The 121,896-nt window shown below is 39.7% G+C and overlaps 5 protein-coding genes across 7 annotated transcripts; 2 read left to right on the top strand and 3 right to left on the bottom strand.

The window, feature by feature from the left end:
* Positions 1-17,350: 17,350 nt before the first annotated feature.
* On the top strand, positions 17,351-24,544 carry LOC148045147 (amine sulfotransferase-like). The gene is made up of 6 exons (XM_087718612.1): positions 17,351-17,492; positions 18,027-18,235; positions 18,910-19,036; positions 20,247-20,341; positions 20,940-21,120; positions 24,173-24,544. The coding sequence occupies exons 1-6, from the start codon at positions 17,351-17,353 to the stop codon at positions 24,352-24,354; spliced, it is 936 nt and encodes a 311-aa protein (XP_087574738.1). The 3' UTR covers positions 24,355-24,544.
* A 5,245-nt stretch (positions 24,545-29,789) lies between these two features.
* Positions 29,790-40,436, bottom strand: RWDD1 (RWD domain containing 1). The gene is made up of 7 exons (XM_087718613.1): positions 40,217-40,436; positions 36,840-36,905; positions 35,826-35,956; positions 35,085-35,228; positions 32,964-33,096; positions 31,411-31,473; positions 29,790-30,083 (listed from the first exon to the last, which is right to left on the bottom strand). Exons 1-7 carry the CDS (start codon positions 40,287-40,289, stop codon positions 29,971-29,973), a joined length of 723 nt encoding a protein of 240 aa, XP_087574739.1. The 5' UTR covers positions 40,290-40,436; the 3' UTR covers positions 29,790-29,970.
* A 9,527-nt stretch (positions 40,437-49,963) lies between these two features.
* On the top strand, positions 49,964-64,748 carry TRAPPC3L (trafficking protein particle complex subunit 3L). 3 transcript variants are annotated; one of them, XM_087718616.1, is made up of 6 exons: positions 49,964-50,159; positions 52,621-52,668; positions 54,154-54,251; positions 55,630-55,729; positions 61,642-61,827; positions 63,873-64,010. In XM_087718616.1, exons 1-6 carry the CDS (start codon positions 50,118-50,120, stop codon positions 63,894-63,896), a joined length of 498 nt encoding a protein of 165 aa, XP_087574742.1. In that variant the 5' UTR covers positions 49,964-50,117; the 3' UTR covers positions 63,897-64,010. The 3 variants fall into 3 exon arrangements, with proteins under 3 accessions (XP_087574742.1, XP_087574741.1, XP_087574740.1); XM_087718614.1 differs by having other exon boundaries at positions 49,967-50,159; positions 63,887-64,748; XM_087718615.1 differs by lacking the exon at positions 52,621-52,668 and having other exon boundaries at positions 49,966-50,159; positions 63,887-64,748.
* Positions 64,749-68,640: 3,892 nt separating this feature from the next.
* On the bottom strand, positions 68,641-72,315 carry CALHM6 (calcium homeostasis modulator family member 6). The gene is made up of 2 exons (XM_014062975.2): positions 71,726-72,315; positions 68,641-69,345 (listed from the first exon to the last, which is right to left on the bottom strand). The coding sequence occupies exons 1-2, from the start codon at positions 72,251-72,253 to the stop codon at positions 68,941-68,943; spliced, it is 933 nt and encodes a 310-aa protein (XP_013918450.2). The 5' UTR covers positions 72,254-72,315; the 3' UTR covers positions 68,641-68,940.
* A 16,620-nt stretch (positions 72,316-88,935) lies between these two features.
* On the bottom strand, positions 88,936-120,279 carry DSE (dermatan sulfate epimerase). The gene is made up of 6 exons (XM_087718617.1): positions 119,999-120,279; positions 103,211-103,679; positions 99,397-99,650; positions 97,281-97,520; positions 94,458-94,665; positions 88,936-91,117 (listed from the first exon to the last, which is right to left on the bottom strand). The coding sequence occupies exons 2-6, from the start codon at positions 103,624-103,626 to the stop codon at positions 89,365-89,367; spliced, it is 2,871 nt and encodes a 956-aa protein (XP_087574743.1). The 5' UTR covers positions 103,627-103,679; positions 119,999-120,279; the 3' UTR covers positions 88,936-89,364.
* Positions 120,280-121,896: the final 1,617 nt, after the last annotated feature.

Raw genomic sequence — 121,896 nt, forward strand, 5'->3', positions numbered from 1 at the left:
AGATTGGAAGGCGTCTAGATAATCGGTTTCCTCCAAGGACCGACGGAGCTGAGAGACCACCACTTTCTCAACAACCTTCCCAACAAGGGGAGGTTGGAGACTGGACGATAGTTATTTAAAACGGCTGGATCCAGAGATGGTTTCTTCAGTAGGGGCCTCATCACCGCCTCCTTTAAAGGGGGGGAAAGACCCTTCCCGGAGAGACGCGGTCACAATCGCCTGGATCCAGCCCCGTGTCACCTCCCTGCTGTTCGCGACCAGCCAGGAGGGACATGGGTCCAGTACACAAGTGAGGCACTCACTGCTCCAATGGCCTTGTCCACTTCCTCAGGGGTAACAGACTGAAAATCAATCCAACGATGGTGCTCAAGACCCTCCCTCAGTACCTCGGCTGGCTCTGCGCAATTGGAGTCCACGTTTGCCCGAAGTCGAGCCACTTTATCCGCGAGAAATTGACTGAACTCCTCAGCCTTACCTTGCAAGGGAGTGCCCATATCCCTCCCTTTAAGGAGGGAACGGGCTATCCCAAACAAGGCGGCTGGGCGTTACTCAGCGGAAGCTATCAGAGCAGCAATATGGGTTCTTTTTGCTGTCCGGATAGCCCGGAGGTAGGCTCTGATGCAAGATTTTAATGAGGCTCAGTCTGACACAGACTTACTGGCTCTCCAGCGGCACTCTAGGCGTCTCTTTTGGTGCTTCATCTCCCGGAGTTCCTCAGTAAACCAAGGAGCCCTCCTGGATCCACTGCCGCGGATCGGCTGTAGAGGCGCAATCCGGTTAAGGGCCCCTGCCGCCGCCAAGTTCCAAGCAGCGACAAGAGTCCCAACCAAATCGCGGGCGAGAGTATCAGGTATAACACCAAGGGCCATCTGAAAGCCCATAGGGTCCATAAGGTACCTGAGGTGGAACCACCTAATCGGTTCCTCCTCCCTACAGTGGGGGATTGGCCTCCAAAAGTCGAGCCTCAGTAGGCAGTGGTCCGACCACGACAGGGGCAGGATCTCAATGCCCCTCAGACCAAGATCACAACTCCACTGCTCCGAGAGGAATACGAGGTCAAGTGTGTGACCCGCTGAGTGGGTCGGCACCCAAATTACTTGGGTCAAGCCCATGGCTGTCATGGAAGCCATAAACTCTTGCGCCCCATCAGAGTGCTCACCGAGCGAAGGCAAGTTGAAATCCCCCAGCACCATAAACCTGGGAAACTCAACTGCCAGCTCGGCTACTGACTCGAGGAGCAAGGGGAGGGCTGCTGCAACGCTGTTGGGAGGCAGGTACGTTAGCAGCATGCCCACTTGACCCCCAGGATCCAACCTCACCAGCAAGGACTCGCACCCAACAAGCTCCGAAGCAGGGGTCCTACGAGGAACTAACAACTCTCGGATAACAACGGCCACTCCCCCACCCCTTCTCTGGGGTCGCGGCTGGTGAAGCACCTGAAAACCCTCTGGGCACATTTGGGGGACTCCTCCCTCCGGGCCCAGCCAGGTTTCAGTAATACATGCCAGGTCTGCCCCCTCGTCTAAAATTAAGTCCCGGACGAGGGGAGCCTTGTGAACCACAGACCTGGCATTTAGCAACAGCAGCCTGAGACCAGGGCCCTGACTACTCGCACCATCTGGCCTTGGAGTGGGACTAATAGGGCCGGAAGGAAGGATCTCTGTAACATAGCGAACCCTCCTTCCCCGATAATGGCTTGCCCTAAAGTCCCCACCATATCTGCCCCTCCCAGTTAGGACCGTAATGCTCCGGCCCACTCCCACGTCCCTAAGGCCCCCATCCTCCCCTTCAGCGATCGACATCCCTGGCAGACCCTTCGAACCAAACATTCTAAGGCTGGGGGTTGAACCAGGCCCCCCTAACACTTCTGCAGAGCACTCAGTGTAGGAGGTACCTGGTTGTGGTCCCAGCCCTCTCAGACATAACAATCTTACAACAGACACTCCCCCACAAAAATTTTAAAAACACAAATACAACTATATAATAAAAAGTGGGCACATACATACAACACAGTCATACCCCAAGCACTCACCATACATTAAAATGTATGGAGCACTGTGCAAGTGCGTTAGCAAGCAATAATATAAAAAAGGAGAGAGAACTGCTCCGTTCCTCTCTCTCCTCTATGTCCCGGAGAGATGTCCTCGGCCACCGGATCAAAAGTCAGTGGTGTATAAGGCGGCCATATGTAGGCAAGGATAAGATGTAAAAGTCTAGTGTTCATAAGCAGCAACCGTTCAGTGTCACCCTTCCCAAGAAGGTCAGCGGGCCGTGTGCATAAAAGTCTCCTTCCTGGGGCTAAGTAAGGGCCCCAATCTGGGGAGCCAAAGTCTGAAACTGGCCTGAGCCACTCTAGTAGAGGAGGAGGAGAGCGCTGATGTTTTCGAAACCCAGTCCTCGACACTGCGGCCGCCATCCTCTATCGCTCCTACTCCCAACCCAACCCTAACCTTACATGGAACTCAAGTAGGGTATACTTCCTGTTTACATGATTGTATATACATTCAAACACAAACTTAGTCACAGAAAAATGTGTAAGAATGACCATTTTGGTGACAGGATGACATAAATAGCCTCTAGTTTAGGTTAGGTTAGGTTTATTGGTTTTGTATGCCGCCCACTCCCGAAGGACTCCGGGCAGCTCACAATAAACAGGGGGGGGGGAATAAATAAGACAATACAAACAATATTAAAAATTCACAACAGTCACAATTGAAACGGGGGTGGGTACTTCAACAACCCCCACCCTGCCGGAACAGCCAGGACTTAGTAACTTTACGGAAGGCCGGGAGGGTAGTAAGGGTCCGGATCGCCACGGGGAGCTCGTTCTAGAGGGCCGGAGCAGCAACAGAGAAGGCTCTCCCCCGGGGGGGTCGCCAGCCGGCATTGGCTGGCAGATGGAACCCGGAGAAGGCCAAGCCTGTGCGATCGAATTGGTCTTTGGGAGGTAATTGGCAGGAGGCGGTCTCTCAGGTACCCAGGTCCGATGCCATGTAGGGCTTTATAAGTAGCGACTAGCACCTTGAAGTGAGTCCGGAGACCAAAGGGCAGCCAGTGCAGCTCGCGGAGGATAGGTGTAACGTGGGTGTACCTAGGTGCACCCACAATCGCTCGCGCAGCTGCATTCTGGACTAGCTGAAGTCTTCGAACACTTTTCAAGGGCATTACAGTAATTTAATTGAATAAAAAAACTGTTGACATTTTTTTAACCACTGCTTCCCAGGCACTATTGGGGACTGGAAGAACTACATGACTGTTGTCCAAAGTGAAAGGTTTGACCGTGTCTTTAAGGAGAGGATGGAAAAACTGCCCTTTAGGTTCTGCTGGGATTCAGGAGGATCCAGAGCCTGATTCCAGCTCAGTGGATGAAAATAATTTCCTCCTGTAAAATACATACCTTCAAATGGCGTGAATCAGAGATGACCTTTCAAGAATGGTCTTTATGTAATCTTATAATTTTTAATTCTCAACTCTGCAGGGACTATAGGACAGAGCAACATTAAATTCTTCGTTATTTTTAAAAATTGTACAGCATTTGTTCATTGATTTAGATTTCCATAGCTACCTGACAAGTGGTGGTTTCAAACTTTTTTCCCTACCAGTTCGGTGTCGTGGCTTGGTGAGGGGGTTCATGTGACTGAGTGGGCATGGCACACTCAACGTCTCTGACGGCAAGGTGGGGCAACACCTTTCCACCAACCATACCCACCCAAACCACGCCCACAGAACCCACAGAACCCACAGAACCCACAGAAAAGTTTGGCCAAGTCTTCTAGTGTTCAACCTGGCTGCTTCTTGCCTCCTTCTCATGTTTGCTCTGTGTACATGAGCCTGAGAAGGAGAAAAGCAGCCACATTGAATGCCAAAGCCAAAGTTTTCTGTCTCCCTTCGCAGCGGAACTGCTCGGAAGGCAGCTCCTGTGGCTTCCTGTCCCTTTATTTTTCCCCCTCCATCCTGCACCGAAGTACCTTGTAGCTCCAGTGGGCACCATTTCTCTGGCACAACAGGCTGTTCTCCTGGCTGGGTCGAGTGACCAGCCATGAGTAGGGTGCACGGGCAGCACGAACAAGGCAGTGATGGTGGTGATGGTCATAGAACTTGTCCTGTGACCAATGCCTCCATCCTGTTAACAGGCAACACATTGCATGTCGGTGCCGCTCGCACCTGGCCACCAGACCTGGCCAGGGGAACAGCCTGCTGCGCTGGAGGGATGACGTTGTAGCAGAGCTGCTCGGAATTCAACCAAAAATGACTGGCAGCTGTAGGCTTCCTGTGAAAGGTGGCCAAGCCTCACCATGCCCTCCCCCAAGATGACCAGAATAGAAGGTAGATGAGCGAGGCAGCGGGCAAGTGGTCAGAGAGTGGGTAGCGGCTCTGGGGCAAGGCCGGAGCTGGGGAATGTCTCATTCCCCATCCTGCTGAGGGGGGCAGAGATTGGGCAGTGGATTCGGGCAAAGGTCGGAGCTGTGGAATGGAACCACAACCTGGCTGAGGGGGTGGTGTATCCGGGGCCTCAGGGAATCGTGCATCCCTGGGGCCCAGCCCCTGACCTAAGGTGAAGGGTGAGAGGACAACATGCTTACTTACTTTTGGTGAGATGAGGAGAGCGCGCAAAGTGCAGAGGCAACTGGAGATGTGCGTAGATGGGCCGCATGATGAAGCAAAGGCAACATATATAGGACTGGCATGGCGGAGCGAGAGTCGGGTGGGTGGGAAGGGGAAGCAAGCATTGATTGGGCAGCCAGCGGGTGGGTGGGGCAGGGTGAGCGAATGGTGGGTGGGCGGGGTGAACAAGCGGCAAGAAAAATATGACAAGAACAAATCCAAAATCAACATATTTGCAACAGGTAGACCCATTTATTATATTTTCCACTTACCTAAAGATATATACGTATTGCTTGATATATCATCTTAGCCCAACTCCTAAAGGGAAAATCAAGTTTGTAAAGGGTTTTGGTTTTTTTGGGAAGGCTGACATACTCAGGATACTACAAATATTGGCACCCCATGGATGGGGTGGGGTTGAGATTGGGAAAAAAGGCATATAACCTATGTCTCATCAGATTATATTATTTATTATTTAAACAAGTTCATATAGCCACCCAGCTCATATAGGGTGCCTCCAAGTGTCTTCCAACATTAAAACTGTGTAAAACCCATATTTCTTCCACCTACCGCAGTGGCAATTGAACTGTGGGCAGTTGGCAGAATTAGCTTGTAATACCACATTCTAACCACTGAACCAGCCTGAATTTTAATGCTTGGAAAAGCATAACAAGACAACCCCTGGAATTTATGAGAGCTTTTGATCAAACCTCTGATACTGAAAACACATATACCAAACGACCCAAACCACCTCCACCGTCACAATGATGTAGACCAGGCATGAAAACCTTCACTACCGCTTTGGAACTGGGAGTGCATGTGCACTTGCCTGTCACTAATGACATCTGGGTGGGTGGGTGGAGCCTCCTGCTGCCGTTACCAGTTCATCTGAACCTGGGCGAAAGGGCAAAATACCACCTCTGGTGTATATCCCATCAAGTTTCTCCATGAAAATATCCATGAAGCTGACAATAATATGGAAATTATTTATCGTGGCCTTCTGATCCCTTATTGATTATGTTGGTCAGAATGTTTCTGCAACCATTGTATCTGAACTGATAAAGTTTAAAGTGCCAGCTAAAAGTTTGCCAGCATCTATTTGAATAAATGAGAAGCTACACAAAATTAGGATAGACAACATCATTACAACTATTAACAATTAACTGTATTGAATGTGGCTGCATTTGCAGAAAACAAGCTGTCATCACAAATCAAGATCATGTAGTTCAATTAAAGATTGCAACATTGCACAATAAAATAATTCCTTACATAGCCTGAAACATATTTCATGCAGTGGTTTTCCCCATAATGAGGTACTCTTCCCTTTGGAGGGGGACAATAATATAACAACTCTTATGTACATTTATATATGGAAATTGGGATTCAGGTATGAAAATAACAATGCAATAACATCGTTGTGGCTACATCTCCTATTGGTAAATCCATAATTCTTCATATAATGATACATTACAAATAATTGGCATGTAAATCAGAAGTGCTTTTGTATTTTTAAAATATACTGATTTTTACAGCAACACTTTTCCAAATTAGGTTATTACTCAATCGTGTTTGATGTCCTCCCTTGCTCATTTTTGAAATACAGAAGTTTTGCTGACACAATTATTGACTAAAGATCAGCCTTCTTAAATATTTGCGCACTCTACTGGAGTATTGTAATGGCAAAAACAGGGTCTGCCTTTCTACTTACGTAAGAATAGGAGACAATTGCCTTTTTTTCCAGAAAAGAAAGGTTTATTGGATGCATCCAAGAGATCAGCAGATTTGCACCTAACTGATCTGATTTTAGGTACATTTTGACAGAGGTTTTATACCTTTGAAATGGTTATTACAAATCATACAGACGTCATATAGGCGTGCACTAATACAGGTCATCTTCTCACCTAAATCAGCACAAAGTTATTTCGGGTAAAATTACAAATATTTAAGGAAAATTACAATACATGATTCCCAAACCACAATAGGGAAGTAAAGTGAAGCTAAAAGAGAAGTGAATCTTGGCTATTCATGCAGAAAAAGGAAAATGTCAGAATGTCACCTAGAGATATTGCTAAAAATATGGTTAACCTATAGCTTGTTTACGAAATGAACTTTGCCTTGGCATGAGCTGGGCCTATGACTAAGATATTGTGGTTAAGTCTTCCCTACTTGCGAAAAGCTTAGCTTCCTGCGTTTCAAGCAAAATAGTATGTTCCTCATTTTTCTCGTTAGGTGAAAGAGCATACACAGAGTTTTGATTTTGGAGTTTCTTAAGACAAGTAGCCTGATTAAGTATTTAGGGGTTCAATGGTGGACCCCATGCTGTTTCATTCCCCCCTGTTGAAACTTCACCCAATCTTAAGATTATTGTGGAGTTTCATAAGTATCAGGCTCCCTATTGCCTATGAGCCCCACATACTCATGTTCCTCTCCTGTGTGTCCCATTAGCGTCAGGACTTTGGCAGTGGCCCATTTTTCCACTAGGAGAGATAAAGTACTGCTGATAGCACGAACAAAAAGAGGCATAAGGCAGGGGATAATTATGCATCCTGCTGCAATCAGGCCAATGAAAGTAATGATAGCCTGCCATCCGGGCAATTTTGACAACCAAGAACTAAAATATGAGGCGAGATTTAATCCTTTCCATTCTTGTCCTGGGAAATGAGTGAGCTGTCTCATTTCCGTAGTCAGCTGTTTAATAACACTCCCAGTTTCATCAATTTGAAGGCAACAATTTGATAAGTTGAACTTCCCACATACTCCCCCTTCTCTTGCGAGGAGGTAATCGAGAGCCAATCGATTTTGGTATACTGCAGTACGAAGTTTGTCCGTGGCAGTGGAGAGAATATTCAAGGATTTGTCAATTCTCTCCCCAGCCAGGTCCAACACTGCCTGTAACCTCATGATCCGGTTTATCATGTAGATCGGGGTGCGGTATCCCCAAGACCCATCTTCAGCCCATGTGGCTCTTCCATACGTGCATACAATTCTCTCTGAACTCCATGTATCTGATTTCTCATATTCAGTAAGTTCCTTGCAAGGAAAGTTAGAGAAAGCTGTGTTCACCTCTCTTTTCTGACGAATGGGATCAATTGAGTCATATACCGGAATTCCTAACACTTGTCGTGATTGGAGAGGTAATAAAAAGAAAGAAGGTTTTATCCATCCAAGAACACAGGATCCCGCCCAGTCTGCAGGAAGAATTTCATAGGCAAGTGTGCCACAAATCCAATACATGTTCTCAGGGGCTTCCCATGGGCCAGATGAATACTGGGGCTCCTTTAGGTATGGTAAAAGTGAGAGATCAAATTTTGTGGGTTGAGAGAGATTTGATGGCGATGACCACTTAGTATAAGTATCATCCCATTCCCCTAAACAAATTAGATGACCCACAGGATATGATCCATTTCGAGAGAAACAGCTGTGGCCCACCAAATTTGTAGTTAGGGTCCAAACAATACCCGTATGCTGTGTTCGTTGAGCAAGGTTGCCTTTTTGGGTCATATTGTTATATACCTCTGGGGTTGCTTCGAGAGCTTCCCATGGCCACTTTTCTCCCATGTTAGTTCCTCCACAAACAAAGCAATTTTTAACAGTTAAAGCTTTTGCTACTTCTTCAGCCATTTCTACAAACAAATTCACAGCCTTAGGGCTAAGAGGAAGAGGTTCCTCTAGTTTCCTAAGGTTATCATATACAGACCATCCTAATGATTTTACCTCCCCTTCCTTCAAAGTTTCCACCCTTATTGTAATGTACGCCAGTGGGTCAGCCCCATCGCCATCAATGCCTATCCCATAACTTTCTTCTTCTGGGTGATCACGGGACACTTCAAAAGCAACTGAGTTTGAATTATGGAGGCTGCGAAAATTGGAAATATATGGACATCCCAGATGAGGAGAAGTAGGATACCCTCCTCCAGTATGTTGACAAACACAATCCCATCCTCTGCACGGGTTTCTTTCATCCATGCGATCTGCACAAGGAGAATACGAATCCCGACTTGGATTCTTACATCCTTGGCAATAGACATGGGATCGGGGACAGAGATACTTATGATTGTGGTAATAAGTTTGTCTCCATCCCTGACTTCCACAGCTTCTGTAAGCCACCCTATCCATTGCAGCACATACACCAAATGATACGGTGATGGGCTTTTGTCCTTGTTTTAAAGCAGTAACTGTGGTGAGGTGGTAAAGCTGGGATTCCTTGGGGTTGTCAAGTAAGGCCAAGCCGGCCCATACACTGACTTTGATGCGAACTGGAGTGGTTGGCTGATAACAAACAAGCTGGTTCTTCTAAATGCAATAGTTATACATGGTACCGTTAGATACACATGTCTTTTTCTGAGGGGTGCAGTCCACTGGGGCCTGAGTGTGGTAGATCATTGTAACAATGGTACGAGCTCCCACCTTAGCTTTTGTAAGACATGGGCCACACTCATCCAGCCCTGGTGTTGCAGGCAGATAACATACCACCCCTTCAGATCCCTCACATTGACTATAGAGACGGGGCTGTTTCCTTCCAAAAGTGCAATTTGGAAGATTGAAGTTCTGACAGGATTTAGGTTTTCCCATTTTGAACTTCAAGGTATTTCCTCTTGTTCCTACTAGGCATTCAGTGCATTCCAATGGGGCAGGGGTTACAGGTCCCTTCCCATCTAATCCATCCTTCCCATCTTTTGGAAGAACGAGTGTAGGATGGAGGTTCCTACCTGGTTGCAAGAGCGGTTCCAGAACCACCATCCCTTTTCCTTCTTCAGTCAATGAGACTCTTGCTGTTCTGCTTACGATCTCACCAATTGTTACAGCTCGGCACTGGTATGATTCTGAGTAATTAGAATGAGTAATCCAGACCTTCAAGTAACTAGATTTCTCATCATAGTTACGTATTACGCCCATGTGCCGAGTCTTGCTCAGTACCTGAGGTTCCATACTTGACAAATTCTCTTCACCTGACCACCATTGCAACAACCACACATGTCTCACATTTCCTATGATTTTACAATATATCCTCACCATGATCGGAAGCTGATCATTCGTTATGTCATATTTCATGTCCAAACCAAAATCAAGGGGTGTCCGCTTACCCCGAGTCCTTGTCCTTTCTGGATAGGGCTCTGGGTATGGTCTCTGAACAGGCCTCAAAGTATGGCACATTATGGTTGAATTATAGTATTCACTTGGTGCCCAAGTAGCATTAGGATCCAATCTACATTGCCAATAGTTCCCTGATCCCTCGGAACAGGGGGATAACCCTTCCTCTGGATAACAATCCACTATCCAGCGTTTTACATAGGCAAAACCTAGTCCCTGTGTACTCGGGACTTTATAGAAACAATGCTTACAAGGAGGAAAAGGTCCTGGTCCCATTTTCTCTAGCAGTGGTTCAGAAGTTTCTTTTACAGGGGAGTCATTTTTCACCGTGAGGGCCCTGACACCTGGTGTTTGTTGGGTGCTCTCCTCCCTCATATATGGTGGCTGCGGAGTACTCCCACTAACCTCATTCCCCCCTGTAGGACATGGGTTTTCATAATCAGGTGGAATCTCCCATGTCTGCACTGGCGGTGCCCCTTGAGCAATCTTATTTTTCATAGCAGCATAGAAATAGAGAAAGTTAAGAAGAACAGAAACGGCCAAGAGAAAAATCACAACTAAGATTGCTGGGATCAGACCATTCCTAATGCATGCAGTCTGGCGTAGACGGCGGTTGGTTTCCATGGTTGGTTCTCCTTGTTGGACGGGGACGAAGATTCCACGGAAGACGCGATGCGTTGCCTGTGCGATGGGTGTCGGCGGCACCTGGAGCGACACCTGCAGAGGGTTCTTCACCACCTGGCCGTAGAGCGATTGCCTCCCGTGAATCAGCAGGCGAGGTGGCTCCCTCCTTCCGTCTTCTCCTGTTGGCAGGGTGTAGAGGCTGGACAGAGTCCTTGGAAACAGTCTCACACGAGGATGCAGCCAATTTCAGGCGTGTCCAATGGATCCAAGGCTTAATTTCAGCTACCTTAACAGCAAGGGGAGAACAAATAACAACAGTATATGGTCCACACCATCTGGGCTCCAAAGGCACCTTTTTCCAGTCCTTTACCCAGACCTCCTGTCCTGGGCAGAAATTATGTACTGGAGTTACAATCACATGTGGACGACATGACAGCACATATTTTTGTAATTGGTGCACAACAGTATTCAAAGCTTGCAACTGTTTGATCTTCACTGTGTCTGCCACTTGAGTAGTAGGCAACACCTGTGGACTAACCAAATTAGGAACCCTTCCATACATTAACTCATATGGTGAGACACCCAACTCCCCTGTGGGTGCGCATCTCACGGCTAGCAACGCCATGCTGAGGGCATCTGGCCATTTTAGATGAGTTTCTTGACAAATTTTAGCCAATTTATTCTTTATAGTTCTATTGGTCCTTTCCACGATGCCCGCCGATTGGGCGTGGAAAGAACAGTGCAACTTCCAGGTAATCCCCAATACCTGGGCAACCTTCTGAGTGGCTGCATGAATGAACTCAGGCCCATTATCTGAAGAGATACGTGAGGGCAACCCATATCGTGGAATAACTACATTTAACAGAGTTCGAGTCACCTCCAAAGCTTTTTTCGTTCTAGTGGGAACACATTCAGGCCACCCCGTGTATGTACAAACAACAACTAACATAGCAGTATACGATCCCACTTTTGGCATGTCTGTAAAGTCAATCATTAAATAATCAAAAGGATAAGCCCCCCTAGGTTGGTGCCCAGGGGGAAGACTTGGGCCCTGACGTGGGTTATTAGCAGCACACACCTGACATCGAGAACAAACAGCAGCTGCTAGACTAGACAAATTGTTAATATAGACTTCCCTTGTCAAAGCCTTTCTCAAAGCTGTCTTTCCTAAATGTAAATGCCTATGCAAGGAAGAAACAACCTCCCATGCTAACTGCTGAGGTACAAACACCCTGTTGTCCGGCAGAGTCCACCACCCATTCACCAGTGTTGCCCCTATAGCTTCAGCTTGCTGGACTTCTGAGTGGCTATATGAGGGGGGTTCATCTTTCTGGTTTGGGATCCACAAAGTAAGACAGTCAGCTTGCAGGGAGAATGGATCCAACGCTGTTGCTCTTGCCACCTGGTCAGCCTTGTGGTTTCCTCTTTCAGCTGTTGAAATCCCCTTCTGATGACCTCTTACATGCATAATGGCAACTTGCTTGGGGGACCACACACTGTCCAATAGACGCAAAATTTGGGGTCCATATTTAATGTCCTTTCCTCCTGCTGTAATAAGACCTCTTTCTTTGTACAAAGCTCCATGCACTTGAACTGTAAGAAAGGCATATTTTGAATCTGTGTAAATGTTGACACGTAGGCCTTTTGCTAATTCCAATGCCCTAGTGAGTGCGTGTAATTCTGCCAACTGAGCACTAGTTCCTGCAGGTAAGGGCTCAGCTTCCCATACATCATCAAGAGTAACTATTGCATAAGCTGCTTTCCTTACACCTTCATGGATAAAACTGGTTCCATCAGTAAAAAGAGTAGCATCCGGGTCGGAAAAGGGTTCATCTTTCAAATCTGGGCGACTTGCATAAGTTTCCTCAATAGTTTGCAGACAATCATGAGAGATCTCAGAATCTGGTTCAGGCAATAGAGTGGCAGGATTCAAAGCATATGACTGAACAAGTTTTATGAGGGGGTTATGGGTAATAAGCCCCTGATACTTCAACATACGTGGATTGGTAAGCCACAAATGGCCTTTCTGATCCAGAACAGCCCGAAGAGCATGTGGGGTGTAGATATTCAACTGCTGTCCAAAAGTAAGTTTATTCGCTTCCTGCGTAAGTAAAGCTGTGCCTGCTACAGCCTTAAGACAAGAGGGCCACCCTTTTGCTACCTGATCCAATTGTTTTGACAAATATGCAACTGGTCGATACCACGTTCCCATCTTCTGAGTTAACACCCCCACAGCCATATTCTGTTTAGTGTCCACAAATAAATGAAAAGGTTTATCTAAATTAGGCAGTCCCAGACTCGGGGCTTGAGTCAAAGCATGTTTCAAGTTTAAAAAACTTTTCTGTTCCTCTTTTCCCCATCGCAAAGGTTCCTTTTCATTTCCTTTTGTAGCTTCATAAAGGGGTTTTGCTAATAAAGCGAAGTTAGGAATCCAGATGCGGCAAAATCCTGCTGCCCCTAAAAAGCCTCTTAATTCCTTCCTATTTCTTGGGGCTGGTAATTGACAAATGGCTTCCTTTCTTTCATGTCCCAAAGTTCTTTGCCCTTGCTGGATATCATATCCCAAATACCTAACATTCAATTGGACCAATTGCGCTTTGGCCCTAGAAGCTTTATAGCCTTTTTCTTGTAACAGAAGTAAAAGGGATGCAGTATTGGCATGACAAACCTCTTCTGTTTGACCTGTCACCAAAAGATCATCCACATATTGTAACACAACATCAGGAGCGGGCAAATCTAGAATTTCCAAGTCCGTCGCTAACGCCGCGCTGAAGTGCGTTGGCGAATTTTTGAACCCCTGTGGGAGGCGTGTCCAAGTATATTGTTGTTTCCTTCCTGTTGTCGGATTTTCCCATTCAAAGGCAAACAGGTGCTGACTCTTTTTATGAATGGGTATAGAAAAGAAGGCATCCTTTAAGTCAATAACTGAAAACCATTTAGCTTCTGGTGGAATCAGTCCAAGCAACACATAAGGATTTGGCAACGTAGGATAAATCGTGACTGTTGAATTATTAACCCTACGAAGATCCTGAGCCATTCTATATTTTCCTCCCCCTTTTGGTATAGGTAGAATCGGGGAATTCCATGGTGAGTCAGTAGGCACCAGAATCTTATAAGTCAGATACAATTTTATGACTTCCTGAATAGCCTGCACAATTTCTCTTGGGTACCCCCTCTGGCGGATGCATACAGGACGACTCATTGGTAGTTCCTCAACAATGACAGGGGTGTGGTGAGCAGCAAAACCAGGGGGGTTATCTTCCGCCCACAGCTCAGGAACCCGGAACTCCCTCCATTTGTCTCCTGAGACTTCCTGCACCACCATGATTCTCCAAGCCTCCTCCCGAGGAATTTCTAAATTCACATTTCCATATTTCACTTCTACGGATCCCTTTTCATCAAAAAATATCTGTGCTCTAAGTTTGCAGAGTAAATCTCTACCCATGAGTGGAAGCGGGCAGCTGGGCAAATATACAAACCGGTGAGTCAACATTTTTCCTCCCGCCGTGCATAATAGAGGCTCTAAAAGTGGCTGGGTTTGTGGTTTTCCTGTTGCCCCTTGAATGTTGATAGATTGAGAAGAAATATGTCCCAAAGGTTGAGTTAATACAGAGCGTGTGGCTCCTGTATCCACAAGGAAAGAAACTTCTTTGCCCCCCACATTCAGACAGACCATAGGTTCGGGGAGGCTAATTGAACCTACACTGCCCCGTCAATCCCACTCCTCAGCTTCTGCCAATCCAATCAAAGGGGTGTCGGGGGAAAATCCCTTGGTTTCTCTCTTTCGCAGGCTGTTAATGGGTTTCCTGAATGTTCCACGCCCCCTGAAGGTGTTGGGTCGACTAAGAGAGAAATTTCTTGGCAAAGGGGTAGGATTTCTAGTTACTCTTGGCTGTTCAATCTCCCTTCTCTCAATTCCTTCTCTTCTGGGACAATCTCTTTTCCAGTGTCCATACCTGTGACAAAGGGCACACTGATTTTGACCTAGGGAGGGGACTATAGCTCTCTCCCGACTTCCTCTATGTCCCCCCGGCACAGTCATTAAAGCGGTGGCTAGCAATTCTGCTTTTTTCTTCATCTGCTTATCTTTTTTCCTCTCCTCCAACAAATCCCTGTTGACAAATGTCTTCCTGGCAACTTCCATGAGTTCACTAAGAGGTTTTCCCAACGCTCCTTCCAACTTTTGAAGCTTATGCCTTATGTCCGGAGCTGATTGTGAAATAAAAGCCATTGCTAGCATGCGAGCATTTTCAGGAAGGGTGGGGTCGATAGGTGTATACATCTGATATGCTTCAACCAGCCTAGAATAAAAAGCCTCTGGACTTTCAGTAGCTTCCTGGGTTATTAAACTTGGCTTCGACATGTTTGTTGCAGGCTTTCCTGCCATGCGCACAGCTTTTATGATTAACTGTTGATAATTGAGCAACAAGTTTAATTGATGCGAATCATAAGGACTCCAATTAGGATCTTTTGAAGGAAAACGCTGTTCAATAAAGTCTGCTAAGGTTGTACGTGCTGGGACATCTGGTTTTAAAATATTAGACACTGCATTCCTGATTTTCTCCCTTTCTTCAGCATTAAAAAGTGTTGCCATAAGTTGTTGTAAATCTAGCCAAGTTGGATGATGAGTATCCACAATAGTTTTTACCAATTCTGCCACTTCATTTGGTTTAGCACTATAAGGCCCATAGTGCATTTTCCAATTAAGCAAATCAGAGGTGGTAAAAGGAACATGCTGAAACAACGATCCTGTTGAAACTTGGGAGGGGTCATCTGGGTTTACTAAGAATTGGTCAACTCGTCTGAGGGGTGCTGTAAAAACAGTCTCCGTCTTTGCTCTGGTTCTGGCCGATACTGGTTCCACTTCTCCACCCACAGCTCCCAACAATTGGTCCATCTCTTCCTCCTTCTTTTCCCAAAACTCTGGTCCCATAGTGTCGGGTGAGCTTATAGGAGCTTTTTCTTCTTTCTCTTTATATCTGATTTGTTCCATACTAGTAATTACAGCATCCAATCCCTGTTCAATTCCCTCAAGAGGTACCTGGCTTGTAGACCCCCTTGTGCTGGGTGTAGTTCTTCTGGAATAAGTCAGGGACAAGGATTGCGGTGTGACTGGCAAACTGACCCCTCTAGGGGACACATATGGAGGGGGTTGTGGCAGTTCTTCGGGTGCACTAGCCAGGACTGGTGGTCTCTGCTTAGGACTTTTGGGGTCTGTAACTCTGACAGCCATAAGAATACATTGTTGTTTACATTTCTTTAACCAAGCTGGGGGTTGATTAACCAATTTCTTCCAAACATCTATATATGGTGCCTGAGTTAAGTTCCCTATCTTAGGATCAAACACCATCCCATGGATTTTCAAAACCAAATGAGGTTCAAAGGTTCCTATTTCAGGCCACCCAATACCATATTTAGGCCATTCTAATTCACAAAACCTCCTAAGCTCATGTTTACTCCACACAATTCCATAATCCTGACTCATAAATCCTTCTTTAAAATGTTTTAACATAGAATCCAGAGGAGTCTGACTACTACTACTACCTCCACCCATAATTTTCCAAATACTGAATAACACAATCCTAACACTTTAACCTTTTAAACACATACATATATTCTGGACAGTCCAATTCCCAAAACCTTTATACCTAGCAAGGTGGATCAGACCTCACTCTTCGGTTTAAAAAGAAAAAACCGAGCCTCAAATAGAAAGCCCACAATTACTTGCCTGTTTTCTGTGGCTTTCCTCCTCCGGTGCTGGCCAGTCTTTGTTCCTCCTTTCTCCTCTGGTTTTCCAAGGCTCTTGAGACTGCTAACCGCCGAGGCTGGGTTCTCCTCGCTGCCGGGAAATTCCCTCGGAACAAAAAGGTCCGTTTGGCGCCAGAGAGGTTCCTGACCCGATGAGCCCCCAGCCCCCCGGGTTAGGCGTCCCAGAGGGTCCCCAAAGACCCTATCGTCTCCTGGCTGGCTCGCCAAGAAATGTAATGGCAAAAACAGGGTCTGCCTTTCTACTTACGTAAGAATAGGAGACAATTGCCTTTTTTTCCAGAAAAGAAAGGTTTATTGGATGCATCCAAGAGATCAGCAGATTTGCACCTAACTGATCTGATTTTAGGTACATTTTGACAGAGGTTTTATACCTTTGAAATGGTTATTACAAATCATACAGACGTCATATAGGCGTGCACTAATACAGGTCATCTTCTCACCTAAATCAGCACAAAGTTATTTCGGGTAAAATTACAAATATTTAAGGAAAATTACAATACATGATTCCCAAACCACAATAGGGAAGTAAAGTGAAGCTAAAAGAGAAGTGAATCTTGGCTATTCATGCAGAAAAAGGAAAATGTCAGAATGTCACCTAGAGATATTGCTAAAAATATGGTTAACCTATAGCTTGTTTACGAAATGAACTTTGCCTTGGCATGAGCTGGGCCTATGACTAAGATATTGTGGTTAAGTCTTCCCTACTTGCGAAAAGCTTAGCTTCCTGCGTTTCAAGCAAAATAGTATGTTCCTCATTTTTCTCGTTAGGTGAAAGAGCATACACAGAGTTTTGATTTTGGAGTTTCTTAAGACAAGTAGCCTGATTAAGTATTTAGGGGTTCAATGGTGGACCCCATGCTGTTTCAGTATAAGAACATTGACAAACCATTGCAAATAAGGTGGCTTAAGGACATGACATGAGTGACTGTCAGAGTCTATGTAGATAAGGTAAGGTAAGAAAAGAATTGCAATTTGTATGTTTTTAACATTGTAATTAAAACTTTCCCTTCTACATAGAATTTTTAGATTCCAATAAGAACAGCAAATTTACTCTTTGCAATGAAAACATTTATCAATGAAAATTGAGTTCATGGAACTAATGAATTAATTAAGGAAACTAATATAATAACACACAGAAACCTATAGTTTTCCTTTATGTTAGCAGGATTCATGATTTTTAAAGAACTGAATTAATACAATATTGACTATAAATGTAGGAAGTATTGATAATTGCTCTATTATTACATCAACAGTTGAAGCAATGGAGCCAATGGAGGAGTCCCTATATAAATACAAAGGACTCTATTTCATAACTGGCTTGTCCTCACCTGAAAATTTAGATTTACTGGACAGTTTTGAAATCCGAGATGATGATATATTCGTAATCACATATCCTAAATCTGGTAAGTTCAAAGATGTCTTCCAAGAAAGAGTTAATCTTGTGTCCAATGTTGTTATTCAGTTCTTCAGTGTTTTGATTGCTGTGACGCTGTTGCTCTATAACCAGACTTTAACATTTCGCAATTTAGAAGAAGCTGGAAATGTAGGGAAAATAAGCTGCTAAACCTCTACTTATATTGTTTATATTTTACTCTACATTGACTACATTGGTAACCTTGCCTAGATGCTCTCTCTCAGCCAATCTACCTCACAGGGCTGTTGTTGGAAAAATAGGTGGAGGAGGAGGTATTCTGTATGTTTGCCATCTTGAGTTAGTTTTAAAAATAAAAAGGCAGGATAGAAATAAATGTGTAAATAAATAGCTATTCTTTTCTCATCCATCCATCTGCTTAATCTATCAATTTTAGTAGAGTTGATTGTCTTTATGCATCTCTGAAACATTTGCTCTTCTCCCTGATAGGAAGGTTGGCTTTGCATAAGTTCAACTTTCTCCAAATAATAATGGGTGAATTAATTTAATTATTCCTTATTTGCAGGAACAATATGGACTCAGAATATTGTCAGCTTGATTGTTTATGAAGGCCACCGAGATGGAACTGAAAATATTACCTTAATTGACCGAGCACCATGGCTGGAGTATAATATATTCCATGTAGATTTACCTAGTCGCCCATCACCTCGTGTCATTTGTTCCCATCTGCCCTACTATTTGGTACCCAAAGGATTACGAAAAAGAAGAGCAAAAGTAGGACATATTTTGTTAACTTATGAGCTAGCGTGGGGAGCTGCCTGCATTCATTTCGTTTAGTCTGCATCTGAATGTTTTATTAACAAATATTAGATTGTTCCAATATGTTGGAATAGCAAATTCTGAAGTGTGAGTGGGGGAAAAACACAAACATAGAGGTCTTAAAATCAGAAGGTTATGCCCAACAGAAACAGGTAACAACCAAACTGAATATCAAACCTCTTAAACTTATTTTTCCCAAGGTGACACACCCAGATAGATTGTAACGTTTGGTGTTGCATGGCCAGTTGCTATCTTAACATATCTGGAGGATGTCAAGTTGAGGGATAATATTTTCATTACACCTCTGCTTTGGAAACTGCATTGGCTACTAGTTTGCTCTTTAGATTTGTCAGGTAGGACCCAGGAGGAAAGACTTTTCTTCTGTGATGTTTGCTATATGGAAAATCTTTTCCCCAAGTCAAGGTTGGCCCCAATCCTGGTGGTCTGCTGAAAGGCTCTCAAATATGGTTTTGCTAATGAGCTTTGAGATCCGGTGATAGAATGGAACCTGTTAGATGAATGTATGAGAGTTACTTGATGAACTCTCTGTACGCTTTCCTGTCAATCTGTCTTTTTTCTTGTTTTTTCCTTGGTTTATTTGACTAGGTATTATCATCTCTGTCTTACAGATTATTTATGTGCTTAGAAATCCAAAGGATGTCTTGGCTTCTAACTATCATTTTCACAAACTATCAGTCAAAATAGAAACCCCAAAAGACTTCGATATATTCTTTGAGAAGTTTTTGGCTGGCAAAGGTAAGAAGAATTTGATCATATCAATGTTTTGTCCATTTTTGTTTTAGATAAGAGACTATGGATATATTTCCATCCTCTTCCCACCAAACGCAAACAATCCACTCTCTCCTTATATAACAAAAAAAAAATGATTCTCTATAATACAGTAATTTATGTAAACTGTACACAAATATTTTTAGTAGGAAGAGTGCAGAAGAATGGATGGCTCCTAGGGCAACTTTGATGCAAAAGTGAGAAGGAGAGGCAAGATAAGGCAGCTTATTAGGGAGAGAGATGAGAAATACTAAGATATATTTAATATGGAGGAAAAAGTGGAGAGAAATTCTTTTAGCAGTTAAAAATGGGGATGTTAATGTGATGGAATGGATGGATAGAATGTAAAGTTTTTAAAAAATGAATGTTAGTTAAAGAACCAAATACTCAAATGATATCACACGGGAAGCGATTTAAGGGTTGGAAATAGAAAGAAGATAACCAGAGTTAGTTCTTTCAATATTTGAAGAATTATAAAAAAATTAAACCAGATTACCCCAAAGTTCCAAATAAGAAAAAGCAAAGAAACAAAATATAGCAGCATCTTGACAAAAATCCCCCCATAACAAGTTGGAGTATGCAACCACATTAGTTACAACTCTCATTCTTTCTCTGTCCTCTCCACATTCAGTGATGTTAGGGTAGCCCCTCAGTTGTGCTCTCATGCTTTGATTTTTAGGCACACCAGGATCACAATGGAGGAAACTCAAGCATGAATAATGTAGAAAGAGCTGAGGTGGCACAGTAGTTACAATGCAGTACTGCAGGCTACTTCTGTAGACTGCTGGCTGCCTGCAATTTGGCAGTTCGAATCTCACCAGGCTGAAGGTTGACTGAGCCTTCCATCCTTCCGAGGTGGATTAAATGAGAACCCAGATTGTTGGGGGCAATTGGCTCATTCTGTAAAAGCACTATGAAGCAGTACATAACTCCAAGTGCTATTGTTATTGCTATCCCTCACACAGGTGGTCAGCTGGATCATTGCATCACCAAGATGAACCAATCAGTGTTTTGCAGTTCATATTTTGTATTTTGTGACTAGACCATGTAGATATTAGGATAGCCTCTTGTTAAACTATCATGCTTTGATCTTTAGGCCCACCAGGATCATAAAATTAAGTGCAGGACATTCAAGTATTAATCCTCATGTTTATTTAAACTCATTTTCTCCTATCAGTATTTTGTAGTTCGTGGCTAGACCATGTAGAAGGCTGGAATGCTCATAAGCATGATTTCAATATTCTTTTCCTGTCTTATGAAGAAATGAAAAAGGTAAGATGTGTTCATGTTGTGTAGGGCAATATGACAGCCATCAAGCACAGAAAGCTTCGGAAATGATAAGATGTATAAGTAACTTATTCCAATAGGGAGTAGCAGAGAAGACCACAGAGCCAATCTTGGTTATTCTCTGATCTCCTGGATGACTGACGAGATCTCTGAAGAAAAATAAATTTCTATTTCTTCAAAAGGATGGTGGAGGACACGGGAAACTAGAGTGCCATCAGCTTGATATCAAAAAGATTATTAAAAGCTGTATTTGTGAGCAATTGGCTTGTCATGCTAGAATTCACACGATGCATGTCTTGTAAACGTGTTTAGCAAAACAAAGCTGATCTAATTTTTGATAGACTTAATAAATAAGGGAAATCCAATTAGCACAATGTCCCTGTAATCAGCAAAATCTAAGCCAAAGTACCTCATAATATTTTCCTGATTGGGCTCAGAAGAGATTGAAAATAACTAAAGTTTAATATGCAAGATATGTATAATGAAGGAGTAATCTTGAGAATTCCCCAAAAATATCAACACAATTTTCCATCTTTTCTTCATTGTTATGGATGAACTAATATAAAGTTACATCAAATTACAGGATTTGAGAAGTTCTGTACTGAAAATATGCAACTTCCTAGGAAGAAAACTAACTGAAAAGGAAGTGGATGATGTGGTGGATAAAGCTACATTTGATAACATGAAGGTGGATTCTAGAGCAAACTACACATTCATGCCTCCTGATATTCTAGATTTCAGCAAAGGAAACTTTCTTCGCAAAGGTAGAGCAGTAATAATTCATACTCTGGGGCTTTTGGAATCTGCCAGGCTTCATCTGAAACCAGGGTTGCCACTTTCATCTGAAAGGCACTTTCTAAAGTGGTATGGATATGTCCCAACAGCCTCTCGTTCTGCTGTCTCTCCATGATGTTGTGCTTGCCTCATCAGCAGCCTACATTTGAGGAAGCCATAAGCCTTTCTTAGTTATACCAATGTTGAAGTGGTGTTCTTCTTTCCAATTCTGTGGGTGTAGCTCGCTGGGCATGGTGTGGATTTGCAGGTGTGACTTTGTGGGTGTGGCAGGGGAAGGATACTGCAAAATTGCCATTCCTTCCCCACCCCACTAACCTGCTTCCAGGTCCGTTCTCCTGTTTAGGGCAACAAAAGAAGATCACATGGTTAGGACGTTGGGTTGAAAGTTAGCAAGCCCATGTTTGACATCCAAGTACAGCAATGGAGATTTTCTTTGCAAAAGTAGATCAGTAATAATTCACACTCTGGGGCTTTTGCAATGTGCCAGGCTTCATCTGAAAGCAGGGTTGTCACCTTCACTTCAAAGGTGCTTTCTAAAGTGGTATGGATATGTCCCAACAGCCTCTCTTTCTAGGGTCTCTCCATGATGTTGTGTTTGCCTCATCAGCAGCCTACATTTGAGGCAGCCGTAAGCTTTTCTTAGTTGTGCCAATGTTGGTGTTCTCCTGTTCACCCAAACAAATTTTAGGTGTGGTTATAATCTGCCCTGTTTCAATGATTACCACCTTAATTGGAAAGGCACTTTCTAAAGTGGCATGGATGTATCTGTGGTCTCTCCATGATGTTGCATTTGCCTCATCAGCAGCCTAATTTGAAGCAGCCGTAAGCCTTTCTTAGTTGTGCCAATCTTGAAGTGGTGTTCCCCTTTTCACCCTAACAAATTTCGGGTGTGGATATAATCCGATATGTTTCAATGATCATTCTGTTGGTTGCACCGTCTAATGATCCTTTGGGAGTTGGTTGTTTAAGCTCATACTGACCACTTCAGGATCGTGGAGACCAGTGGTAGGATTCAATTTTTTTTACTACCGGTTCTTTGGTGTGGCTTTGTGGGCGTGGCAGGAGGAGGATATTGCAAAATCCCCATTCCCTTCCCACCCCACCCCACTAACCTGCTTTCCAGCTCCATTCTCCTGTTTAGGGCAACAAAAGAAGATCTGCTGGGAGGCTGGGAGGCAGCGGGGGCAGGGCCAGCCTATTTGCAGGTTCTCTAAATTGCTCAAAATTTCCACTACTGGTTCTCCAGAACCTTTCAGAATTGGATGAATACCACCTCTGGTAGAGCTACAGCCTCTTCACTCTCTACCTTGGGTAATCTCCTCCACCAGGATTGCAGTAGGTCACATGGTTAGGATTCTGGGTTGAAAGTTAGCAAGCCCTTGTTTGAAATCCGAGTGCTGCTGCATATGGGTGGAGTTCCTGTCATGCTCGCTAGCACCTTGTTGGGAACATGAAAGAAGTACCACTCTTCCTGGAAACAGTGATGTCACTAGCTAACCATTTCAACCTGGAAAGGCAAATCTACTTATTTTCAACCTGGGAAAAAAAGTCTTTCTGACATGAGGGCATTGTTCTCCAGGTTTAGAACTGCCCCTCTAAACCTCCAGGGCCATATCCAATGATCAAAAAGCCATCAATCGTTTCTCTGAAGTATTGGGCCAACGGGATGAAGTCAAGATCATTTAGAACTCACTGGGAGACCACTGATTCCATGACTTCCCAGTAACAGATACTTATGGCAGGGGAATCACTCAACATGTTCTAGATAGGCAGAACTTTGCCCTTTTATCAAGTCTTCCTTCTGTAATCCAGCTCTAGTTAAGATAGTAAGAAACAATTTCCTGCCCCAAAACTATAAATACAGATGTCTAAGAACTGTTTGGTGGAGAGGGAGGTAGCTAAGCATTCATTTGTGCAATGTTCCAAGTTAGTCAGGTTTTGCAAACTATTACCCTCTTTCTCTGACTCAGGGAAGCCCACAGTAGGCAAGATAACTGAAGAGTGTAAATTACCACTGGAAAACTTTTGATCTTCATCCCTACAGTCCCCACCGGAAGTCCTGAAATATTTTATATACAGTAATGTGAAAAAGCACACACTCTTTGAGTTCTATGGTTTTATATATCAAGACATAGTAAAAATCATCTGGTCCTTAGCAGTTCTTCAAAGTAGGTAAATGCTACCTCAGATGAAAAACAACACATTACATATTACACCATGTCATCATTTATTTTACAAAAAGAAAGCCAAAGTTCATGACAGTACAACTGGAAAAAGGACTGAACAGTATGGTTTGTTTGGAAAGGTTGCCAGGAGAAGACCTCTTCTCTAAAGACAGCATTGCAGCACAGCTTTGGTTTCCAAAGTTGCATCTGAACAGACCATGAACTCCTCTGTATATTGAAGTTTTCTAGAGTCATATGTGAAGCCAGAGGTCCAGCAGCTAAGGATTGGCCAAGATTGGGTCATGCAACAGGACAATGACACTAAGCACAACACAAAAAATACCACAGAATGGCTGAAAAGAATTAAGGAGTTGCAATGGCCCCGTCAAAGTCCATACCTCAACCTGATTGAAATGCTGCAGTGGGACCTCAAATGAACTGTACATAAACAAATGCTCACAAACTTCAATTAACTGAAGCAAGGTTGTAAGGAATAATGGGCCAAAATTCTTCCAAAACTATTGAATCTTAAGTTTTATACACAGCTTCTTCATTTTGGTTTCTTTTTATAAAATAAATCATGACATGGTGTAATGTCATGTTGTTCATCTGATATTGTATTTACTTACTTTTAAGAACTGATAAGGACCAGATTTTTACTATGTTCTCATACATAAAACCATGGAACTCAAGCAGGGTATACTTCCTGTTTACATGACTGTATATACATTCAAACACAAACTTAGTCACAGAAAAATGTGTAAGAATGACCATTTTGGTGATATGATGACATAAATAGCCTCTAGTTTAATTGAATAAAAAAACTGTTGACATATTTTTAACCATTGTTTCCCAGGCACTATTGGAGATTGGAAGAACCTCATGACTGTTTCCCAGAGTGAAAGGTTTGACCATGTCTTTAAGGAAAGGCTGGAAATGCTGCCCTTCAACTTCTGCTGGGATATTCAGGAGGATCCAGAGCCTATTTCCAGCTCACTGGAGAAAAATAATGTTGATACACACCTTCAAAAGGCTTGAATCAGAAATGACTTTCCAAGAAGAATCTTTATATCACCTTGTAATGTTTAATTCTCAACTCTGCAGGGACCATAGAACAGAGTAACATTAAATTTTGCATTATTTGTAAACATTGTACAGCATTTGTTTAATGATATAGATTTCCATAGCTACCTGACTCTGGGTGTTATACGTGAAATAGAGACTCACAAAGACAACATAGCAACATAGCAATATATATCTAAAAAAAATCCAAAACCAACATATTCACAACAGCTAGATCCATTATTTTATATTTTCCGCTTCCCTGAAGATACATATAGCTTGACATATCATCTTAGCCCTACTCCTAAAGGGAAAATCAAGTTTGTAAAGGGTTTTTTTTGGGGGGGAGGGAGGCTAACATACTCAGGGTACTACAAATCTTGGTACCCAAGATGGGTGGGTAAGAGATTGAAAAAAAGGCATATAACCTACACCTCATCGGATTATTATTTATTTATTATTATGGATGGGGTGGGTAAGAGATTGAAAAAAAGGCATATAACCTACACCTCATCGGATTATTATTTATTTATTATTTAAATAAGTTCATATAGCCACCCATCTCATATATAGTAGGGTGCCTCCAGGTGTCTTCCAACATTAAAAGTGTAAAACTCAAATTTCCTCACCCACCTCAGTAACAATGATCACAGTTACACCTTGATCAGCTCCTTATCAGTCAGGATGGGCCCGGGCTCACTGAAAAAATCGTATCTCCAGAACCTTATAGAAAAGTAAGAGGCAGGGCCAATCTAATCTCCAGTGTCTAATATTCCAAAGGAAAGAAGTCACCACAGAGAAGGCCCTTTTCCTCAGTCCCACAAGATGCACCTCCCTAATAGATGGTACCTGTAACCTATCTTGTCTTCCAACTCTGGTGGGCTAGTGTAACAAAGGGAAGGCAGACTTTCAAACATGCTGGCTCCAAGCCACACAGAGCATCTTGAACTGCCTCCATTGCATTGATCAGTAATCAATGCAAGCAACTCCCACAAGGGTGTTGTTGTTCAGTAGCTGAGTCATGTCTGATTCTTCATGACGCATGGACCGTAGCATGCCAGGCTTCCTGTCATCTACTGTTTCCCTGAGTCTGTCCATATTCATTGATGAGACTATCTAACCATCTTATCCCCTGGTGTTTCCTTTTCCTTTTGCCTTCAATCACAAGAGGTGAGACATGCACAAATTTCAAGTTGTGCAGAAATTTTGAACTAATTGTAACTTCTGGATAAGCCCTTTGTACAGTGCATAACAGTATTCCAGACAGGAGATAGCTGGAGCACAGGACCATGAGGAGGGCAGGTTGGTCCTGGAAAGAGTGCAACTATATACAACCCATAATTGCAGACAGACCCCCTGGCCATGACCACCACCTGCTCCTTGAAGTTGCAAATCCAGAAGAACTCACAGATCACACACTGCTGTGTCTGGCACAGCACAACCACATCCATCACCAACAATGGCAATTCTCCAAGAACCAAGAAGCCCCAAACTCATGTTAAAGGTAAATGTTAAAATTGGAAAGCAAAAGAATAAAATGAAGTGACGCAGAAAAATAAAGAAGTTACAGTACTACTGTGCTTAGTGATAATTCATGGTTTCAAACTTTTTGCACAAGTGCCTTGGGAACAAAGTTAATTTATCAGTAATGGAGAAACAGGAGGTTAGCATAGTATAGTCTTTATTGTCATTGTACAAAATAAATAAAACGAAATTGGTTAATGAAATATGGTTGGACCCACTGAAAAATTCCATTGCTAAGAGCAATTACCTTGTAAAGGCTGAATCTGGAAAAAAAAGCCTGCTGAAAAGTTTAAAACAACGTAATCATCATGCTGCTACTGAATTCCCTGAAAGTCATATCCCCATTGAGATTGTTATGAGAAAAAAAGCTCTGTTCAAAGTGGACACCAAGAAGTTTCTTATCTGGAGATAATCCCATAATAGAAAATGGACACTTGTGTACCACAGGTAGGCCTTGTGTGGTGACCGTAGATATACAACAGTGCTGAAAAAGTAACTTTGCAACCAGCCCTCATATTTATGTCCTTCGTAGGTTTGTAAAGCAAAGGAAAATATAAAGTAAGATCATTATATTGCAATGCTTCACTTAACAACTGCTTCTCTTAACCACCAAATTGTGGGTCCCTATTGCAGTTACTAAGTGAGGACTACTTGTAATGATGATGATAACTCTGTCATCACATCTTTGCATTTATTAGCTGAGGGCCTAAATCGCATAATTTGCATTGTGATGTCATGATGCACACTTCATTCCACATGTAACTGCAATCCAGTCCTTTCTAAAATAAACAAGAAATTGAATTGAATTGAATAGGTTTATTTATAGGCCGCCCTTTTCCCTGAGGGGACTCAGGGGGGCTAACAACTTATAGGGAGGGGGATACAGACAATAACATATAACATTACATATAATTAAAAAGTAAACAACATTCATCCAACATTCGGGTGGGGGCAGATCAATCTCTACCCCCAGGCCTGGCAGGATAGCCAGTTCTTGAGGGCTGCGCGGAAGGTCTGAAGGGTGGTGAGGGTACGGATCCCCACGGGGAGCTCATTCCAGAGGGTCGGAGCTGCCACTGAAAAGGCTCTCCTCCGCGTAGTAGCCAGCCGGCACTGGCTGGCAGATGGCACTCGGAGGAGGCCTAATCTATGAGATCTAATCGGTCTCGAGGAGGTAATCGGCAGGAGGCGGTCTCCCAAGTACCCAGATCCACTACCATGGAGGGCTTTATAGGTGGTAAGAAGCACCTTGAAGCGCACACGGAGATCAACAGGTAGCCAGTGCAGCTCGCGGATGATAGGTGTTATGTGGGTGAACCGAGGTGCACCCACAATCACTCGCGCGGCCGCATTCTGGAAATGTTATTCTGCTCATTGCTACCTGCATGTTCTCTCTGCTTCCTGTAACAAATACTACTGGGGACTGAGAAATGCACCTTGACGGTCGCATTGAGTAAAATCTTTTTAAGGAGCAACAAATCCGCACTTCAAATTTTGCTGTGATATCCAGGATGAAGGGAGTCCATTTCCAACTTGATGAAAAAAATGAAATAAAGCACAGTAAGGAAGCTTCAGTTGAGACATGCTTGAAAAAATGGCAAAGCATTTATTCAGGACAATTCCTGTACAGGGCTGGTATCTTAATCCTGAGCTATATGGCTTAATACATTTTGGACTATTCCATTATTAGTTGACTCAGTAAAAGTATTACACTAAGACATGGGTATCACTCTCTACTTCCATACAGATTTAGACTAAGGGGCCAAAGATAAGCTTAACAATGTTCATTGGGAAAATGTAAACTTCAGAATGGGGCAGGAGAAAAGAAAAAGAAAATCTTAGTATGGATTGGTTGCTCCTGCCATTACAATTGAAAGGATAGACAAAGTTATGGCTACAGGTAGTTCTCAATTTACAACCACAATTGGGATCGAACTTCTATCACTAAGAGAAGTAGTTGTTAAATGAGTCATCTCCAATTTTACAAACTTTTTTGCTGCGGTTGTTAAGTGAACCCAGCTTCCTCCGTTGACTTGGACATTGGTCCAAGAAAAGCCAGCATGGAAGGTTGCTAATGATTTTTGGCAGTCGCTTGAGGTGCCTCTCATCAAGACATTAAATGTAATGTTTTTAAAAAACCTCTTTTGACACCCTGCCTGATGCTCTCTCCTTTCATTCAAAAAAAAATTAAGGTTGCCGACCATTGATACATTTCTTACAGGTTAAAGAAAAGAATCATCTTTTGACTTTGGGATTTGAAGGTAAATTTGAATTTGACTAGAGAAAGATTGTAGCCTTTAAAATATAAGATTATTTTCATTTGATAATTTACTATCTTTTGGAGGAAATTAAGAGAACATTTTCTGAATACTAGCTTAGAGTAAGTTGACTATTAGTGTTTTAAGATACTTTATAGATTGATATTATTTCTTAAACTTAGAGTGAGGTTGCATTGTTACTATCTCTAACTAAAAGAAAGTTGGAGATCACCTTTGTTATATTTGTTAAATGTATTTTTTCCCATTTTGGGCATCTTTATTTTTTTGCCATTCCTTTTCTCTTTTATGTTGGTTTTTATTTTAATATATGATGTTGAAACGTTGTAAAGATACTATAAAAATCCTAAAAGGTTAAGGGTGTCCTGGCTTTATGCTATTAAGTTTCTTTTATTTGTGAATGTCATCACATTAAATAGAACTAGCAAAGTCCTGTCCTTGACTGATACCAAAAAAACTTTGGAGCTTACTACAATCTGCTAATGTATCCCAAATTTCTTGCCTCTTTCACCTGGCATCTCCACCCTCCCCTCTCTTAACATATTGTTATGTTTGAAGCCTATCTCTTTTTTTAGGTGTATTGTGGGGAGTAGCATTGATTGCCAAGTGGTGGACATACTGATTACCTCTCTTTTGGGTGCCCTGAGCATAATTATATCACAGTAGATGGCTTATTGTGACACTCTTAAGAAGCTAATTGGAAAAAACGATTTATGGATATTCTGAGAAGCAGCAATTCTAAAGCTGCATCAGTAACACTTATTTTTTAAATCCATATTTTAATTTCCTATCAACCCATATTGGTCATAAATTTGGAAGAAGACAAAACTGAGATGTGGCAATTCTGAGAAAACTTTCCATGAGTTCCATTTTAGCAATGAGACAATAGACCCCCAAAACATTTTTCAGCGACAATGGATTAAATTATTGTCAATTCAGGTTTTTAGAGGTTTTACCCATCAGACACACAAATCACCCAAAATTATTTTTTATATAGTACACTGATTTTGGAGCTCTGATGGAATTCTGAACTTTAATGTTTCAATTATAAGGCACAACAGAATTTGGTTGCTGAAATTTTAGGAAGGTGAAATATAACCCAAAACGAAAGATAAGAGGCTACTTCCAGGTACTGGAAATATATAGTCCACTATATAATTCACCTTTTTACATTCTTGACAATAAACCTAGAAGGTTTCAGAGATATGCTCCAGGAGAAAACTGGGTTTAATGGCATCAACAGTGACTGTCACAGACATCCTGATAAACTTTAAGATCACAGCACCAGACAAAAGCTATCGTTCTTTTGGGAAGTTATTCATCTCAGCCTTCTTCTAAAATAAGCATCCTATCATAATTCTGTAATCTTCAAGGTGATGCCAAGAATGATATGGTCCAAACAAAACAGAAGAAAGCCAATTTCTCTTCAGAACTTTCTTCCTACAATCAAGTACTGTGTTTTATAATTCAAAGGGAGGTGGGGAAGCATCACCTTCAAAACAACTATGTTTATCCAAACCTTTAGTACAACAACGCAGTTAATTTGAGAAGAGCATTTTCTGGTTTCTCAGAAAGGCCGTTTTGTGCAGGAATACACAAGAGACACAAATCTCAAATGTTAAAGTCTGTTTATTACCTGGGCTGAAAGCCACCAGAAAAGAAGTCACTTGATCTTAAAATACTTCACCCTTTTCTTTGAAGAAAAAGATATTCAAATCACGTGTGCATCTTTCTGGCTACAAGTGTCCAACCAAACCTACGGATCCAAGTAGCTAGTAGAGGAATTTCAGATCTAGTCACTATCTAGATGAACAGGGCTATAGTCTGGATCGTCCTCATCATCCTCCAACTCCAAGTCATCCATGTCCTGGAACAATGATTCATCTACTTCCACACTGTTTCCACCTGGGATAGGGGAGAAAAGGAAAATAAAAATGACATTACTTTATAAATAGAAGAAAAAAAATGAATTCCAAACCGAGTGCTTGTAATGACCGTTTAGCAGTCTTAGCTAAAAAACTGACCCAGCATGCAAAGGGCCCATAATTTCCAAAGAAGATAGAAACCAGAGAATGGACAGCCTGTACCTACACAATCAAGCAAATGGGACTGTTCTTTCATATGACATGTAATACATTTAGAAGGCATATTGTACAAGGCCCATACAGTATGGCTCTGAGGTTAAGAAGATGTATTGATACTTGTCATTTCATCATTTTGAATTAGTAACATAAAAATTAAAAGTCATTACTTTTTTTTAAAAAAAAAGGAGAATAATTTTCTGCAAGCAAAAAATAGTTAAAGCAGTAGAAGTAAAGAAAAAATCCCACTGTCTTCTCCAATGGCTTTTCCAACTGCTTATGCTATGGATCCTCTGAGAAGTCTCCTACAGTTAAAAAAGCATTTTGGGAAAAGGAGTGGATATACTGCCAGTGTAATTATTTGAGTCTGAGTTAACCACACAGGATCAATGATGTACATCTCTGTACAAGGAAGAAAAAGATAAGAGTGGAGCAAGAGTGACACCTTCTGTCTTCTATAATACATGCTGAGTTAATTTTTGTCCCTTATATTATCAAGCTTGACGTTTATGTTGGAGGAAAAACACCTACAGCTAGGCATGTAGGTGATAATGGTATAATGCCAAAGATGTTTCTGTCTGTATGTCTTCTAGTCAACTGCTTGGACTAGTCCCTGCAGTTTTCTTGGCCAGATTAGTTATTTGCCTTCATGGTTGAAGCAAAACATTTTTCAAGCAAAACTGCATGTGATATCAGCAAAATGGAATCCTATAAAGGACCAGGAATATTTCAGGGGTTAAAACTGGCATTTTTCAGACATATCCTCAGTTTAAGCCGATCCAAAGTTATTTGATTTCAGCTGGTACTTAGCATTTTATATCCACATAAGCAGACATGCTTGCTCAGTTAGCTTTTTCCTTTCTGCTAGAAGCTATTATCACATTAAGAGGGCAGATACAGATGTAAGAATATATTTGGGTTAAAGGGATATCTCCCAGATTTTACATTACCCTAAACCAGAAGTAATTGCTTATTTCCAAAAGCATGTAAGTAGCTTATTCCTCTTTATTAGTACTAGAGGCAAAATTTCGCCAATTGATATCAAAATACCAGTACATTTAGTGATAAATGCCAGTATATTTAGTAGTAAATAGCTTTTACCATTAAAATCATATTCTATAGCAATTAAAGTAGAAATAATGGAAAGTTACCATCTTCTAAGAACTGAATATCGGATGTGTCAAGGTTATGATCTGTCTCAAACAGCTGCTTTCCTATTAAGAAAAAAAAGAAGTAAGTTGATTTGGATAGTGGCATAACGAACACACACACACACACACTTTCGATTACAACTGGAGATAAACCTATGATGGAGCAGAAGAAAGAAAATGCAGCTCAAATATCAGGAACTACAGTACTTTTGACTTCGAAGTCTGAAGAGTGATGACTAGATAATTTCCACTCTGATAATATGGGGTGCCATGATTAAAATGAATTGTCTTAAAACAAACGTTAACACATTACACCTAAGACCTTACCCTTAGTTACAATATGGGGCTGATCTAGAGTTGTACTTGCAACCATTGTTTGCATAGGCCTTCTCCACTCCCTTATCCCTAATGTGTTTTGCTGCATACTATATGAGAGAAAATTAGGTTTTCTTTCTGTGTTTAATACAATCATAAACTAAGACAAAAACCCTAGCTTGATTAGTATATTTATATTAGTATATTAATATAAAGGAATCCTAGCTTCAATTATAACTTGAAAGTTATAATTTGGAAATTACAGTGCACCTATAGAAGACTCCTACTGAGTTTGATAACCTTTCTCTCTTATAGAACTAGGGTATGTGATATTAGCAACATGTACAATTCAAGCATGCAGTCTCGTATATAGTGGTACTTTGGTACTCAACTATTTTGAAACTCACAGAATTTGGTACTCAACACATTTTGACATGAAAATTTTGTCCCAGTACTCATTTGTTTGATATTCAATGCACAAGCTGGAACGTATCGATATCGGCTGCCTTGTAACTCACTACATTGATCCTTACAGGAAAAAACTATTTGGGACTCATTGTTTTTCATAACTCATTGTGCTCTCAGAACTAATTAATAATGAGTACCGAGGTTCCATTGTATTTCTTTGCATCCCCAGTAAAAATATCTATTCAAACATTTATCAATGTCAACTGTTTAACTTCTGTATTTTTGTGGATAATTTGGACTGCTTTCTTGAACGCTGATATTTTTCACCACTCTGGGTTTGCATGACTAACCAATTTGATACGGCTTGTGTGGATTTCATATGTCAAAAAACTATTTACCAATAGTTGAAGGGGAAAAAAGGAGTTTGGAAATGAAGAAACCTAAAAAAATGTAGATAATACACTTAGATAAAGATATAAATAAGATGGAAACTGTTAGTATGTGCATGATGAGAATAATGATGTATAATGTTATGATATTATTACTAGAAGATATTGAGAAGAAAAATGGAGAGTTCCATAATGTTTAAATGCTCAATATATTATAATACTAAACTTAGGAAAATAATGTTAATATGAATGTGAGTGATGTGGCAAAGGAGGAACGATATTACACAGAGATGTTTGTACCCAGACAACACACTGCAAAAGGAAAGATGGAATGTTTATTTTTGTAACTAAAAAATAACAAAACTTTAAAAAAAGAAAAAAATCCTCCAGCCATCCAAAACCAGGCACCTGGCTTATATAAGATAGACTATTATACCCCACCTGTTAATTTATTTTTGCCGCACTGTTCTTCTTCTTTCATCTTTTTTCTTTTAATTTCTAAAAGCTCCAAATCAAATGTTGCCTTCCAGCGTAAAAAGCTTTCAATAGTGACAGGGGTGCCATGAAAACATTGCTAGACAAAGGGAGAAGAATAAGATAAAGTTCCAAAACACGTAACAAAGGTCAATACCAGCCTAATAATGCCACCAGCTTTCCAGCTCTGATATTCCAAATCTATTCTCATAAACAGCTAGGCAACAGAGGTAGCTATATTCCCAGCCAGAACTGTTCTGCAACAGTTATGTGGACAGCACCAACAAGAATTACTTTGAGATTCTTTAATGGGAAGTGGCATACAAAGATTAAAAGCCATTATTGCCTTTGCTGTCATCATCATCATCGTCATCACCATCAGGGCTGTAGAATTCAAAATAAAATAAATAAATAGCACAACAAAGGAGCAAACAAACATAATAAAGGACAAAGCCAAATGTAGCTGTAGCTTGATAAAAATAGGACATTTCAGGTAGTCCTCGACTTACAACTTAGTCATAGTTCGAAGTTACAATGGACTCCCCAAAAAGGTATTTAAAACTCAGATTCAAAGTTCCAAAACACACACACACACACACACACACACACACACGCACGCACGCACACTATAGTCATGTGATCACATTTTGGGCGTTCAGCACTGGTCTGCATTTATGGTTGCTTGCAGTGGTCATATAACAGCAATTTACAATGGGGGTTGGGTTTTTTTTTGCCAGGAATTGGTGCTTACTTTCAATTTCTGGCAAAAAAAATGCTCATTGCAAACAATAGGTTTACTTAAGGAGTGTGGTGTTCATTTAACAACTGGCGATTTGCTTAACAACCCTGGTTATTTGCAATGGCTGCAAAAAAATTGTAAAATCAGCTCAGTCACATGATGGTCCACTTAGCAATCGGCACGACTTACAACCATAATTCCAAACTCAATAACAGTCCTAAATTGAGAATTACCTGTATGTAATTACATTATCCTATGAAAATATATTCATAGTTATTAGATACACATACAGAGATATTGGTGGTTCCATAGTTTACCTAACTACCCAAGATTTCACATACAGACCGTGGGATTATATTAGGCCTTATTTGTCACACTATATTAATAAACCAATTTAAAAGAGGTGAGAAAGCTAAAAAGACAGTCATTCAGCAACCATAAACCAACAGAATACCAAATTCCCCCTGTCCTCTGCTAAAGGCGAACTAATTGATTATGGCTATTTCCCTTTAATTTACGTATATTTGTGTGCATGTGCACCTTTGAATGTGTTTTGACTCCTGGGTATTGTTTAGACAAGTTCTTGCAGGTTTTTTTGGTAAGGTTTTATGGGAGTGGTTTTCCATTGGTTTCCTCTTTGGGTTGAGAGCAAGTGACCGGGTTAAGGTCACCCAGATGGCTTTATGCCTAAGGCAAGGCTAGAACGTATGGTCTCCAGGATTGTAGCATATTGCTACACTTCAGCAAATACTAAATTTATACAGCTGGCAAATATCCTAAAACTGGACCAAACTAATTATAGGATTCTTGGAGAGGCTAAAACACCATTCCAACATTTCTCTAACCAACATAATGTTACCCAGCTTCAGTTCAGGTGATTTAGTTTATTTACTTCAAGAACATTTGTAGTCATATTGAATCCCTTCATGTTTCCCCACCTGCTTTCTGCAAAAAATACAAGATCACTAAGAGTGTGGGTGTGGGTGTGTGGGGGTGTGTGGGGGTGTTATATGTGTGTGCATGTGTGTATTCATATACATTCTATTAAACAGAATATTGGTCAATAAAAAGAAAAGTCTTAAGATTCTGGATTCTTAACATGGAACAACAAAACACAATCCATGAGTTTATATTGTATAATCTTGCATAATTTTGGATGCAAAGGCTATCATCCATCCATCCATTCATCATCCATGCATCCATCCATCCACCAATATCACCCTTGTTTTTCTCCAGTGATCCCTGTATTATAGATTGGAAGCACTGTAAAAAAATCTCTGGTTACAGACTCAAATACTGCAAATTGCTACTTTTTCTTCTTATAACAATGTGTTGACGAATTTTATCACCTTTTCTGCCTCCTCTGCCTCTTTTTCTTTCTGTTTCTTTTCTGCTTCTCTTCTTGTTTTTATTAGATCTACTATTTCATTCAGTCTTTCTTGTACAGCTGACACCAGTGTGAAGATCATTACCATGCCTAAATTCTCTTCTGACTGAAATACAAAGAGAAAATAGCTTTACTTGCAAAGAATTTGGAGTGAAAATCATAATTTCTATGACACAAAAAATGTAGGAAGTGTGATAAGAATGGCTTTAAAACACAATTCAAAGTAGGTAGAAACATATAACATAACAAACTCTATCACCAATAAAACTTTTCAGTTTTCATTCATATGCTTTTCATGGTAGCAAATGATTTTGCAATAGGAATTTTTAAAATGTGTTGGGTTGCCGTTGAATTTCTTTTTCAGTCCTACAATGCGTTTCATAGTTTATGAACATCAAAAGTTGATATAGTTATTATGAAATGACATAAGCACTTGTATATTTTGCACTTGTATCTCTCCCACGTAATATCTAGTGGCTCCCAGTTTTATACAATAAATTATGAAGCACTTACATTCATTTACATTAACTGCAATATCAATTAACCTTTAACTTGAAAAATCTAATCATGACAGTTTTGTCGTAACCTTGTTTATCTTGTGGTTTTCAAACCATGTGTATTTTTACTCACTGAATAAAAGTTGAACTACCTCTAAAGAACTACTGGCACCAACCCCCCAAAATTTACTCTGAATATTTCTTACCTGTTCCTGCAGTAGTTTTAATAAGTCTGCAATATCATTATTTTCAAGATTCTCATGTGCAAGCAATTCATATAAAGGGGCTTCATCTGGATACTTTTCTGAATAGGTGAATTTGAGGGTCGTCTGAACAGCTGTAGTGCAACAGAAAAAAGGCAGTTCAAATGTCCAACTGAAATTATTAATATTGACCATTTAGTTGGGAATATTATCATTGTTTGTGGGAAGATCAGAAGACAAACAATGCATCTCACTGAAAACTCTCTTGCATTCCTGTTGGCAGACAGCAGATGAAAAGAAGTAGCAGTTTCTATCTTCTTTTTTAAATCACCTTTCAAGGTTTTAAAAATTGCTTTTAATGAACTTTCATAGAGAAATGGGATAAAAAGAAGAGGAAGAGAGTCTCGATCTACTCCTAGGAATGCCTCCTCTTTTCCCAACTCTGATTTCCTGGTGCCATCTATTGGGGGAGTTTCAAATTGGATCCCTCCATTTTTCTTTTGATGCTAGAACATTGGTCTCCAAATATATGTGTAAACTTGAATTTATAAACAACTCCCTTGCATTCAAACAAGTGATTTGTTTTCTACTTATAAGTATGCTTTGAAGTTTATAATCTGGACTTCAGAAATATTATGAAATTATCTTCACTATAGTCAGGTAACATTTCTCAGGTCGGGTACTATGAATTTCAAGTTCCTTGATCAATTGACTCAAGTATGAAGGCAACATGGAACTTGGTCAACCATCATCTTCACTTTATTGGAAAGCTCCACTGAAACCCCTCCAGGGCAGCAACTTACCCAAAGCAATCCAGTGGCTTATTTCCAAATAAGGATTTAAACTTGGATTTTCTGCGGACACACTCCAATATTAGCATCACAGATTTCCAAGCCAGTCACTGTTCCATACTGAAATAATCTGCTCCTTGCTTTCAATTATTTGTACCAAATTGTTTTCTCTGAGAGATTTTCCACCCACCCACCCCACATAAATGCTGAGAAGTATTCAACTTACTTTCATCATTTTCTCCCGCCTCAGATGTCACGGTGATAGTGAAACTTGTAGGGTTTTCTGATAACACTGTGAGGAAAAAGAACCGATAAGAAAAATTATTTTTCATATGGTTTTTTAAAAGAATACCACTGCAACTTTGGTGTGTAAATTTCTTTAATCCTAACGGTTTAAAAAAACCTCCTGAAATTCTGTTCTTTATTTTAAAAAAATGATATGCAAATCTGACTGTTTTTACATGTTTTTTTAAAAGATAATATATGCCTTCAATCAGCATAGCCTGAAGTCAAATCTATACAGTCTGTATCCTCTGAGGAATAAAGTGCTAGACCAAATGCTTTACAAGCAAAAACTACTGAACAGACTCGCTGAATGAACTAAAAGTTTGAGAAATCCACATTGGATTATGAAGATCCTGACACCCTCTGGATGGAAGGGCATATGCATAGTGTGATGCCACTGGATCGGTAAGCCATAAACATGGACACTAGATTCATTCTCCACTGAGGCTGAATGCTGAATCCAGATTTTGCTGGATTTGTTTGGTATCATGATCGCACCATGATACCACCACAGCACTGCTATTGGAACACAGAGCATAAAATGGATGAATTCATTTTATCTAGGGCGCTAGAAGTTATGATTGTAGGGCTGTTCTTTAGTCATGTTTGAAAACTCCCAGAGGAAGGTGAGATCTCAAAAGATCAGAGAGCAAATATTGTTCCAATATTAAGTGGACGAGAATGATACAAAAGGTATGGACCTGTCAGCTTCATATCTATACTGTAAAAAGATGACTAAACACTGTATTTATAAATATTGGGTAGGTATTCTACAATCAGCAAGAACAACCATGGGTTTATGGCAAAAAGTTCACACCAAACTTATTTCCTTCTTTGTCAGAGTTACTAACCTAGTAGAGAAGAGAAATCCAATAAAGTTAGTCCTCAGCTTAATCAATGACAATTGGGACCACCCCTAAGGAAGGTGATGGCTAAGTGAGAGGCGCCTGATTTTACAACCTTTTTTGCCACAATTGTTAAATAAATCATTGCAGTTGTTAAGCAAAACATTTATATCTATGTAAGGCATCTTGAGTCACTAGGTGCAAGCAGGCGCCAATATACATTTTCTAAAATAAATAAATAAAACATACTGAGCAAATGCAGCTTCCCCTATTGACTTTGCTTGTTGGAAGCTCCCTGAGAAAGTTGCAAGTGGCAATTACATAACTCTGGAATGTTGCAACCATTATAAATATATGCCAGGTGCCAAGAAATCAATTTTTGATCATGCCACCATGAAGACGCTGTGATGGTTGTACATGCAAGGACAGGTTGTAAGTCACTTTTTTTCCCAGTGCTGCTGTAACTTTGAATCATTGATGAATGAATGGTTGTAAGCCGAGGACTAGCAGTAGTCATAATGTACCTGGAGCTAAGCGAAACCTCTGCCAAGATCTCTTGCAATACTCTCTGAATAAAATGAGAAAATATGAGCTAGATAATACTGTTAAATGGAATCAGAATTGGTTGAATGGCAGCATGCAGCATTAACGGTTCCATTTTAGCTTAGAAGGATGTGTCAAATGGAGGTCCATAGGGTTCTGTCCTGCGCCCATCATTTTTATCAATGAATTGAATGAAGGAGTTGAAGGGACACTTTATCAAATCTGTAGATGACAACTGAACTGGGAGGGGCAGCTTATATTTTAGAAGAGACAAATATTTTTAAAGTTCTAGCCAGGTAATGGGCTGAAATGAACAGGATAGAAATGAACCAGGTATAAAATGTACAATTCTATGTCTGGGTAGGGGAAAAAATATAATACAAGTCTAGGATTGAAGACAACTGATTTGGCACATGTGAAAATGTGGAGATTCTTGTCAATGAAAAGTTCAACACAAGTCATCAGGGTGATGCGGTGGCTAAAACGGCAAAAATCATTTAGAGTGTTGCGTCCAGTCCTGGATACCACCATTCAAAATGAACAGTGACAAATTGGAGTAACATCACAGGAGGGCCATTAAAATGGTGAAGGGTCCTTATGAGTGAAAGGATATGTGGATGTTTAGCCAGATAACTGAGTGAAGGAGGTGTGATAGCAATCTTACATAAACTACTGGTTTTCCTTTTCCAAGGTGGTGCAGAGTTCCCACAACACCATCCTGTGATATTAGACTGAGCTGAGAAAAAGAAAAGAAACTGGTCCAAAATCATCCCGTGAGTTTCTGTGGCTGAGTATATCTGAATCAAAGTCTGGCCTGTGTCTTAACCACTTACATGGCTACCATGATTTGGGTAGAAAACACTATCAGATAATTTACCTTTTAAGGGTTTTAAAGCGCTTTGACTTATGGTTTTACTGTAAACTTTATTCCAAACTCATTTTTAACATTCCAAGATTAGAATAGAATAGAACAACAGAGTTGGAAGGGCCCTTCGAGGTCTTCTAGTCTAACCCTGCTTAGGCAGGAAACTACACCATTTCAGACAAATGGCTATCCAAAATCTTCTTAAAGACTTCCAGTGTTGGGGCATTCACAACTCCTGGAGGCAAGCTGTTCCACTGATTAATTGTTCTAACTGTCAGGAAATTTCTCCTTAGTTCTAAGTTGCTTCTCTCCTACAACCATTGCTTCTTGTCCTACCCTCAGGTGCTTTGGAGAATAGCTTGACTCCCTCTTCTTTGTGGCAGCCCCTGGGATATTGGGGATATTGTCACCCTTAGTCCTTCTTTTCATTAATCTAGAAAATTATATCAAGAATGTTTTAATAAACAGCTTTTACACTCAAAGAGTGCAGCAAATCAAATCTGCATGAATGAATAAATGACGGCATCGGGACCTAAGCAGGGATGTCTTTTTAAGGGAGGTTACTTCCGAGGGCAGGAGTTGTACCGCCTACTGTTCAAGCAACGCTACTTCAAACCAAGCCATCGGAGAAGCTTAAGCCTATTCTTGCACCGCCCCCACCCACCCCCAAATAAATTGCGCAAGAAAGAAATAAGATTAGCCCAAAACGTCCCCTTGCAGTACCAAAGGAGAACCAGAGACCTCCTCGCATATCCTTCGGAAAGCTGGCAATCCAAAGCGAGCTTCAAAGAGCTAGATTCTTTATCCGATTTTTCTGGATTCACACGATCCAGTGAAACACGCTCGGGCTTCTCACAACACACTAGGTTTGCAGCGAGGCCAGTGCTTTGCTTGGATTGAATTCTGGATGGACCAGTCCAGAAAGAAAAGGGGGGAAAAACTCTTCTTAACAGGAAGAACCGGGGTAAAAGAATCCTCGCCGCATGCTGGAAACTTGCAAGCGCTGCCACCGTCACCCCGCGAACCCACGCGCCGCCCAGCGCCGACTCCCACTTGCTGCCCTACCTGTGAAGGAGTCCGGATAGATGGCCTCCAAGGCCTCCAACTCATTGCGCTGTTCCTCCCCGTAGTCGGTCATGATCCCCCGCCGCCGGCCATGGAACGCGCCGACCCGCAAATTGCCTCCTCCGGCAGGGGGAGCCCTACACAGGAGACGCCGCAGCAACCGCGTAGCCGGAGGGGCGGGGGCTGGGAAAAAAGAGAGAGAAATAGCCAGGCCACTCTACGCACGCGCAATGCAGCCGCCCGCCCTAACCCCCCCCCCCCGCAACTCCTCGGCCTGGAAGGCGATCCGTCACTCTTCTGTCGATTGATTCGGTCTGCCTTCCCGGGCACCATCGCTCATTCTCCCTGAGAGAGAGCTAGAGAGGGAGAGCTGGGAGCTTTTGAACTAAGCCGAAGGCTTCCGATGGCTGCCCGATCACACTTCCCAGTGTTGTTTCGGAATCGTTATTTTCTATATATTCATGGTTTTGATCATCTTGATATCGTAGCGAGAGAAAGTTCTTGCAGCCCTAAGGCGAAGGAGCAATTTGAATGCTGCTCCCTGTTAAAGCTTGCTTAAGTTTCGCGTGCGCATTGTGCCGGTGCTTCTCTTTATGCAACTCAGTTCGGAACCTCTTCTAACTTTCTGCCGCCCTCAGCTCCCCCTTTAGCCCCCAGAAGACGATCTCCAGCTTGTATGCAACAAGAACTCCCTAAGCAAATCCTGCTTCCAGCCTCTTCGCCTTGGGGATAAGGACTGAGTAGCCAAATTCACACGAAACCGTCTCAGCGATCTATTCATTCCCAAAGATATTTTTTTCAGGCGGCAACTGGACTTTCTTGTTTTGTTTTTTTTTCTTTTGAAGACGTTTCGCTTCTCATCCAAGAAGCTTCGGCTCAAATGGGATAGTGGGGAATGGTGGTGGTCAGAGCTGCTTGGATGAGAAGCGAAACGTTTTCAAAATGAAAAAACAAGAAAGTCCATTTGCCTCCCGAAAAAGCACCTTTGGGATAACCATGACCTGGATGACTAGGAATCTCTATAGACCATCCATCCATTCACTATTTGGCATTTGTCCTTCTGCAAATCTGCATTTACAGTTCAGCAACTACTAATTGCAACTTTCTCATCCTGACAGATACTGTCTTTTTTGCAAATATTTTAATTGTTTTATATCATACATTTCCTTTCTATGTTGAACAGTGTGCTCTCTAGGTGTCTAAGGTGTTAACATACAAGCATACATACAACTATACAAACATCATAGTCATTATGATCATATATACCTTGTTTCCCTGAAGATAAGACAGTCTTATTTTCTTTTGACCTCTGAAATAAGCACTTGGCCTTATTTTCGGGGAGGTCTTATTATTTTTGAGGTGCAGTGTTGGCACCTTATGGCTGCTGCTGTGTTGCAATATTTTGGGGGGAGGGCTTATTTTAGCACATGCGCTCAAAAGCCTAATTGGGCTTATTATCTGGGGAGGTCTTGTTTTTGTGGAAATGGTATATATAAACAAATATGCGATAACATAAATCATATTATCAGATACTAAGTCTTTGTTGTGCCAGCTTTGTTGAGATGCATGAATATACAATGTCAGTAGGCGAGCAATGAGATCTTGCCCATGTCTAAAAATGGATTCCTTGGTGTATGCCAGAAAAGCAGACTTTTTGCTGCATGGTTTTGAGCAACATAGAGAGAGCCAAAACCTGTTGGAGATTTTAAGGGATGAAATGGATGTTAATTTAACTTACTCCAAACTCAAAAAGAAAAAAGGAAGAAACACTCTGCCACAAAACTAATAGTGCCAAGTCATGTGTAACTTCTGAGCCAGCTCTTGTGCAAACCTTAAGCTACTTCTTTAAAGTGTTAGTCTTGTTATGTTTCTGAAATATCTTTAACTTTGTAGCATAGGTAGTCCTCAAATTATGACCATAATTGAGCCCAATATTTATGTGGCTCAATGAGAAATTTGTTAAGTGAGTTTTGCCCCATTTTGCAACTTTTCTTGCCATTTGTTAAGTGAATCTGACTTTCCCATTGTCTTTGTTCGTCAGAAGGTCACAAAAGCTGATCTCATGACCCTGGGACACTTCAAGTGTCATAAATATGAATCAGTTGTCAAGCATCTGAACATAAATTACATTTAACAAACTGCATCACTGTTTTGTTTGATGGCAGCAGTGCCTCAAATAGAAAATCCATACAGAGACTGGTAAGCACAGCCAAGAAGATTATAAGAAGCTCACTTCCTGTTATTCAGGATACTGCTTATGTGCTTAGAGATTGAAACATTGTTAGAGACAATACACACACACTTTATGGTCTGTTTCTATTGCTCCCCTCTGGGCGAGGTTTTGAAAAAGTTCTAGCAGGACTAATAGATTCTGTAAGAGCTTTGTTCCCTATGCAAGCCGTCTGGTTAACTAACAAGATTCGTTTTTCTTGCCATATACAAGGATACATCTGAACTACACTGTGTTGTTTCTCTGTGTCAAATAATGTATGTGGGTATTTGCATAATTGTGTATTTATTTATTCATGTTTGTGTAGTGTATATTGGAGGTAGTGACCTTTTGAGAGCTGTATGCAACAAAATTTCATTTTAATGTGTGCCAATTAGTGTACATTCAAAGTAATAAAGTTGTTCTATTCTAACGATGGGGATGTTGCAATGGTCATAAGTGTGAAAAATGATCATAAATCACTCTTCAGTGCCCTTGTAATTTCGAGCAAACTAAACAAACTGTTGTTAGTTGAGGGCTACCTATGTAGGATCTTGGTTAAGCAGATATAACCACAGTTGTATACACTTAATGTATGAAAAAGTCCCTATACTCTGGTTTGCATATTGGACTAAACTATGATTGCTGGATTACACATCGTATTAAGCACTCTCAGACACGCGCATGAAAAAAAACTACATCATGTCTCAGCACAATATGTAGCCTAGCCATTATGTTGTTGTAGATATATTTGCTCGTTTATTTGTTTATTATAATATATGATTTAATAGTCCACATTGGCCATTCACAATTGTGATGCAATGCATCATCAAATACAATTTTGCAGAAAGGAAAAGGACAAAAGTAAAATCTATACAAAATATTTTACAGAGATCATAGGAGAAATTATGCATGACAAAGACTAACATTCTAGTTCTACATACATTTTACCTCACCCAAGTTATTTTTAAATAGACATGCATTCAATCCTCATTTCATGAAAGAAATGAATATGTGTTTTCTCTGGATACATATTTTTTTAATAATTATTTGCCTTGTTTTTAAATTTATAGGTGCCCAGAGTTATTTGGGACTTGGGCAGCCTTCTAAGTTTAAATAAATAAAGAATATGTGCTAGTCATAAAAATAAGTATCTACATGAATGTGCAATCAAAGATATGTGGTAACAGTCGTGGAAGATGTTCCTGAGTTTATAAATTAACTTTCCTCTTGCGTGATTTTGTTCGCTCTCAGTCAGTCAACCATGCCCTCTTTCACAAAACTTCATTATAATCTCCATTTCAATTGATCTTCCTTTCTTCCTTCCATCAATCAACATACAGCATCAACAATGATGTGCAAGAAAAGAAAAGAAATTTCCTTTTCACAATATTTGTTTAGGGCTTTCTTTTTCTTCAAAATATTTTCCACCTCAAGTATGGTTGGGTTCCTAGAATTTATTATTATATCAGATTTCAGTACTTTTTGTTTTGTTTTTGATTTAATGATAAGTTTGATGTTATTGTCTTTAAATCATTAAAATTTTAAAGTGAAATAACATTGCCTGAACCTCACTTAAATGTATCTTAGTTTTTTTAACAAATGATGCAGGTCAATTGCCTATTATATTGCCACAAGGAATTCACTGGTCAGTTTCAATAAATACAATCCAAATGACCAAGAAAATGTAGCTTTCTTTTTGATACATGTTACCTTATACAAATTAATTCAACAGTTTCCAGAAAATCACAACGCAATTGTGCAATTCAGCATTTTAATTCTATCTGTGCTTATTTTGTCTGTGTGATTCTCTCTCTTGAATTTTGTTTCTAAGCATTTTGATGCTATTAATTGTACTTTTGCAAACTTCCCTGAATCTGCTGATATTTCTGCTGTTAGGCATAGGCAATGCTGTTTTGTCTACAGGACTCCACTTGGAAGAACTGATTTATGCATCTAATCATAATTTGGGCTAGCTCCAAAGCCAAAGTAATAGTTTTAGTTTATGCTTATGGAAGCATTGATTTGCAATTTCACCTAAAATTACAGTGATTCGTGAATATAGGATGAAAGAACAATAGATTAAAGCTATATCATTCATTGAAATTGTCACAATTCGCTGTTAACAAAAAGAACAGTAAGCAATTCAATGCACTTATTATTTATTGGTTAGATTTATAAACTCTGTCACTCCAGAAGATTGAGATGGTATAGAAATTAAAAATCAATACAAGGAACATAATGATAACCTCAAAGATATTAAACAATAAATAGTAATGGTATAGCACTTCCTCTAATCACCAATATATTCTCTCCTCCCAACTCTAGTAGTGTGTTTCAGCTAGATGGAAGATAAAATATCTGAGAAAATCTACAAGCATCTGGGAACATCATGACATGTTAGTGGCAGCTAAAGTACTGGATCTGAACTAAATCTTGTCTTAATTTTGTTGAAATCAATGAGATTTAAATGACAGATTTAACTTTTCCCATAAGCACACTACCTTATTCTCTCAGTAATGAAAACATTCAGAAGATTCTACATTCAGGCGCAATCCATTTTAAACTCTTCATGACATGCATACAATTCCTTGCCTTTCACATCTTTTTCAGATTGAAGAGGAATAGATCAGAGCGGTACTTCAAAGCAGCCAGATGGCAATATTGGATAACATTAAAAGGTATTATTCAGCTGATGGGAGGGTAGTCTTCATGTGGTCCATTTGTGTTCTAACATCGCACTACCCCTTAAAAGCAGATTCAATATACTTCTAAAAATCAGCAAACCTTCATTGTATAAAAGTCTTCATGAAACATTCATGAAAAAAATATCATTTATTTTTAAGCACGGAGGTAGGGAGTCATGTTTTTAATGAAAAGTTTACAAAAATCCTGCTTTTGTAGCCATTGGCCTTAGGTAAAACAGGGCAATTATTTGCAGGATTGTGGCTAGGAAGGCAATGTTGAACCTGCCCTCCCTGTTCTGCTGGAGTCTTGATTATAAGGGAAAAGAAGCACAGAGGAGATAAAGTCAAAATAGGTTATAGCAACCTCATGAATTTCCACTCCTTCTCCAAGTGCTTCTCCAAAGGTACAATGTGGCTTCAGTTATGCAATTGTGCATAACCATCTTTATTTTGTAGATCTCTGCTGAATTCTGGTTGCTTTGCCGTACATTTTGCTGTCCAATCTAATTCGACGAACAAGAACAAGCAATATTATGTCTTCGGGGTCCTACTGTTGGTTCTCTGCCCAACTTTCATATTATTGTTATTAGACAAGAATGTCTCTAGCTCTGGGTTTAGTTACAAGTAGGGCCTTGACTTACAACCACAATTGAGCTGTGAATTATGATCATAAGTCATTGCTGTCTTTAAGATAGACACCAACCTAATTGCCTTGCTCAATGACTGCAACCCAGGTGTCCCCATTGCAAATGTTAAGCAACCACATGTGTAATTAAACAGAGCATGGGGTGCTTCAGGATGGGGTAAGCCCACATTATTTCAGGCCTAGACCCTACACACTGCAGTGCTCCCCCAACTCACATGTCATCTGTGCTGGGTCTCCCAGGGCTCCTCCACCCCCTGAGGCACACCTTGCATAGCAACCCTCCCCATGAGGTCCCACAGCCTTAGGCCTACTTCCTACCCTGTTGGGTCACTCAGCCTGTCAGGTCACTCAGCCTTGCACTTGCTTCCTGCCCAACCAGATCCCATTACTTTGGGTCTTCTCCTTGCTTTATAACACCATGTTCCACTTACCTCTTCCACAGATTACCTTTCTGAAAGAATGCCCAGCCGATGCAATGTGTGGCCTTCCTACAGAGGTCACCTTGGGTTGTGCTCCACCAGCAGCCAGCTCCTCACTCAGACAGTGAGGAGGTTGGGGAGGAACATGGGCCAGTCCTGGAGTCTGGAGAAGCCTCTGACGAGTGCTCTTTCTAGGAGGCAGAGATGGGGCCAGGGCCCTCAGACAGTTATCAGCTGCCTTTGGAGTCGGATATCAGTGGGGCAAAAGAACAGCTGGAGTCTGTTCCTGATGTGTGCATGCACAGAGCTGCCAGAGAAGGGAACGGCTAAGGAACAAGGACCGACTCAGGAATAAAGGCACAGATAGATGGTGAATGGCCACTCCAATAGGGAATAAAGAGAAGCGAAAGGGAAGGGGAGTTTGCAGGAGACAATTAGTTCAATTCATTAGGGTGAAGATCTGTTCCTGACTGCTTGCCAAGTAATTGTTGCTACAGCATGGCATTTGAAAGATATTGGCCTGGCAACTCTCCAAGCCTGATAAAGGTCTGTAGTTGTGAAATCTCATGAAAGACTGTTTGCCGGTACTTTGCTGGACAGGAATTCCTTTTAACCTAAATAAAATAGGTTTTATTGGGATGAGGTGTCTGCTTCATGCTCTTAGGATGCCTAGGTCAGAACACCTTGTAGTATCCTGAAGGAATGAGCCTTTATTGTGATTTCTCAGAAAAGCATAATTAAAATTGTTTATAAAACTTTTTTTGATGTGGGTATCCTGGACCAGTTTGAGAGATTGGGAGCACAGTGTTATTGTGGTTCTGTCCTCCTAAGACTGGTTCCTGTTAGTAGTTAAAATGTCTTCTGCTAAGGATTGAAGGAAACTTGCTCAGTCCTGTAAAAGTTAGGGTTAGGGTTCATAATCACTGAAAATCAATTAAAAAGCAATTTTTGAAACTTTTAATACAAGCACTATTTTAAAAAAAGGCAGAGTTCACCCCTGCTGACTGCCTGAACTGGCAAGTGATTTGTCATTGCTTCCTTCCAAGGACTGAGAGTGACTGGCCAAAGATCACTTAATGCTGTGTGTGTGTGTTTGTTTGTTTGTTTGTGTGTGTGTGTGTGTGTGTGTGTGTGTGTGTGTATACATACAAGAGCTCACAGTCTCCCAATTTCTCACCTTGTGTCACCACTACAACTAACTGGCTTTCTTCATCACCAGGGGTCTGAATATATTTAATATTTTAGATGGTGTTGCAAATTTTGCAAACCCTGAGTTAAGTGTATAATTAAGTATAGGGTGTATTACCCTGTTTCCCTGAAAATAAGACCTCCTCATATAATCACCAGTATGTGGACGATACACAGTTGTATCTGTCTGCCCCGTGCCAACTCAATGAAGCGGTTGACGTGATGTGTCAGTGCCTGGAGGCTGTTAGGGTCTGGATGGGGGTAAACAAGCTTGCACTCAATCCGGATAAGACCGAGTGGCTGGTGTGTTTCCCTCCCAACAATTGGCCAGATATTCCATCTCTCAGGCTGTGGGGTGAAATTGTACGCCCCTCAGAGAGGGTTCGCAATTTGGGAGTCCTCCTGGACTCACAGCTGACTTTAGAACACCATTTGTCGGCTGTGACCAGGGCGGCATTTGCCCAGATTCGCCTGGTGCACCAGTTGCGTCCCTACCTGAACCGGGAGGCACTCGCAACAGTCACTCATGCCCTTGTGACCTCAAGACTGGACTACTGCAATGCGCTCTACATGGGGCAGCCCCTGAAGAGCATTCGGAGACTTCAGCTTGTCCAGAATGCAGCCGTGCGAGCGATTGTGGGTGCACCCCGGTACACCCACGTTACACCTATCCTCCGCGAGCTGCACTGGCTGCCCATTTGTCTCCGGATATGCTTCAAGGTGCTAGTCGTCACTTATAAAGCCCTTCATGGTATTGGACCTGGGTACTTGAGAGACCGCCTGCTGCCAATTACCTCCAACAGACCTATTAGATCCCACAGATTAGGCCTCCTCCGGGTTCCATCTACTGGCCAATGTCATCTGGCTGCTACCCGGGGGAGGGCCTTCTCTGTGGCTTCTCCGGCCCTCTGGAACGAGCTCCCCATGGAGATTCGGACCCTCACCACCCTTCAGGCCTTCCGCAAAGCCCTTAAAACTTGGCTGTTCCGACAGGCCTGGGGTTGACGAGTTCCTGTCCCCGCTCGAACTGTGTGGCTGTTGATTGTTTTTAAATTCTTTTTGTAGTTGCTTGTTTGTTGTTTTTCCCCTTGTCTGTATTCCCTCCCTTTGATTTGTTAGCCGCCCTGAGTCCCTCCGGGAATAGGACAGCATATAAATGCAATGCAATCAAATCAAATCAATCAAATCAATAAGCCCAACTGGGCTTTTTAGCACATGTGTTAAAAATAAGCCCTCCCCCCTCAAAATAAGCCCTCCTGAGAATATTGCAATACAGCAGCAGCCATGAGGTGACCATATTCACTGTCTCCTGCACCTCAAAAATAATAAGACTTCCCTGAAAATAAGGCCAAGCGCTTATTTCGGGGGTCAAAAGGAAATACGGTATTTAAATAACTGATCACTTGCCATGTATTGAATCATGCTTTTCCATATTAAAAATTATATTTTGGTGGAATATTTGAGGGAATTCTGTGAGTACTCCCTAGACTAAACCTTAAGGTTAAACCCTCAGCCTTCTGATGTCAGCTTATACTCCCATAATTTAGGGCCATTCCAAAGGGAGAATTCCTTGATGATACCGGTCAAAAATCATCCTCTCTTCTCTTCCTTACTGGCTTTTATTTATCTATATACTACTAATACTCTCTTTCCTATAATCTTTAATTGCACAAAACAGTGTACCATGGAGCAAAACATTTTGAACCAAGGTACGTCAAATGAACAAACTACAGAAGCTTCCAAAATCCAGGACTCAGGACTCCCATGGAGTTGAGGTTTAGCAACGTTTATACAATACTTTATGACATAAAAATGATCATAAAGCATTTTGTGACATAACACAAAAAAATCATATATATTTTCCCCGTGGTCAACTCCTGGTGGTCAATTGTGCTATACAGTTAAATGTGGGCTACTTTCAAGGCAGATACCTCTCTGAATATCTCCTTGAATTTTAAAGAACTTTTCAAGTGCGTCAAAAGCTCTGCCATCGTTGAAGGCATTGGGAAATCTAATAAGGAAATATCTCTGAAATAACCTAAGGGGGGTGGGGTCATTAATTGTCTCTAATGGAAATTGAAAGGGAAGAAGAGTTGTTTTTGTGGTCTAAAGCTCTACTGAGCCCTGTTGCCTCCGATGGACACCTAGGGAAAAAATTATGGAAAAAGCGAGGCGATAAGAAGCAAGGTTTTACAAATGCAAGGCACTTTTGTCTGACATCCTCATTAAATTGTGTACTAAGTTAGGGCAAATGTGCCATAAAAGCTTGCCCTAAAAGCACCTCAGAAAATGACGAAGAAAGATGGAGAGTGGAAAATGTTGTCCTTTGCCCCTGCCATAAAATATTACGAACAAGGCAAAGCCTTGTTTAAAAGCCTCTCTGAAAGCATCCCCTCAGTGGCTGGCTTCAAGCAGAGAGATAGCTATTTTACATGTAATTTGCAAGTTGTTTTGTTTAATGGATCAGTTAAACGATCTGAGTCAGGTTGTTTACTGAAGTAGGCAGGATTCCTTGCCAAACACATTTCTGTTGGAAGACTTCAGGCTTACCGAGAAGAGGAGGAGCAGGAGGGGGGGGAGGGAAGCAGGATCTTGTAGCATCAGAGTTGATTACAACCAGGGTGTAGCAAGGGCAATAAGACCAGGGCTGAGGAAGAAATGGAGTAACAAGCAAGCAGAGCAGCAGAGAAAAATGCTATCTAAGTCAGAAGGAATATAATAATTGTTGGTATCTTCCTACTGTCCAAGTAGAATGGCACATCCAGCAAATAGAAGACCAGAGAACTCCAAAATCGTAAGTCATGCTTGTATATCTACTCGCAGCTACCAAACTTTATTATGCTTGTTACTTTTAAGGTGGTATTCTTCATTATCCCTATTGAATGTATTTTGTGAATTCAGTATGCTAGTGAAACCTTCACTGTTTACTTTTTAAATGGGGTGTGTTGGAAGAAAGAATCCTTTTTGACCATACTTCCGTTTCCAGTGCTTGTGGTTATGGCAAGGATGATTTTCCACAAAATTGAATCTATAGAAAACCCACAAAACCACTGGCGTTCATCAATTTTTATTTTTTTTGAAAAGTTTTTTATTTGTAGTCTCTTACATACATTTACAGGTATATGTTCTCATAGTTATTGTTCTTATTATATTTTATCACTTTTATCCATTTGTTTTTCTATATAAAGAATTAAAGTATATATTCAGCGATTGCTTTGCTTACCGTCCCATACACCTGTTTTGTGTTACCATCATCCTACTTTTCCTTCCTTTTCTCCCTCCCTTCCTTCTCTACTTTCTTTCTTCCTCCTCTCCTTTCCCATTCCTTCTTCCCCTTCCTCTCCCCTATTCCTCGCTTCCCCTTCCTGCCCTCTCTCCTTCTCTTCCTGTCCTTCCCAGGCTTCCTCTCCTTTCCTCTTTCTTCTTTCCCCATCCTTTCCTCTCTTCTCTCCTCTTCCTCTCTTCCTTTCCTCTTTTATTGTTGTGGTAATCTCTTTTCCTCTTTCGTCTGGTGTATTTTTGAGATGGTATTCCAGCAAGCCCAGTTCTAACTTTATATTTACTATTTCCTTTTCCCTTTCCCTCGCTATAATTTCTAAACTGTTTTTCATCTGTGTCTCATTCTTTGAACATATACATATATTAATACTTTACTACTTTTCCCTTTCCCCCCTTTTAAAGTTAAAGTTTAATAAATTTATATGCCGCCCAATCCCGAAGGACTCTGGGCGGCTTACATAAAAACAATTTAAAGGAATACTCTTCCCCCCTCTTTTTCATTTAATAGTGTGTCGTCTGGGTTTCTCTCTCTCTCTCTTGGCATTTATCAATTATGAGGCCACTGCCGTACCCCATAGAAGTTTTCTATAACATTATGTGGGTTGTGTGTATATGTTTACATCATGTTCTCATCAGATGCTAAATAATAATAACAATAAGTGGCATTCATGAATTTTGACTGGCATGCTACTCTTTTAGTAAAATCTGAGGCAACAGATGGCATAGATGCCTGAAATAATTTCTTCCCTTCTCTACCTATATCAGCCCTCCCTCCCTTCCTCCCTCCCTCCCTTTTTTCCTACCTTTTGCCAAGGATTCCCATTCTGGTTACACAAGGATGTGATCTTAGAAGTATAGTATATTTTGATGAATGCATGACAAGTGCTATGATTTCATTAAAATATATTTAACAGTACAAAGAGTAAGATATAATCTCTCAGCCATGTCCAGTCCAAGTAGAATCAGGGAAAGAAAAAGATGTTATTGGTCTATATTTTTTTTACTTTTCTGACTTACACCTGCTTTTAGGTTTAAACTTTTCTAGTTCTTTGAATCAGTTTGGCAGTGAATTGTCTTTAAGATGATAAGTTGCTTTAAAGAGTTGGTTTTCAGCTGAGCTAATTTTCAATGAGGCAACCCCCTGCCTCCAAATATAGATGTTCTGCATCTATATTTGAATGGTCTAAGCAGACATTTAATTGAAGATGTTGTCATTTTGCCTCTCAAATAATTTCAGCTCCTGATATTTTTGACAGGTCTTCATTTTTTTTCTAGACCACCAGGTGGCAGCACAAGGAGAGGCAATATTTTTAAATTTTTTGGTCTCTCTGCCCCACCTCAAATAGAAGTAAATTTCATGCCATAGCATTATTTCGCAATCTCAGGGGAATTCTCGGTCTTAAAGTCCATCTATCTAAAAGTTGCTGGGATTGAGAAACACAGCACTGTATTATATTGCCCAAAAGAAAATATGCATTTGAAGCAATATTATATATAATATTTTATACATACATATACATAATAAGTTTATGTATTAATGTACATATCTTATCTTTATAATTTTAATAAATAATTCAAAGTGACTAATATAGCTAACACTCTATTCTCCTCCTATTTTCTTCATAACAACAAGTCTGTGAGTTAGACTGAGAGAAAGTGCCTGGCCCAAGTTACCAGAACAGCTTTCAGGCCTAAGGTGAGGCTAGAATTCACCATCACCTGGTTTCTAGCCTGGTGCCTTAACATGACTGATTCTGGTGTAAACCTAGTTCCTAACTCCATCTAAGAGCTAAATTCCATTGTGCTTCTTATTGATATTATTTCTCACTAAGTAGTTTATTGCTATATTTTTCTTTTGGTTAGAGAATTGCCTTTTCAATTCATCATACACTGTTTTTTAAAAAGTAAAAAAAATGTTTTTAAAAAAATCAAGATCTTTTGTGCTCCTTCTTCTTTTACTTCTTTTTATGTTGTAGGACTGGCATTTGCCCACCATTTCGTCCTCTGCATCAGCTCATCACATGGTATGCAAACTGACTAATGCATCTATCCTAATTTTTGTCCATGAGTCCTGGGATATTTGGGGGATTCATACCAGTTATAAGGTGACCAGATTTTAACATTGGTAAAGAGGGACACCATTGACCGGGGGGAGGGGGGGAGGTTCTTGATTAATTTTTTTTTAAAATCTGGACTTTTTTAAAACGCCGTGGGACGCGGGACAAATTGTTCAAAAGTGGGATGTCTGGTTACCTTAATTTTGATGCCCCTCAAAGGCAAAACTCAGGGGGCTGAATTCTACAGGGGGAGGAGTAAAGGGGGGAATTTGAGGGGCAGCCCAAAGCACCGTCTGTCCAAATTTGCATCAGGCAGGCAGTAACATTTTCATAGACCATGATCAGAGGAGCAGCTGATCCTATGGAGAGACTCCTCCTGCATTCAGTCCCAGGCCTACAAGTAGAGGTACCCCTTCCTTCCTTCCTCCTTTCACCTTCCTGCCTTCCTTCCCTCCTTCCCTCCCTCCCTCTTTCTTCCTTCTAGCCTTCCTCTCTTTCCATTCTTTCTCCTTCCTTCCTTCCTTCCTCTTGCCTATCTACCTTCTGTCTTTCTGCTCTTTAGATCTCTCTTCCCCTTCCCTTCCTTCCTCCTTCCATCCTTTCACCTTCCCTCCTTCCTCCCTTTCTTCTTTATTTTTCTGTTCTTCCCCTTCTCTTCCTTTCTTCTTCCATTATTTTTTTATTTCCTCCTTCCCTTCTTTTTCCTTCCTCCTTCCATCCTTCCTTCTTCCTTCCTTCATTCCTCTTGCTTATCTATCTTCACCTTATCCGTCTTCTGCTCTTTCCCTCTCTTCCTTCCTTTCTCCTTCCATCCTCTCTTCTTTCCTCACTCTTCCTTGTAGCACAAAACCCACCTTTGCATGGTTGTGAGAACATAGGTAAAACAAACAAAAAAGCACAGCGTCCCTCTGTCCTCTGAATGGGATTCAGCGTGACTCCGATTTGAATACAAGCACACGGAGCCGGGTAGGGAGATAAGCACTTTCATTTGCATTCTCTGCGACCATGATGCTTTGCGAGGAACAATCCCCAGGGGTCCCCATGACTTTTTGCAGATTTTTCCTTTCGTGCTTAAAAAAAAAATCGGGACTTTTTTAAAACACCGTGGGATGCGGGACAAATTGTTCAAAAGAGGGACTGTCCCACCAAAAGCAAGACATCTGGTCACCTTATACTAGTAGATATGGTTGTTTTTTTCAACACAGGCCCCCTGTGGCCAGAGTCACATTCAGACTCTGATTAATAAACTCTGGTTAACAAGCCACAATCATGGGCGGTCATTCAATGCGATAAAGCATTGAACCACTTTTTGGATTTGTATTATATATGAACCTAGCTTCTGTTTGGGTTCTCTGTTTGTTTTTTTTCAAAGATATATATCCTACTTGCTCCTGGAGTAGAAAATTGTATGTTTTGCTTCAATTCTCATTCAGTATTTCCTGTGATTGACAGAGTAGAGAGCTTTTTGTGCTCACCTACGGTGCTTTGGTCGCCCAACTGTGTAAGGATTATGAAAAGGATGAAGATGTAAACAAATATTTGGACAGCATGTAAGTATAAGATGGCAAGGAGCAGCATGACAAATTTGAGGGAAAATAGCTAGTTATCTTTTCCCTGTTCTTCAATCTGTTTAGTTGGGTGTAGATATCAGCTTGGAAAATGGCTGTAGGATTCTGTTTCTATTCTCCAACCTGTTTTGAAGCTGACCATCCAATCTTCTCTATTTTACTGAGCTTGGAATGCTGCAAAAATTCAGAGATCTCTATAAGCCAATTAGTGTTGCTTTCAGCTGGCCAATAGGAGTATGCAAAAATCTTCAGGCTATACCCCTTGAAACTAGTGAAAGTCCTAAGTCCGTGATGGCAAACCTTCAGCATGCGTGCCAGAGCTGGCATGCAGAGCCCTCTCTGTGGGCATGTGCGCCATTGCCAGCTGCTCTTCTAGTTTCTGGCACATGCATGTGTGCACCGGAGCGCTGGAAACCCGAAGGCCAGCTGACTGGCACGCTCAATGGATCATCCATTGTTTTATTTACATTATGAATTTTATCCTGCCTTTTTTCTACTATTTTTTATTTTATTCAAAAGAACATTAAAATACAAAACTAAAAAAAATCCAAAAATAGACTAAAAACCACAAAACAATCAAGACATTAATAAAGTGCATTAAAAAGGAAAAAAAAATCCCAACACATACACACATGTTATTTCCCTAACTGAATACTGATTTATAAAGGTAAAGGTTCCCAACTCTAGGGGGCAGTGTTTATCTCCGTTTCAAAGCCGAAGATCCAGTGCTGTCCGAAGAAGTCTCCATGGTCATGTGGCCAGCATCACTAAATGCCGAAAGCATAAGGAACACTGTTACCTTCCCACCAAAGATGCTTCTTATTTTTCTACTTGCATTTTTTACATGCTTTCAAACTGTTAGGTTGGCAGAAGCTGGCACAAGTAAAGGGAGTTCACTCCATTATCTGGCACTAGGGATTTGAACTGCCGACCTTTCTGATCAACAAGTTCAGCATCTTAGCCATTGAGCCACTGCGTCCCTTTGATTAATACATTACTACAATATTGGTCCCCATCCCTTGCAAAACAGCCTTCCTCCAAAATGTTTAAACTTGCAAATTTATTTGCAAATTATTGACTTCCCTTCTATATGCTAAGTATATTAATGACAAAATAGTCAGCAAGAAGAAAATAATAATTAAAAAGACCAGGTGAAAGTTTCAAAATGCTCTGTTAACAAACTGTTATTGTAATCTGCTTGTACAAAATTTGCAATGGCATCTTATCTTATACACTGATTCTTATATCTGAATTTTATCCTGCCCATATGCGTGGAACAATGTGTGCCATGTTTCCATTTTATACTCACATCAACTGTCAGGAAGTTCACCTTTTTTCTCTCTCTTTTCTCCTTGGTCAGGGGATACAATATCGGCATCAGATTGGTTGAAGATTTCTTGGCTCGCTCTGCTGTGAAGAAGTGCCGCAGCTTTTCTGAAACTGCAGACATAATTGCACAGGTACCCAAAGATGCTGATTCGTCTTCACTTGGCAAGGCTGAACCAAATTCTTACCACTTCATATCCAGTCTGACCCCCTAACAGCAGACTATAACCCAGAAAGAAAGATTCACAAGGTTAGCTTTAATGTGAAGAAGGTAAAGGTTACTATAGAGCAGGGGTGTCAAACTCAATTTCATTGAGGTTCCCATCAGGGCTGTGGTTGACCTCAGTGGCCGGGTGAGCATGGCTGACTGAGTGGGCATGGCCAGCTTGATGTCACTCACTGGGCGTGGCCGACTGGGTATGTGTGGCCGACTGGGTGGATGTGGCCAGCTTGACGCCACTCCCTAAACTGCTGGCATGTTTCCACTTTGGGTTCCTTCCACTGATAGACTGGGTGGAAGCCAGCCCAATGTTTCCTCTTGGCATTGGGTAGACCGGGCCAAAGCAACACGGGTAGACCAGGCCGAAGAGATGCTCACCTGATGTTTCCTCTTCTCATTGGGTAGACCAGGCCGAAGCAACGCAGAATAGCCCCTTACATCCAGGATGGCACCGCAGTCCAGATCTGACCACATCTGGCCCATGGGCCTTGGGTTTGACACCCAGACTATAGAGAATCAGAGAAACTGAATAAGCCCAAACTTCAGTACTCATTTATTAGTGAATAAGGGTCTCTGAGAGCTGTTTGCACCTCTTTTTCCAGAATAGAACACTGAAGGGCTACCCACCCTTTTCCCAAATAAGATTGACATTAAAAGATCTATCTGCTCATCATTAGTAATATTTTCAGATGTCCTTATTTCTTTCTCTCAAAGAGATGTCTCTTATGCTCCCTTTCTTACATCTGTTAGACTCCAGTTTGGGTGACTGCCAGCGAATAGAAATATTGGTGGGAAATTTGGAAGTTATAATCCAAAACATCTGAAAGAGATTTAATTGGGAAGAGCTATCATAGCCTTGTGATTCTACCATTTGCCTTCATGCAATTTCCAAGACCAATTTTCAAATATGTGCCTAAGAATCACATTAGTAGAGTTTTTACAGTTATATGTATTTGCCTTGAGCTGATTTTGGAGAACTTGTATTCCGATTTTTAAACTTTTATGGCACAAATATATCAGAAGCATTTTTTAAAAGAGAGACCTAATGCATAGTTGCAACAAAAGCACAGGAAAAGAACGAACATTTGGAACAGTACATCAAAAAATAAAAAATCAACGCGAACATAACAAACTTATTTCTACTTATTTGATGTTTTTTCTCTTTAAATTTGAGCTTGTCCTTATTTTTTCAGTAAGTTTTATTTTTTAATATAGCTTTTTTCTGAGTCCAAAGCAGAAATCTGGCAGGGGGATGAATGCTGAGATGCCTGTAGTGACATCAGCACAACACGCTTACAACCGTTGCAGCATCCCATTGGTCACATGATCAAAATTTTGAGGCTTTGCAACTGGTTTATATTAATGATGGCAAAACTCGCTTAACAAATGTCTCCCTCACAACATAAATTTTGGACTCAGTTGTAGTCATAAGTCGAGGACTACCTGTAATGAGAGAGTCCCTCTATGTTTGACCAATCCACCACTAGCTATGCCATTTTTATCTTATTTATTTCAGTAAATCATTGCTTAACAAAATTCACTTCTATTTGGTGTTGGGGTTTTTTGGTAGAGATTACTGTGGATAAGGTGAACATTGTGTGGGTAAGTTTAAGTTTGTGTGGCCTTCAAAAGAATCATCGGTGGGATATAAAAGCAAAATATTCAATCATATTCAGCACTTTTTATGGCAAGGGGTAAAAAGACTACATGCATTGACATAGAAAAACTTGCCTTTTTTATTCCTCCTGTCATTGTTGCTTAGTCCAGTATTACCTTATGTTGAGGTTTGTTGGTGTGTATGAACAACATACACAGAGTACATAAACATAACTAAGCTTTCCACAAAGTTTTTATGTTCATATGTTGGTTTTGTCATACACTGAATATTTTGGAGTCTGCATTCTCTTATTTTATTTTGTTTGTGAAGACCTTGGAGAGTATTATAAAATGCAAACCACTATATTCTGGTTGACTTTCTTAACTTAGGTGTGCATGTATGCTGCATACACACTTGTTGATATAGCAAATGATATATTTTGCTGAAAATATTATATTCATTCTGTTTGCTGGAGTTCTTCCTCCTTTTTAACACAAACCTTTTTTTAAGAAAAAGGGCTTTGTAGAGTAAGGGAAGAACTTCTAAACCCGTAATGGCGAACCTATGGTACATGTGCCCGAAGTGGCACATGGAATCATGTCGCCTGACACTTGCGGCATCGCCCGTTTCTCTTCTGGGTTTCTAGCATGCATGCGCACATGATGATCAGTTGGCCTTCATGCATGCAGCAGTGCTGGAAATGGGAAGAGCTGTCTTCTGTTTTTCAGCGTAAGCATGCGCGCAGGTCAGCTGATCATTGTGCGTGCATGCATACCAGTAACCAGAAGACCTTCTGGTGCGCTGGAAACCAGAAGTACATTTTCCAACACATGCATGTCTCTTGACCAGCTCCTCTTCCGGGTTGTGACCCAGATGAGCGCTCCCTTTTCGGCATTCAGTGCTGAAAAGGTTCACCATCACTGGTCTAAACTCATGATGAGAAAATGTCTTGGTTATGATTCTTCTAAGTTCTGTTCTTTCCAGCGTTAAACAAAGCTTAATTATTTACTTTGATTTATTTGAGGTTTTGCCATTTTTCCTGTTATGGTGATTTGAGTTCAATGGATGTTGAAAACTTGACAGTGGCCAAAATAATGTACCAGAAGAAGCCACTGCATTCCAATTCCAATAAAACAAAAGAGAAGACTAAGAAGAAGCAAGTAAAATTGTCTTTAGGATGGAACATCAAAGTGGCCATCACTGAGCCATTAATAAAAACAACATACTATGTTTTCTATTCTTAGAGGAGCCTAAATATTTTGAAGAAACTTGGCAGACAGCAAGAAGTCTTCAAAGAGTATAAAAGCCTCACTTCAAACCTAGAAATTATTCAACAATACAGACATAAAGTCTATCAATCCAAGTAGCTCATGCATAATTCATTCCCTGAACATTGTTTTAGATTGTCTAGTACCACCAGGACTTAAAATCAGTAGAATGGTTTTCTGATGCTTTTTAATAGAACAGGATCCTACTGAGTTTTCAACAGCAATTAAATCCCTGGACACTGTATAGAATGAACCTGATCTGGCTAGCCTTCAAATATTGTTGTGTTTAGAGATCTGTGGCTATGTCTATTGACCCAAGATGGTTTCATTATATTTCATCAAAGTCCAAACCATACAAACCTGTTCCTGAAGATAACTAAGCCATGTCACAGAGCTGATGAATAATAATGACAGACAGCTCCATTGCCTTCTGTGGTGCTGTGTGGATCATGGAGAAGTAACATTAATAAAGAAGATAAGTCACTTCTCAGACCTTAAGAAAGGATATAATATTGCACAAGTGAAGCTGTGTATACAATACTATGATTTCAACCAAGCAGATAGCAGGAATGCTGAAACATAACTGGAAAGAATTTGTAACTCAAGTCCGTATACAGTCAAGTACCTAATCAAAGTGATGCATCTCAACTTCTGGCTTTTTAGGTATTGAGCATAAACTTCCTGACTAAGGTCTAGATGATGTTAAGGAATTAAGAACTGATCTAACCAGCATAGAGACAACTTCATCATATATAGAGCCAAGGTGGCGCAGTGGTTAAATGCAGCACTGCAGGCTGCTGCTAGATCAGCAGGTCAGCGGTTCAAATCTCACCGGCTCAGGGTTGACTCAGCCTTCCATCCTTCCGAGGTGGGTAAAATGAGGACCCAGATTGTTGGGGGCAATATGCTGACTCTCTGTAAACCGCTTAGAGAGGCCTGAAAGGCCTATGAAGCGGTATATAAGTCTACTGCTATATCACATATTATAAAATTAACTTCCTCTTTAATCAAAGGTTCAGTTGAATTATAATTAGTATGCAATACTGCATTCTAACCACTGGGCCACCACTCATAAATGATGAATTTAGTTTGTAATCTTATCTTGCAACCAAGATTATGGTCTTTACTAAAGGACTAAAAGATACACATGACAATTGATGGTTAAGTGATTTTTAAGTATCCAAGTAAGACCTTTCATACCTCAGGGGAAAAAGTGGCTGACTCACAAGCAAACTTGCTTGACCCAAGAACTAAAACTGCTTTCCTAAGATTATTCTATGAGAGAGGAAGCAGGATTCTTTCAATAGTCCTTAAGATATTCATGGTCAAAATGAGGTCCATTTCATAGTGGAATTCAGTGAGGTCCTAACCAATGTATTAAGATAGGCATCTAATTTTTGCTGAAAAGATGGTTACCAAGGATTGAAAAAAGAATGCTACTTTCCATGATCAAATATTGATTAAATAGGAATTTAATTAAATAGGAATTTAGATTTAGAATAATCCATATTGCTGACCATTTTTAATCAACTTGAAAAAGGATAGTTCATATAATAATCTTCATATAAAACACAATGCATCACTACTGTTACACTTTGTTGGGCACTCAAGTTGAACTTAGATTAAAAAGACATTACATTAAAACATTTCTGAAAGAAAATCCCATTGTGCTAATGAATTTATTTTCTTGCACAATTTTCTCCTGTTCTAAGTAAGATAATTGTTTTAGAAATTGATACTACGAGACCTTCTAATAAAAGTAAGTCTTCATGAGTTTTTTTAAGACAGCCAACCTACTAGTATCTCCTAATAATTTTTCAGTTAGCATAATCCCGGTTAAAGGAAGAATTTTCTGAAGCCAAAGAAGCAAGATAAGAAGGATCACCAACCAAAGATTCTGTGATAGGAATTATCATTTTCTCCCTTTTTTTCTTCCTGCCAATTCTTCTGCAAACGGATTCAATGGTAGCACTCAGTGTGAACCGCTACTGTCTCTGTTCTTGTGATCCTGTGGTGAAAAGAAAGGAATAAAAATCTTTTTCTCTATTCCCATTGTTCCTTTGGCTCAGGTACCTTGAAGTGCTCCAATATTTGCTTCACTGGAATATGGAATGCTAAACTAGTTTAGGTTTTGTCAAAGTGCAACAAACTGAAAATGTTTCCGTGGAACACTCCAGATGGGATGTTTGGGTTTGAGAGCTAAAACAAAACATATTTTTCTATTTTATGCAGAACTCCAGACAGAAGCATGACTTTAAACAGACATAGCCAATAAGTGTCCCTAGATTTCTTTTTTTCTTTTTTACGCAATAACCAGGGGAGTTGTTTTTATTCAGATTGTGAATCAGTTTCTTTCCAGCTGAAATCCTGATGATCACATACACATGCTACTCTAGAGTGAGCTCCAGAGAAGAAGAGCCCCCATTGGCATCAGTCTGAATTCTCACTCCCCAGCCTCACCCTAAAATTATTGCAAATGAAAAAATAAGTGTTGTCAACTTCATGCTGAGGAGGCTGTAAACATTCACCCTCTTGGCATGCAGTAGTTCCCTTAATGAAAATCCTCAGTCCAGTATTTGAGAGGCTGCCACAAAGAGGAAGGTGGGGTCAACTTATTTTCCAAAGCACCAGGGGGCAGGACAAGAAACAATGGATGGAAACTAATCAAGGAACGAAGCAGACTGGAATTAAAGAGAAACTTCCTAACAGTGAGGACAATTAACCAGTACTTCATCATTGGATTTTTAAGAAGCGACCTATATGAAATGGTACATGGTCTCCTGCTTCAGCAGGAGGTTGGTCTAGAAGACATCCAAGGTCTCTTGCTACTCTATTCTCATTGATTGATTGAAAATTATGGTACATATCTGTAAATAATATAAGAAATGTTCAAATTTATTTAAGATAATTTATAGTTTGACCCAGTGATGACATGGCACACATTTTTCATTTCATTGTCAGATTGCTTTTAAGATGTATCTGGGTGTCACCCCTACTGTGACTTGCAACAATGCAATGGGAAATGAGTTTTCTCTCATTCTGGCCAAGAATCCCTTAGTGGACTTCGTGGAAGAGCTACCAGCAAGTCGATCATCTCTTTGCTATTGCAGCCTGTTGTCTGGGACCATCAGAGGGGCTCTGGAAATGGTAAGAAAATGGCTCTTCCTACTCTGCTGCCCCCACAGAGCAGCCTCATATTTGTTTGTTCCTAACAATGATGCTGCCCTAGTGACAATATACAATGCACGACATCATGACACAACCTCCAGCCAATGTCCCCTCTAAGCTGTGCGCCTGCGCGGCCGCGCACATAACAAGAAAACACCACGCAGAAGTTTCAAACTGCAGCGCAGTGTTTCTTTAAATGTGACTGAAAATATCCCCCCTCCCTCCCTTCTCTTTCTTCACTGAACTCTCTCCTCCATCTGGTGATTGGTGAAATCAAGGAAGACTCTGCCTGGAGACCAATGATGCTGCAGAAGGGAGAATTCCCATTGGTCCTATGGGGCTTCAGCGGTTCTTGGGAAAACATGATTCACTGGTTGTAGCCTGTGTTTCTTTGCACACCCGGGGTTTCTCAGGCATTGCTTCATTTGCGATCCTTTCACTTTGGGGAGAGAGGGAAAAATTCAGGTGCTCAGGCATGAAAATGTGCCACTCAAACACTATACTTTTCCTCACATACTGAAAAAAAAATTAGAGGGAACATTGCCTCCAGCATTTGATACTTACATTGTAAAACATCTATATAAAAGGTAGAGTGTACATTGTGACATTGTAAGCCTTCATTGTCAGCCCCCCACCTTCATTCCCTCGGGAGGCGTATGATCTGCCTGATTTTGTGATTATGCTGAACCATAATTTTGGATCATCCTGGTGTATAAAATCACCTATTAATTATGGTTTGCAACCATGGCTTATTGGCTTATTGTTTAGTATATAGTACAAACGTAGCCACATAATCCTTGGCTGGCTTGTGTGTTTGTTTGTTTGTTTGTTTGTTTGTGTGTGTGTGTGTGTGTGTGTGTGTGTGTGTGTGTCTGTGCATTGCCTTCAAGTCAGTGTTGGTGACTGCCTGGATTACTCCTTAGAGTTTTCTTGGCAAGATCTTCAGAAGTGGTTCGCTGTTGCTTTCTTCTTAGAGCTGAGAGTGTGTGACTGTCCCCAAGTCTACTCTACTGATTTTGTTTCTAAGACTCAGAGTCTTTCAGCTTCTGACCTTACGCCTTAGCCACTATGGTACATAGTGGCATAGTCTCTAGCCATAAATTGTTACCCATTATTTATTAGATAAACCAAAACTTGTCAGGGTTCACTGAAAACATTAAACTCAAAACAAATAAAATATATTAAGTGTCATGTGCAAATCCAATCAAATTTTCCTACTGATGCTATTAGCCTTTTGACCATTTGGCATTGAGGAAACAGACTAGATGAGGTTGATTGTCCTTCTAGGCTTATATCTTGCTTTTCAAAGACCTTCTGTGCAAATGTTTTCTGTGTGTGGGATTTGTGTCTGGTACTTTACCTTTTGAGAGGTTAAGGTAGAACAGGAGAGCTTAAGTTTTAGTCTCAACTGGACGCAGTCAGTTACTCTTTCTGTCTTAGGAAGAAGGCAGCAACAACCTTTTTCTGAAATCTTGCCAAGAAAACTGCAGGGACTTGTCCAGGCTATTACCAGGAGTTAACCCTGACTTGAAGGCACAAAACAAACAAAAAACACTTTTTAATTTACCCCAGTCATAATATCTGTATTCTCAGAGTCACTTGATTGTGAGATAGGTAGCTATATAAATATGATGAATGAATGAATGAATGAATGAATGAATGAATGAATGAATGAATGAATGTTCGTGGTGTCATTGACCTTTATACTTAAAAGCATTTCATTTCTATATATGAGCTAAATTTATCATATTGGCAACTGAATCTCATATAGGAGGTGTAGAAATGGTGCCCTAAAAAATTGGAAGGCGAAGGTAAAACTAGTAAGTACAATAGTATATGGGTATTTAGCAATATACATAGATCACATTTTGATCTTCACCCATGTTTTCAGCACCAGATAAAAGCTTTATTCTGTTTCCAAGCCTTAATTGCTGGAATCTCATATTTAACAAATAAATAAAATACCCCATTATTGTATGGCTTTCTTGTCATTGTGAACCTTTGTCCCTGTAACATGTATTTAGCTTTTTATTTTCAGATACACTTAACAGCTGAAGTGATTTTCCTTCAAGACACTCTGAAAGGAGATGATGTGACAGAAATCCGAATCACATTCTTGAAGAAGGCTGAAACCAAGAAATACAAGAGAAATAAATGAAACGGTTATCTGAAATAATTATATACATAAGGTCAGCCAAGCCTTAGTAGCTATCTACAAAGAGGAATCTTCCAATATAGGAAGGACCATCCACTCAGAACATGACTAAAAATAAGCATTTTTTCTATCCAGGCCATGTATGCCCAGAAGCTTGTTGGAGGAACAAGAAATTAGCATACAATCCCACCCTCCAAGGGAATGTGTAGTGCTCCAAAATGTATTTATTATCAAGAACTGGATGTTGAATATCCGTAAAATCTCTGGTCCCTGAAAAATATCCTTGCATGCTGCTGCTTCATATTGGAGCCGTGCTACATCTTTTTCAGTGAGGTAAATTTCAGTGCAAGGCTGGGAAAAACAAGGTTTTCTGAGGAGTGACAATGCTCCTGAGGAAATTCCATGAAATGTAGTAAACAGGACTAAATGCAACCACCAAACCTTTCCATGCTCCCTGCAATCATACCTTCCCCAAATTAATATCATGAAGTAGGCAATGTAGAAGATAATGCAGCCCTAAAATAAGTTCAAGATGCTTTAGAAGCAAAATGCAATAAATCCATAATAAGCCCCTAATACTTTCCCTCCCCAGGATGCCTCACTGCTTCCCTGACATGATCCAAAGGCTGCTTCCTCAGCTTGATTCTTGCATTTCTTACCATCAAAATGATGCCCGTATATTTTGTCAGGCTTCTAACTGGCTTCTGCTTGGACTATCTCTGTTAATAAAAGGACTTGCCGATTGGGTTGTTGTTGTTGTTGTTATTTTACTTTACGCTTTGGATTTTAAGACGTGTATAATTTTAAAGAAATGAAAAGGGTGAATTATATATATAATAATTCTAATAAATCATATATATATATATATATATATATATATATATATATATATGTATGTATGTATGTATGTATGTATGTATGTATGTATGTATGTACGTACGTACGTACGTACGTACGTACGTACGTACGTACGTATGTATATGTATATGTATATGTATATGTATATGTATATGTATATGTATATGTATATGTATATGTATATGTTGTATATGTATATGTATATGTATGTATGTATGTATATATATGTAATCTGAACCAAATTGTGCATGAACTTGAGAAATTGTAAAATATATTTTTTCTGTTTGGAGATCATTCTCTCAAAAGCAAATGTATACGTTAAATAATTGCCTTCATTTATGATAGAGGTTTACCAAAATCTTCTTCTGACATAACATTTAGTGAGCAAAAGGAGGACCAAGATTTAGCTAAGAAATGTAGCTTCCATTTGTGCAACTTTAACAGAAACTTGTCTTCTGTCAAATAATCCACCCAAAGACTTCCTGAGCAAAAATTATAGGTTTTTAAAACTACTTCCTGGAGTATTATAAAAAAAAATTATGAAAAATTTAAATTTCCAAGAATCCTGATTTGCAATATATAGAAGGATGAATGTATGCAATTGCCCTCTTTAGTGAGTTAGTTCCCATTATCTGTTCCAGCTTCTGCCAACCTAGCAGTTTGAAAGCATGTAAAAATGCAAGTAGAAAAATAGGAACCACCTTTGGTGAGAAGATAATTGTTCTGTGCGCCTTCCGCATTTAGTCATGGCGGCCACATGACCCCGGAGACGTCTTAGGACAGAGCTGGGTCTTCAGCTTTGAAACAGAGATGAGTACTGCCTCCTAGAGTCAGGAACGACTAGCACATATGTGCAAGGGGAACCTTTACCTTTACCTTATAACATTTATCTTTGAATTCTAAATGCATAGTTTAATGAAAGATATAGTTTAAATATGCAAGTTGTCATACCAAAATGCCTCTTGACTAAAGGTTTATTAAGAAAAATACTTATAACTGAAATATGCACAAATTGATAACCAGTGCAGAATTTAGGGGAGTGGGGGAATGAATTTTAGACTGAAATATAGGAAAGGGGGAAAAGAAAGGGTGGCTGAAAGATTATTTTAGTTAGGCTAGTACTCTCCTTGTTGCCTTATTTCAACAGCAGTAGCACAAGCAGATTTCCAAAATGCAACTACCAAAATTAGTTGGAGGATTAGTTGGGGGATTAAAATGGGTTTTCTGGTTTTCTACAGTTCTATCAGTTTCTAGGCCAGTGATGGTGAACATTTTTGGCTCACCCATAATGCAATGCATGACACACACACCCAGCGCACATGTGCGCATGACCAGCACTCCCCCCATTTTTTTCATCCAGACACTTTATAGGAGCCTGGGGAGGGCGAAAACAGCCCCCCTGGAGTCCCTCTTGAGGCTTCAGGAGCTTCCCTGAAGCCTCCGGAGCGTAAAAAACGGCCCTATGGGCAAACCGGAAGTTCAGGAACGGACCGTAGGATCGTTTTTAGTCCTCCGGAGCCTTCAGGGAAGTCTCCTGAAGGTCCCTGAAGACTCTGGAGGACTAAAAAACGGCCCTACGAGCAAACCGGAAGTCCATTCCTGAACTTCTGGTTTGCCCGTAGGGCTGGCTGGTTTTTTGCATTCTGGAGGACCTCTGCGGTGGTGAGGGAGGCTGTTTTCGCCCTCCCCAGGCTCCTATAAAGTCTTTGGAGCCTGGGGAAGAGGAAAAATGGCCTTAAAAAAGTCTGAAATCAGCTGGCCAGTGCGCACATGCGCGCTGGCCAGCTGACAGAACAACGGCTCACATGCCCTGACAAATGGCTCCACATGCCACCTGTGGCACACGTGCCGTAGGTTTGCAATCCTGGATCTATGCTTTTGACTGAAGCAAAGAATCTGTTCTATCAATATGATAGCATTCACTGACTTGTAAGACCTCAGTGCTTTCTGAGACACAGCTTGTTTTCCCATGAACAATTTGAAAAGGAAATCCTGTCCTAAAAGCAATATGATATCCTATAATAGATTATGGGGTTCTTTTAGAAATAGTCCTGCTATATGTGTTCTCTTTTTAATTTAATTTGAATTGCCAGAATGTCTTATAGCAATACTTCTCAATCTCAGCACTTTAATTTTTGTGGACTTCAATTCCCAGATGCATCTGGCTTGTGGAATTCTGGGAATTGAAATCCACAAATATTAAAAGTTGCTGAGACTGAGAAATGCTAGATTATATGTTAGTATTCAGACCTTTCCTAAAACTTTAATGTTTGTATTTCTTTTTATTCTGGAAGTCTTGGTGGGGGTCTTTTATTACAGTTTTGGGAAATTAGGGAATATACAGTGACATCAAGTCTCCGTAGTGTTGGCTAAATCAAGCAACAACCGGCAATCACAAACATTCATGATGTTAGCCCTTTGAAATAATAAACATCAATGTCAGTAATAATCAGAACATCTGAGCACCTCTTCAAAAAGCTACCATTTTTCAACAAAAATTAAAGAACACAACAAATTGCAATAACACTAATAAGAGGGGGAAGTTCTCAAGTTTTATGGTGCCATGAACCCAGAACCAAATCGGATCCACCTTTTTCATCATTTCATTTCCACAAATTCAGGAATCTGCTCTAAACATTAATAAAGCTAAATTGACATCCTTGAGAAATGCAGTGGTTTGGGAGAGGAAGTCTCCTAGGGAAAAAATATTTGAAATAAAGAATTCGTTTTGAGCTAGATGGCATGTTTTAATAAGAAACGATAAGAAAATCCCATTTGCTTTACTTAGAGAATTAAGACATTAAGAGAACTCATTTAATATTCTCTTGAGCATGATGATGAAAGTATAAGTGAAAGTAAAAGAGAGACTTTCCCCCCACTGTATTTAATTATCCCTTCTTTTATTATTACTGATAAGTTACATAGGAATTTTAAAGGCCTTACTTGTTAAGAAGTATTAACTGCAATTCTAAACTCATTTGCCACACTACTCTTTTAACTAGTTTGATGTAATATACTTCATGTAGAGAATCCTACTGAATATACATTAAAATGTGGGAGAAATATTCACCTGTAAACTTCAATTATTTATATCAAGTTCAATTAAAAATAAGTAAAAGTTAACTACTAGTATTTTCAACATAATCCACATTAAGATACCAACTCAATTTTCCCCCCTATTCTACCTGACAAGTAAGATTTTGGAGAACCTGAAGCATGGTACTAGCTGAGGCCTATCTTTGCTTTGGAGACAACCTCGATCCCTTTCTGATGCACTTCAGGATTTACTTCCCTCTTGGCCCATGGCCTGGAAAATATTTTCTTACTGAATCTACAAAAAAAGTTTGAAGAAGTCTATGCCATGGGGTATAGAAGAATTGAAGAGAAATTAAATCCTATAACAGTATTTGATTGCATTAAAGATTAAGAAGTAAATATTTCATTTTACTGTTTGAAGTAAAAGAACGAAATATAAAGTTGCTTTATTTGATCCAAGTTAAAATAAGTCTCTTTGTCTCTCCCCCCCCTCTCTCTCAGAGGGTAAAAATTTATTATATTTATTTACACTTGCAATGAAGGCTAAAAGTCACTTCTTCATATATTTCTTTTCTTTTTCAATATAATATACTTCTTTTTCCTTTCTTTTTCTCTTTTTCCTGCACACTTTTCTTCTTTCGTTCCATTTTCTTCTCTTTAGTTTGTGTTCATTTTTTACTATTGTAATTAAAATTCTTAATAAAAACTATATTTGGAGAAGAAAGGACATGGGACAAAATTCATGATAGAGCAAACATTTTACTTCTTATTAAATGAAAACCTGACAAGAATCATAAAGAGCACATGTGCAGAAATGGGGGGAGGGAATAAGCAAGAATCATGAACACTTGATACTTGTCAGCCCTTCAAGGTAGACCGGACTGCGAAACCAAAATTATGAAAGCTAATGCTACTTTTATTAGAAGGTTACAATAACAAAATCTTGCAAGCGTAAAGGGGGTTTCCCCCTTCCATGTTTATGAGGCTAGAGAGGCTCTTGTTTGAGGCATTTTCTCAGGTTACAGTTGTTACAAAATTTGGACTTAAACATTTGCACTATCTACAAATTGCAAACAAGCAGGGTATATATCTCCTTCAGCAGACTTAATGCTACCATTAGCAGATTTTTGACTGACATATTTATGTATCATACTGTAGTAATTGTCTTTAGGATTAAAGGCAAACAAGGAGGAAATGCTTTCCCAGGCTTTGGCACTTGGAGTCTGAAATGGTTGCAACTCAGTGGAATCAAAGAAGCTTTTAAGATTCCTCTCTGCTAACTTCGAGGCGTGTTCTTTGGCCATGGTTTCAAAAAGTTGTTGCTCCTTCTGCAGGTAGACTTTCCAGAATGCAAGTTGAAGGATGCTGACTGGAGAACGGCAGCGAGCAATGCAGCTGGCAAGAAGAGCCAACGTGAAGATGCTGGCAATCAAAACCCATCCAAATACCTTTAGAAGAAGCATAAGAATAATAATCATGCTTGCAATCAAGGCACCTCTGCATTACAATCTAGAATTCAAAGCCCCCATGTGTAGGGAGAAAGATTAATGCCTTTCTTCTTAACTGTTGCTTACCTCCTGATATTTATCTCTTCCTGTTCAATGCAGGAGCTGCTGAAGCAACACATTAACCCTTGTCTCTACATTTTTGAAGCCTAGATATGTGATAGCTAAAACAAAACCCCAGAAGGTACCGTGTTTTTCAGAGTATAAGATGCAAGAGGTGATAAGAGCCGAGATGGCGCAGTGGTTAAATGCAGCACTGCAGGCTACTTCAGCTGACTGCAGTTCGGCTGTTCAAATCTCACCAGCTCAGGGTTGACTCAGCCTTCCATCCTTCCAAGGTGGGTAAAATGAGGACCCGGATTGTTGTTGGGGGCAATATGCTGACTCTGTAAACCGCTTAGAGAGGGCTGAAAGCCCTATGAAGCGGTATATAAGTTTAACTGCTATTGCTATTGCTATGCACCAGAGTATAAGACCCACCAAGATTTTTTTATTTTTTATTTTATTTTTAAACAAACAAACATAAACAGACATAAAACATAAAAACCATCCTCCAGTTACATACAGTGTGTCGATTGGTTACAAAACTTTTGTGCTTTCTTACCACAATCTTCACTTACAATTTATATAGAATCTCATTTTATCAATCTAATATATATGCATAAAATTATTATCATTATTAAACATTTATTTGACTACAACCATTATTACTTCCTTTTATGTGAAATATTCTAAGTTTAGAATAAATTTACATTGTGGCATTTCATCACATCATCCCAAAACCATCCAGTAATATTACATCTTTATATTGTGTTCTGTATAAAATTGTTTATCTTCGGTTACAAAACTTTTATGTATCCTCTCCATAGTCCTCACTTACAATTTATATAAAATCAATCTAGTGTGTGTGTGTGTGTGTGTGTGTGTGTGTGTGTGTATATATATATATATATATATATATATATATATATATATATATATATATATATATATATATATATATATAGTATATATATATAGTATATATATAATTATTGTATATATATAATTATAATTATTGTTAATCATTTATATGACTATAACTATTATTACTTCATTTTATGTGTAATATTCTAAATTTAACTAAATTTAAATTAACTTTTATTATAGAATTTCATTACATCATCCTGTATCCATCCAAAAGTAGTACAATCTTATATTTTTTGTCATTTGTAGTATTTGTCTTCTAATTGTTTTCTTGGTAGATCTTATATGGACTTCTCTTGGTAACTAGTTTTTCACTGCATATCTTGTAAAGACTCAAAACTCCTCGTCTGTTCCTTCCTCTCGACGCACCAAGATTTTGAAGAGGCAATTTTTTAAAACAAGTGTTTGCACTCTGCAGACCTCCCAAAATTTTCATTTTTCACAAAAATGGGTCTGTTTTTCCCCCAAAAAGGGCATGAATAGCCTTTAGGAGGTTTGTAGAGTGCTCCTGCGGGGTGAGGGCCCCAAAAATGAACAAAAACAGGTTTGTTTTTGTCAAAAAAATGGCATGCAGAGTCTTTAGGAGGCTTATAGAGTGCTTCTGGGGGCTGGAGGAGGGGCAGCAAGATTGAGCAAAACTATCCCATCTTTTGCTCATTTCTGCCCTCTCCAAACCTCAGGAGCACTCTGAAAGCCCCCTAAAGGCAATGCACAGCCATTTTGGTGAAGAGGACAGGGTTTCAGGAGGCAAAAATTGCTGTATTTAGTGTATAAGATGCACCCAGATTTTCAGCCTCCTTTTGAGGGAAAAAAGTGCATTTTATACTCTGAAAAATACAGTAAGAACAGGGAGTATGTATGTGCCTGAATGAACTCCAAATCACCTTTTCTCCTTCAAATCCAGATTGCTGAATAGCCCTATTAGTTGCATGCCTTCTAATTCACAATGAGAGGAAATTCCCTCTGATGCTAATGAGGAATTCCCCTCCTAACTGCAATCATTTTCTCTGCTGGTAGGAAAAAATACAACTTTTCTCATTTCTTCACATAACAGCTTCCCTAGCTGGAAACAATTTACAAAATCATGTTATCTCTAATTTGCTATTAACTAATTGACTGACGGGACAACATCCTCAAAGCAACTGAAACAAAAAGCTCCTAACCTGGTACCTAAAAGCCTTGAAACAGGCTGCCAGGGAAGCAATACTATGGAAGTATTTAAGAATGGAGATATTTGCCAAAACAATTGGTAGAAAAGCTCCTGGTGCTGTTTCAACAGTCCAGTTAGCACCCCTGGAAAGTTCTAAGTTAGGAAATCTGGCTGTTACACAACTTGGAAAAAGCCATATAAACTAACCTGTGATTGAGCTCTAAGGGTTGCGAGTATCTCCTGATCAGAAGAAGGGCTGAGACAAGGCACTTTAACCAGATTTTCGATGCATTTTTCTTCTTTGCCTTTGCACACATATTTCTGGAAGATGGGGCTCCCAGTAGCAGTACATTCATAGAAACTTCCTCCCAGCAAGGCCACAGAAATCCATGTGAGAGGAGCCACGGCAGCACTAAGTATTACAAGCCCCATCACTTCAAAGTGGCGCTGGAGGCGATTCCCACGAGGACATCTACATGGTCTTCCTTTGGCGCAACATCCAGTAAGCACCTTCCAAGAACGTACACTCAGGAGCAAGCCCAGCAGAAACAGAATAAGGGCTGGCATCAGCAGAAACACACCACCATAAAACATATTCCAGGAGTTGCACGGGCATTTGAACACCACCACAGAAAAGATACGCTCGCTGCCTGCAGTCAACAGAGACACTGCCCCATAGCCCAAGACATTCTTGTGATTGAGCATGAAATCCAGCACTGGGCGAAACTTTTCCATCCTTTGATTCGGTGCTGTGATGGTTCAGTTCAGCTCTGTAATTTGTGTTTACTGTTCAAGAAAGAGAAACTTCTACAAGCCCCTTAAGAGAAGAGGAAGAAATTTGTAGCTTTGATTTGTAACAGTTTCATTTTCATTTTCTGGGGCAAGAAAAAAAAAGTTCATCCTGTTCTAGGTTAAGCAAATATCTATCAAGTAAAAAGGAGACACAGCATTAATCTGTTAAAATCTGCTTCGTTTCTTTCCAACTAAATAAGAATTATAGGATCATGGTATGTCAAGGTTGGAGGGATTTTAGAGAATTCATGTAGTTCAAAACCTGCCCACTGCATAAATCTATTTTAACATCCTTGACAAATGCCATCCACCCTCACCTCTGTTCAATCACCTCAAGCAAAGGAGAGTCCACCATCTCCCAAAAAAGTCCATTCCTTACATTAGGAATCTTTTTTTCTGATGTCCAACTCAATCTGTTTCTTTGTAAAACAAACCCAATGCTTCTTGTTCTGAAATGATACTGAACAACAATGTTCCCTCTAATTTTTTTTCAGTGTGACCGGAAAAGTATAGTGTTTGAGCGGCACATTTTCATGCCTGAACACCTGAATTTTTTTCACAGATGTCACCTAAGACAACAACGAAATCAGTATTATTTGAAACTCAAAGTTATGTTTATTCAAGGTACCCGCTTAATTAAAAGTGTTATATAATATCAGTATCACTTAACAACGGTCCTGCTTAGCAACCAAAATGTTGGCTCAGAAACTCTGGCATTGAAGCGTGCAAGTCTTAAAGCTGTCAAGTTACAAGACCCTCGCACCCCTAACCCTTTAGGAAAAAAAAACCAGGGGTCTTCAAACCTGACAGCTTTAAGCCTTGTGGACTTCAACTCCCAGAATTCCTCCTCCAGTCATGTTGCAGCAACGTCATCTGCGTGGATCTGCTCCATCTTCGGTTTTTTCACAGGAGGCAGGGCTGCTGCTGAAGATGCCAACGAGCTCCCGCCGCCACTAGAATATGCATTTGTTTAGCATGACATAGAATAGTCTTTCAACCAGAAGTATGGAATAAAAGAGAGACTGATAAATATTAAAAAAAATAAAACCAAAAAGCAGCTATTTATTTGAGTTCTAGATAAACATTTAGTTCAGAAGAGATTAGAATAGAACAGAGAAAGAATAGAATATAGAGAATACAATAGAAATAGAATTGGAAGGGACCTTGGAGGTCTTCTAGTCCAACCCCCTGCCTAGGCAGGAAACCCTACACTACTTAAGACAAACGGTTATCCAAAATCTTCTTTAAAACTTCCAGTGTTGGAGCATTCCCAACTTCTGGAGGCAAGTTGGTCCATTGGTTAATTGTTCTCACTGTCAGGAAATTTATCCTTAGTTCTAGGTTGCTTCTCTCCTTGATTAGTTTCCATCCATTGCTTCTTGTCCAGCCTTCAGGTGCCTTGGAGAATAGTTTGACTCCCTCTTCTTTGGAGCAACCCTGGGCCCTGAGATATTGGAAGACTGCTATCATGTCTCCCCTAGTCCTTCTTTTCATCAAACTGGACATACCCAGTTCCTACAACCGTTCTTTATATGTCAATATCATTTAGACAAAGTTGATCCCCTTATTCTCCACTCCAGAACCTTGGAGTTTGAAGTTCTTTGGTTCTCTTCTCCCACCCTCTGTGTTCCCACGAGGGGATTAGCATCATAGCTCAACTGCCCCCCTCCCACCCATAAAGACCAGGAGAGCATCGCTGCGCATAGCCAAATGCTACCATAGCAACTATGGCGTTGTCTGATGTCTTTCTTGCACGCTAAGATGGACTGACGGGGTGAAGCATAGCTTGCATTGTCCCTAGTGTGGATTCTTTTCCCAGCCTTGGTCACTTTACGAGGGGTGGACTTCAGTTCCCAGAATTCTTCAGCCAGGGAAATTCTGGGAGCTGAAGTCCTCCGTCTCTCCCTTATTCCTGTTTCCTTTTCCTTCATTATATTCAATTGTTTCAATATTAAGTGTAATTCTTCCTTCCTAACATTTTTCCATTTTTTCCCTTATATTCTTTTCCATTTCAACATTGTCTTTGTTCCTTCCATTCTTTCTTCCTTCTTTCAATCCTTCCAATATTTTTTCCTTCATTCCCTTGTCTGTTTCAATATTAAGTACATTTCTTCCTTTCTTCCTATACTTTTTTCCATTTTCTTCCTTATATTCTTTTCCATTTCAACATTGTCTTCCTTTTTTCCTTCCTTCCTTCCTTCCTATACGTCTTTCCATTTTCTTCCTTATATTATCTTTTCTGTTTCAACAGTCTTTGTTTCTTTCTTTCTTCCTTCCTTCCCTTCCTATACTTCTTCTTTCATTCATTATATTTTCTTTTCCATTTCAATATTAAGTGTAATTCTTTGTTCCTCCTTCCTTCTTTCAATCCTTCCAATACTTTTTCCTTCATTCTCTTTTCCTTCAATATTAAGTGCAATTCCTTCCTTCCTTCCTTCCTTCCTAAGTTACTTCCATTTTCTTCCTTATATAATATTTTCTGTTTCAACATAAAGTGCCTTCCTTCCTTCCCTCCCTCCCATCCCTTTCTTTATGTTTTCTTCATGCTTTCTTTTCTTTTTCCTCTGCTCTTTTTAAATCCCCCCCCTTCTTCTCCTCCTCTACATTTAGGTTGGATTAGTTTGTACAATGGTCATCAAACTTCTGAAGTAAAAATAAATAAATAAATCATATTTAAGAAGAAGAAGAAAAAGGAAGACGTTTTTAGTTAAGTCAAACGTTTTAATAAAAGTTTCATCTTTTAAGATTTGTCCAACACATCCAATTGTAACCTTAACAGTAAAGAATATCACCCCAGCTGCTAAAGGTTCAACCAGTCTGAGAACCATTGAAAAGACAACAGTGCAAAATCCAAAAGACACAACTTCCTCACCGCCATTGCTTTGGTACCAAATCTTTGAGGAAGGGGCTCCAGAAAGAAGGAGGAGGAGGAGGAGGAGGAGGAGGAGGAGGAGGAGGGAACCAAAGAGAGGCTTTTACCGAGTCTGCGCCCCACAGCCAGGACCGTCCTGGCGCCTCCAGCCGCGTTTCTTCCCCGCAAAGCCCTTCGGGCAACCCGAGAGTTCCTTTTGGCGCCAGAAGGGCTTTGCAGGAAGAAACGCCGCGTTTCTTCCTGCAAAGCCCTTCTGGCGTCAAGCGGAACTCTCGGGTTGCCCGAAGGGCTTTGCGGGGAAGAAACGCGGCTTGAGGGGCGCAAGGACAGTCCTGGCTGTGGGGCGCAGACTCGGTAAAAGCTCTCTTTAGTTCCCTCCTCCTCCCCCTCCTTCCATAGTCTGAGTGACGCTGCCGCCAGGCTGAGAGCTGCCGCTGAAACAAGTTTGGGAAGGTCCTTTGCGGGCGGCCAGTTCTAGCCGCCTGCAAAGGACTCCCCCACGTTTGCTTTGAAAGAAACCTCTGCGCGGGGGTTTCTTGCCATGTGCGCGGCCGCGCGGCCGCGCACCTTAGAGGGAACAGTGCTGAACAATTCTACCCTGTCTGGGTTAGAATTGTATGTGTGACTGAATTTCTTTTGCCCTGTGTTCTGCTTGTAATCTGCCAAGAAATGCAAATCCTTTTCATATATATATATTGCTTCCAATAGAATTTTCACTTCCATCCTTTACCTGTAATTTTGATTTTTTTTTAAATCCAAATATAGGATTTTGTCCCTGTTAAAATATATCTTGGTGATTTCTACCCATTTTTCCATCGTCTGAAAATCCTCTTCAGTCCTTCGAGGCATTTGCTCCTTTAACTATTGACTGGTATCTACTTATGAATATTATCTTAATGGGTTCTTAGCAATTCAGGCACCAGATCAGGTCTGATCCTTGTTGGTTCTCTATTAGCTTTGTCATTCACATTCACTGAAGTCTTGGGAAAACCTAAATCAATCTCCTGACTACACCATAAAGTTTGCACTGCAGCTGCCAAAACACCAACACTGTCCTAGACTGCATTAACAGAGGAATATAATGAAGATGATGTGAAGTGTTAATATCCACTTTATAATGCCTTGGTAAGACCACACTTGCAATATTGCATCCAGTTTTGGTTGCTATGATATAAAACAGATTTTGAGATTCTAAAGAGAGTGCACAGAAGAAGAACAAAAATGATCGGGATTGAAGGCTAAAGCATATGAAGAACAGTTGCAAGAATTGTGTATGTCTAGTCTAGAGAAGAGAAAGACTGGGGTAACATGATAGCAGTGTTCTAATATTTGAAGGACTGCTGCAAAAAAGAGGGAGTCTGAAGGCAGGACAAGAAGCAATGAATGGAATCTAATCAACAAGAGAACCAACCTAGAACTTTGAAGAAATTTTCTGACAGAACAATTAACCAGTAGAATGACTTGCCTCCAGAAATTGTGAGTGCTCCAACACTAGAAGTTTTTAAGAAGAGATTGGACAACCTTTTGTCTCAAATGGTATAGAGTTTACTGCTTGAGTAGAGGGTCTAGAAGACCTCCAAGATCCCTGCCAACACTGTTATTGTGTTATTGTTTTTTTAAGGATCATTCTTTACTGTAAAGCACATCATCACTACAGCGTCACATGACATATTGGGACTTTTTCCCCATTCGCTAAACCGGGTATGGGTCAGGCTAGCATGGGATGCATCCAGCCCATGGGCCAGAAATTTGACAGCCCTGCTTTAAAGTAACAAGATCATTCTTTACTTTAAATCAACAGGATGGTATCCATAGGCGTCTTCAATTTTGAGACTATGAAGGTGTCAAAATGATGAAACTGGTTTTGTGGCATCACGATGCAAGTTCTGCACTTTTGTACAGTACTTTCATAACCTGGTTGCTGAGAAATGTGTGAAATGGCATTGTGATGTTGTGATGCACATTTCATTATTTGCTTCTCTTGACCCCCTTCTGCAGTTATCCATGGTGGTACATTTTATATATTTAAAATTTTGGATTTCCACTTTTGATTCCACCTACTACCTGTTCCAATCCTGCTATTATCGTTCATTGTCTTAAATATTTTAATAAAAGTTAAGCAGGAGAGTATGATTTTTGTCTCACTCCCTTTCTATAGCTGAACCATTCTGTTTCTTCAAACTTTGTTCTTATAGTAACTTCTCCTTCACTGTACGTTTTCTTTAAATGAGCAAACATGTATTCTTGAAACTGCAGCATGATCTTTATTTAGTATAAAGTAAACTTCCTCCTTAAAGTTTCTTGTTGTTTCCGTTATTCATCTTAAGTTAGATACAGAGATAGAGCTGGTTAGCAACTGACAACCACAATTAGAACGTTTCCATTGCTAAATAAGGTAGTTGTTAAGTGAATTGCCTCAAATTTTATGACCCTTTTTGCCATGGTTGTTAAATGAATGACTGCAGCTGTTAAGTTAATTAAGCAAATCCAGCTTCCCATTGCCATCGTTTGTTGAAAGGGAGCTGGGAAGGTTGCAAATGGTGAACATATGACCCTAAAGAACTGCAACGGTTGAAAATAAACGTCAATAGCCAAGCAGCTGAATTTTGATCGCGTAATGTGGGGATGTTGTGATAGCAATAAGTGTAAGGATCTATTGTAAGATACTTTTTTTAAAAATGCCATTGTAACTTACAATAGTTGCTGAATGAATGATTGTAAGTGGTGTATCTGCATTATCCCACTGTTCCAGTCAAAATGATAAAAGCAGTGCCATGTTGCAAGCTCTACCACTTTGGGGTATACTTGTGACTTTGTACCACTTGTAGAAAAATGGATGTTGCGTCACAGTGCTGTAATGTTCTTTTCATCAATCTGAAATACTCACCACAAATTCCACCGGTTATCAGTGTCATTTTGATTCATCTTATAGTTTTTACCATATTTCATTTCTTTGCTTGCAAGTTTTAATCCTTCTTTTCCTTCGAAAACCCAAGGCTGCTAACATTATGAGATACTTTAAATTTTTCCCTACAGGATCCCTGTGAGGTAGATTGAATTCCCAAAGTGTGTCACCCAAAGTCATGATTGAGCATTGTGGGAGTTTGAATTTCAGTCTCCCTCTGCAAAGCAAGAAGAGTTATTTTGGTTTCTTCTACATGAACTTTCTCTGTCACTTTTCTGAAACTGCAAACTGTTTTAAATAAACAGAAGGGGAAATGAAGAACATAAGCATTCATTTACAGGAAAAACTAAACAGCGGAAGAGATAGGCTGTGCAGATTGAGACAGAAGTTGGAAAGAAACTGATTTGACTTCCTGCTCAGTGTCAAGGCGGCCTCCCTCAGTAACCAAGAAAGAAACCACTCAACTCCATTTTTTTAGAATTAAGAGTAATTTAATGGTCATGAGTAGATAGCAGCTAAGCAAAGCAAGATCTAAGGCAAAAGCATGCGTAATCATAGATATCAATATGTGACCCAACCCCCTCCCCTTGGTAACCCAATCCCATAGTCCAATCCGCACATCCCACAGGTATCATGTGGGAGACATCTTCAAAAAGCATCATCAGGTTAGTATGCCGGACATTTGGCCTTGGCAGCAAATCCTCTATCTGCAGCATGCAGATGTAGATGGTGAGAACAACCCCCCCTTTAACAGTCACTCCTGTACTGATACTTTCCCCCCCCCCAAATACCACGCCCCCCTCTCCATTTCAATGGCAGCCGAAAGCAAGCAGCAAAACAGAGGCTGACATCCGGCCCTCCGTCAGGAAAGGAAGTCATCCCTGCAGGAAAAGAAACAAACAAACAAACATACGAAGAACACAAAACAGGAACAAGAAAAAGGTAGAAATGTAAAAGTCAATTCAGGTCATGGCTTATCGGGAGAGGTAGAGTAGAATTTACGCAATAGTCTAGGAGCCCTAACGTGGGACTTATTGACACATTCAGCTTGGGAGGGGGGGAAATGTTTCCAGGAGACTAGATATTGAATTCGATTTCTACATTTTCTAGAGTCCAAAATGTCCTTGATCTCAAAATGTTGCTCTCCTTCAATGAGAAGAGGAACAGGTGGTGTAGGTAGAGGAACCCGCAAAGAGGAAGTGAGTTCTGGCTTTAAAAGGTTTACATGAAACACTGGGTAAACACGGTTAAGATACTTCGGTAGTTCCAATAGCATAGAAACAGGATTAATAATCTTCACAATAGAAAACAGACTGACTCATTTTCTTAGACTTTTGGGTGGTTTGGAGAAACTTGGTAGACAAAAACACACGATCTCCAACTTTGTACTCTCTTTGTTTCGTTCTCTTCTTGAAGGCCTGTTTCTTGTGTGCTCAATGAGCAGCATCCAACGCCTTGTGGGTCAAAGGCCAGATTCGCCAGAGCTGGTCACTCCACTCAGAGAGGGACAAAACTTGTGGTTTTTCCTGGGGCAGTTCTGGAATAGGTACAAAATCATGGCTAAACACTATTCTAAAAGGGGTGAAACCGGTGCTGCTGTGCATAGAGTTGTTGTAGGCCACTTCAGCATGTGGTAATAACTCAGCCCAATTATCCTGCTGATAATTAATGAAACACCGGAGGTACTGTTCCAAAACAGAATTAGTCCATTCACAAGCCCCGTTAGTTTGAGGATGGTGAGCAGAGCTTAGCACCTTGGAACAGGCCCTGGGGTTTTCCTGCTGGGCGCTTCACAGCAGCACATATGTGGCAACTGGCCACATAGGACTCAATGTCTTTTTTCAATGAAGGCCACCAAAATTGTCTTTTAATGAGATGTAGAATCTTCACAAACCCAAAATAGCCTGCCATTCACGAATCATGGGCCCGCTATAGAAGAAAAGTCCTCATGCTAGCAGGAACATACACTTTAGCCCCTATCCAAGCTAGACTATCTTTCATGGTACATTCATTTGACTGTTGTTTAAACCAGTCATCGGACTCAAGGCCTTCCTTGAATTTGCAGATGAGGTCCTTTGTGACCTTGAAATTAGAGTTGCTTTGGCTTCTGGTAACCATCGGAGCAGCAAGACTCTTCGTCGGGACAACTGGGTGAACCATGCTAAGCTTTGAGCTATTGTATTGTAGGAGTCTGGATAAAGCATCCACCATAAAGTTCCTCCCTCCCGGGATGTACTTCAGGGTGAAATTGAACCGATTGAAATGTTGCGCCCACCTCATCTGTTTAGAAGATAGCTTTCGAGGGGTTTCCAATGCCTCCAAATTCTTGTTATCAGTCCATACTTCAAAAGGGAGTTTAGCCCCCTCCAGGAAATGTCGCCAGGTCATCAAAGCCCACCTGACAGCAAAAGCCTCCTTTTCACATATAGCCCATTGTCTTTCGGTCTCAGTTTTCGAGAGGTATAAGCGCAAGGCTGCAGGTTCCCATCAGTGTTCGTTTGTAGTAACACTGCTCCCACTGCTACATCACTAGCATCAGCTTGGACGATAAATGGTGAATCCATGTCTGGGTGTTTTAAAACTGGTTCAGCAGCAAAGAGTCACTTCAGTTTTTCGAACGCGGCTTGACATTCTATAGTCCAATTTAATGGCTTCCCTGGTTTGGGTTTGGTCTCCCCTTTAGACTTTGGGAGGTTCGTAATGGATAGGGCAATGCTGGTGAATGAGGGAATAAATTGACGATAAAAATTCACAAATCCCAAAAAACTTTGTAATTGTTTGCGGGTGTGTGGGGGGGTGCCCATTCAATGACAGCTTGGACCTTTGCTGGGTCCATCTCTATGCCATCATGGGAGATGCAATACCCAAGATAATCAATTTTCCCCTAAATTCACATTTAGACAGTTTGGCATACAGTTCCACTGCTTGGAGTTTTTTGAGCACTGAACACACCAATTTCACATGTTCTTCATGTGTTTCCATGTAAATAAGGATGTGAGATAGACCATCACACCCTTGTGCAGGTGCTCATGCAAAACTTTATTTATCAGTTGCATGAAAACAGCTGGTGCCCCCTGTAGGGCAAATGGGAGTACTCGGAATTGAAAACAACCAAATGGGCAGTTGAAAGCAGTTTTCCATTCATCTCCCTCTTTAATTCTGACTCTGTAATAGGCTTCTCTTAGGTCCAATTTTGTGAAAATCTTTCCTTTACCCAATTGGGCCAACATATCCTTCATTAAATGTAGGGAGTAGACATTTTGTATACACACAGCATTCAGGTTCTTCACGGTAATTGTCTCGGGCTAAATCAATCTCCACATCCGCAGCCAATTCATACCAAGGCTGCAATCTGCGAAGGACCCCCCTGTTTACATAGTTCTGGTATAAGTCTTTGTTTAACCCATCCATAAATCCATCCATCAAAGCTTCTTCAGACCAACCCCGCATGTACACAGACAATTCACAAAATTCTTGTATATATTCAACAATTGGCCTTTTCCCCTGGGTAAGGGTTTTAAATTTAGTTCTTGCTTTTCGCTCCGTGAGCGGATCATCAAAGCGTTTTCTCAGGGTGGCCATAAATCTATTATAGTCTCTCAGTAGGGGGGAGTCAGCATTATGCAGGGCCACCATCCAAGCAGTTGCCTTATTTTCCAATGCCATTATTCTTACCTTGGCCTCCTCAGTTGGTAGATTGTCTCTGAACTATTGCATGTAATTCTATACTCCCCCAAACGTCACACCCACTGGGGGAACTTTAGCCATCCAGCGTCTGCAGGGGCCCCCTCCCCCTCTTGGGATGTTTCTGGCTGCTGGTGCTGCTGGCGTCAGGACTGGGTCATCCTGATCAGTTCCACCTTCTCCCCCCCCCGGCTCCTCTCAGGCAGAACAGGACCTCTGCAGATCTCTCCTCTGTTTCTGGGAGATCTGCTTCTCTTTCAGGACCACTCTCATGGAAGCGCCGCCTCTCCCAAGCCTCTTCAAAGAGTTTCATAGCCTGGAACATCATAAGGTTCTCCTCACCTGCTTCCTGCCAAGCAGCTGCTGGTCATCTCTGTCTCCTTGTGGTAACTCCAGCCGGAGTTTCCTCGGGGTCATACTTCTGCCCCACTGCCAATGTTCATCTGGGGTGAACGGATCGTTCTTCCAAGTGTAGTCCGGCCATTAGCTCCATTTCCAAAGGGCACAAGGACGCAGCCGCTCCCATATCTTTCTCCTGGTCGCTGCCTTGATGGGACATTCTTCAGGGGTTTGGGATTTTGTTGCACTCCCCTCGGAAGGTGTTAGCTCAAGGATGAGCGTGAAACTAAGATCCTGCTTAATGTCAAGGCGGCCTCCCTCAGTAACCAAGAAAGAAACCACTCAACTCCATTTTGCAAAATTAAGAATAATTTAATGGTCATGAGTAGATAGCAGCTAAGGAAAGCAAGATCTAAGGCAAAAGCGCGCGTAATAATGGATATCAATATGTGACCCAACCCCCTCCCCCTGGTAACCCCATCCCATAGTCCAATCCGCACATCTTCAAAAAGCATCATCAGGTTGGTATGCCGGATAGTTGGCCTTGGCGGCAAATCCTCTATCTGCAGCATGTGCAGTAGATGGTGAGAACAACTTCCTTTTAACAGTCACTCCTGTACTGATACTTCCCCCCCAAATACCATGCCCCCCTCCCTGTTTCAATGGCAGCCGAAAGCAAGCAGCAAAACAAAGGCTGACACTCAGTTTATTAAACCTCGACTTTGTAAAGGTGGACAACATCTGTTGGATCAGTTCTACCAGCCCCAACATAAAGCAGCTGGATGCTATTGTGGATAATGATCACAAATATAAAAAGGCTCTAGGCAAGCAAGGAAAGATCAACTTATGAGCCAAGAGAAAGTAGGAGCAGCAACTCAGACCTTTAGAGCACCAGGTTTACATTGTTCCTGTGTGATCCATCCCATGTTCAATCCTCCAAGCTTTTCTGCTTCTTCCCAGTGACATCAATTCTTGACAGGTAACATCCCACCAATTATTGAGCATATCACTTGAATATAGTCTTCAGACCTAAATATCTACTGTATCTTCACTGTACTTTCTTCAGGGATGCCTTTTGTCACGTTTCTGATCATGTACTGTAGTTTCAGATTATGCAGTTATTGTTCAACTGCTTGTAGATTGTTTTAACTAAACTGTTTACATTTCCCTTTTATGGTTCACCACATTACCATGGAAAAAGAGATGTCAAGATTCAGTAACGCTCCCTAACACCTGGCCATATGCTAGAATGAGAATTAGTAAGAGCTGAGTCATATTAGTAAAACATCAGACAAAATGGATAGGACGGACTAAAAGACTGAAAGCATCAAGGTTTGATTATGTTGTGCTCAGATGATATATGCAGCTGACCCTGTCCTGGTTCAACAGCATAACAATCTAGGGACAAGAGTTTGCTTCAAGGTCTCTTTGAGGGGCAAATTATCATTTGCAAGCAGTAATGGGCATCTGCAGGAGGGAAGTAATTGACAAAACATGGATTGTTTGATTCTCATAATTTATATATTTTATTATTTATTTATTAAATTTCTATGCCACTGGTCTGATACAGCAACTGTGATATATCTATAGCTCGCTGATATAGGTTGCCTGCAACATCATCTTCATTTCCAATGACTTGTCTGGGTTGCAAATAGCCCCACAACTTTTCTCAGAAGATAAAAGTGATGAGTGCCTCCAGCCTAATACTTTATTTGTAGATTTCTAAACAATTTATTACAATACAGGGATAAAGAATGGCAGATAGGCCCCGCAGAACATAAATTTGGACTCATGTCCCTGATGGCAGTCATTTTGAAAATGTGTAAACTCCCAGAGGCCATTTTGCAAAAGTGCCCACAAAATTCTTGAGTTTTCAAAATTCCAAATATGTCATCAGATCTTAAAATTGAGGACACTTTCCTGTTCCAATATGTGTGATAGTTGTTGTTAGTAAATTCTGATTATTCTTTATTAACACGATTTGCTGAAGCATATAAAAGTGCATATAAAAGTGATTTTTTTAAAAAAGCAAACTACTTTTGCAATTATATCCACCAGATGGCTCTTTTGAGCCATAAAGGCCTGGATTTCTCCATTTTCATTTTAATATTAGTGCCAGTCTACATTATATATAACACGCAAGCACACATATACTAATACAAATTAATATAAAGTAAGAAAGAAAAAGAAAGGCATGAAAGACAGAGATGGTTAAACTGCAAGAAAGAAAAAGAAAGAAAAAATCAAAAAAAGAAAGAAAAAAGATACAAGTATTTCTGATCTTCTTTAAAACAGTAAGTACAATTATGAATTTACCAAACACTGCATGGTTACAAAGTAATTTTTCTATACTGTCTAAAACCATAAATCATGTTTATCTTTTTGTTTTACCAGAAAGACCCTAAGGGTTTGGCAGTCCCTTAGGGACTGCAAACATAGATCTTGTGGTTTTTTTCTATCAAGTTGACCATCTTAGCAAGTTCTATCATTTTCACCCACCATATTCCTCCATGGTAGTAGCACAGAATCTTTTCATCTTTGTACATACTATAATCTTGCTGCAGTCATCACATACAAAAACAAAGTTCCACGACTTTGTCCAAAAGAAAGACATCTGGTCTCAATTACATATTAATCTTTAAAATCCTTTGTATTAGAGTGGTAGTTACGGCTACAAGCTAGAAACCAGGAGACCATGAGTTCTAATCCTGCCATAGTTGCAAAGTCAGCTGGGGGGGGGGTTGGACAGTTCCCTCCCTTTCAGCTCTAGGAAGGAGACAATGGCAAACCACTTCTGAAAAACCTTGCCAAGAAAACTGCAGGCACTTGTCCAGTTGGTCTCCAAGAATCAGACATGATTGAAAAGAAGAAGAAAATGCATCTTATATTCTGATATGTCATCATGGTTCATCAGTAAAGTTTTATAAATATAATGGCAGTGGAAAAAATGTGATGAGCAACAATGGAATTTTAAAAATTTGGAAAGGAATAAAAAATACAGATTTTTTTTAATGTAAATATTAAATTTCAAGATGTGGCTTATTCAACATATGTTACAGGCTCTTACATAATCGATGCAAATTTCAGAAAGAAATATACCATATTTTTCAGAGTATAAAACGCACTTCCCCGTCCCTAAGAGGCTGAAAATTTGGTGCGTCTTATATTCTGAATGTAGCTTTTTCGAAGCTTTTTTTTTCAGTCCTAATGAGGTGCTAATGAGTGATCTTCAGTGCTTTGCCTGCTTTTCTCATTGCTCCTCTCTAACGATTAGCTGTGCTTTAGAAACTGTTTTTTTAATCCCCAACCAGGGATAAAAAGCGTGCGCACACGTTCAAAACCAACAAACGTATGTGCTAAATCTGACCAGACTAAGGACGCCAGCCAGATGAATACCTGGTAGGCAGATCTTTTCCCCCTATTTTCCTCCCCAAAATCTAATGTATGACTTATACGCCAGTGCATCTTATACTCTGAAAAATATGGCAAGTCAGGTTCTGTTCAAATAGAACAAGAAGTTTAAAATTTTGTAGACTTTAGTCATTTTTAAAAAAGGAAGACAATTAACCCGACTTGGAACAAACCTTCTCACCCAATATGTAGATAAATGTTACCCAAACACAGCTGCAGTTTTGAAGTCTGTAGCTCAGCAAATTAATTTGTTCTTTAAAAACAGTGGAACATCTAATATTCAGAGTGTACCACACTGGAATACTTAAACTTTGACTGACCTTCATTGCTTTAAAAAATATCTCTTTTAGGCAGATGGAACAGGATTTTTTTTCCTTTTCCTATTAATGATCTAGAGCAGTGTTTTTCAACCACTGTGCCGCGGCACACTAGTGTGCCGTGACATAGTGTAAGGTGTGCCGTGGGAAAATTACTTTATATATAGTCAATATAGGCACAGAGTTAAATTTTTTTAACATTTTCTAATGGTGGTGTGCCTCGTGATTTTTTTCGTGAAAAAAGTGTGCCTTTGCACAAAAAAAGTTGAAAAACACTGATCTAGAGAATCTGTTCTGTTTTGAATTTAATTTTAACCGGCAAGCATATTCTAAGTCCAGAGAAAGGATGAATTTGCTATTTGGCACTTGCATTTTACAGAACCAACGGTGGGAATGTTTATGTATTCATTTCCTCGTGCCTAATTGTAATTGCAAAACCTGCAATGTGTGAGGCCATTATATGCCAAATTTCCTATCCCACCCCCAACCACCATTATTTGTATTGTGTGAACTAGGCATTTCTTAAAAATAGGGATGGAGATGAAGCCACCTATTGCACTATGGTTTTCTCTTTTTTAAAAAGAAATCGAGTTTGTTTTGTCTTATTTTCACATAAGCTTGGATTTTTTTTTAATGTGTATGAAAATCTATTTAAATCGCATTTCTAATTTCTATTTTGGGTGCAATTTCACACACTACATCCATTTCTGCAGGAAATGACCCCAGTATGTACTCATTTATGAACTACTTTCTCTAACTTGCATATTTATTATTATATATCACCTAATGAGAAGGAAGAACTTATTGGAGAAGAGCCTAATACTTGGAAAAATTGAGGGCAAAAGAAGAAAGGGACGACAGAGAATGAGATGGGTGGATGGAGTCACCAAAGTAGTAGGCGTGAGCTTAAATGGATTCCGGGGGATGGTAGAAGACAGGAAGGCCTGGAGGAATGTTGTCCATGGGGTTGTGATGGGTCGGATATGACTTCACAATCAACAACAACAATCATCTGAAATCAGCCACTCAGACATACTTTCTAGAGCTATTATGTCACAACTGCTACTGTAGGTTATGGAAGGCACAGATTGGAGTGTGTTGATAGAATGCTACAGTTCATTATGTGGGATGGAATGTAGTCTGGAATCCAAGAAGGGAGGGACTGTTTCTCAGAGGGCAAAGACGCAGAACTTGGAAAGGAAGTGGCTTCTGATGCCCCCCACCAACAGTTCACAGAGTATGTCTATAGTTATGTAGATAGTTACTTTAGTCAGGCAGGATTCTCTCTTATAGGTGAACAACTAAAAAGAAACAACTTAGAAATAACACCACATCTCATTCTTGGGTCTTGATATTTCATTTGCTTTTTGGAATTGGGAATGTGCCCGGATACTTTTACATATCCATGAGACATTTAATAAATGTTAAGGCTGTAAAGTTACTCCTGAGCAACAAATTCTGTAAGGTTCATATGTAAAGAAAGAGGAATTTGTATCTTCTATACAAGAGCAGTAATAATCAATATCGAAGTATATGCATAACTGACATTATTTATTTAGCAAAAGACATTTGGGATAAACATTATTTTCTTTAAAACAAAGTTTTTGGTTGTTGAAAGCATTCCTTGTTTGAACAACATCTAGTACCTATGGGCCTGATACTCAAATCTAGCAGGGTCAAAGTCTTCATTTATCAATTACTTCCAATATGCTACCCAAGAAAAGGCTCCAATTTTTATAGAGAAGCACTGCAACGAATAATATCATCTTACGCATTAAATGCAACCTTCTAATATACCAATATCAATGACTACCAGATGTAGGTTCTTCCATCCTCAGTGGTCTTCTACTTTCTAGAACCTTAACAATTTTATATTCTGCATAGTTTGTCAAGTAAACTGACTGACACATTAATATACATTGATCACTGAGTATTTGATAAGTTATAAAAAATTATGAGGAGCTGATTTGTTTGACTGTTTCATAAAAATACCATTACTGTCTGCGACATTAGATTATGGAATACTTTGTAACTTTATAACATGTATGCCCATACCGTTTGGATCCTGGACTCAAAAAATGATAATATGCTATGCTTTAGCCCTAATTGTTTCCTTAGATCAATGGGAAAAGAGGTTGAATACAAGGAGAATATCTATGGAACAAGGATTCATTTAAAGTTAGATACAGCTCTTAGCCCAGACTGTTTTTCTATCTCATGACAGGTCACATTTGAAAGAGGATCCTCACAATTAACTAGGGTGGAAGCAAAACAAATACCGTATTTTTCAGAGTATATGATGCACCTCCCCCCCAAAAAAGCGGGTGAAAATCTGGGTGTGTCTTATACAGTGAATACAGCATTTTTGGCCTCATGAAACTCCACCCCAAGCATCCCGTTTTTTGCAAAAATGGACACACAAGGGTTTGGGAGGCTTGAAAAGTGCTCCTGGGGGTTGGGAGGGCAAATACCAGTGAAAACAGGGCCCTTTTTGCAAAAAATGAAGTATGCAGAGGGTTTGGGAGGCCTGTAGAGTACTCCTGGAGGCTGGGGAGGACAAAAATGAGTGAAAATAGCCCGTTTTTCAGAAAAATGGGTCTGCTTTCTCCCCCAAAGCCCCAGGAGCACTCTGCAAGCCTTGTAAACTCTCTGCACATCCTGTTCTTTGCAAAAAATTGGCCATTTTTTGCCCTCCCCAGCCCCCAGGAGCACTGTATGGATCTCCCAAACCCTCTGAATCTCCACTTTTTGCAAAAAAAAAAAAAAAAAACAGGCCCATTTTTGCAAAAAACATAATGTCTTTTGCTTGTTTTTGCTCTTTCTAGCTCCCAGGAGAACTTTGCAGGCCTCTCAAACTCTCTGCATGCACCCTTTTCACAAAAAATGGGGCATGCAGAGGATTTGAGAGGCCTGCAGTGTGCTCCTGGGGGCCAGGGAGAGAAAAACCTTTTTTTTTTAAATTTACCTCTTCAAAATCTTGGTGCGTCTTATACTCTGGTCTTATAGTCTGAAAAATATGATAGGTATGAAGACTAACTAGGAAGAAATGGTATCCACGTTTTTTTTAAAAAAAATGCTAATTGTAATAGCACAGTACTTTAAAACAGGCAAAACAGTGAAAAGGAATCTATATCACTGAGGACTATTATCTGAGGATTATCCATACGATAACAACCAGTAGATTTTGATTAAACCATCCCAGTTGCATACGGTTAAAAATAATAACTCAACTCAGTGACAAGGAGAATTGCTTTTGGAGCAGAAAATTAAATGCACATATTGAATTCAGAATAAAAGCACATGACATTCATTTATAGAACAGACTTGACCCGTATGTTGGTGGTAATCTGAGAAATGTGTCAAATGTCTCAATGCCCATTAATTTCATCTTCTCTGATTAAAAGAGAACAATTATTCCATAGATATTTCCTGGAATACATTCAGAAAAGAAAATATATTCTGCACCTTTGCATAAACATACCTAACCATAGAATGGTCAAATAGCAAATAGTCTTTTTTTTTTTGGCTAGCATTGTGATTGGGAACAAGAAGAATATAGCCAGAGTAATATACAGCTGTCGATTAACAAGATTGCATAAAGGCATCTTTGCCCATGTAAGCTCTTGGCTTTCTGGAACCAGGTGAGTTGCATTGCTAGCATAACAAAGAAAATGACAATATTCAAAATGAGGAAAAGACGTGTGTAAGATGCTGACACCAAAGGAGCACTGCTTCGAGCAGTGGAAAATATTTGGGACAGACCAGGATGAACTTTGATTGGCACACTGTTTCTCTCTTTCGCGTATGTAATATCTCCAAAATCCACAAGATCTTTCATTTCTTCTTCTTCATCCACAGGCAATTCTTTTTGGGCTAAGCTTTGTGCTTTTTGCCGAATTTTTCTTTCATTGACTTCGATTTGTGCAAATATATCCGGGCCGGCATCTACAAATTTGTAGCCTTTAGCCACTTTTTTGTTCTTTTTTGCTCTGCCTTGTTGCTGCTGAGAAATTGCAAATATTCTATCAATGACTTCTTCTGTCTGCCTTTTATCTGAAAAGCGTAGTAGGCGTTCAGCTGTCTTTCTGAAGCTATCTGTGTTCCGCACACGTGAAAGGATCTGCTTCTCTAATAGCTGGAACACAGGCTTGAAATGCTGAAGGTTTTTCTCTACTATCTCAATATTGTCTTTTACTGCCAAAACTGGGGAGTTCCTAATTGCAGAAGCTCGCTCAAACACAACTTTTTGGTGGTCTGCAATAACCTGTGCAAAGGCAGAGTGGCTTTTATTGTCATCAGCCCACAGATAGATGGCATAAGCATGCTCACTGGTGGTGACAAAAATATCCAGCTGCTGAGCATTCCCATGGACGCTGAAACTCTGGACGTCTATGGAGGGTCCAATGAAGAGGTATACAACTCTAGTGATTGGGCTATGCAGATGAGTAGTGACATTCACGTAGTTTGTCCCGTTGTAAGGATAACCTCTGGGATACATTCTTGATGCAATGGTAGCTTTTTGACTATATCCAGTATCATCCATCCAGTACATCTTGTAGATCCCATCCTGTTGCCGAATGAAGGCTCCGTGGACATTATCAATAACTGTGTCTTCAAAAGGCACATCAACATTGTGGAAGAAACTAGCTGCTACTTTGGCAGGACTGTCATCTTGAAGACATATTTGATCCACTAGCAAGAGAAGCTGGGGATGAAGAAGTAATAGGTTTCTCTGTACACTTTTTAACTTTAGTTTAGGGTGGTAGGCACCTACTCCTTCTCCTCTGATAAAGATGATCTCATTTTTTTCTATAGCAGCAATTACTTTCCCTTGGCAATCTGCAGCCAGATCGTGTTTATATTTCAACCACTTTGATGAGCAATCTTCAGTAACTTGTCCTTCCCAGGGATAAAAACAACTCTTTGATACAGCTGGAGAAAACATAAGCACATTATTTAAAAACGTGTATTTTGGTCCATACAGAGCTTCTGTTATGAAAGGTACACCATTGGGGGCAAAAGTAAATGAGTTCTGATCTGGATGCTCATGCCCAGCATTGAAGTTCCTCCAACCTTTGATCCATTCTTTGTACTTGTTCTGGTGAACCATGTCATAGATTGCACGTCCTCCCAGCTTTCCTGATTTGAAGGAGAGAAAGGGGCTGTTGATTTCGGCTGGCAGAGCACTTCCATACGTTACAACTCCCCAATCCTCGAAATAATGAAGTTTGGGAATACCATAATCTGGTGGAGGGACAAATCCCAGGCTTGAATCATACCTTTCAAAACATAAAGAGAATGAGTTGTTGATCAGTGAATTTCAAGACAGGATAGAAATAATAAAAACATTAAAAGAAACCACATTACTACTATCAACTTTTTTTACTTTGTAAAAGCATTTGGAAGTGTTAATATGGAACAATATTCCACCCTGCAATAGTCTTTAATGAAGAAGATTATGCTAAATTTTTTGTTTTTTGCTTTGTATAAACAATATATTAGCTCACATTTTAGGAATTTGTTCTTTAACATGGTTCAGAATTTCTGGAAAAAGCACATCTCAAAAAGAGTAAGCTGAATTTGGAAAACTTGGAATGCAAACTTATTTAGAAAAAATATGCTCCATTCCTGGCTTTCAAATATCTGTCTGGTTTAAATGATGTTTGCACTTGTCCATTAGCAATCCTTCTGCCTTCCCAAGTATAAAACTTGGGAATATATTTTTGTTTGGTAAGAAATTTTTTTGGCACATTTTCAAGATTGGTGTTTTGTTTCAAACAACTTTCCTTTATCTGATATGATGAAAATATCATATTGTTCTGGATGAAAATAATGGGAATTCCACATACTTAGAGGACATTGCATTGGGTTGAACTGGGCCAGATATACAGTGTAATGGGGAAATAGCTTAAAGTTCAATACTCTATTAGAGTATTTCCTTTGTTGCCTGTTAAATAGCTTGAGAAAAAGATGAATGTTTGTATAGTCATAAGAACACCCAGGTGGGAAATTAGGTGAGGTGAACAGGTAGCAAGATGTACTAAAACAAATGTTATTCATCATTTTAAAAAAAGTTTTATTATCAATGGAAGATAGATAGATGATAGTTACACCCGCGTATACACACACACACATATTCACCAAACCTTCAACCTGAATCTATGCTGTGAAAAAACCCACTATGCAAAAAAACCCTGACTATGCAAAATATTGGGCTCAAAAGATGCCTAAGTGGCATGGAAATAGAACATAATGAGTCCTTTAAACCTGCCACCAATCCTCTTAACTAATCAGGGCTTGTTTAAATCAGGGCTTAAGTGGACACATGGCAAACCTCCCTATTAAAATAACTAACACTTCCATATTTGCTTTCAAGTAAGCTTCTTCTACGCTTAGTTGGATTTACTTCTAAGTATATTTGCAAGAGGATTGCACACTAAAGCTTCCTACTCTAAAACTCCTGCCAAGCCATAAATCCTGTTGAATACAATTGAATTTACTTTTTAATTGTCATACTCTGAATAATAATTTAAAAATGATTAAAGCAATCCATATTGACTGAAAGGAATTTTGCAGTTATATGTATTTATAGCAAAGCAGGAACAGTTATGTTTCTTACTTTATAATAAATATTGAAATATTATCTGTGATCCTCAATTGCTCAGAGTGCCTCTCAATCTCAGTTGGACAATTTTTAGTTACAGAGACTTGTCTGGTTACTAAGTAAAAGATACATACCAGCTTTCATTGAAGGACATCTTGCAAAACAGAATGGCTATTTCAAACTGCATGTGTATCCACTGTATTTTTAAAAAAATGTTATGATTTCTACTTTCTGTAACTTGCTACACTGCTAGATAAAAGCCCAAGCATCATAAAAAGATTAATGCTCCCTACATCAAAGGCATTTTGGAGTATGTTAAAAGGTAGTTCCAGCTATTTGAACATTTCTGAAGTATGCAAATAAACAAAGTCTCTACAAAGCATCCTAAGCAAATTCAAGGCCGCAATACCAAAGGAAGACAAAACAGGAGTAATCTTACAAAATAAAATGCAAGTGTTGCCGCATAGGCCAAAACAGACAAAAGATTAGCAAGATATACATGTATCCTTGAGAATCAGGCTGTGAAAAGACTCAATATGGTTTCCTAATCTAAATAGGATAATCGCGAAAAATTCTCACGAAAGGGAATTCTTAGAAGCCTACATAGTGATCAAGAGATGTATCAAGTCAATTCTATTAAAATTATGAGCACATCATACCACAAATCACAAGCAATCAACCAAGACCTAGAACAACTACAGCCTCCTTACCAACCAAATAATGAAAGCCAAACTATATTTCAACAATCCCAAAATAAAAATCATCACCAAACAATGCCATCAAGCAGTTATCAAACAAGAAGCAACCAACACAGAGATAAAATAGAGCTGACCCATTATTGGCCAAACAAATAATTTACCAACAAGGCATTAACCATTCGCAAGCAACATCCATTCACAGGATCATCCCATCCAACACATGCAAAGCAAGCAAAATGGAAGAATACATAACCTGTGCTAACCAACCAACAACTCTTGTTTCAAGAGTCTGCATGCCTCTGTAACTAGCTGTTTCTGTAAGACTCATTTCATTCCCTGCTCATCCACCTCCAACATGACTTATCTGTTTCTGGAACTATCTTCTCATTTCTGATAGAGAATATAATTTCATGGCACATATTTGGAAAGCTCTAACTCATCTATTGCATAAAAATGTCCATCTGACATTTGCCCACTTTCCATAATCAAATGATGAATCAAAGTAATGCCACACTAGAGCTGTTGGGCTAACTTCTCGAAAGACAATTGCCATGATCTTTTATATATAGTAGCTGATAAGCTGGTGTTGCCTGGGTATTTATTTATCCTAATCCTGTATTAGACAGAAAAAGCCCTGATTTTTGTTGAATATGTCTGGACCAAACATAATTTCTAATGTTGTATTTTCCCCCTTACCAGAGGGAGCTCCCTTGTGGAGTACTGCGAAACCGTTAACATGGAAACTCCACTGCGCTGTACGGTAGAAGCCATTTTATGGCAGTACAGTAGAAGCCATTTTAAGGCACAATAGGCTGTATCTTAACAGAACACACACCCCGAGGGGTGTTAGGGGTGTCTCTTACCCCACAGTATTTGTTTCCAGAGAGTAAATCATTTGTGTACCAAGTTTGGTTGAGATTGCTTGAAGCATTCCAGAGTATGCTGGACCATACACACATATATATATACACACAGCCATTTTTATATACACAGATATAACTTAGTTCACAAAGGCCAATTCAGTTCCTGTTCTACTCAGATGACACTATTTCAGGCTATATACAATTATCACTCATGCTGTTGCTAACTCTTCCAGAACTCTTCTTATGCGCAGAATACATGCACAGAACATGTATTGATTTTCTTCAGTAGAAGTACTTATTTAACCTGATGTTTTCTTGGGAATGTACAGCTGAGAAAGAATGGAACAGATTCTATACATTCCTGACAAGTGTATCAAAACTTATTTCTATGCCTGCCTTTTCTCTTCTCCACCATCTTTGTAGCCCATTGATTAATGATTTACTTATTTCATACCAGAGAAATTCTGTGTGAAGTGTGCACCAACGCTGTCCTTTGGAAGGTGTCCCTGGGCCTTCAAGTATTCTGTTCCTTCGAATCTGATCAGCCAACCAGTTTCCACTGCCATTGCGCATAACAAATTTATCTAGGAAAACCAACTGGCTTTCCGGACCATAAAACCAGTTGTAGTTAGAATCTGCAATAGCAACAGTTCTTTGGAATCCTAACAGGAAAAATTAAAACAAACATATATGAAAGTAAACACTTTACTTAATATTACATATTTAAGTGATAGAAAGTAGAAAGAGTTCCCAATTATTTACAATATTACATATAATATTAATAATATTTATCTATTTGTAAGGTTCTAATAGCTTTAATAGCATTTTTCCTCTAAAATGTCTGATTCTTAAATTTCAGACTATGAAACATTAATATGATCAGATTTACACACAGAATGTCTCGAGAATTCTTTGTAGCATATTAAAATCTATTTAATGCCTCACTTAAATTGATAATCTTTTTAAAACTGTATTAGAATAGAATAGAATAGAATAGAATAGAATAGAATAGAATAGAATAGTTGGAACATCCCTTAGAGGTCTTCTAGTCCAACCCTCTGCCTAGGCAGGAAACCCTACACCACTTCGGACAAGAGTCTGGGCAGAGTCTTCCTTGATTTCACCAATCACCAGATGGAGGAGAAAGGTGCAGAGAGAGAAGGGAAGGAGGGGGGATATTTTCAGTCACATTTAAAGAAACACTGCGCTGCAGTTTTGAAACTTCTGCGCGGTGTTTTCTTGTTATGTGCGCAGCCGCGCAGGCGCGCAGCTTAGAGGGGACATTGGCCTCCAGCATCCTAATTTTCCTTGTTGCTCTTCTCTGCACTCTTTGTACAGTCTCCACATCGTTTTTACATCGTGGCGACCGAAACTGAATGCAGTATTCCAAGTGTGGCCTTACTAGGGCATTATAAAGTGGTATTAACACTTCAGGGCATCTTGATTCTATCCCTCTGTTTATGCAACCTAGAATCGTGTTGGCTTTTTTGGCAGCTGCTGCACACTGCTAGCTCGTATTTAAATGGTTGTCCACTAGGATTCCCCTCCCATTATTATTTAAAATTAATATTGAATACAGCTAAGTTATATCATATTAAATGTTTCTCTCTACATTTCTCCTTCATTTGGGAAAAATTATCTCTCATTTTTCAGTCTAGAAACTTCATTTATTAGTTAATGATACGTTAATTTATAAGATATTAATTCACACTATGAGGTGTATCTTTTTCCCCATGATAATGACAAGTTTTCTCTACTCAAAAATGGTTCTTATGAGACAATTTGAAATTGACATATTGGCTATGCCTTATATATAATTTGGAAGGTTTTACAGTTCATCAATTTTTGAAAGTATGAAATTTTTTCTTAATTTTTTTCTCTGTTAAATTAACATTATGAGGTAATCTAAACTTGAAAATAGCAAGGCTGTTCTGTTTGTTTGAGAACTTTTGTGCAGCGGAGAATGCATTATTTAGAGCAGATGTATCAAACATTCAGCCTGTGGACTGGATCCAGCCTGCAATAAGCTACAGAGTTGGCCCATATGGCTGTCCTGGAGATGGTGAGGGACCAGCCCTTGCTGTCCTGGGACCAGCTACCCCACCCACACTGATCAGCCATGCCTCCCCAACCCCCCGAAGGACAAACTCCTGATGTGGCCTGGAATGTGATTAAGTTTGACACCACTGCCCTAGATGCATGAGGAAATGCATCAGGTTTCATATTGATAAGTACAGTTAACTGCTGTATTATGCTGAAATTTTAAGAAATCTGCATCAAATTTGATGCATTCCTGATGACTACCTACTAGTTTATATAGATAAGATTTGTATTCTATTAGTGAATTTAACTATTCAGATTTCCGCCGTAAGTTGACAGATGTCATGATTAAGATATCAAATCAATGAATCTTTTTATACAAAGATTATACAAAGATTCATTCATTCATTTAAATTTCCAGGCCTCTTGTATAGGACCCAAGATTGAGGATGACATATAGTATTGCAGACTAATTCTGCAGACTGCTAGCAGTTCGATCCTGATTGGCTCAAGGTTGATCTTCCATCCTTTCAAGGTTTGTAAAATGAGGACTCAGATAGTTAGGGGCAATACGCTGATTCTGTAAACCACTTAGAGAGCGCTGTAAAGCATTGTGGAGTACTGCAAGTCTAAATGCTATTGCTATATGTAAAACAGTCTGTTGTGATATATACCTTTTTTGGGGGGGGAGTATACGAAGCACCGGAGTATAAGACGCACCAAGGTTTTGAAGAGGCAAATTTAAAAAAAAGGTTTTGCCCTCTGCAAACCTCCCAAAATGCTCCCCCCCCTTTTAAAAAGGACTTATAGAGTGCTCGGGGGGGGGGGGGAAATGAGCAAAACCCGCCTGTTTTCGTGAAAACGGGCCCTTTTTTGCCCCCCCCAAAAGGCATGGATAGCCTTTAGGAAGCTTATAGAATGCTCCTGGGGGCTGGGGGGGGGGCAAAATTGAGCAAAAAATGGCCCATTTCTTTGCTCATTTCTGTCCTCCCCATCCCCCAGGAGGTCTCTGAAAGCCTCCTACAAGCTATTCATGGCCATTTTGGTGAAGGGGGCGGGATTTCTAGAGGCAAAATAATGCTGTATTCAGTGTATAAGACGTACCCAGATTTTCAGACTCTTTTTGAGGGAATAAACGTTGTCTTATACGCTGAAAAATACGGTAACCACTAGCAGTTGGGCTTTTTTCCTAAGGATTACCATAATAATTGATTATAGGATAGTTTGTGTCACTTGCCTGGTAGAACTGTTCTATACATAAAAGCAAAATGTTGCTTAAGCCAGGGATGTTTAAAGTGGTTAATATCAAAATGCCTTTGGACAAGAAATATGTACTGAAAAAGAGATCTGGTGGTATAGCTGCCATAAGCTACACCTTCATACAAGGAGCCATCTGTCACTTCATGTAGTAGAACTATAGATTTCTCCATGATTGTTAGGACTTGCTTAGTCCAAAGGTATGCTTCCTGAAGATAACCTGTACGAAAAAGATGAACAATGTTATATTAGTAATATGACCTTTCAAAGTGTGAAATATTTGCAAGTTACTTGGGATTGAAATGGGGCTTGTCTACATGTGGTTTTGTACGGAGCTTTTAAACTGGATCTATTCATAGACTTGCTTTGTCTTTATCAAGGGATTTATGTCTTATCAATTACTGGTAATAATAAACCAAAAAAAAAAAAAGGAAAAATGTACTCATGGTAAAGTTTTTAAAAAAAATCAAAAGGGTTGCAGTGGAAAGAGCAGACTTAATAATGCTTGGAAATATTAGAGAAGGAAATTAAAAGATATAGTACATAAAAATATAAAAATATTTACCATGTCTAAATTTGATTTCTAAATTTTTCATTTAGTAAAAATCTAGGAAACATTTAGATAAGAAATAAAACTTTAAGGAGTAGAGATATTTATTTAGAAAAAGAAAAAATGAGAAAACATTTATAAAATTATGCACAGTATGTAGAAAAGGGCACAAGAAACCTTTCTCTTTCACTTAAAATACCTGAAATCTGTGGACAGTGAAATTCATTCTCTATCTATCATCTATCTATCTATCTATCTATCTATCTATCTATCTATCTATCTATCTATCTATCTATCTATCTATCATCTATCTATCTATCTATCTATCTATCTATCTATCTATCTATCTATCTATCTATCTATCTATCTATCTATCATCTAACTCTAGGCAGTAAGTTTGTTGAAGGAATAAAGCTTGTACTTTTCCTCTCTTCATAACACAATGGTCACTGGGTGAATACCCTTAAGAGAAAATAATCTTAATTACTAGAGAATAAATTGTTCAGAATTTATTTGCATGTTAGGCTACAAGAAATCTCCATGTTGGAGACAGTAACTCAATGAGTATCAATTCCGTGGGACAAACTAAGAAGGGCTGGAGGCTTCATCATCTTTCTGTGTCTTTTACAGAAGCAACTGACTGGTTGTGGGACTAGATGTTGGGCTAGATCAGGGGTATCAAACTCAAGGCCCGGGGCTGGATCCGGCCCATGGGGTGCTTAGATCTGGACTGTGGAGCCACCCTGGAAATAGTGAAGGACTACCCTGCAGTGCCTCTGCCAGTGAAAATGGAGCTCACGAGGGCTGCGTGCGGCTCTCCCGGCCTCAGTTTTCTCTGGCAGAGGGTTGCAGGAAGACATCCCAGCCAAAAATGGAGCTAGGGAGCCCGTTTTCGCTGGGACTGTGCTTGGACCGCCACAGGCATCCCCCGACACAAGTGATGTCATGCTGGCCATGCCCCCTTGCCACGCCGCCCCAAACACAACCATGATACAGCCCTCAATGAAATCGAGTTTGACACTCCTGGACTAGATGGATGCTTTATGCTATCATTCCCATTATCTTAAGGCGCTGTATGAAGAATACAGAATATATATATACCCAAGTACCTCTACTATAAACAGATTGAATTCAACCACATTCTGAGAATCAGAGATTAATGATTTTGAGAGTTAAAAATGTATGTTCATCTAGTTTCGATATGGACACCTTTTTTAGTCCAAGGACCATATCAGACCTTTAAGAAGAGTATAAAATACTGCACTATAAAAATTAAATAAGTCCAGTACAAGAGCAGGCACACAATAAAAAAAAGCTGAATTGAATGTATATGATTCTAAAATTAATTTTGCTTTAAAATTTAAAACAGTAGACATGCACCTATCCCACACTTTAAACAATTTTCCACTTCTGATGCATTAAAAACCACATTTCATTTGCAATTTTTGCAGGAATTCTAGGGTCATACCTGGAGCTTCCAGAGACTTCATTTGGTCTTAGGAACTCACATGCTTTAAAAAAGAGTTGTTCATTGTTCAAGACCTACCTTGATTCATTAGAACCAGGCTTCCTACCAGCAAGGCCAAACAGTTGGTAGGCTGATGGTTATGTAGGTATTGGAAACCCCATCCACGCCTATATGAGGCTTCATACATATATCCTGAGGCATTGGCAATTACTTCCAGAAATTTTTCCTGCTGGGACTTGCTAAGGTAGTTATATAAAAAGTCATAAGCAGTGGCAAATCCAACCAAAGAGTGAGCAAGGGGAACCTCATCCCATGGAGCATCCTTCACTAACCTGTAAAAGAGGAAAGGCGTCACTTCTACACAGCTTATAGATGGCATGATGTAGAAACATTACTATTTAAACTTTTCAGACTTTAAAACAGAAAACTGAGAATGGCATCAAACAGCTGATACTGAGCATGCAGATTTCCACTCATACATTCATCTTTCCCTACTTTCAGTTTTTTCATTGCTTGGGGCTGAAGACCCATGGCATATAAAAATTGCATACAGATTAATGTAATGTAATTTAGAAATGTGTAGGAAATAACCTGAACCCTGCCTCCCACAACAGAAAAGATGGGTATCATTTGTAAGCCTCCCAGGTATCACACAAATATTTTTTTTTGAGATAAAGAAACTACATCATTAAAATTGTGGGTTTTTTCTGTCTGTACAAAACCACGAATTTAGATTTAATTCAAGAGTTTGTAAACCTAGTTTCTCCTCTGAGATCAACATTGCAATTTCAAACAATGTATAGTAGTTCATTCTGGTTTTTAATTCATTAAAAACTAGTTTGAAAATTCATCAGTCATATTTGCTCTAAAATAACCCTTTCTGAATCAAATTGTTGTTGTTATCCAGAGAATCAAGAAGACAAACTTCTTGATTTGCTTGTATTAAAAAATCAATATGTTTTCCCTTTTAACATATGAGATGGTATCTGACATCACATTTCCTCCATCATGTGAGGCCAAGCAACCAGGGAAGGTTAGTCTTCAATCTTTGCAGAGTTCATATGATATCAACTGAAACAGTGATTACATGGTTAATTTCTTATTCGCAGAACAATATTTCAGTTAATATTTTAGTATCTAATATTATCTTTTTAGTTCTGCTTTTTTATTCAGCCTATAGTATGACCTATAGTCTTGCTTGGTTTCCACACCATTGATCTTACATAAAAGCAATACAAATGTTACTGATATTTTGGTTCTAGATTCTTTTTAAAATGTTTTAGTATTACGAGTATAACATCCTCAGTATAACATCCTACTGAGGATTTTTTGCAAGAGGAGAAGCTATAATAAATAATCCAACATTTATATTTTGCTGTCACATAGCCCCCAGATATTTGTATCATGTGGTTTTTCTCTACAGAATATCACTCAAAAGTGGTAGACAATATTATTATGACAATATTATTCACAATACTATTATTAAAGCTTGCACTTTCATAAAAAGTATTGAAGTACTGATGATTCCAATGTAGGATCACATTATCTTTTGCACATTAAAAATAATAGATCTCTTCATATTTGGGACAAAACATTTCCTGATGACCCCAAATAAGGTTCAGCGATTATTTGGACAGGCAGTTTTACCAAGCAACGGGAGAACCTCTTCAAAACTGATGGTTGTAATGTTGAAGTACAGAATCCTCTCAAAGTCTTAAGCTGCTTAGAGGGCTTCTCCCATGGAATGAAGATGGAGATGCAGAGCAAACACTTCCACAAGGACTGGTAGCTTTTAAATGATCTCGATAGCTTCATCTTCACCACACATTGTAATAATCAAGTTTACAGCTGCATATTTTGATTTTGAGAAGGATATGATGGCTCAGTGGTTAAGACACTGGACTTGTTGGCTGGAAAGTCGACAGCCCAGTTTCAAAACCCAAGTACTGCACAATGGGATGAATTTTTATTCGCACCCCAGCTCCAGCTCACCTAGCAGTTCAAAGTATGAAAATGTGACTAGATAAATAGATTCCATTTCGGTGGGAGGGCAACAGTGTTTGTTGCGCCTTGCCATACAGTCATACTGGCCACATGACTACAGAAATGTTTACAGACAATGATGCTCCCTTGGCTAAGAAGTGGAGATGAGCATCGCGCTCTAGAGTCAGACATGATTGGACGGGGGAAACCTTTGCCTTTATTTTGATTTTAATTAACATTCTTATTGAATTTGTGAATTATTTTGGCAAAGTAGAATTTTAGAAACCTGTTGGTTAGATCATCAATTAATTAAACACTAACAGTAGCCCCTGTGGCCCGGATTCAAGACTATCTTTGCCTGAAACACATTGATATAACATTACTTGCCAGAAACCTGAAGATATATTTTAGCATATGCCAAGCATTTATAGAGTTTTAGCTACAGAACATAATCCATACTGTATTTTACTATAATTTATAAACTGTTCATGGAATTGTCTATGATGACAATTATTTTCATCCAATATGTTGAATGTCTTCTAAGAACTGTAGAGTCTGATCAGGGAATTATAGTACAATACACTGAGAGAGTCATTTTGATCTAGGCTAGAAATCAGGAGACTGAGTTTTAATCCTGCCATAGGCATGAAAACCAGATGGGAAACTTTGGACCAGTCACTCTCTCTCAACCCAAGCCCCCTTACAGGTTTGTTGCTGTGGGGAAAACAGGATGGGGAAAGGAGTATCAGAGTTATTTATAAAACTAATTGGAATAAAAAAATCTCTAAAGAAATAAATTTAACTGACAATATATAACAATAAAATTACAGTGATAATTAAATTAAATTAATAGTGTTACCTCTGTTTCAAAAGAGATTAAGATAAAGGTTCCCCTCGCACATATTTGCTAGTCATTCTCAACTCTAGGGGGCAGTGCTCATCTCCGTTTCAAAGCTGAAGAGCCAGCGCTGTCCAAAGATGTCTCTGTGGTCATGTTCCTGGCATGACTAAATGCTGAAGGCGCATGGAACACCGTTACCTTCCCACCAAAGGTGGTTCCTATTTTTCTACTCGCATTTTTACATGCTTTCAAACTGCTTGGTTGGCAGAAGCTGGGACAAGTAACAGGAGCTCACTGTTACACGGCACTAGGGATTTGAACTGCTGAACTCCCGACCTTTCTGATCGACAAACTCAGCATCTTAGCCACTGAGCTACTACATCCCAAAAGAGATTACAGATAAGCATTTAGAAGAAAAATAGGTCATGCGATTAACTGAAAAAAGATACATTTAAGGTACAAGTTATCTGAGCACAAATGAAGATTTCAAGCTGTAGTCCAAGAGCCAGCATCATTTAAAGTACTTAGATGCTTTATCAAGATTATTCTGTTTTGATAAAGTAAAGTAAAACAAAGATGCCTTTCAAACCACACAGAAATTTTGAATTTCACCATTGCTTACAAGCATCTTCCTAAACTGGAGAAAAGTCAATATTCTGTTTTGGACCTCCAAACTGAAGTTTCTAAATTCAGAATGGACTTTCAAATGCTAGCTTATGACATGTATACTGCAATACACTAAAAATGATAATGCTTACACAAAACTTAGACGTACACAACATTTACACAATACAATACGAACAGGAGCTTCCTGTTCTTTATAATAGCAATTATCAATCGATACCGCTCATCTTAAAAGTTTTGTGTGTGTGTATTTTACATGTTTGTTAATAAAAAAAATAAAAATGATAATGCTTATTTTAGATATAAGTTTTAAAAATAGGTATTCCCTAAAAACATAGTTATGAAAAGAAACCAAAGCATTTTAGACTCCTTTACTCCTCTTAATATATTCCAAATATGCACTGTATAGTTATGTTTTGCAATAAAAACAAGATAAAAATCTACCAACTAGGCTGAGCCGCCATTCTTTCCATGTAGTCTTTGGCCATGTCAATGGCTTCCACGTTGTCTGGATAAAGTAGGCAGAACATTGCCAGGGCACCCAAATTGTTGCCATATATTTCATTCCACCGAGCACTGAAGTCTTTGGGATCCCAGGGAGGAAGATACTCCAAAGAGTTTGACAGCATGATTTGCACAGCTTCAACCAACCGAGCTGCAATGTGTTGATGTGTAGTGCCTGCCTTATATCGGAGATCCTGTATCTCTCGTCTAGAGAAGTAGAGCATTGGGTAGTTGTCGTAGTTGGCATTGACAAATGGAACAACAGTGCTTGGGTTGTTGTCAGTGCTGCAGATTAGTGCAAAGCAAACCACATGTATGAAAAACACACTGGGAGCCCCCCGTGTGTGAGTCCTCATTGTGGCATTAGAGCTCCAGGTCTTGAAGGCAGCCAAATCATTTTTGAAGGAGCCTAGATGGCAAAATAAGAATGAAAAGTGAGGTCAATGGAATAATGGCTGACATTTTTGTCTAAGACACTGGAAAGTATATGGGAAAATTCAGGTTTTAAATACAAACAATACCTCTATACCAATTTATTTTACTACTGGTTCACTCGTGTGTGCATGCACGCTTCCGTGCATGCGCAGAAGCATCTGGGTGGGTGTGCGGAGCCTATCGCCGCCACCACTTCCGGTTCGCCTGATCCTGGGCAAACCGATAGAAACCCATCTCTGCTCTACCCAAGTTCTTTCCACAAAAATTAGGAGCAGATGTATTACAATACATACAGTGCACAGTATAATTAAATAAAATCCTATGTACTGCTTTGTGTCTTCAAATACTATTCCTGACTAAATTCATTGGCCTAAATGGCATCCCAGTGACTGGTTGATAAATAAGCAGAAATAAAACTATAGGCCAGGAAGTGAGAAAATAATCTTAATGGATTATTTAAAAGTTATACATAACGTTTGCAAACATGATATATTATCAATTGTATCTTTTTTTAATCTAGTGGAATGATGGCTAACCTTTTTTGGATCATGTGCCAAAAGTGGGGGGAGCACAGGGGGATCGTGCACGGGAGTGCTATGTGTGCGACACCCCCTTATGTGCCTGCAACCAGCACAAATCCCTGCTGCTTTTGGCATGCTTTTTTCGCCCTTCCCAGGCACCAGAGGCTTCCTAGGAGCCTGGGGAGGGTGAAAACAGCCTCCCTTGCCCACCCAGAGGCCCCCTGGAGGTTTCAGGAGCTTCCCTAAAGGCTCCAGAGGGTGAAAAATGGCCATACAAGCAAACCAGAAGTCCGTTCCTAAAGTTCCGGTTTGCCTGTAGGGCCGGTTTTTCATGCTCTGGAGGCTTGAGCTGACAGGGCAATGTCTCGTGTGCCCTAACAAATGGCTCCGCATGCACACATGCCATAGGTTCACCATCATGGATCTAGTGGTTATGTTTAATTTCTTCAAACTGTATCAGTATAATCCTGCTGAAAAATTACAGTGCTGGTAGCATCTTGCATTAATATAATTTGGCAAACAGTGTTTGGGGCTTTTTTGTTTTACTGCAGGAATAGCCCTGAGATCTTTAGAATCTCTGATGCACTTTCGAACCTATATGTGACAGTATAATTAGGCATAACTAAATTCTAAGATGTAAAAAAATTTTTTTCACCCATCAAAATAATTTAGAATGCCTAATGTAAAACATTTCTTACTGTGTTTGCAGGAAAGCAGGAAGAAAAGAAGAGAGACAGGGATTATGTGAACCTCTGCCAAAATTGTGAATGTTCAATTGGCTGAGGTTCACAGCTGTAGAGTAAAAGATCTGGAATGTGGGAGGTGTCAGCAAGGGTCATTTTTAAAGACTCTGGTTGTGACACGTCTTCATTAAGAGAAACATTGAAAAAAAACATACACAGCAGAGTAGAATCCTGGAAATATATTTGAAATATCTGGCCTTTAGGGCATGCATGTTTTTTCCCATTCAGTCAAAAGAATCCTTCCATTTGGCTTGCTGAAATTTACAGCTTGCTGCTAAAAAGTTTAACATTAAATAGAAGCATGTATTTCCCCAAATATGTGCCCATTTTAAAAGGCTTGAAAATGGCAAACTGCATGGAAGTAAAACAAACGAGTGTTTTAAACATAGCCATGTACCCTCCCCTTTTTTCAAAATTACAAATCATTTCAACTTTGGTCTTAGATGAAACTGCCTAGGATTTCCCAGAGGAAAGTCAGAGAATTCCTGAAATTCTCCAAAGGGGAAAGGTTAGAGAAAACGGGACCAAGAAAGATAGATTTACGTAAATAATGAACACTAGTTTTCAATTATTAAAACCAGAAATAGGCCAAGGGAGAAAGTGTGACATTGAAAACCTACTGTACAATTTTATTTTTCCTGAGGAAAAGCTGTTTCATAAAATTCAGCTACAGGAAAAGTACGTAAGAAGCTAAAACAAACAGAAGCCATTACACAGTGATCAAGTTTTCCAAACTAGGGGCCAATATTAGGCTAATAAATTATTGTTTTGAGGGCAGAAATAAGGATGCAAATACTGATGACTGCTTATGTGATTGTCATGCCTGAAAAAAGTGCTGAAGAGAATTTAAGAATTCTGATCCTGGTGGAACCACGGTGGTTACAATGTACAATGCAGCTCATAGGCTCCATGGAAATTAATGATCTGGGTGAACCAAGATAAATCAGTTCTGATTATTTTCTTCATTTTTTAAAATTACTTGTCAAAGGGAATTCCCTTCTTAATTTGTCATTTTGCCACTTGAGGTGACACATGCCAACCCCTGAGTCTGGCTGGCGCCTTAAAGTCTCACTACTAAAGCTTTTCAGGCAGTGGTGGGTGGTACAACCTGAAGTTCTTATGGTGTGTAAATTCCACCAAAGACTATCACAACTTTCCCTAGAAGGGCACTGGACTGTACTAAAGCTTATGTGACAATGGGAGAGGACTATATAATACATAGAAAACAATCACATTAACAACAATATAATTTTAATTATATTTGATTTTGATTTGGTGTTATGAAATACATGATCTTCCCTATTCCAGTCCATTTGGGGGAATATTCAACAGTCTAATATCAAATAATCAAAATGAGAACGTTTTATTTCTGGTAACTATCTGGACTTTTAACTTGATTCCTGGTGGCTATATGGAAGTGTCTATGTAGCTTTCTTGTCAGCAACACAGAAATAATTTGTCATGCTGTCTTTTGAGACTTATGTATTTATTTATTTATTTGTTTGTTTATTTATTTATTATTCAAAGTTACTGACTTGGTACATCCTGATGGTCTCCCAAACAAGTACTAAGAGGTTCTGACACCAATTAACTTTTCACCTCCATTAATGTTGACTGGCCACTCTTGCAAATCATTTTGCATGCACAGGCAATAGGAGCAATGGTTATAGAGAAAGTAGGCAACTTCTTGCCTTATTTAAAAGACTTATTGTTGCATGTCTGTTAAATAGCATTTCTCTGATTCTCTAAGTCTTTTGTCATTTCTTTCTGCCCTGAATTCAGTTTTCTTTTTTATTCTGAACTGTGCAGTTTAGAAACTTCCCTTTACCACCCCTATCTTAGGATCATCACTACTATAGATAGTAGTAACTTGGGCTTCAATACTGATCATGTTATTTCCTGAATAAAGCTTATCTTTTAAACTCTTAATTTTAGAGTTTCTCTGCCACACGTTCCTTCTACTGTGTAATGCTAATCACTGTCAGTCAGTTTCCATCTACAATATTTAACAAATAAAAAAACTGTTTTTGAGTCCTTCTAACCTTAAATCACTCCTGCAATTACTGACTCTCCTCTTTTACAGCATGAACCAATTACATTATTGACCAATGGACTACAATGTAAGGAGAAACAGTCTAAAAAAAGAAGTCTAAGAATTAGCCTGCTGAATAATATATTCACAGGGCAGAACATAAGATCCTGCCAGAAAAGTTTGCCACAGTCTTGAAAAGAACACTTTAGTATCAGGTGAAAATATTTTCTTCACAATGGTATATTTTACAAGGAAATTCAGGCAATCAAAACCAAGTAAGAGGCAAAGATACTCCTCCCCTTTATATTCTCAAACATACACGTAGTTTCTACTTTTTCAAAAACAATTTGTACATGTACTAGACTGAACAAATGAATTAAAGAATCTCTCTACAGAAACACAGAAGCATTTCTGTACTCAGCACTTTGATAGGAATCCCTAGTTACTTATTATCAGTGATGGGATTCTGCCAGTTCGATTCGGGAGAACCAGTTGTTAACTTTCTAAGCGGTTCAGAGAACCAGTGGTCAGAAGAAATGTCACTTCATTTTTTTTCCATTTTACAGGGCTAATCTTGTAAGATAGGCAGGAAGGAAACCTTCGGGTGTTGTTTCTAGCCTAATCTTTATTGCCCTGCTTACAGAAACTGCCTCTTCGGTTAACCCTTATTACATTGTAACAGCTAAGGCAAAGCGCCCATAATTGTGAATGATCTTGAATTGGCCACATCCACCCAGTCACATGACCACTGAGCCATGACTACCCAGTCATTAGGGTAGAGAACCGGTTGTTAAATTATTTGAATCCCATCACTGCTTACTATGTTATTTACTAGTGGTTCTGAGAGACAGACTGTAGCCAGGCAGTCTGCCCAGTTAGATTATGTCAACCTGCATTGTTTTCACACATGAAATACAATTATTAAAAACCATATCAGCAGCTTTTTGTAGTGTTGATGTCAACTTGGAAAAAATAATAATTTCCTCCCATAAAAGTTCAATTATTCAGCAGACTGCACAGAGAGAAAGGCTAAAATGTATTGGTACCGCATTACTTTTTCCCCCAAAAAGAATCTCAATTTGCCATGAAATAAATTACAGTTGACGAGAGAATATGTTAAATCACACATTAAAAGCAAAATATGCGCTCTGTCGATTGTGGAATAAAGAACTCTGGATGCCATTTGATTGTCTCAGTTTCAACTTATTTCACAACAAATTGGGATTCTTTGGAAAACTGAGGAGTATCAATACTTTGACCACATTGGTATACGAAAACACAGTAAAGAATATATTAATATTCCCTCAATATTCGTATTTTATATTTGCTTACTATTTTCAACAACTGTACTGACCCTTTTAGCCACATAGTTTGCAAGTGTTCTATTTATAATGATGATATTAGCAGGTGTAAATTATCTAAATATTATTAGTTCACAAGCTGAGAAAGATTACATTCTACTGCTTTTTGAAAGAATATACCAAGAGTCCAATTTTGAATAAAAATCACCAGAATCAATTATCTTGCTCAAATGGAGTTTTGGCAGTCATAAACAGACTAAGCAAGATTTTTTATAGTATCAAACTCTGTCATTGTCTTAATCAATATGTGTTGGAATAGCACAGGATAGTAACAGGAACAAACTTAAATTAGCTAGGATGCTATACTGGCTTATGGGTGAATTGTATTCCAATCAGCAAAAAGCCTGAGTCAATGAAAGAAGCCAGATAATGATTCTCTCCCTCTCTTCGTCTTCACCAGTTCCCAGTAAAGGTTATCATTATCATCTCTACTGGCTATCAGCGCTCACCACTGTATCTGAAAACCTGCTGTATGAAGCTGCACAGCACCACCATATACCTCCAGCTACATCATTGGCAACAGATGGACAGGAGACTGCACTTTGTACTAACACATATCAGATAATTTAATAAATGAGTGGCTAATAATATTTCCCCTAATATCTCAGAATTACTTTGCATCAGTCATTCAGGCATTAATATTTTCTGGTAACTTCGATTTTACTGCTGGAGCTCATATTGAAAGAATATAATACTCGTTTAGAGGCAGATGCCCTTAAGAGTGTGGTATTTGTTCTTCCTCAGCTCCAATTCCCATAGAATAATTATGCAAATGCAAAAAAGCATATCAGAGATTCAGAGATATAGCACAGTAGTTAAAAGGCAGTATTGCAGGCAAACTCTGCCCACAGCCTGGAGTTTGAGCCTGACAGGACCTCAAGGTTGACTATTCTTCCATCATTCATTGGTAAAATGAAGACCCAGATTGTTGGGGGGCAATATGCTGGAACTGTAAACCACTCAGAGAGTGCTGTACAGCAATAGCAATCTTAGTGCTATCACTACCACTATAATTAAGTGGACAACCACTTAAATATGAGCCAGCAATGTGCTGCAGCTGCCAACCCCCCCCCCCCTTCACAATGCAGTCATAGGCTGCATCAATAGAGTGGTAGTATCAAGTCATGTGAAGTGTTAGAACTGCTTTGGTAAGACCATTCACAGAATATTGTGTCCATTTTGGTCACCAGGATACAAAAAAGATGTTGAGACTCTAGAAAGGATAGAGAGAACAGCACCAAGGATGTTTAGGGAGCTGGAGGCTAAAACATATGATGAATAGTTGTAGGAACTGGGTGTTTCTAGTCTAAGAAAAAGAAGGACTAGGGGTGACATGACAGCAGTCTTCCAATATGTGAGAGGCTATCACAGAGAAGAAGTGGTCAACCTATTTTTCAAAGCATCTGAAGGCAGGACAAGAAGTAATAGATGGAAACTTATCAAGGAGAGATCCAACCTAGAACTTAGGATAAATGTCCTGACAGTGAGAACAATAGTGGAATGGCTTTCCTCCAGAAGTTGTGGGCACTCCATCATTGGAGGTGTTTAACAGAGTTTGGACAGCCATTTGTCCAGAAAGAGAGAGGATCTCCTTCTTGAGCAAGGGGTTAGACTAGAAGATCTCCAAAGTCCCTTCCAAGTCTTTTATTCCATATTCTATAATTATCTGACCACCCCATATTGCCTTATCTACTGCATATTCCAGAAATAAAATTAGAAAACATTTTGCAACAGGTGGTTGCGATTTATTTATATTTTATATTTTTTGAACCACCCATTTCCCTCAGAGAGGGACTCTGGGTAATATTGCTACACAATATCATCTCCCATTTTCAGATAATACACCATCACACATCAGTAAAGGCAAATAGGAAAATGATATATTTTTCTTCTTTGTACAAAAAGTTCCAACTGTTTGGAATTGAACAAGTAGGCATCATTAATAAAACTGCAATGTAGTTTCTTCTCTTTAGATTCAATAGAGTTATCGTGCCAACAGGTAACACTCACAAATGGTTGTGGGGAAACTATCAGGGGATAATGGTGAGCATAGGCAAACAAGATAGAGCATAAGTTCATTGGCCTCCCAACAATGAATTTTGTCTCCTCCCTCCTATTTTATCCCACTCAACTTCCTTAAAAACTGATCCAGGTTATTTTGAACATTGCTGTTCTGGTCACTATAGCTCAGTTATGACATATTTATTTTATTTAAATTTATTGTCTGTCCAACTCCACTGGGTGGCATAATAACTACAGAAAAAACATATAAACAGCTAGAAACATTAAATCAAATAGGCAATCTAAACAAATATGATCTAATAAACAACAAAAATAATGTAACAGAAGCCATGGAACAAATCATAAACATCAACCCCTGGTCTGGGACCAAAGCCAGATTTTCAAAGTTTTCTGGAAGCTTAGGAAAGAAGGTGCTGTCCTTATCTGTGGGGAGGGATGCTGTTCCAGAAGGTGGGGGCTGTGACAGAAAACCCATCCTTCCTAGGTCCCACAAGGGAGCAATGTTTAATGGAGGGAATGATGGCTTTAAACACTCTGCAATTATATTGTGAAATCTAGGTATTTCTATCTCCTGTATGTTGCCTTCTTATATTCTTCTACCACTTTTTTTTCTTTTCCTATAATAAATATATTTAAGGAAGAGAAAAGTAGAATAACTGTATTGATTCCATACCATCTTTTTATGTAGTGAAAACAGCACATTTTAAAGCAAGGAGTAGATATAGGGCAGGATAATGGTATTATGAAATCACAAAAATAGGTGTAATCTGATGTGTGGGGGAGGGGACAGATTTATTCAACTTGTTTAGATCTATAAAACAGTCTTAACATTCATATGCATTTCAGTGGAAAAGGAGCAGGAAATTGTAGTTTTCCAATTTGGCAATATATCTTGTCAGCTGTTTCTTTTTAGTGTTTTGTAGCCAGAAATAAAAAAATTTGCCATTTTGCTGAGATATCTAGTCTTTATACTCTCTCTATCTTTCTTTCTCTCTTAACTCTAACCTACCTTACATAGTAAATGTCAAGGAGAAAAACTGCTCTCTATACCACCTTGAAGAAAACATATTGATGGCTCATTGACCAAATCAACCCATACTTCTCACTTGAAGCACAATTGACCAGGCTCAAATTTTCCTACTTTGTACATGGTATGAGAAGACTCAAGTCTTTGGTAAAAGCTCTAATGATTGAAAATGGTAGAAAGGAAGGAAGAAAGAAAGTCTAGCAATAAGGTGGAGGGATTCAGTAACAGTGTCAGTCAGTGTCCCTCATTGGGAGACAGTTTAGGGATAAATTGTGAAGGAGAAATTCTATTTATGTCTTCTTTAGAAATAAAAAAAATGACTTTATGGTATATAGTTAATCAATACCATTTTGAATTCTTGGGAAAAGAGCAGATTATTGCTCTCGCCAATGAACTAATTCTCTATTCAGTACATACGTTGCTACACTGATAGAACAGAAAGGATGGTAGAAAGCAAGGTAGGAGGTAAAGAGGACATGTAATGGGCCTGATTCCTGGAACATTTGTAGAGTCCCATCTCCTACTTGTGTCAGTGTGGTTAATCATATTAGCCATCCGATATTTTGTTTTGTTTAACTTGACTGCTGTCAACATTCCCCAAATTGTGCTTTGCCTTCTGGAAGCCACACATCTTTTTCCCCCCAGATGGCTTCAAACAGTCATTTCCTGTTTCCTCCTGAGTTTCCTTTTTCACTGAGCCACTAGATAGTTTAATATTGCTGTTTAGCTTCAGTCTTTCAGTCTACAGATTTATGGACCTTTTTTTTAAATGGAGGAATAATCTGCAGAACAGGATTGTAATCCATTTCCCAGACCACTCTGGCTTTCAAATAAAAGCCTTATAATCAAGGCACCATGGAGGCAACTTGTGCAAGGAGAATTAATGTGACAATTTGAGTGATATTCGCCACTGCATTTTACTGACTGGTAATACTGTTAATGCATTATTGACATACCATACTGTTAGAGATGATGGGGGAAATGTTATGATACATGCGCTAGGAATGTCCACCAACATTGCTATACAGGTAGTCAACTTATGACTGTAAGTGAGATCAGAATTTCTATTGCTAAGCAAGGCGGTTAAAAGAGTAGCACCTGATTTTATGACCTTTTGCCACAGTTGCTAAGTGAATAACTTCACTTGTTAAGTAAATCACAGAGTTGCTAACTTTGAACGGTAAAGACTGTATTATTTTTTTCTTTTCTACAACATTTATGGGGCTGGCTCTACTATCACTGGTCATGAGTTTGATTACAATTGTTACACAGACTTTAATCTTCATATCCTGCCCATTCACATAGCAGCACCAATAGCTGTGCTGACACCATATGCTACATATTTTGTTACTCCTTATACTTTATAGCAATAGACTTATATACCGCTTCACAGTGCTTTACAGCCCTCTCTAAGCAGTTTACAGAATCACCATATTGCCCCCAACAATCCAGGTCCTCCTTTTACCATCCTCGAAAGAATGGAAGGCTGAGTCAATCTTGAGCCAGTGGGACTTATACTGCCAAACTGCTGGCAATCAGCTGCCAGCAAAAGTAGCCTGCAGTACTGCACTCTAATCGCTGTGCCACTGTGGCTCTTATGGTCTTTTACAAACATTTGAGTGTAAAATTTATTTTTTTAAATAATGAGAAATGCTGCATGATACAACTTGCAGCATAAACAATAGAATTAATGCTAGAAATAGGAGACGGGTATTAGGTATAGATAGGGTTGAGAGGGCTTTATGGGTTTTATGTTGAGGATTTTTAATATTGCAAATTGCCTAGAGCCACCAGAAATCTGAGCAGCCATATAAATGCATTTATAAATAAATATAAAAAGTTGGGATAAGAATGTAATAACATAGAATGAATATTTTACATTCATTTAGGAATAGAAAACATAAATGCATACTTGTGGAAAGAATTCTAAAGTGTCATCTCCACAGTCCAATTACCAATAAATGTAAATAAAAATTTTGGACTGCTGCTTAAATAAAGCAAATGTTTATACAACTTTTGGTGTTTCTACACGAAAATCAGGAAAAGTTTTGCCAATCTTAGAAAATATGGCTATAGCTTTTAATTTATGAAGTTTATACATTAACACTGTCTTAATAAATTATGCTGATAATTTTATTCATTAAAGTGATTCCTCCAATTTAGAAGAATTGTCCATTTGGTTTATTGAGGTCTCATTCAAACCGACAAACTATTTTTTTCTGATTATTTTTTTAAGTGGCTGCATCTTATCTGATATTTGGCAGACTTCCATTTCTTCATTCCATGCACTTTAGCAACATTAGAAACCATAAGTGAGGACACTTACTGAAAAGTTGAGTGTTTTATTGCTGTTAAATCCAGATAATGACTATCAAATCTGCCTAATATTATAGCAGAAAAGCTCTTGCTATAAAAATTACTATCATGATGCAACCATACGCTTCTTTCACCAATGCAGGAAGGAGAAGAGGGTGGATCTCATATTTATACCAGTCAATGATTTCCTGTGCAAGATTTCAGCAAGCAAACATTTGGTTACTTTCACTGCCCATTGCATTTCCTGTGCAATATTTCAGAATCCAAGCACTTGGTTAGTTTCACTATCCACTGCAGATTTCAGTAAAGCTAAAAAGGAGAAAAATGCACACAAGACCACAAAGGATTTAGATACCAACTGATTGGTGGGCAGAGGAAAAAGTGGAGTAGATAAAAGGGTGCTAGGTTTTATATGCAGGTCTTAAAATACCATGGAATTCTTTTGTATCATATTGTAAATTACAAGGGAGAACAAAAGTTTAAGATAAAGATATGGAGCTTTGGCAACTATGTCTTGAACTCTAGGCAGGATTAATTGCATCATTGCCATGGAAGGGGAGAAAAGCCAGAAAAAAATGTGAAAGCCGCAACAATATTATTGGGTTCCCTTTTACAGTAGAGAACTTGGGAAAAATAAAAGGAAAAGTATTACAGTTTGAGAAATTGGATTTAGCTGATAATGTGGGAATACTATGTGGTGATAAGGTTTTGGAATGTAAATACTTCTTTACTGGCAAAACAGATGTTTAAGACATTTTCCCCCTGAATTAAGTACAATATAGCAAAAGTGATCTTTGGTTGGAGCTGACTTTAATTCTGTTGCCCTTATAATGCAATTCTAGGCCTGTATTTGAGAGAAATTCCCACTGAGGCAAAGGAGGGGGGTCTATTTCAGGTAAGATGTTTCTCTTTCTTTATCTTTGAGATATTTATATATTATATAAATGAAATATATAAACTACAGACCCTATAATAGTTTTATTTAATTTGATACTTTTTCCATTCTATGCAATTTAAGAAAAGTAAAAGAACACTGTTCTTTTTTTAATTGCATTTTCATTACTTTTGCTGACTCCCCAATTGAAAAGGCACCAATTCTTTGGTCATATGTATATACATGTACATATGGAATCACCACACATATATTAGTTTTGGAGTCAATAGATGGAGCATTATTTATGTTGGTCACCAAAGCACACAATACCCTTCCTCTTTCAGAGAACATTTATATCTCATCTAAATGTACCGTATTTTTCGGACTATAAGACGCACCAGAGTATAAGACGCACCAAGATTTTGAAGAGGTATTTTTTTTAAAAAAAATAGTTTTGCCCTCCCCGGCCCCCAGGAGCACTCTGCAGGTCTGCCAAACCCTCTGCACACTCCATTTTTTTGTGAAAAACAGGGCATGCAGACAGTTTGGGAAGCCTGCAAAGTGCTCCTGGGGCCTGGGGAGGGCAAAAGCGTGACGCATGATGGGTTTGGTAGATGAAAAATGTGTCTATTTTTTGCAGAAACAGGGTGGGCAGAGAGTTTGGGATGCCTGTAGAATGCTGCTGGGGCTGGGAAAGGCAAAAAAACCTGATTTTGTAAAAAAAAAAAGGGGGGCCCTTTTTTCACTTGCTTTTGCCCTCCCCAGCCCCAGCAGCACTCTACAGGCCTCCCAAACCCTCTGCATGTCCAGTTTTGCAAAAAAAGGGATATGTGGGATGGGGTTTTGGGAGGCCAAAAATGCTGTATTCAGTGTATAAGATGCACCCAGATTTTCACCCTCTTTTTTGGGGGGAAAAAGGTGTGTCTTATACTGTGAAAAGTACAGTAATTTATAATCCATGTCTATGCAACATACCCAGGCATAATTCCCAATAAATTGACTACATATTTCTATACTTGGATCAGTGGTGGGTTTCAAATCCCATTCCAACTGGTACAGTTGGAACGGGGCCAGAGGCGTGCTTATGGACCCGTGCAGTGCTCACGCATGCAGCGTATGCATGCGTCTTAGTGCCTTCACAATGTTCTGCAACACTCCAGCTGCTGTGCGGAGTGTTTCACAGGCGCTGTATGTGCCATGCGCGTGCGCAGAAGTGCAAAAGCCTTTAAACACCGGTAAGGAGCTTGGGTGGCCCTCCGGAGCACCATACCAGAATGGTATCAGGTGCTCTGGGCTGGCTCCGGTATGCCCATGCTGGAGCGTACATCTGCAACCCACCACTGACTTGGATTTACAACTCTATATAGAGAGGTAGATTTCTCATTTGGCCATGTTCGATTTTAGAGGGCGGTGCTCATCTCTTTCTTAGCCGAGGGAATCAGTGTTGTCTAAAGACATTTCCATGGTTATATGGCTGGAATACCTGTGCATGTTTACCTTCCCACTGAAGTGATACCTATTTATCTACTTGTATTTGCATTGTTTAAACTGCTAAGTGGGCAGGAGCTGGGGCAGGAATGGGAGCTCACCCTGTCATGTTGTACTTGGGTCTTAAACAAATTCTACTTACCTTCCTGTGAAGCAAAGTTGTTTAGCAATCCGACTGCAAAGACCCATCAAAGACAAGTTCAAGGGCTCAAGATTGTTAGGAATAAGTTTAAAATAAGGAATAGAAGCTTTCTTTGGGCAAGTCTTTACCACTGGATTCCTTCTTTGTGCCCTACAATTCTATAGTATACAATATCATCATGGAGCGAGCAGTTCCCAGCATTAGGAGTTAAATTGGTTGATTGGGTGCATCTTAATGATGCCTGAAGAAGTTTTGCCCTTTTATTTTCTAACACCACACAAGTGTTTTCCAAAACATAGTTTAACAAAGAACTACCCAATGACCATACTTTTGCATATAAGTCACTGTGGAAAATAGTTTGCTGTTAGGCAACTGTTTAGTTAAACTAGGAATCTTACTTAATCCGCTTTTAGATAGTGTTGTCACTAAAAGAAGAACATTATGTCATGAACTTCTCTTTTTTAAATAATGGGACAGAAAACGAAACTATCTAATCTTATGTTTCTGCTTTAGTGCTTTATTTCATAACTAGCTTTGTCCCAAGCACACAATTTTTGGAAGATGCTAAAAGCCATAAATACAACTTAAGAGCAACTTCAGGATGCTATCTTACCTTCTAGTCTTCTCCAAATTGATGTCCTTTAGAGCTGGGACCACTATTCCCCAAATTCTAAGCCTAAGCATAACAGAAAATTCTGAAAACTGCAAAACCACACCATCTAGACTCAAAGGTGCATTTTCAAGAGGCAACTGGACTTTCTGGTTTTTCTTTTAAGATGTTTCTCTTCTCATCCAAGAAGTTTCTTCTTGGATAAGAAGCCAAATGTCTTCAAAGAAAAACCAGAAAGTCCTGTTTACTCTTGAAAATGCACCTTTGGGACAACCATGACCTGGATGACTGAGAATCTCAATACACATTTAGCGACACACCATCTAGAGCAGTGTTTTTCAACCACTGTGCCGTGGCACACTAGTGTGCCGTGACATAGTGTAAGGTGTGCCGTGGGAAAAACACCCGCCTATAGTCAATATAGGCACAGAGTTAAAAAAATTTAACATTTTCTAATGGTGGTGTGCCTCGTGATTTTTTTCATGAAAAAAGTGTGCCTTTGCACAAAAAAGGTTGAAAAACACTGATCTAGAGAACCAAATGGGACAATGCTCGAGGATATGTCTCATTGAGTACAATGAAACATGTTTCTCAGCATACATATGTAATACAATTCTACAAATACCACATAATCTGAAGAAAGTTAAAATAGCTCTCAGTATAGGAAGACAAAATCAGACAAATAATAAAACCCTTGCTACTGTACTGTACTATACTACTATACTATACCTATCAGTATTATTATTACTATTACTATAGTTTTTTTCCTTTGCCCCTCTCCTACTTTTCTCTCTCTTCATTTTATCAGAAGCTTTTCAAACCTGAATTAAAAATTCATTGAGAAGGTCAAAGGTGCACTACCACATCTTTCTAAGTTTTAAAACATAAAATAGGTCCTTTAGTAACAATGAAAAAAACATTGACAAAAGTATATTAAAACAAATTATGAGATAACAAAGAAATGTAACTTCAGTTTGTTAATTTGAAAAAAGTAGGAGGAAAGACTTTGGATGTAAATTCTGAGGCTGACTATCTCTCTCTCTCTCTAGTTAAATTACTTTGTTCTGCATGCAGTAGGAAACTCCTTTGTTCATCTCAGTTATTTCTTGCTCTGTTTTAAGATAGGAAATATTAATACAATATTTAATAAAGTAAATATAAAACAGATTTATCTTTTTTTTTAAAAAAAAAAGCTCCTTCCAAAACATTAACCATCAAAATCCTATCCTCCTTTACTAACCAAGTTGATACAGTACATCAGAGAAATAACTTACACATCATAGTTAGTCACTAGGAATGATAGTGTAGGTTAAAGCCTACAGAAGAAAAGCCTGTGGAAGGAAATGGTAGCTGTCTTCAATAAACTAGTTGGTTGTATAAAAGGCAAGGTAGAATTGTTCCAGAAGACAAGAATTGATGGGATTAAATTACAAGGAAACTGATTTTGGTTGGACATTATAAAAAGATCCCTAACAGTAAAAGCTATTCAAGAGTGGAAGAGACTACCTTGGATGTGTGACAGACCCTATTCACTAGAGATGATTAAATATAGGCTGGAAAGCTGCCTCTTGGGATGCTGTAGTATAAGATTGTAGCATTGGGCAGGGGGTTAGACCAAATGATTTCTGATGTCATTTCTAAACTTTTACTGTGGTAATTAGGTAGTGTATTGAAAAAATATTAATGGCAGAGTTTAGACATCAAAATATCGCCCAATGACCCTCCTTAAAAAATGAATCAGCACAACTCTTTACTTTTATGCACTTTATTCCCCAATAGGTTTATATAGCTTGTAGTCTTAACTTTCTCTTCAGTTCAACGTAGGCAGATTGCCTTTGGCAGATAAATCAGGTTTCATAAAGGATGATAGTAATGGATTGCTACATTTTTATTTAAGCTATAGTATTTCTAATTTTGCATGTGATAATTCCAAAAATAGCAAAACATACTCTTCAGGACAAGGGGACGAACCCTAAATACATTGTATACGTTGGCTATTTCCATACCAGCTTACTACAATAATGACATTTATATCAGCTTTTTAAAAATCTGTTCTCAATTCAGGAACACTGTAACTCAATATTACTGTGTATAGTCATTTACAAGGATCTCTGTGTAGGAATTGGCTGTGTGAATTCAGTCTAAAACACAACTATAGTACATTCAGAACAATTTTTAAAACAATTTAGAGGGCACATTTACCTGTACTTAATCAAAAGTGAGTTCAGTGGAGTTTTTTTCACTGTCCTGGTTCTATATAATTTCAGCCTATTTTTGTGGTCAATAACATTTTAATAAACTTTACACATAACACAAATAAGGCAAGGTTATGTATATGTTTATTGTTCCATCTAAAATATATTTACTAGAAGCCTGAGTCATAGTTGCTCAGTGACATTTACTGGTATTTCTTGAATCTGTGTTCAAAGAATAATGTTCCTAAATGTCCGCAGCAGGCAGAAAGTCTGCAAAACCCATACAGCAGTGATGTCCTTTGGGACAATTTCACTTCCAAAAACATTAACCTCTCCACTTCAACTTTTCAAAACTCTACCCTAAATTACAAGCCTTGCTTTTGGCTTTGTACTTCGCTGGGGATCTGAGTGAAGAATCAAGAAAGCCATATATATAAAATGTGTGGAATTGGGCCAGCTCCACACATTCTTTCTAAATCCAGAAGGCTCAAATAGTTGATTAAATTCTATTACCTTAGAAATAAAGATGCATGCCAGTAACATAGGCAAGCTACTTTGAAGATCTCAAGCATGTGTTACCAAGACTGGCTTTTGGCCATACCGATCTGGGTATTTATGGGAACTGTAGTCCAACTCACATGGTAGGAATCAGCCCCAGGATGTCTGTCTCTGGAATACTTTACTAATTGGACTGCACAGGATTGCAACTCCAGTTTCTGGAGCGCTGATATAATAACCCATTTCTAACTTCGAAGAGATTCGCAATCTACTCAGTAGTTCGTAATGGGTGAAATGTCCCTGAGCAATTGCAAGACCCTCTTTCCCACACCCCAATATCTTTTTTTACGAACCCCCACTCCCCCCCCGCCTATTGCTGACCTCCAAGTGTGGGCCAAGAAAAAGACGTCTGGTAACGGGCCGCCTGTCGGTGGACGGTGGAAGGAACGGCCGCGTCCTCTTACCTCTCTCCTTCTCAGCCTGCTCTTGGCGCAGCCTTTCTCACTCCACGGCGGCAGGAATGCTGAGCCACCGGTGTAAAAGGCGACGCGGGGGCAAACTTCTGCCCGGCTGGGCTAAGTGGCGGACGGTCCGCGACGGATGCTCGACCGGCTAGGTTGAGCGGACGGACAGCCGGACGGATGGATGGAATTAGCTCGGGCCGCGCCGATCACAGGACAGCGTTCGCAGGCGCCTGAACTCCGCCAGAGGGAGGAGACCTCAACGTCACCGGAGAAGGGGAGAGAAGAGGGCGAAGGAGCCCCTTATAGTCCCACCTCTCTCCCGATGGCCCCCCTGGCGGATTTCGCTTTAGGCTGGCCGGAGTCTCAGACGCCTGCGAAGTTCTTTTCCCGCCAAAGTGGCGGAGGGCGAGGGCCAGCCCCGCCCGCAACGCTTCTTCCAGAGGAGAAAGGAAAAAAAAAAGGACTTGACGTTCACAATAATTTCGCTTTCTTGTAACAAGGCTGGCCGCTCCTCCCAGGCTCCCGGAGCAGGGCTAAGGAGAAGCGACGCATCCGTGGAAAGCAACCCTTTCTCCCGGCCCTACTCTGCCCGGGCCAGCCGAGTCTCCTCCTTCTCCTCTCCTTTCCCGGGTCTCATTTTATTCAGCTCTCGGTCTCCTTGGATCTTGGTCGCTGGGCGGTGAAGTTCTCGCATGAAACAGCCGTGGCTGAACGTTTTTTCCCCTTCTTTGCTCGCCCTTTTGGGTATCAAAGAGAGGGAGGGGAGCCGAAAGACACGAACCCTAACCCTAAAGCATTAAAAGAAACCTCCACGAATTTCTTCCCGTGTCTTCAGGGCGCAACTTCTCATCCTTTCGCTCCCGGAGCCCTTCCGATGGCAAACGACGTTAGTGACAGCCAACCAGTCCCTTCAGTGGTCTACCAAGAAGTGAAAATAGATGTTGGCTTTTTCCCCCCTCTCGTTTACTTTCTCTGCTTAACTACATCTCATTTTTCCTCCACTCCAGGAGGAATCAGGTGAATCAGATCATAGCTCCTGACCTTTGAAACAAAGGAGAAAGAAACAGCATTTTCAGGGAAAGGAGTTGCTCCTGCAAAATGGGGTCATGCTTCTGCCCCTCCAGTACACTGAGTGCTTCTCTGTCCTCTCCATATTACAAGAGAGGGTTAAGTCAGTAATACAGGTAGAGTCCTCAACTTACAACAGTAAGGCCAATCAAAATTACAACAACAATGAAAAAAGTGATTTATGGTCATTTTTCACACTGCATCACCATGGTCACTTGGTCAAAATTCAAACAATTAGCAACTGACTCATATTTATGATGGTTGCAGTATCCCAGGATAGTGTGGTCCCCTTTTGGGATCTTCTGACAAGCAAAGTCAACAGGGAAGCTGGATTCACTTAATAACCATGTTACTTAACAACTGCAGTGACGGAGGTCTACTGTCGACCTCATCCCATTCCTAAGAAGTCTTTAAGGGGTGTGCATAAATGAACCAGTGTGCCTACTGTCCCTGCCCTAATATTCCCTTGTATTTGTATTCATTTCATGTATTCATAATCATGTATATAGTTATACAATATCTATTATCTAATTCATGCTTGATGAAGTAAAATAAACAAATAAAAAACAACTGACAAGAAAGGTGGTAAAATGGGGCAAAATACATTTAGTAACTGTCCCCCTTAGCAACAGAAATTTGGGGCTCAATTGTTGTCAAGGTGAGGGAAATTTGCTTGTTGAGCTCAGTCTTTGGCTGACAGAGGGGATGGCCACTTCATTTCCCATTTGCATCCCTGAATTCTCCAGACTGTAGCAGAGATTCCATCCCCTGAGCCAAATCCCTTAGAAAATAAATCTGGTTATATTGAGGCATTATAAGCTCTCTAACCC

This window comes from Thamnophis sirtalis, unplaced genomic scaffold, assembly GCF_051295495.1.
Source record: "Thamnophis sirtalis isolate CommonGarterSnake01/CBP01778 unplaced genomic scaffold, rThaSir2_p1.2 scaffold_6, whole genome shotgun sequence".
Lineage (NCBI taxonomy): Eukaryota > Metazoa > Chordata > Lepidosauria > Squamata > Natricidae > Thamnophis > Thamnophis sirtalis.

Bases quoted from the DNA above. Each gene is read 5' to 3' on its own strand.
- LOC148045147 (XM_087718612.1), top strand. From the start codon at position 17,351: ATGGAGCCAATGGAGGAGTCCCTATATAAATACAAAGGACTCTATTTC. The intron at 17,493-18,026 runs GTAAGTTCAAAG...CCTTATTTGCAG, and splicing joins AATCACATATCCTAAATCTG to GAACAATATGGACTCAGAAT. The intron at 20,342-20,939 runs GTAAGATGTGTT...ATCAAATTACAG, and splicing joins CTTATGAAGAAATGAAAAAG to GATTTGAGAAGTTCTGTACT.
- RWDD1 (XM_087718613.1), bottom strand. From the start codon at position 40,289: ATGACCGACTACGGGGAGGAACAGCGCAATGAGTTGGAGGCCTTGGAG. The intron at 36,906-40,216 runs GTAGGGCAGCAA...TTTTCCTCACAG, and splicing joins CTATCCGGACTCCTTCACAG to TGTTATCAGAAAACCCTACA. The intron at 33,097-35,084 runs GTGATAAAATTC...CCCTTTGTCTAG, and splicing joins AGGCAGAGGAGGCAGAAAAG to CAATGTTTTCATGGCACCCC.
- TRAPPC3L (XM_087718614.1), top strand. From the start codon at position 50,118: ATGGCACATCCAGCAAATAGAAGACCAGAGAACTCCAAAATC. The intron at 54,252-55,629 runs GTAAGTATAAGA...CTCCTTGGTCAG, and splicing joins AACAAATATTTGGACAGCAT to GGGATACAATATCGGCATCA. The intron at 61,828-63,886 runs GTAAGAAAATGG...TTTTATTTTCAG, and splicing joins TCAGAGGGGCTCTGGAAATG to ATACACTTAACAGCTGAAGT.
- CALHM6 (XM_014062975.2), bottom strand. From the start codon at position 72,253: ATGGAAAAGTTTCGCCCAGTGCTGGATTTCATGCTCAATCACAAGAAT. The intron at 69,346-71,725 runs GTTAGTTTATAT...CTTCTTCTAAAG, and splicing joins CCCTTAGAGCTCAATCACAG to GTATTTGGATGGGTTTTGAT.
- DSE (XM_087718617.1), bottom strand. From the start codon at position 103,626: ATGAGGACTCACACACGGGGGGCTCCCAGTGTGTTTTTCATACATGTG. The intron at 97,521-99,396 runs GTAGGTCTTGAA...TTTTTCGTACAG, and splicing joins CCTGGTTCTAATGAATCAAG to GTTATCTTCAGGAAGCATAC. The intron at 94,666-97,280 runs GCAAGTGACACA...TTTTCCTGTTAG, and splicing joins GTATAGAACAGTTCTACCAG to GATTCCAAAGAACTGTTGCT.